The sequence below is a fragment of the Ovis canadensis genome, chromosome 2 (assembly GCF_042477335.2).
Source record: "Ovis canadensis isolate MfBH-ARS-UI-01 breed Bighorn chromosome 2, ARS-UI_OviCan_v2, whole genome shotgun sequence".
Classification (NCBI taxonomy): domain Eukaryota; kingdom Metazoa; phylum Chordata; class Mammalia; order Artiodactyla; family Bovidae; genus Ovis; species Ovis canadensis.
Genome location: NC_091246.1, coordinates 194,504,797 through 194,648,975, shown reverse-complemented (window position 1 = coordinate 194,648,975; position 144,179 = coordinate 194,504,797).

The following is a 144,179-nucleotide window of genomic DNA, read 5'->3' as shown; positions in this document are numbered from 1 at the left end:
TTTCCATGGGACAGGAAAAAAAAAAAACAGAGAGAAAACAAAACAAACAAACAAAAATAATCAAAAAGCCTTTCAAGATATGATCAAAAGTCTATTCAGAGAAAACTTAAGAATTTGCTTGCAAAATCACTTACAGAGAACATTTTGTCCATTTAAAAATGGAACCAAGCTTATATAATTGTAGTACATTACAATACATAGTATAAATATTGTAATTCTCAAAATATTGGCCATATGACATAAAAATAATTTTAAAATTATCACTTTCACAAAGCTACCATTTGATGCCCATAAAACCAGCCGGTTTGGGGGTGGAAGGAAGTATAAATATGCTAATTTCTTCATCTTTCATGAGGGGGAGTAAACCACCACTTTTGAAAATGATAAATGTAGAAACATGAATTTAAAACATCCTTCTCAAAAAAACATAGCTATTTTAACTCTGAAAAAAAAAATGAGTACTTTGGTTACATGTTTGACAGACTGGAAAAATACTGAATTATCTTCTTTTAGAATTGGGTTTTGATACATAGCATGGCACAAACTGTCATTTTGACTGACTGATTGATTTCATTTAGATGAGGTCACTTGATCGTAATAAAATAAATTATAGCTAAAATTTCCCTTTCTCACAGATTTTCCTAGCACACTTTAAAGCCCTTTTTATCTCTTTGAGTGATACTGCCAGACTGAAGAACTAATACTGGCAAGTGTTAGGTCATTAAACTATTTTAGTGACTTTTTCATTTCTTGATGAATTGCATTAATTTTGTAAGTTTTTGCACCCAGGCTCAGTGAAATATGATTTCCTACCATCAATCCTGAAAAGATATTTAACAAAAGTGTGGATATTACATGCATGACTTGCCTGCATCACTGAATTTGGCTCTAGGACTTAAAAGTCCATTCAGTGTACCCTAGGATCACATTCTTGTCAAAGTCTAAGGAATTGCTTGCCTTTTAACCTGTTTAGTTTTCTTGCTGTTATCAACAATTCACCCTCATCTATTTCTACATTTATCCCAATTGCTGCCATTCTTTCTTAGCAACCTCTAGATTTTTGCATGAGTTTGGGCTCTGTGTGTCTTCCTAGTCCTGGAGACTACACTTTCATCAGCCTAGACCAAGCAGTTCTCTTAAAGAGTTCTCTATCATCAAAAACAGGAAGAAAAAGAGAGAAGAGAGATAGTGACAGAAAGATGGGAAAGAAGGAAGGAGGGGAAAGGAAGGGAAGAAAGTAAGGAAGAAATTCTGTAGCTAAACAAAAACAATCTCTAATATAAGAATTTTGTTCTCTGGGGTTTCAAAGGTTCAGTTTCTTCTAAAATTACCCAAGTACATAGGAGTAAATATCCATCAATCAGTCTTCTTTAATCACTTCTTGCTAGAGGATAGGTTAAGAATTTTATTCCATGATTTGGTTTCAGAAAGATGAAGATATAAACACTGGTTCTGACACAGTACAGTTTTATAAAAGTTGTATAATATTTTTAATCTCAATTTTCTATGTTAGAATGTAGGGGAAACATTAATTATTGCACTGCCAAAAATTAACAACTATCAGAGTGAAGGTTAAATCTTGTCAACAGATATGCTTTGTTGGACTTGAAAGGTTGCTTTTTTCCCCCCTCTTTCCTTTGATTTTTTTCTCCTTCCTTTCAAAATTTCATTTGAAGAAAAAACTTACATAAACCGTGGTCATCCTTATAAACCTGGCCTTCTAATAAAATAATATCTTATTTCTTGTAATACTTTTTCAGCTGCTTTACTTGGACTCCTAATATATTTTCATGCTCCAGAAAACAATTACTATAGTGCTCCTCTTTTCCTACATATAAACTTTAACTTCAATTTCTTGTTATGTGGCTGGAAATAATGTGTTCTTATTTTGAATTGTTAATAGAATTATTTTCACTCCTCATGACTAAGTTTAGTGTTGTATTCTGGTGTGTATTAAAATAGCTAATAATTTTTATGAATTTTCCTATATTTTCAGAGATCTAGATTTCTCAAAGTAATCTCATTTGGTCATGGGCTACATTTTTAATATACAACTGGACTCCAAAGGCTAATTATAGATTTAGTTTTGTTGTATTAATAAATATTCATAAGTAGGTTGGTTTGCAGTCTTCTTAATGTGCTTTTTTAAAGCAATCTGTCCACTTGTCTTCTTCTTCTCAAAAAATTAAATTGTATGGAAGCATCTTGTTTTCTTGTAGATGCAATAAGTCTTTAAAAATATATTGAGTTGAAACACACATAATTTAAAATTAACCATTTTGTAATGAGCAATTCAGCAACATGTAGTACACTTACAGTGTTGTGTAATCATCACCTCTATTTAGTTCCAGAAGGTTTTCATCACAGAAGGAAACCCCACACCCCTTAAGAAGATGTTGACAAAGAGAGGATATATGCCTAGTTGCTTCACTTTGCTGTACAGCATAAACCAAGACAACATTGTAAAGCAACTAAAATTCAATAAGAAAAATTTCTATAACTCCTAAAGAAAGAATAGAAGCAGCAGCTCACCATTTTGTTCCATCCTCTGCATTTGACAACCACCAATTTGTATTGCATCTCTCTGAATTTACTGATTGTGGAAATTTCTTAGAAATGGAATTATACAATATGTAACTTTTTGCTTGGTCTCATTCACTTAACATATTTTCAAGATTCAGCCATGTTGTTGCATGTATCTATACTTTTATTTCTTTTCATGGCTGAATGATATCCCATTGCATGTATACAGCATATTTATCCATTTATACATGTTATGGACATTTGGGCTGTTCCCTCTGCTTGGCTGTTGTGAGAAGTGCTGCTATGAACATATGTGTATGTGTATTTGTTTGAATACATGTTTTCAATCTTTTTTCCTGGGAATGAAATTGGAGGGCCATATGGAAAGTCTATGTTTAACTTTCTAAGGAACTGCCAAATGGTTTTCCCTAGCAGCTGAATCATTTTATATTTCTACCAGCAATGCACAGAGTTCCAATTTCTCCAGGTTCTAACCAAATTTTGTTACTTTCTGTTTTAATTTTAAACCCACAGTAGTGGGTTTAAATTGGTACCATAGTATAGTTTTGATTTGCATTCCCATACAATAATGCTGAACATCTTTCATCTGTTTATTGGTTACTTTTATGTCTTCTTTGGAGAAATGTCTATTTAATTTGTATATCCATTTTTCAATTTAAAAAATTTTTCTTGCTCAGTTGTATGAATTCTTTATATAGTATAGATATAAGATCTGTTATAGTAAGTTTGGGAAACTAGAGCAAAATGCCACAGACTGGGTGACTTAAATACCAAGCACTTATTTCTCACAATTCTGAAGGCTAGGATGTCCAAAATTAAGACACAAGCAGAAGTGGCATCTGGTGAGGGCTCTTTTTTCTGATTTGCACAAATATATCCACTGGGATTTGATAGGCATCACATTGAATCTATAAATTGTTTTTTATAGTCTTGCCACCTAAACAATATTTTATTCCAATTCAAGATATCTTTTGATTCACTGGGGTCTTTTAAATTTCTATCAGCAATGTTTTATCATTTTCACTGTACAAATATTTCACCTCCCTGTATATATTTAATTCTGAGTATTTTATTCTTTTGGATGTCATTTTAAATAGAATTATTTTCCTCTTTTCCTTTCTGATTTGTTCATTGCTGGTACACAGAAACACAACCATTATTTGCATTTTGATCTTGTACTCCACAACTTTGCTGAATTTGTTTTTTAACTCTGCTAGTTATTTTATGAATACTTTGAGATTTTCTGTATAAAATCATATCATCTTAGAATATAGGTAGTTTTAACTCTTCCTTTCAAATTGGGATTTTTAAATCCCAAATTGGATTTTCTTGCTTAGTTGCTTTGACTAAAACTCCAATGTGGTGCTGAATAGCAGCAGTGAAAGCAAGCATCCTTATCTGATACTTGTTCTTCAGGGTAGAGCTTTCAGTATTTCGCCACTGAGTATCATGTCAGCTGTATCTACATAAATATTTTTCTATAATGCCCTTTATCATGTTGAAGAAGTTTCCTTTTATTGCCAGTAACACATATTCTTGATTACTACGGATTTTGTACACTATATCCCCTACTAACAAACCTTCAGGTTGTGGACTTTCAAAGATGTGAATGTGCATCTTCATGTACAATCATCTAAGTTGTTAGTTCACGTATCTGGCGTACATTGTCATATGTATGTTTCCTCTACAAGTTGTACTTTTCTGTACTTTGTTGAACAGTACTTTATAGAGTACAGTTTTACAACATCTTTTTTTTCAATCCAGGATGTCCAGAAGGAAGCATAAAAGCAGTGGTGGTGCAGCTGATACTGCTAAGAAGATATTCATGACAAAGGAAATGAAAAGAGGATTTTCTTTATTTGAGGAGGTGCAGTTAGCTTTTGAGCCAAAGGACCCAAATGTAGAATGGTACAAAAAGGTTGCAGCAGCTGTTCAGAGTGCCATCCAGTGCTGCCATGTCATCTATGATGAAAAAGGAAGAGCTTCTACCCAGACATCACTGGATCCTTTTTTTCAAGAAGGTATTGATGGATATAATTGAATCCAAAAAGGAATAGCACTTGTGCCATCAATGTCAGGTGTGAGTGAAACTGATCTTGCCTCTGTCTCCTATGCTGATGATCCTTCATTTCTACCATCTCCTATCACCTCTCCTTCCTCTAGCCATTAACTCTTTTTGCCTGTTCACTCAATGCCAGCCCTTGTATGCCAGTCATTGTACTTGACTACTGTACTTTTCACGGTACTGTACTGTAAGATAATTTTTTTTTCTTTTTTGTGTTTGTTTTTATGTATTATTTATATGAAGAATATTGTAAACCTATTACAGTACAGTACTATATAGCTAGTTGTATTAATTGGGTACTTAGGCTAACTTTAGGAGAAGGCGATGGCACCCCACTCCAGTACTCTTGCCTGGAAAATCCCATGGATGGAGGAGCCTGGTAGGCTGCAGTCCATGGGGTCGCTAGGAGTCGGACACGACTGAGGAACCTCACTTTCACTTTTCACGTTCATGCATTGGAGAAGGAAACGGCAACCCACTCCAGTGTTCTTGCCTGGAGAATCCCAGGGACGAGGAGGGCCTGGTGGACTGCCGTCTATAGGGTTGCACAGAGTCAGACACGACTGAAGTGACTTGGCAGCAGCAGCAGCAGGCTAACCTTGTTGAATTTATGAAGAAATTGGACTTAGGAATGTGCTCTCAGAACAGAATTCATTCATATGTATGGGACTTGCTCTATTAGTTGTCTGTGGCTGCTTTTACAGATTACCTCAAACTTGCTACTTTAAATAACAGAAATCTCTTTCGTTGTTTTGAAGACCAGAAGTCTTTGGCTGAAATCATAATTTGGCCAGATTACACTCCCTTCAGAGTGTAATTCTCTAGTGGAGAATTCATTTTTTGCCTCTTCTATCTTCTAGTGGCTTCCAGCATTCTTTCACTTGTAGCTATACCACTCTAATCTTGATTTCTGTCTTTACATTATTACAGAATTACATTATTTGTCTCTGCTTGTCTCATATAAAGATACTGTGGTGGCATTTATCAACCACTCAGTTAATCAAGTGTAATTTCCTCTCTCAAGAACTTTACATGGAATAAATCTGTAATCATCCTTTTTCCAATTAGGGTAAGATCGACAGATTCTAAGAATTGGGACAAGGATAGTTTTGTGAGGAAATGGGCATTTTTCAGCTTACAATAGCTTTATGTAATAAGTCTTGACCAGTTACCCTCTCCTCTCATTTAAATTATCACATACAATTTGGAATACTAAAGAAGAAAATGAAAATTTCTTGTATTTACTATAATTTTACAGGCTCTTTTTTCCATTCTTACTTTTCAAGATCCTCTTTTCCTAAATCATTTTTTTTTTCTGTTTAGAGAATTTCTTCTTGCCATTATTTTAGGATAATTTTGATTACACATTCTCTTAGGGTTCCTTCATTTTGAAGATATCTTTATTTTGCCTTGATTCCTTAACAGTATTTTCACTGAATATAGAATTTGAGGTTGACAGTTCTTTTCCTTCATCAAATGAAAAATATTGCGCTACTTCACTCTGACCTCTCAAGTTTTATGATTAAAAGTTTTCTATCATTCAAATGGCTTTTTCTATAAGTAATGTGTTGTTTATCTGATTGCTTTCAAATTTTATTTTCATTTTTTCATAAATTTAAATATTAAATGTTTTGGTACATATTTTTGAGCTTATTGTGTTTAGAAACTCTCACCTTCTTATATCTATAGGTTTATGTCCCTTGCAAAAGTTGGGAAGTTTTCAATTTTGCATCAAGTGTTTATTTGGCCTGGCATAATTTCTTCTTTAGTTCTGAGGCTCTGATGACTAAAACTGTGGAATATTTTCTTACAGTCTCACAGGTCTCTGAGGCTTCATTTTCTTTTTTTCCAGTCTATTTTCTCTTTGTATTTCAGTTTATATAATTTCTGTATTTCTGTCTTCAAATTCACTGAATCTTTCCTCTGTATCCTCCAATTTTCTGTTCACTTGTTTAACATTTTTTATTTTGGTTATTTTAATTTTTAATTCAAACTCTTCACTTTTTAACATATCATCTATTTATTTCCTAAAATGTTCTATGTACTTGCTTACACTTTCTATTTTTTTTAATTTTTTAATACAATTTTAAAGACTACACCCCATGAACAGCTATTACAAAATACTGACTATGTTCCTTGTATTGTACAATACATTCTTATAGGCTTTCTTTCACCCAATAGTTTGTAACTCCAAGCCCAACCCCATCCTTACATTGCCTTACCACTGGTAACCTCTAGTTTGTTCTCTGTATCTGTAAGTGTGCCTCTTTTTTTTGGTTATATTCACTACTTTGCCATATTTTTAAATTTCCATGTATCAGTGATATTATGCAATGTTTGTTTTTGTCTGACTTATTTCACTTAGCATAATGCCTTCCAAGTCCATCCATGTTGCTGCAAATGACAAAATTTCATCATTCTGTATGGCTGAGTAGTATTACACACACACACACACACACACACACACACACACATATACCACATCTTTATTGATTCATTTATTGATGGGCACTTAGGTCACTTCCATATATTGGTAATCATAAATAATGCTACTATGAAAATTGGGATGCATATATTTTTTAAATTGGTTGAGTTTTTTTGTTTGCTGTTTGTTTTTCCAGATATATACTCAGGAGTAGAATTGCTAGATCATATGACTGCTCTGGACAAGCAAGCCTGAAGTCCTCCAGGCCATGGGATTGCAAAGAGTCGGACTTAGTGACTGAACAACAGCAACACAATGGCTGCTCTACTTTTAGCTTTTAAAGAAACCTACATTCTGTTTTCCATAGTGGCTGCACCAATTTACTTTCCCAACAAGAATGCACAGGGGTTCTCTTTCCTTCACATCATCACAGACATTTTTTATTTGTGCTCTTTTTGGTGATAGCCATTCTGATGGCTATGAAGTGATATCTCATTGTACTTTTGACTTGCATTTTCCTGACGATTAGGAATGCTTAGCATCTTTTCCTGCACCTATGCTTCCTTTGAGCCATATGTATTTCTTCTTGGAAACAAATGTCTATTCAGTTCTTCTGCCCATTTTAAAAATAAGGTCCTTTATTGTTTTATTGTTGAGTTGTATGAGTGTTTACATATGCTGTATTTACTTTTTAACTTTTTCAGGCATGTTTGGAATGTCTTGTGAAGACATTTGTTGTGATATCTCCTTTAAAATATTGTCAAATAGTTGAAATGCTTATATCACCACAGTGCTGGCATGTGCAGATTCTCTTGTTGACTCCACTTTAAAATCTTCTTGTTTCTTGATATGATGTATGTTGTTTTACTAAAACCAGCATGTTTTGGGAATTATTGATTAAAACTGACTCTTTTGCAACTATACTCTTAGGCAAGTGTCTTCTAATAGCACTCAGGTAGACTTAGGGGAGTTACCATCACATCTTTTCAGGTGAGGAGTGAAAATTCAGGTTTTATCATTCAGTTCAATTCAGTTCAGTCTCTCAGTTGTGTCCGACTCTTTGCAACCCCATGTGTTGCAGCACGCCAACCCTCCCTGTCTATCACCAACTCCTAGAGTTCACTCAAACTCACGTCCATCGAGTTGGTGATGCCATCCAGCCATCTCATCCTCTGTCATCCCCTGCTCCTCTTGTGCCCAATCCCTCCCAGCATCAGAGTATTTTCCAATGAGTCAACTCTTTGCATGAGGTGGCCAAAGTACTGGAGTTTCAGCTTTAGCATCATTCTTTCCAAAGAACACCCGGGACTGATCTCCTTCAAATGGACTGGTTGGATCTCCTTGCAGTCCAAGGGACTCTCAAGACTCTTCTCCAACAGCACAGTTCAAAAGCATCAATTCTTCGGTGCTCAGCTTTCTTCACAGTCCAACTCTTATATCCATACATGACTACTTGCAGCAATATCAGGGAGTGGGCTCCTTTTGACTGATGAGTAAGAGCAGGATGCCACTTCTTGCCAGGGCTCTCTCCTGGCTCCGAGAAGCATGGGCTTCTTGTTATTGCTCATCATAAGGCTTCACTGACACTGTTGAGGGGAGGGGTGGTCTTGTTAACACTGAGGGAACAATATGAATCTTTCTTTCCCATCAGGCCTTCCCTCATACCACCTCAGTGGGGAGGATGAAAGGATAAAGGTCTCACTACTACTGGGTGGAGATGGTCATACATAATCCTTACAGAGTTTCTACTGATGATGGGGGCCAGGGGCTCATTTTTGAATAATTGTGAAAGCCCTAGTTCTCCAGAAGGCTTCCTTTAGGACTACTCTTTTAAGGATGTGGAGGGACACCTCATCATCTTTTAGGAGTGGAAATTGAGCTCCCCACCTAGTTTCCACAGATAGTGGTATCTCACGACAGTTTGGCAAGGGTAGGGATCTAGACTTTGCTTGTGTGTGTTGGAGGGAGAGGGCTCATTTGAATGGGTGTCCATCTAGTCAAGGCTATGGTTTTTCCAGTAGTCATGTATGGATATGAGAGTTGGACTGTGAAGAAAGCTGAGCGCCGAAGAATTGATGCTTTTAAACTGTGGTGTTGGAGAAGAGTCTTGAGAGTCCCTTGGACTGCAAGGAGATCCAACCAGTCCATTTGAAGGAGATCAGCCCTGGGGTTTATTTGGAAGGAATGATGCTAAAGCTGAAACTCCAGTACTTTGGTCACCTCATGCAAAGAGTTGACTCATTGGAAAAGACTTTGATGCTGGGAGGGATTGGGGTCAAGAGGAGAAGGGGACGACAGAGGATGAGATGGCTGGATGGCATCACTGACTCGATGGATGTGAATCTGAGTGAACTCCAGGAGTTGGTGATGGACAGGGAGGCCTAGCGTGCTGCGATTCATGGGGTTGCAAAGAGTCGGACATGACTGAGCGACTGAACTGAACTGAACTGATGTATGTGTGTGTTCTATTTCACTAAGATCTCAAAGTGTTTTGTCCTGCCAGCCTTTCCCCTTTCCTGGTCCTTTGGCTACAAAGAGCAAACATTTGGATGAGTGGGGGCTTTTTCCATCTGTGCCATTGGGGTTTCTAGGTTGCCAGCTTCTTCAATATCTAGTCTGGAATATATGAGGCTGAAAGGAAAACAAGGAATGTACCATTTTGTTATTACTTGACTCCCTAGATCCTTATTATGATTGACTTTTTCTCTCCACCTATTTATCTATAATTCCAAGGACTTTCATTGTACTTAATGGAGGAATAGAGAAAATACACATATTTCATTTTTCAAGAAGCAGAAGTTCCCTGATTTTTTAATTAAATAGTGGGGATTTTTGTGGGGTCTCCATTACAGACATTTCCATGGTTTCTAATATATAACTTCATAATTTAGATTCTAAATATTCTGTGCTTGTGGTTCTGATTTTTTGTTTACTTAATTACTTAGAGTTCTGACCACTGACATTCTACCAATGACATTCCATCACTGATAATCCAAATGATACAGTATTATGTCACTATAAGAAAGAATAAGTAAGACTAAGAGGTTCTACTCTAGAATTATCTTTGGGGTACCATGGTATAAAGATAATAATGAATTTTGTTGTAATATTCTTCTGAAAAAAGTTTCTTCAAGTAGTGCAAGGCAGGTTATTTGTATTAAACCCTCAGCCAAAATCCAACCAGAAATTTGTGAATATATATATCTTACATTTTTACTCAAGGTATTGAAGGATTAAAAGATAGTCTGGGTCAACTGTCCAGAAGCAAAAGGAAATTTGGAATCCAGAGTGAGAAAAGTACTCTGGAATAGCTTTTTCTCTGCTGACACTTGCTGATCTAACAAGAATTTGTTTATAATTGTCACAAAGTATATAAGAATTAAAGGACACTTACTCCTTGGAAGGAAAGTTATGACCAACCGAGATGGCATAATAAAAAGCAAAGATATTACTTTGCCAACAAAGGTCTGTGTAGTCAAGGCTATTGTTTTTCCAGTGGTCATGTATGGATGTGAGAGTTGGACTGTGAAGAAAGCTGAGTACTGAGGAACTGCTGCTTTTGAACTGTGCTGTTGGAAAAGACTCTTGAGAGTCCCTTAGACTGGAAGGAGGTCCAACCAGTCCATCCTAAAGGAGATCAGTCCTGGGTGTTCATTGGAAGGACTGATGCTAGAGCTGAAATTCCAATACTTTGGCCACCTCATGCAAAGAGTTGACTCATTAGAAAAGACTCTGATGCTGGGAGGAACTGGGGGCAGGAGGAGAACGGGACGACAGGGATGAAATGGCTGGATGGCATCGCTGACTCGATGCACATGAGTTTGAGGGAACTCCGGGAGTTGCTGATGGACAGGGAGGCCTGACTTGCCGCAATTCATAGGGTCACAAAGAGTCGGACATGACTGAGCAACTGAACTGAACTGAACTGAATACAAGAATCAGAAATCAAGGTCTTCAGTTCAGTTCAGTTCAGTTGCTCAGTCATGTCCTACTTAGGTCACTCCAAAGTTAGCCAATTGGAGGTCCTCCTACAACAAGCTGGAGACACAAAGGGGCTATAATTTAAGGGCAAAGATAAACCAAAAGTAAACTTTCTTCCACATCACAAGTATTATGATGGATAAATATTATAGCCCAGGACTGAATTAGATAGAAACATTCATTTGATAAATTAAAATCAAACTGATCTTACATGGTTCAGAAAGAAGAACAAAAATTCAAAACAGAAATAAAATATCAAACTTCATGCCATGAATTCAGTGTAAAATATTCCAAATGGTAGCTCCACCATGTGCTTGTTAGAATATCTCAAATTGTGAATTTAGTTTCAAGGTTCTCAGATATTTTAGAGATTATAGAAAACTGTTTAGAAGAAGGAGATTTCATCCCAGGCCTCAACTCATACTATTTTGATGACAAGGACACACACACACACACACACACAAAATCTAAGCAGACAAAGGAAAGCCTCTAAGAGAGAGAATGACAAACTAATACACATGCACATACATGCACACAGACATAAATACATAGATACTTACGTATGGTAGAATGCATGTTACAGAGACATGAGTTATGAAACAACTATGATTACTCTGTTAAGAGAGAAAACAGGGCCTTCCCTGGTGTCCAATGGCCTAGACTCCATGCTCACAAACCAGGAGGCCTGGGTTCCATACCTGGTCAGGGAACTAGCTACCACACGCCTCAGCCAAAGATCTTGCATGCCATAATGAAGAGATCCTGCATGCTGCAACAAATACCTGGCACAAGCAAATATATAAATAAAAATAAATATTTTTTAAAGAGGAAAAATAAAGAAGCCTAGCTTGAAATTTTCCCCAGGCATACAAGACTATAAGACGTGATGTGACAGATTTTAAAAAGAAAACACTCAATTGATCTTCTAAAAAATGCAATGCTTAAAATTAAAAACTCAGTGAATGATTTGAACAGCAGTGAATGTTCAAGAAAGAATTTGTAAAGTGTATCAGAAAAAATCTTCTGGATTGCAGCATAGAAAATGAAAAGATGGGGAAAAGATAAAAAGACATGGAGAAGAAAGCGAGGGAATTGAAGAGAGGCAATATGTGAAGTTATAATGGATGAAAAAATTATAGAAGCAATTAAGTAATTACAGTTTATGTTAGCACTACAATCCAACCAGGAAAAATATAAAGAAAACCAGGATGAGGCATGTCTAAGGTAAAAAAATAGATAGAGAAAATCTTAAAAGGATCTGGAGATAAAAAGACACTTTCATTTTAATGATAGAGTGACAGGAGTGATGAGAGCTAGCAAATAATAGGAAAATATTTATTATCTTACAAAGAACCCATTAACTTGGAAATTTATATTTAGGAAAAATAATTTTTAGAAGTGACAACTTAAAAGACAACTTAAAACCAAAAAAACTAAGTAGTTTGAAGACAGTAGAACCTCATTAAAATACTCAATAAAAATTAGATAGAAAGAAATGTGATCTCCAATGCAAAACCTATGATTTTAAAAGAATGGTTTTTAGGAAAGTGCTACACTAGGATTAAATCTTGAAGCAATGAACATTGCTTGGATAAACAGTGAAAATAATGTCATATAGAGTGTTTTAAATAACTAAGTAAAATAATTTAAATACCATGGGAGTAATTATATAATTTGCAAGTAGTTAAAATATAATCGATTTGAAGTTCTTTTTACATCTTTTGTTTTAGACATATATATTTCTTAATCTCTCTGGGGGATAAATTATGGTTTAAACAGAGGTATCTTAAGTAAATGTGTTGAGTATTCTAAGACAACCAATGAACATGTGAATTCCCAAGCTAGTAGAGGGAAAATAGAGTAATGTAATACAATAGTCAATGCAAAATAACGTCAACAAAGATAATAACAAGGGGGCACAGAGAAGTATAGGTTATTTGCAAATAGATGGTGAGAATTTTCAGGACAAGCTGGAAAATGAGGCGACAGTATCTATAAAAGCATAAAGGAAATTGAAGGGTAATGAATCTTGTGATCATAAATGTAGTTATAACATGTTATTGCTCAGTCACTAAGTCATGTCTGACTCTGCAACCCAATGGACTGCGGCATGCCAGGCTCTTCAGTTCACCATTATCTCCTGGAGGTTCGCAAAATCATGTCCACTGAGTCGATGATTCTATTTAACTGTCTCATCCTCTGCTGTCCATTTCTTCTTTTGCCTTCAATCTTTCCCAGCATCAAGGTCTTTTCCAATGAGTCTGTTCTCATCAAGTGGCCACAGTATTGGAGCTTCAGCTTCAGTACTCTTCCAATGAATATTCAAGGTTGATTTCCATTAGAACTGATTGTTTTGATCTCTTTTCAGTCCAAGGAACTCTCAAGAGTCTACTCTAGTAACTCAGTTGGAGAGTATCCATTCTTTTGCTCTCATCAATCTTTATGTTTCAACTCACAGCCATACATGACTAATGGAAAAATCGTAGCACTGACTATACAGACCTTTGTTGGCAAAGTGATGTCTCTGCCTTTTAATATGTTGTCTATGTTTGCCATAGATATTCTTCCAAGGAACAAGCATGTTTTAAATTCATGGCTGCACTAATTATTCACAGTGATTTTGGAGTCCATGAAAATAAAATCTGTCTCTGCTTCCAATTTTTCTCCTCTATTTGCCATGAAGTGATGGGAATAGTTGCCATATCTTCATTTTTTGAATGTTGACTTTTAAGTCAGATTTTTCACTCTCCTTCAATTTCATGAAGAGGATCTTCAATTCCTCTTCACTTTCTGCCATTAGAGTGGTGTCATCTTCATATCTGAGGTTGTTGATGTTTCTCCATAAATCTTTTTTTCTGTCTTTCACTCTCCCTTTTTAAATGATGGTGGTTCATTTATTTATTTATTTTTATTGGAGGCTAATTAATTTACAATATTGTAGTGGTTTTTGCCATACATTGACATGAATAAGTATATATGTGTCCCCTATTCTGAACCCCTCTCCCACTCCTTTCCCAGTCAATCTTGATTCAAGCTTGTGATTCATCCAGCCTGGCATTTTACATGATGTACTCTGCATAGAAGTTAAATAAGCAGGATGACAATATACAGCCTTGACATACTTCTTTCTCAATTTTGAACCAGTCAGTTGTTCCATGTCTTGTTCTAGTTGTTACTTCTTGACTTGCATACCTATTTCTCAGGATGCAGGTAAGATGGTCTGGTACTCCCATCTCTTTAAGAATTTTCCACACTTTGTCATGATTCATATCATCAAAGGATTTAGTGTCAATAGGAAGCACAGGTAAATGTTTTTCTGGAACTCCCTTGCTTTCTCCATGATCTAATGAATGCTGGCAATTTCATCTCTGGTTCCTCTGCCTCTTCAAAATCCATCTTGTACATGTGGAAGTTCTTAGCTCATGTACTGCTGAAGCGCTTGAAAGATTTGGAGCATAACCTTCCTAGCATTTGAAATGAGTGCAATCATACAGGAGTTTCTACATTTCCATTCTTTGAGATTTGAATGAAAACTGACCCTTTGCAGTCAGATGACCATTGCTGAGTTTTCAAAAGTTGCTGACATATTGAGTGCATCAGTTTAACAGCATCATCGTTTATGATTTGAAATAGCTCAACTGGAATTCTGTCACCTCCTCTAGCTTTTTTCATAACAATGCTTTCTAAGGCCCACTTGACTTCATATTCCAGGATGTCTAGCTCTAGATGAGTGACCATACCACTGTGGTTATTTGGGTCATTAAGACCTTTCTTGTATACTTCTTTTGTATATTCTTTCTACCACTTTCTAATCTCTTCTGCTTCTGTTTGGTCCTTACTATTTTTTACCTTTATTGTGGCCACTCTTGCATGAAATGTTCCCTTGGTATCTCCAATTTACTTGAAGAAATCTCTTGTCTTTCCCAGTCTATTCCTTTTCTCTATTTCTTTGTGGTGTTCACTTAAGATGACCTCCTTATCTCTCTTTGCTGTTCTCTGGAACTCTGTATTTGGTTGAGTATATCTTTTCCTTTCTCCTTTGCCTTTGCTTCTCTTTTTTCCATAGCTATTTCTAAGGCCTCCTAAGAGAACCACTTTCCCTTCTTGCATTTCTTTTTCTTGAGGATGGTTTTGGTCATTGCCTCCTGTACAATGTTATGAACCTCCACCAGTAGTTCTCCATGTCCTCTGTCTACTAGCTCTAAATATTTGTATCTATTCATCATCTCCACAGTAAATCATAAAGGGTATGATTTAGGTTATACCTGAATGGTTTAGTGGTTTTACTTAATTTCTTCAATTTAAGCCTGAATTTTGAAGTAAGAAGCTCATGATCTGAGCCAGTCAGTTCTTGGTCTTGATTTTACTAACTGCATAGAGCTTCCCCATCTTTGGCTGCAAAGAACATAACCTATCTGATATCAGTATTGACCATCTGGTGACGTCCATATGTACAGTCATCACTTGAGTTTTGGGAAACAGGTATTTGCTTTGACAAGCCTATTCAGTTGACAAAACTCTATTAGCTTTTGCCCTGCTTTTTTGTACTCCACAGCCAAACTTGCCTATTATTCCAGGTATCTTTTGACTTCCTATTTTGCATTCTAATCCTCTCTGATGAAAAGGGCAACTTTCTTGGTGTTAGTTATAGAAGCTGTTGTAGGTCTTCACAGAACCAGTCAACTTCAGCCTCTCGACCATCAATAGTTGGGTTACTATGATTTTGATTGTTTTCCCTTAGAAACAAACAGATTATTCTGTCATTTTTGAGACTGAACCTAAGTGCTGCATTTCAACGGATTTTTTTTTTTTTGTTGACTTTGAGGGATACTTCATTTCTTCTAAGTGATTCTAGCCCACAGTAGTAGATATGATGATCATTTGAATGAAATTCTCCCATGCTCGTCCATTTTAATTCATTGATTCCTCAAGATGTTCATGTTCAATATTGTCATCTCCAGCTAGATCACATCCAATTTACCTCGATTCCATGGACTTTACATTCCAGATTCTTAATCAATATTGTTCTTTACAGCATCAGGCTTTACTTGCACCACCAACACACACACAACTGAGCATTTTCCCCACTTTGACCTAGCAGCTTCATTGTTACTGGAGTTATTAATAATTGCTCTGCCCTTCCCCAGTAGCATATTGGATACCCTCTAATCTGGGGGACTTATCTTTTGGTGTTATATAATTTTGCCTTTTCATACTGCCCATGGGATTCTCCAGACAAGAATAATGGAGTGTGTTGCCATTTCCTTCTCGGTGGACCACGTTTTTTCAGAACTCTTCATTATGAGTCATTTATCTTGGGTGATCCTGAATAGCATGGCTCATAGCTTCATTGAGTTGAGCAAACCCCTTCAACATGACAACGTTTTGATCCATGAAGGGGGGTTATAACATAGGGGTTTGTTTATAGCAAATGTTATATACAGACTGATAAAGAAATGAGTTGAAGGAGAGAAGACTGTGAGAAATCTCATCTAGTTTTCTGACATATGCACTTCTTTTTAAAGCCTCTGGGTTTCTTTTTTTGACATAACAAATAAAATGCCTACACCAGTTCAGTTCAGTTCAGTCCCTCAGTCATGTCCGACTCTTTGCAACCCCATGGACTGCAGCATGCCAAGCTTCCCTGTCCATCACCAACTCCCGGAGTTTACTCAAACTTATGTCCACTGAGTCAGTGATGCCATGCAACCATCTCACACTCTGTCACTCCCTTCTCCTCCCATCTTCAGTCTTTCCCAGCATCAGGTCTTTTCCAATGAGTCAGCTGGTTAAAGGATTGGAGTTTCAGCATCAGCCTTTCCAATGAATATTCAAGACTGATTTCCTTTAGGTGGACTGGTTGGATCTCCTTGCTGTCCAAGGGACTCTAAAAAGTCTTCTCCAACACTAAATTTCAAAAGCATCAATTCTTTGGCACTCAGCTTTCTTTATAGTCCAACTTTCACACCCATACATGACTACTGGAAAAACAATAGTTTGACTAGACAGACTTTTGTTGGCAAAGTAGTGTCTCTACTTTTTAATATGCTGTCTAGGTTGTTGATGACTTTTTTCCCAAGAAGCAAGTGGATTTAGAAACAGATTTAGAATTCAAGCTGGATTTAGAAAAGGCAGATGAAACAGAGATCAAATTGCCAACATCCATTGGATAATAGAAAAAGCGAGAGAGGTCCAGAGAAACATCTACTTTTGCTTTATTGACTATGCCAACACCTTTGACTGTGTGGATCATAACCGTGGAAAATTCTTAAAGAGATGGGAATACCAGACTACCTTACCTGCCTCCTGAGAAATCTGTATGCGGGTCAAAAAGCAACAGTTAGAACTGGACATAGAACAACAGACTGGTTCCAAATAGGGAAAGGAGAATTGTCACCCTGCTTATTTAACTTATATGCAGAGTACATCATGAGAAATGCTGGACAGAAAGAAACACAAGCTGGAATCAAGATCGGCAGGAGAAATATCAGAAAGAAATATTAGAAAGCTAAGAAGAACTAAATACTCTCCTGATGAAAGTGAAAGTGGTAAGTGAAAAGTTGGCTTAAAACTCAACATTCAGAAAATAAAGATCATAGCATCTGGTCCCATTACTTCATGGCAAATAGATGGAGAAACAATGGAAACAGTGACAGAATTAATCTTTTTGGGCTCCAAAATCACTACAGGCGGTGACTGCAGCCATGAAATGAAAAGATTCTTGCTCCTTGGAAGAGTAGTTATGACCAAAATACCTACACATACAGATGTAAATAAATAAACAAATAAATTATATATGTAAATTTTTTTCTCATCACTCCATTTTTACTTTTAATAATATTTTAGCTTTATCTGGAATTTTATCATAAAAACTCTGGGCCTTTTCATATATTAATGGATAATGTAATATAAAAATGATAAAGTATTCAAGTTTTGTCCCAAAGTTAGTAGATTCTTATAATTTTTCAACATTGAAGCAAATGAAATTTGTAGAAAAGAAATCAACATTTCAACCCGTGAGAATTAGCTTTAATGTAAAGACCTTAGCGATGTAATCATCTGTCTACCCAGTATTTACAATGGGAGAGGCTGGCTGATTTGTTCATGTGGGTATTTTTGTTATGATAAATATGATTAGAATGAATTCTCCCCCTGGGTGCCCTTGTTCACCATAAAATAGAGATACACTGACTACTATTAAAAAGCTTAAACCTATGAATAAATTTAGAGTTACAGAAAATATTGGTCACTGTGAACATTTTATTATTCCATATGATTTTTTTGCTCGTGGCATATCTACTTATACCAAAAGATCCATATTTCTCTGAACCAGGCAAACATTTAATATCTAATACTTTAAAGCTTCCTTCACATAAGCAAATGTCCTCAGACACTTAACAAATAAAGAATGTATATCTTTGCAGAAAACATAAGAGCATAAGATGTTAAAAAGAAATGCACCCAGGCTCTGGAGGGAATCAGGGAATATCAGAGAGAACAGTCTGTATTTTTCTCTTATTTTTTTCTTTCCTTCCTTCCTCCCCACCTCCCTCCCTCTCTTTATTCTTCCCTCTCCTTCCTTCCTTTTTCTTTCTAGTCTCTCTCTCCCCCTCTTTTTTTTTTTAATGCAACAACCCTTTCAGAAAAGTATTCTGTTGAATATTACAGAGATTTTAAACGAAAAATAATTCTGACTAAAAAGATAATCTGGTACTTAATTTCAATGATGTAATGGCAAAAATAAATGAACTATTCCAAAGAACAAAACTTGATACAACTTAAAACTAATGTTGTTATTGATGGCTACAAACACATCATCAATGCAATGAGAGATTTGGCCATTGTGTAGGCATATTGTAAGGTTTGAAAAATTGAGAAGAATTAAGGACAAAAATGAATTTTCTGCTAATCTGTTAAACACAGTAAATTTCCCCAACCCACATACACAAGCTCCTCAGAACTTGATCTTAGAGAATTCACCTGCACACATTTATAATATTGTAGAAATAATTTGTACATTTTCAAAAAAGAGCTTGCCCATTTGTTACTGAATAATTGACAGAAACTTTGTTCTGTGATAATTGTCCATATTTTCAAATATTTTGGCTAGGAAATTTCACAAGTCCAAATTTATAATCTTAGCTATTAGGTAATGACTCACTCATGCTGTCTCTCTCTTTTTTTTTTTACATCTTTCATTCACATTGGGTATTGTTGGACTCATTTAAAGCTGCGATAATTTGCCTTTTTGCCCTTTGTTGTCCTGACATGCTATCTGGCTTAGCAGATAGAACAGTTTTGGACCATGAGATATATGGTCAGCCTATGAGTTTAAGCGCAATTAAAATCACAAAGTCTGGCATCCAAGATACTAATTACATGTTATAAAAGGAATGTGCTAAATAACTAACAATCTTAAAATAAGGGTTCTTTGGGATAGGCTATAAATACACTTGAATTTATGGCATAAAATGGATAGGCTTTCACATGAGAAGGGCTGCAGGGCTACAGGAATTACATAGCAAGATGTACACTTACTAAATATAAAGATTAGCTACAAAGTCTCATGACTTTTTAATTAACAAGCTGTGTGACTTTGACCAGATCACTTTACCTGAACCTTGTTCCTCAATCTGTAAACTGTAAAATCTGAATGACTGAGTGGAAGCTACATGTTTGGCACTTTCAAACACATTGTTCTATATCTTATAATGGACTATTGAATTAAACCCCAGTATTCCCATTTTACAGCTAACTAAACTGATGGAAACAGAGACAGACTTTATTTTCTCATGCTCAAGAAACACTGCAGAATATGATGGCAGCCATGAAATTAAAAGACATTTGTTTCCTGCAAGAAAAGCTATGACAAACCTAGGTAGTGTATTAAAAAGTAGACATCACTTTGCTGACAAAGATTTGTATAGTCAAAGCTATGCTTTTTCTAGTACTCAAGTACTGGATGTGAGACTTGGACCATAATGAAGGCTGAGCACCAAAGAATTGATGTTTTCAAATTTTGGTGCTGGAGAAGACTCTTGAGAGTCTCTTGGACTGCAAGCATATTCAACCAGTCAATTCTAAAGGAAATCAGTCCTGAATATTCATTGGAAGGACTGATGCTGAAGCTAAATCTCCAATACTTTGGCCAACTGATGTGAAGAGCCAATTCATTGGAAAAGGCCCTGATGCCAGGAAAGACTGAGGGAGGAGGAGAAGAGGGCAACAAAGGTTGAGATGGCTGGATGGCATCATTGACTCAATGGACAGGATTTTAAGTGAACTCCAGGAGATAGTGAAGGGCAGGGAAGCCTGGCGTGCTGCAGTCCATTGGTTCACAAAGAGTTGGACACGACTGAGTGACTGAACAATAACCAAAACACTGAGGCTTTCACACTGTCTTTGCAATCATCAGTTCAGTTCAGTTCAGTCACTCAGTCATGTCCAACTCTTTGCGACTCCATTGACTGCAGCATGCCAGGTTTCCCTGTCCATCACCAACTCCCAAAGACTACTCAAACTCGTGTCCATTGTGTCGGTGATGCCAGGCAACCATCTCACATTCTGTCTTCCCCTTCTCCTGTCACCTTCAATCTTTTCCAGCATCAGGGTCTTTTCAAATAAGTCAGTTCTTCACATCAGGTGGGCAAAGTATTGGAGTTTCAGCTTCGGCATCAGTCCTTCCAAGGAATATTCAGTACTGATCTCCTTTAGGATGCACTGGTTGGATCTCCTTGCAGTCCAACGGACTCTCAAGAGTCTTCTCCAACACTAAAGTTCAAAAGCATCAATTCTTTGACACTCAGCTTTCTTTATAGTCCAACTCTCAAATCCATACATGACTACTGGAAAAACCATAGCTTTGACTAGACAGACCTTCGTTGGCAAAGTAATGTCTCTGCTTTTTAATATGCTGTCTAGGTTGGCCATAGCTTTTCTTCCAAGGAGTAAGTGTCTTTTCATTTCATGGCTGTGGTCACTACCTGCCATGATTTGGGAGCCCTCAAAAATAGTCTCTCACTGCTTCCATTGTTTCCCCATCTATTTGCCATGAAGTAATGACATATACATTTTATGTGTGTCAGAACTGGTATTCAGACTCAAGTAGTGCAATGTTAAAGAATCTGCCTGCCGATGTAGGAGACACAGGAGACACACATTCGATCCCTGGGTCAGTAAGAGACCCAGGAGAAGGAAATGGAAACCAACTCCAATATTCTTGCCTGGAATATCCCATGGACAGTGGAGTCTGGAAGGCTATAGTCCATGGGGCTGCAAAGAGTCAGACACTACTGAGAACACAGCACACATGCAAGGAAACTGAGGGTTACACGCTCACTTTATGGTCACACACATTTAATATATTATAGAGCTTGTATTCAAACCCAACTCTTTCTGATTAGAAAGTTTTTATTCTTTCCTATATGTATGATCTACATACAAAAATGAAATGAAAGTATACAAAAGTGTATCTTTATTATGTGGGTTATACCAATTACTGTGCTATGATCTTTGCTGGATACAGTGGCGACTGCATCTATGCTGTTATGTGTACCCTCTCTAGTTAGGGAAATAAGGCATCATCGAATGAATAAGTAAATAACAGAAACACATGAGAACTTCATCAGCAGAGCAGGTGGAATATTACATTGAATTTGGAGACTCAGTGTGTAACTCATACACAAGAAAGGCAAATAGATACAGCTTTCAGGAATTTATAAATAATTTTTGGACTACAGTCACTTTACAGTGTTCTCTTAGTTTCTGCTGAAAGTGACTCAGCTCTACATATACATATAACCCTTCTCCTTTGGATTTCCTTCAGATTTAGTCATCATAGAGCACAGAGTAGCATTCCCTGTGCTATACAGCAGCTGCTGTTGTTGTTTAGTTGTTAAGTCACATCTGACTCTTTTGTGACCCCATGGACTGTGGCCGACCAGATTCCTCTGTCTGTGGCATTTCCTAGGCAAGAATATTGGAGTGAGTTGCCATTTCCTTCTCCAGGGGATCTTTATGACCTGGGGATCAAACCTGCATCCACTGCATTGGCAGATGGATTCTTGACTACTTAGCCACCAAGAAAACTTGTGCTATACAGTAGATTTTCATTAAGGATTAAAGGTTTAGACCAGAGTTTAGCACGGAAGAGGAAGATGAGTAGAATGCTAAGGCTGAACCTGTATAAAACTCTCAATGTAGAGATTATTCAAAAAAAGCACACCAATTTTTTCATTCTTTTGGTTTCTGTCAGGAAATTTGAATTTAATAATGAACTGAAAAAAGACCTAACTTTACTTTCCTCTAAAGTTTAATATGACCTGTGGAAATGATTTTTCACTGTTTTATGAAAAGACCAAAGATCGTTTTACATAAGTGGGAAGAAGCAACAAGGTGGCCATCTGTAACATAAGTATAAATTCAATGATAAAGCTATGTCAGGAAAAAAGTAAAGCATTCTATGTGTGTGTTTGTTCCTAAGGGAAGTAACTAATATCAATTATCATTTTACACATATTACTTAAGGTACTCATTATAACCAGCAGAGTATTTCTATCATTATTTTACAGAGGAGGAAATGAAATTTCAGTGTGGCGGATCTGCCATCTATGATAATAATCATCATGTCCAAGTGCTTGTGTGAACACCCGGCTGCCAGGCATTCATTATGCAGGATATACTGCAAGATGAACTCTTAATTTGCACAAGTTTGCAAAAAAGATAAAATATTTTGCCAGGTGAATTTTTAAAAGGACTCAAAATGAGTAATGCTGATCCCCAAATCCATGTTCTTCCCCTAATCCATGCTTCTTCTTCTTGACTGTGAAATAGTAGGGTTAAGTCAACTGTTCCCACCTAATTTCTCACCTCTATTCCTCCCCTAATTTATATCTTAAGAAATAGTTTGAGATTTGTGTTCCTTCTCTGTCTCTCTGTCTCTTTCTGCATGCAAATATATACCAAAGAAAACAGACACCCAGATATGCACACACACATAATATTTTATTTTTTTCCCAAATAACTTGATTATTGAATTTATACTTATCTCACAGCCACATAGCTACTTCTTCTAATTTATGTAAAATAAGCAAACACAAACAACAGCAACACAATTCCTATAGTCTATTTCTTAGTAAAGTCTCATGACACAGATAACAGAATTTACTCTGAGAATAAATTTTATTCTATCAAATCATGGTGCATAACAACATGGCTGCCGCAGATCGTCCATCTTTTGTGGCAGAAGATTTTGCTTCGGTAACTCAGCTGTGGGCTTCCCCAAGTAGCGCTAGTGGTAAAGAAACCACCTACCAATGCAAGAGACATAAGAGATGCGGATTTGGCCCCTGGGTTGGGAAGATCCCCTGCAAAACAGAATGGCAACCCACTCCAGTATTTTGCCTGGAGAATCCCATGGACAGAGGAGCCTGGTGGGCTACAGTCCATGTGGTCACAAAGAGTCGGACATGACTGAAGTGACAACACGCACACACCTCAAATGTACTAGATTTTCTGCTTTTTCTACTTTGTTTCCTATATCCATATGAAATTCATATCTATAATTCATTGTGGTGATCCCTGATTTGTTAATTTCTATTTTTTTCCTGTTAAAAGACTGCATAACTGTAAATAAAATATACTTTTGCTTTCACGTGTTTTGAATTTTGAAAAACATTGATATTTTTTCTTTAAAAAAGAGATAGCAAAACAAAACTTTCACTTGGTTGCTTTTTTGGTTTGTTTTCTGGATAGAGGGTCATAATTCTATTAATAGTATACTGTGTTAAATCCAGTTTTGTAAATATCTGGATCCAAATTAATTATAGAATTTATAACAGAAGTTTTATTTTAGGGGATGGTGGAAGATTTTAAAAGCTGGTAATATTACTTGAATTTCCAATTCTGATAATTCTAGTGTTTTCACAAATACTCATGAGTCCAGAAAGTAGAGGTTTTTGGAATGAGTATGAGCAGAAATGAATGTCAGACAGAAATGAATTTGGATCCCAACTTTGAAGCATATGGGAATTCAGTAAAATTCCCAGTTATTATATAGTCTCTAAGAAGTCAGTTTTTTAATTTTCAAAGTAGAGACAAAACACTTTTTTAGTAGTAAGAAAATCTGTAGTCTGGGGGCACATGGACATAGGAAACGTATGCTTAATACATTTTGCAAATGCCAAGTCAGTGAATGTAGGTTACACTGCAGAAATGAATGATGCAATTTCTTGAAACAACAAAAAGTTATTTCTCACTCATGTGTCATGTCCACTGAAAGTGACCTGGGGGTTCTGCAACATGTCATCAACATTCTAGAACAGGTCTGTTAGGGCAGCCTCTCTTTGGAACATTGCCCATCTCTGTGGCAAAAGGAAAAATAACTGACTATCACTATCTACAAACAGTTGAAATCTTGTTGTTACACACTCTGGACAAAACTTTTAGACAATATTGGGAGTGTAATATTACCATGTGCTTAGAAGGGAATGAATTGCAATATTAGAGGAGCTGTAAATATTTCCATATCCCACTTCTCCATCATCCCTTGATTTTAGGAATCAGAGTATGATAAAATTACAATTATATTGGCGCAAATTATACTGCCAGAAAGTTGGACCCAAACCCCCCCTCATTATCATGTTTATATGAATAGCAACTCTTCTGTTTTGCAGTACATTTTACTTCTGCACAAAATTCATGTTAAAGAAAAGACACTTATGTTTGCAATTCAATCTGACATGAATTTTTAAAAAAAGACAAAAATCACATGATCATTTCAATAGATACAGAAAAAGCTTTTGAGAAGATTCAACATCCATTCATGACAAGAATTCTCACCAAAGTGAGTATACAGGGAACATATCTCAACATAATAAAAGCTATCCATGACAAAGCCACAGACAATATAATACTTAAGGATGAATAGCTGAAAGCCTTCCTGATAAAATCTGGCACAAGACAAGAATACCCACTCTTACCACTTCTTTTCAACATAGTATTAGAAGTCTTAGCCACAGCAATCAGAAAACAAAAATAAATAAAAACTATGCAAATTTGAATGGAAGAGGCAAAATTGTCGTAATAAGCAGATGTCATGATATTACATATGTGTGTGTGTGTTAGTTGTTCAGTTGTGTCTGACTCTTTGTGACCCCATGGACTGTAGCCTGCCAGGCTTGTCTGTCCATGGGATTTTTCAGCAAGGATACTGGAGGTTGCCATTTCCTTCTCCAGGGGACCTTCCTGACCCAGAGATCAAACCCAGGTCTTCTGCATTACAGACAGATGCTTTACCGTCTGAGCTACTAGGGTTTCTACTACATATAGCAAACCCTAAAGACTCCACACAAACTGGTAGAATGAATATAAGTTTACCATAATACTAGAATTCTTTCCTAAGTTGTGCATGTTCTGCATACAACTTAAGTTTCTTGATCACCAAAATGAAATACATTTTTGCTCCAAAGTACAACTTAAGAAACAGAAAAATTAACAGACTAAGAAAAAAAATTTGGAAATCATTTATCTGACCAGGGATTTATTTATATTTAGAATACATAAAGAATGCTTACTACTTAATATTAAAACTTGCAACACTATTTAAAAATGGGCAAAAGTTTCAGTGCATAAGTGGCCAATAATACATTAAATAACACAACATAACTAGTTATTAAAGAACTGAAAAATCAAACCCACAATGAAACACCACTCCACATCCACTAGGTTATCTGCATATTAAAAGAAAAACAAGAAAGAAAGAAAAATTGTTGATAAGATAAAGAGAAATTGTAATCCTTAGGACGTATATAGATAGATATGTAAAATGATACCATTTTTCAATGGTACATTGGAAAATTTGATATTTTCCCAAAATGTTAAACATGGAGTTACAATAAGATCCAGCAACTCCACTTGCTGATATCTACCCAAGAGGAAGAAGACATATGTCCACACAAAACACAAGTGCATATACATCTATAGCAGCATTATTCAAAACAGCCAAAAACTGGAACAACCCAAATGCCTGTCAACTGATAAATGGATAAAAATAATGTAGTACATTTATACTTGGGGTATTACCAAGTCATGAACAAGAGTGAAGTACTGATATATTCTACAATGCAGAGTAATTAAAAAAAAATTATGATTAGTGAAAGAAGCCAGTCATAAAAGACTACGTACTGTATTATTCCATCTCCAAGAAATGTCTGGAAAAGTCTAGTCTATAAAGATAGAAAGTAAATTAATTATTCCCTCAGGGTAGGAGGGGGTTGAAGTAGGGAACAGAGGCTAACAGCAAATGAGCATGACATCACTTTTTGGAGTTCTAAAACTATATTATAGTGATGACTTGTGAACACGCTAAAACCCACTGTACCCTTAAAACAGATAAATTACATGGTGTATAAATTAAACCTTAATACATTTTTAAGTTTGAAGAGGTTTTCACTTTTTTAGGGGGACTCCTTTGTATCATTTTTTAGTATGTGAGTGAAGTGAAAGTTGCTCAGTCGTGTCTGACTCTTAGCAATTTCATGTATTGTATAGTCCATTTATTAGTATATCTACTCATTAAATGGGCTTCCCAGGTGGCACTAGCAGTAAAGAATCTGCAGAAGACATTGGAGATGTGGGTTGGATCCCTAGGTCAGTAAGATCCACTGGAGGAGGGCATGCAACCCACTCCAGTATTCCTTACTGGAGAACCCATGAACAGAGGAGTCTGATGGGCTATAGTCCATAGGGTCACAAAGAGTTGGACACATCTGAAGCAAATTAGCATGCACATACTTAATAAAGATCAATCCTTTTGGATCCCCATATAATAACATGCAGATTTTTTCATCTCAACTATTTGTGGTTTTTGAAACCATAATTTAAAAACTACAAATGAAATGGCACTATCTGAATTGGTTGACTCAAATTAATCTGATAGGAAGGACACTGTTTAAATGAAAGCTGAATTTATCCACAAAATATTATCAACTTGCTTTCTGAATGTTAACATATCACCATTTAATTACAGTACTGTTCATTAGTATGTTAATTATAAATAATATAGAAGTGTGAATGCAAACCCCTGAGGAATTCATGAATCAGCCTTCACTATTTATAGGCACCTGCTGTGAATTTCAGAATCCTAGAAAGGAGAACAGAGGATAATTTCTTTTTAATCAATCCACAATTTTACAAAATATGTTTACCATTATTTTGAGACAGTTTCTAGAATATTAGTTCTAGCTCATCCCCTAGCACTGTCAGCTATGGGTTTTCAGAAATGAAGGACTAGTACCTCCAAATATTAGTTATTTTGAATGTATAATACCCATGTTGACAGCCATCTAACTGAAAAAGATACACTGAAAGTCACATAAGATATCAGGAAAATATTGACTAATCTTCAAACCATAGGTTTCTGACTATGTCATTAATGTAATCATCTTTTAACTTTTTTTAAATTTCAAATTTGACAAAAAACCTGGAATTGTTTTGTTATTTATATAGTAGATGCTACTTACTCTGGTAAATGATACTAGAAAATCAATTAAATTTGCCTTGACCTACATCACCAACAGAAACAGAAGATATTAAGAAGAGGTGGCAAGAATACACAGAAGAACTATACAAAAAAGATCTTTAAAACCCAGATAATCACGATGGTGTGAGCACTCACCTAGAGCCAGACATCCTGGAATGTGCAGTCAAGTGGGCGTTAGGAAGCATCACTATGAACAAAGCTAGTGGAGGTGATGGAATTCGAGTTGAGCTATTTCAGATCCTAAAAGATGATGCTGTGAAAGTGCTGCACTCAATATGCCAGCAAATTTGAAAACTCAGCAGGGGCCAAAAAACTGGAAAAGATCAGTTTTCATTCCAGTCCCAAAGAAAGACAATGCCAAAGAATGCTCAAATTACCACACAATTGCACTCATCTCACATGCTAGTAAAGTAATGCTCAAAATTCTCCAAGCCAGGCTTCAGCAATATGTGAAACGTGAAATTCCAGATGTTCAAGCTGGTTTTAGAAAAGGCAGAGGAAGCAGAGATCAAATTGCCAATATCCACTGGATCATTGAAAAAGAAAGAGTTCCAGAAAAACATCTATTTCTGCTTTTTTGACTATGTCAAAACCTTTGACTGTATGGATCACAATAAACTGAGGACAATTCTGAAAGAGATGAGGATACCAGATCACCTGACCTTCCTCTTGAGAATTCTGTATACAGGTCAAGAAGCAACAGTTAGAACTGGACATGAAACAACAGACTGGTTCCAAATAGGAAAAGGAGTACGTCAAGTCTGTATATTGTCACCCTGTTTATTTAGCTTATATGCAAAGTGCATCATGAGAAACACTGGGCTGGATGAAGCACAAGCTGGAATCAAGGTTGCTGGTAGAAATATCAGTAACCTCAGATACGCAGATGACATCACCCTTATGACTGAAAGTGAAGAAGAACTAAAAAGCCTCTTGATGAAAGTGAAAGAGGAGAGTGAAAAAGTTGGTTTAAAGCTCCTCATTCAGAAAACTAAGATCATGACATCCAGTCCCATCATTTCATGGCAAATAGATGGGGAAACAGTGGCTGACTTTATTTTTTTAGGCTCCAATTCACTGCAGATGGTGACTGCAGCCATGAAGTTAGAAGATGCTTGCTCCTTGGAAGGAAAGTTATGACCAACCTAGATAACATAATAAAAAGCAGAGACATTGCTTTACCAATAAAAGTCCATCTAGTCAAGGCTGTGGTTTTTCCAGTAGTCATGTATGGATGTGAGAGTTGGACTATAAAGAAAGCTGAGCACCAAAGAATTGATGCTTTTGAACTGTGGTATTGGAGAAGATTCTTGAGATCCAACCAGTCCATTCTAAAGGAGATCAGTCCTGGGTGTTCATCAGAAGGACTGATGTTGAAGCTGAAATTCCAATACTTTGGCCACCTGATTTGAAGAGCTGACTCATTTGAAAAGACCCTGATGCTGGGAAAGATTGAGGGCAGGAGGAAAAGGGGACAACAGAGGATGAGATGGTTGGATCGCATCACCGGCTCAATGGACATGAGTTTGGGTAACTCCAGGAGTTGGTGATGGCCAGGCATGCTGCAGTTCATGGGGTCACAAAGAGTCAGAATTGACTGAGTGACCAAACTGAACTGACATCACCTACACATAGCTTAACAATTTTTTAATTTAAGAAACTTCTAAAATTTATTTTTAATTTTGGTTTTAAAATTATCTTACAGCAATAATAAATTTGTATATATTTTAATAAATTTCAACACACCTATAGATTCTTGTTACCATCCCATAATCAAGAACCAAAACATGGTCACCATCCCAAAAAACACCCCCCATGTTATTCCTTAATAGTTGTACCATCCTTCTCACTCAAAACCTCTGAAAACAACTGAGATTGCACATGAATGAAAACATACAATATATAAGGTTTTGAAGCTGAATTTTTTCACTCAGCTTGTCTTTGAGATTCAATTAAGTTGTATATAGCCATAGTTTTTTCTGATGTTCTTCCTTGGTAGAATTGAGGCAGGAGGTAGATACCCTTCCTCCTCCACACAGAAAGCAGCTGGAGTTCATTCCTTGTGGAAAGAAACTCCAAAATATCAATAGCAGGAAAATCAAGAGAGTAGGCTGGATCCTGCCCAGATAAGAAACCACATATTTCTCATTCTCAAGTCAAGGAGATCTTTCTGACTAGAAAAATCAGAAAGGAGGTCACGAGGAGAGTGATGCTAAGTCTGCCCACAGGCCTCTTCACTGGAGTCCAACTTGACGAGAGATGTGCACACAAATGGGAGAATCCTGAGATAAACCAAATACAAACTCAGAAACAGGCAAAGCAAAATGATTGGCCAAAGGAAACTTGGAAGAAATGCCCCATAAAAGAGATTCAAAATACCATGAGGGTGTGACTCTCTCTGAGTCCTCCAGTGTATGTCCTCACATACTGTACCCTTTTTCCTCTTAATAAATGTTTCATTGTTTCCATCTTTGAGGAAATTCTTTTCTGCAAAGTTGAAGGGCCAGGGCCTTGTCACTGACCGCTAGTCTAGTGACTAGAATTTGGCCCTCTCACTACCATGGCTGACCTCAATCTCTGGTTGGGAACCAAAATCTTGCTTCAAGACACTGTAGGCCAAGGCCATCCAATATCAGTATCCCATTGTACAGATGCACCACAGTTTACCCTTTCAACAATTGAAAGCCATTTAGTTTATCTCCACATGGGATGATCATGAACAGAGATGCTTACAGCATTTATGTAGTTTTTGTGCAAATATAAGTGGTCTTTTCTCTTGAGTAAATATCCAGGAGTAGGCTTGATGGGTCATATGGTCATTGTATGCCAAACTCTATAAGAAAGTGCCATCTGTTTTATAAAGTGGCTGTAACATTTTACTTCCTCACCAGTAATTTATAGTGTTCCAATTAATTTTCAGCATCCCAGTATTTGGTACTATCAGTATTTTGCTCCTTCTCCAGGTTTGCCATTCTAATAGGCTGAGTGAGTAAAAGTCGCTCAGTCACATCTGACTCTTTTGTCATGCATGGACTATAGCACACCAGGCTCCTCTGTTCATGGAATTCTTCAGGCAAGAATATTGGAGTGGGTTGCCATTTCCTTCTCCAGGGGAACTTCCTGACACAGAGATTGAACACGGGCTTCCTGCATTGTAGACAATTTTTTTTTTTTAAATTCTGAGCCAACAGGGGGCCCTCTATTATGTTACACATAAGCCAATTATTGAGTAGGCCAAAATATTTGTTGGGCTTTTCCCATTGGAAAAATCTGAACAAACTTTTTGGCCAACCCAATATCATACATTGAACTTGATTTCAGGATATGTGTTATCAGCTTTCCTATGGACCTGGCTCCCTTTCCCAACCTTAGTTTCTATATGTGTCAAGTGGGAATTGAGGTAATTTTTATGATTCTTATATAGTAGTTCGTGGAGTTGAATTAGAAAGATATGAAAACATTTGACAAAGGATGATGTATTCATATAAGGTTAATTCAGTTCAGTTGCTCAGTTGTGTTACTCTCTTTGTGATCCCATGAACTGCAACACGTCAGGCTTCCTGTCTGTCACCAAATCCTGGAGCTTGCTCAAACTCATGTCCATCAAGTCAGTGCTGCCATAAAACCATCTCATCCTCTGTTGTCCCCTTCTCCTCCTGCCTTCAATCTTTCCCAGCATCAGGATCTTTTCTGTGAGTCAGTTCTTCGCATAAGGTAGCCAAAGTATTGGAGCTTCAGCTTCAACATCATACCTTCCAAGGAATATTCTGTAGTGATTTCCCTGAGATTTGACTAGTTTGATCTTCTTGCTGTCCAAGGGGCTCTCAAGAGTCTTCTCCAACACCACAGTTCAAAAGCATCAATTCTTTGGTGTGCAACTTTCTTAAAGGTCCAACTCTCACATCCATACATGACTACTGGAAAAATCATAGCTTTGACTAAACAGACCTTTGTTGGCAAAGTAATGTCTCTCTTTTTTAATATGCTGTCTAGGTTGGACATAGCTTTTATTCCAAGGAGCAAGTAACTTTTAATTTCATGGCTGCAGTCACCATCGGCAGTGATTTTGGAGCCCAAGAAAATAGTCTGTCACTGTTTCCATTGTTTCCCATCTATTTGCCATGAAGTGATGGGACTGGATATCATGATCTTTGTTTTTTGAATGCTGAATTTTAAGGCAGCTTTTTCACTCTCCTCTTTCACCTTCATCAAGGGGCTCTTTAGTTCCTCTTAGCTTTCTGCTATAAATACGGTGCCATCTGCATATCTACAGTGTTACAAACCTCTGCCCATACTTCTTCAGGCACTCTTTCTGTCAGCTCTAATCCCTTGCCTCTATTGGTAACTTCCACTGTATAATTGTAAGGGATTTGATTTAGGTCATACCTGAATGGTCTAGTGGTTTTCCTTACTTTCTACAAATTTAATTCTCAATTTTGCCATAAGGAGTTCATGATCTGTGCCACAGTCAGCTCCTGGTCTTGTATTTGCTGACTTTACAAAACTTCACCATCTTCGGCTGTAAAGAATATAATCAATCTGATTTTGTTACTGACTGACTGGTGATGCCCATGTGTAGTGTCATCTTTTGTGTTGTTGGAAGAGGGTGTTTGCTACGTATGCATATGAGATATTTATTTTTATAAAATACTTTCAATTTTAACTCTCAGTTCTTATTTTAAAGTAAAGAGACTATCAGTGGTTAACCTTTAAACATGTCTAATGAGGTTCGATGATCTTGAGGAGATGGGTAGAGGGAGGTCTAACATGATTTTATCATATTTTATCAGGTTTTTATTAAATTGGGAATGAATAAATATTCTTAACATGTGCCAGCATCTAAACTGGATGGTGTTAAATATAACTATCAGGAGTCTACAAGTGTTAGGAATTAGAAATCAGAATAAGAAATCTATTTAAAATGCAAACTATGTTTAAATTTTAGTTGTAAATAATTGCATCTTAAGAGATCAGATGCATATTGCCTGTATTGTTCCATTAGGTTGTAGGGGAAAAAACTATGTACACATATCTGTAAAACTTTGACTCTGCTTTTTATTTTTCTTTCCATAGGGTAAATTTCAAAGTGAAGAGCTGAGGGATTTAATTTCAGAAACTTCATATTTTGTTTTATTTTGAGATTTTACTGAAGAGAAAAACTTAAGAACTCACTGTAGTTTTAACCTGCATGACAATTTTTAATAAAGGAAATAAGAGGCTTAATAATAGTATACTCTCCAAATATGAATTTAAGTGTCAAATAGAAAAAATAGATTATGCAGATATTTCATTGATTGGAATGGACTATATTTATATTTTGCTCTAGTTTTTAAGTACTGTTTCTCCTTTATGCTTATGTAGTTTTATCATGAGAAAATATTTTTAGCAGAAATTTTTCACTTTCCAAACTTCCACTTGGGTACTACAATTTAACCAATATGCCATTTATCTCATTCCAAAGTTCATTTTCATATTGTCAGAAATGACACACATCCTGGTGATGAAAGGTTTGAATTTTGAACAAAATTTTAGAGATTTTTTTTTCTTTAATCTCATCCAGCCTACTATTCCCCCTTATTTTCGCTTATGACAAAAAAAATTTACTATCCAAAATTCATCAAATCACAGCAGAGACAGAGAGTAAGAATTTTACAGAAATCTGTGGTTATTGTAGCTACAGTTTCCAATATTTTGTGGGCAAACTTTCTATCTCAGATTGTCTACATAAATTCTTCTATCAGGTATCTATGCTGTTTAGAGTAGAAGGTATAATTTGAAGTCTGTAATTTAATGCTGGCTTGATCAAATACTTGAATTCACTAATCTTAACCATAAATGGGAATGACAACAAAATATTAGCAGTTTCTATTCCACAGATCTATAGCAATGATGAAAAACATATGGCATATATCAAACTGTGTTAACTGTAAGTTATTTACAACCTTGGATATAATTATTACTATAACATTATATCATTAAGTCAGCAAATATTTATGTGGTTAAAATAATTACAAGAATAATACTATGAGAACATTTATTTCTGATAAGGCACAAACAGTATCCTTCACCTACTACACTCTATCTTCTTCCCATACTCTCCAAAATTCTTGGTGTGTGAAGGCAATAGTTCTGACCAGCATAATTTGGTAAAAACTTTCTGATTCGTTGTCCCTCCTTTGTTCCAAAATCTGATTCAAGAAAATTTGTAAATTTTAAATAATTTCAGATTCCTTTGGATCTCCAAAATGTCATCTTTGTTTATCCAAATAGCAACAGAAATTAACTCTGTGAAAAGTTAACATATAATCTTGTGACTATTACCTGAATGAATGAAATGTTTAGAATTATAGTTTCAAAATTCCCTAACTCAACAGATCTACTGACTTACTTGTCAGAAAGAGTGATCAAATAAGGATGTCAATAGGCTAGTGGCAAGGCTTACCCAGAACAGTTCACTGAGCAATGTAAGTTATCAACCTTGGCAAGAGCCTAGGCTGCTTGCACAAAACAATCCATCTATGTGTAATGAAAGGAGGGGAGAAAACAATAAACATGCAAATGCACTCCCATTCTTTAAAAATAGATTTATATACTTTTTAGTGGAAGAATAGCAGAAATAGGTATATATAGAGAAAAGCAAAGTTTCATATTCTCTAAGATGAAAAAAAGAAAACAAAATCTACATATTATAAGTCTGAAAGTATTTCCTAAAAATATAAACCCTCAGAATAACAAATTTCTGTTTAGGATACTATCAATTATTAATCATTTGTCCCACATTACAAATTTCAGAAAATAATATTACCATCATTCACAAAAGCTTAAAACAATAATAGAAAATTTAGTAAGAATGACTAACATTTTTATCCTGTAAAATGTATTCAAACTTAACAGAAAATTTTCAATATGTAAAGTGGCAAAGTCAATAAACAAAATACTTATAAAATGGAAAATGTATCTCCTTGATAAAATTAAGAAACAGGAGAACTCTTAGTGACAATCAAAAAATAATGTTTTACATGTTATTATCCACTAATCAAACTAAGCACTAAAAAATAGATTTTAAAATGGATGTTGTGGGGGAGTGATGTCAACACAATGGCAGACTAGAAAAACCCAAGCTCTTGTTAAAGTACACAAGCATCAAAGAAACAACCAGATGTCTTCTGAATCATTTTGTTAGAAGTCTGGAATATACTCAGACGTTTTCAATATACACACAAATGCTCAATCAACAGAAAAACATCAGTCTCCAAAACAGAAAGTTTTATGGCACTGTTATCTCCCTGGGCTTCAGTGAAGCAGCTTGACTCTGATTGTTCTTCTGTAACAAAAAAATAGAACAAACCTGATTACTTCTTTGGCTCTAACTTTTGTGCTCTGTTTTCAATTATTAGTTTTGAGGGCTCAGCAACCTTGCAAAATAATGTTGTCTATCGTGTGAAAAATGCATGATATCCCATTCACAAGTCTCTGTCTCCCACTTTTCCGTTCATAAAGAGATGAAAACTTGCAGAATATAGAGTAAGTTTTGTCTTCTTGGAGATTTATAGAAACATCACAACCAGACCTTCTTGCACAGCTAGCTGCAAGAACAAAGGACTATGACATTACCTTAGGAATCTGGCCAGCACCAAGAAGTTTACAACAATCAGCACATCTCTTTCCTTTAGTATAAAAGAAACCTGAGTTCTGACTTCAGTCACATGGATCTTTGGGACATTAGTCCATCATCTTCTTGATTTGCTGGCTTTCCAAGTAAAGTCACTATTCCTTGCTCCAACATCTCATCTCTCACTTTATTGTCCTGTCATGCAGCAAGCAGTTCAAGCTCAGACTCAGTAACATATCCCTCAACCCAAGGGAGCAGAACAGATCTTATTTGGAAATTATCATGCAAATCTTTTCTCACTTTACTGGTAAATATCTAAAAAACTGAAGTGAGGTAATCATTCCCTTTTGGATAACACAGAAAATATAAAAGAAATATGGTCATTCTCTCTCTCTCTTTTTTTTTTCATTTTATAGTAGTTTTTGTTTGTTTGTTTTTGCTTTAGTCAACTTCTAGGACGAAGGAAATCTCTTTACATACATTAGCTAAATACGAGCCATAGGAACAGAGACTTCAGTTGTCATACTTGACAAGCAAATCTTTGCGTGCGCGCGCACACACACACACACACACAATTCAGAAGTCTCTAAATAAAAGGATTACTACAGCCTTTGATAATATGAACAGTGAAAAACATTAAACCCATAAAAAGGAAATCCAATTTCCATAGTTAGCATATTGTCACAATTAAACACTCAATTTTAAATAAAATGTATAAAATATATAAACAAGAAACCATAGTTAAGACAAAGGAGCAAAATATGTTGACAGAAAGGATCTCTCAGGAATTCTAAACAGCTGACTGATTTTTAATCATTTGTGCCAAGTGTTCTAAAATAGCTAAGAAAAATTGAATACCAAAAAAACTAAAGGAAATTATATATATATATGACTATAACAGAGATAGGAATTACATTAAAAATAACCTAAAAACTTCTAGAATTGAAAAGTAAAATGTGAAAGTGAAAGTTGCTTAGTCGTGTCTGGCCCTTTGCAACACCATGGAACTGTAATAAGGTTACTATGCCCATGGAATTTTCCAGGCACAAATACTGGAGTGGGTACCCATTCCTTTCTCCAGGGCATTTTTCCAACCCAGGAAGAAAAAGTACAAAAACTGAAGTGAAAATTACAAAACTGAAACTAAGTTCAATTCAGTTCAGTTCAGTCGCTCAGTCGTGTCCGACTCTTTGCAACCCCATGAATCGCCGCACGCCAGGCCTCCCTGTTCATCACCATCTCCCGGAGTTCACTCAGACTCATGTCCATCGAGTCCATGATGCCATCCAGCCATCTCATCCTCGGTCATCCCTTTCTCCTACTGCCCCCAATCCCTCCCAGCATCAAAGTCTTTTCCAATGAGTCAACTCTTCGAGTGAGGTCGCCAAAGTACTGGAGTTTCAGCTTCAGCATCATTCCCTCCAAAGAAATCCCAGGGTTGATCTCCTTTAAAATGGACTGGTTGGATCTCCTTGCAGTCCAAGGGACTCTCAAGAGTCTTCTCCAACACCACAGTTCAAAAGCATCAATTCTTTGGCACTCAGCCTTCTTCACAGTCCAACTCTCACATCCACACATGACCCCAGGAAAAACCATAGCCTTGACTAGAGGGACCTTAGTCGGCAAAGTAATGTCCCTGCTTTTGAATATGCTATCTAGGTTGGTCATAACTTTTCTTCCAGGGAGTAAGCGTCTTTTAATTTCATGGTTGCAGTCACCATCTGCAGTGATTTTGGAACCCTAAAAAATAAAGTCTGACACTGTTTACACTGTTTCCCCATCTATTTCTCATGAAGTGATGGGACCGGATGCCATGATCTTTGTTTTCTGAATGTTGAGCTTTAAGCCAACTTTTTCACTCTCCTCTTTCACTTTCATCAAGAGGCTTTTTAGCTCCTCTTCACTTTATGCCATAAGGGTGGTGTCATCTGCATATCTGAGGTTATGGATATTTCTCCTGGAAATCTTGATTCCAGCTTGTGTTTCTTCCAGCCCAGCGTTTCTCATGATGTACTCTGCATAGACGTTAAATAAGCAGGGTAACAATATACAGCCTTGACGTACTCCTTTTCCTATTTGGAACCAGTCTGTTGTTCCATGTCCAGTTCTAACTGTTGCTTCCTGAACTGCATACAGATTTCTCAAGAGGCAGGCATCCTGGAATGTGAAGTCAAGTGGGCCTTAGAAAGCATCACTATGAACAAAGCTAGTGGAGGTGATGGAATTCCAGTTGAGCTATTTAAAATCCTGAAAGATGATGCTGTGAAAGTGCTACACTCAATATGCCAGCAAATTTGGAAAACTCAGCAGTGGCCACAAGACTGGAAAATGTCAGTTTTCATTCCAATCCCAAAGAAAGGCAACTCCAAAGAATGCTCAAACTACCACACAATTGCACTCATCTCACACACTAGTAAAGTAATGCTCAAAATTCTCCAAGCCAGGCTTCAGCAATACGTGAACTGAAACTAAACATTAGCTAATTTAGTTAGTTGAAATTAAATACCAGCTAATATTTAAATCTTAACAGAAAATTTAAGAAGGCAAAAGAAACAGAGAACCTGAAGATATAAAAATAAATATCCATGAGTCTGAGATGCAAAAAGACAAAATATTGAAGAAATCTGAACAGATTCTAAGGGACTTATGGGATACCAACTGTATATGTACTATGCAATTTCCAGGAGAAAAGAGAGATAAAGAGACAGAAAGATTACTGGAAGAAATATAGCTGAAAATCACCAATATTTAAGGAAAAATTTAAAGTTACTAATTCAGTATCTCAGTGGGAGATAAATTCAGAGATCCACATTGAGATATCTTATAACCAAACAGCCAAAATCCAAAGGCACAGAGAAAATCTTGAAAGGTACTAGAAATCACCTAGTACTAGATAACCCAATAAAGGGATCATCAATAATATCAGCAAATTTTTCATCTGTAACTTCAGGGCCCAGAAGGCAGTGTGATGATATGCTTAAAATGCCAAAAGAAAAATATAGGTTAACCAAGAATTCTATATCTGCTAAAAATGCCCTTTAAAAATGAGGGAGAAATCAAGATATTTCTATATAAACAAATGCTGAGAAAATTTCTCACCACTTGACTTGACCTATAATAAATACACATGCACACACAAATTCCTTGAAGTTGAAATGAAAGAACACTAGACAACAACTCCAATTTATATGAAGATAGAAAGTTCTGTGGTAAAAGCAAAGACAAGGGCAAATATAGAAGCTATTATTATTAAAATTATTAAATTTAAATTTAATTATTAAAATAAAATTATTTAAATTATTTAATCTTAAACTTCATTTTAAATTTTCTACAAGTTATATTTTGTATGAAAGCTTTATAACATACAGAAAACAAATAGCAAGTTGGCAGAAGTAAATCTTTCCTTATCAGTAACTGAATTCAAAATATAAATTGATTAAACTCTCCAATCATAAGGTAGAGATGGGTGAGGAGACAAAATATAGGATCCACTACCTGTATTGTAGGTATATATATTACCTACAAGTGACTCATTTTAATTCTAAAGATATAAGTAGGTTAAAAGTGTAAGAATGAGAAAATGTGTTTTGTGCAAATAGTAATCAAACAACATAGAGGTAGCTACACTAATAGACACTTCAAACAGTAAGTTAAAAACTGTTGTGAGAGAAAAATAATCATACCATATGTTGATGAAAGGGACAGGTAATAAAGAGGCTGTAGCAATTAAATATAAACCAAACATCAAAGCCCCCAAATATATAAAGCAAATGTTGCTAGAATTGAAGGGAGAAATGCATATTTATAATAATATTAATAGTTGAAACCTTAAATATTTTAACAATGAATAAAATATTTACACAGAATATCAGTAAGTAAATACAGGACTTAAACAACCCTATACACTAATTGGACCTGAAAGACACATACAGAAAAGTCTAGTTTACAACATCTGACATCTTTTTCACACGTACACTGTACATTCTAAACCATATGTTTAGCCACAAAACAAATTGCAAGAAAATTAGAAAGAAGATTTGAATCATGAAAAGTATCTTTTCTAATCACACTGAGACAAATCTATATTAAAAAAAAACAGAATGAAAATTGAAAATACACAGGTAAGTGAAAATTAAACAACACATTAAAATAACCAATGAATCAAAGAACAAAACATAAAGGAAATTAAGAAATGCCTTGAGACAAATTAAAAGAAAAACATAGCATATCAAAATTTATGGGATATGGTGAAATAACTGCTAAGAGAGAAAGTTATAGATGAAAATACATGAATTAATAAATAAGAGAGATATCAGATCACCAATCTAAATTTATATCTAGAAAAAGAATAGCAAACTAAACCTAAACTTTGCAGAAGGAATGGTAATAATAATAATGATAATGATTAGAGAAGTGATAAATAAATTATACAATAAAAAAAAATTAGAGTAAATCAATAAAATCAAAAGTTGGTTTTTGGAAATGTTCAAGAAAATTAGCAAACCATTAATTATGTTAACCGGGAAAAAGATAAAAAGTTCTAATTACTAAATCAGAAATTAACATGAAATTGTTTTTACAGATTTTACAGAAATAAAAAGATTATAAAAGAATACACTGAATAATTGTACACCAAGAAATTGAATAACCAAATGACATGGAAAAATTTCTAAAAACATACAACATTACAAGACTAAGTTATAGTAAGTAAAAACCTGAATAGACTTACAACTAATAAGTAAATTGAATTGACACCACCCTTATGGCAGAAACTGAGGAGAAACTAAAAAGCCTCTTGGTGAAAGTGAAAATAGAGAGTAAAATAGTTCGCTTAAAGCTTAACATTCAGAAAACGAAGATCATGGCATCTGGTCCCATCAGTTCATGGCAAATAGATGGGGAAACAGTGAAAACAATGTCAGACTTTTGGGGGGGGGCTCCAAAAATCACTGCAGATGGTGATTGCAGCCATGAAGTTAAAAGACGCTTACTCCTTGGAAGAAAAGTTATGACCAACCTAGATAGTATATTCAAAAGCAAAGACATTACTTTGCCAACAAAGTTCCATCTAGTCAAGGCTATGGTTTTTCCAGTGGTCATGTATGGATGTGATAGTTGGACTGTGAAGAAGGCTGAGCGCCGAAGAATTGATGCTTTTGAACTGTGGTGTTGGAGAAGACTCTTGAAAGTCCCTTGAACTGCAAGGAGATCCAACCAGTCCATTCTAAAAGAGATCAGCCCTGGGTGTTCTTTGGAAAGAATGATGCTAAAGCTGAAAGTCCAGTACTTTGCCCCTCATGTGAAGAGTTGACTCATTGGAAAAGACTTTGATACTGGGAGGGATTTGGGGCAGGAGGAGAAGGGGACAACAGAGGATGAGATGGCTGAATGGCATCACCGACTCTATGGACGTGAGTTTGAGTGAACTCTGGGAGTTGGCGATGGACAGGGAGGCCTGGTGTGCTGCAGTTCATGGGGTGGCAAAGAGTTGGACACAATTGAGTGACTGAACTGAACTGAACTGAAATTGAATTTACAATTAATACTTCTTAACAAAAGAGCAGCCCTGGAGCAGGTGTTTCACTAGTAAAATTACCAAACATTTAAAAAGAAGTAAATAAGAAAATACTCTTTAACTTATTCATTACAGTCCACATAACCCTGATAGCCAGCTAGACAAATATGCTAAAAGAAAGTATAGGCCTATACTCTTTAATGATATTGACACTAAATTCTCAACAAGAAATACCCACAAACAAAATTCATCAGAGTAGTAGGGTTGTAAATGATAAGCAAGAGAGATTTATTCCCAGATTGCAGGAAAACTTCAACATACAGAAGTTAGTCGATATAATATACCAAATATATAGAATGAAAGGGAAAAATGATCATATCAATAAAGAAAGAAAACTCATTAAACATAATTCAACATCCTTTCATGATAAAAATACTAAATTAAATAAGACTAAAAAGAATATTCCTCAACATGTTAAAGCTCATATATGAAAATCCCACAGCTAGCCTCATAATTGTGAAAGATGAAAGCTTTTTCTATGATCATGAGAAAGAAAATAATGGCTACTTTTCCTATTTCTATTCTACCCTGTACTGGAAGCACTAGCTAGAGCAATTAAGCAAGAAGAGTAGATAAAAATCACCTAATTGGGAAAGGAAATGGTAAAATTAATCCTTTTCACTGATGACATAATCTTACATGCAGAAAATCCTAAAAGATTCCACACCTAGGTAAAAAAACAAAACCCCCTATTTATTACAGCTAAGTGCATTCAGCGGAGAAGGCAATGGCATCCCACTCCAGTACTCTTGCCTGGAAAATCCCAAGGATGGAGGAGCCTGGTAGGCTGCAGTTCATGGGGTAGCTAAGAGTTGGATACGACTGAGTGACTTCACTTTCACTTTTCACTTTCATGCATTGGAGAAGGAAATGGCAACCCACTCTAGTGTTCTTGCCTAGAGAGTCCCAGGGACGGGGGAGCCTGATGGGTTGCCGTCTATGGGGTCGCACGGAGTTGGACACGACTGAAGTGACTTAACAGTAGCAGCAGTAAGTGCATTCAGAAAATTTGCAAGATATAAAATAACACAAAATTAAATTAATTTGAAGTGCATACATTAACAATGAGCATACCAAAAAAGAAATTAAGGAAAAAATCAATTTACAATAGAATAATAATGAATAAAATACTCAGACATAAACTTAACCAAGCAGGTAAAAGACTTGCACACTGAAAACTACAAAATCTTACTGAAAGAAATTAAAGAAGACATAAATAAATGGTTCAAAATCCCATGTTCCTGGATTGGATGATGTAATATCATTAAGATGGCAGTACTACTCAAGACTATCAATTAGTTCAATGCAATCCCTATCAAAATTCTAAAGGCATTTATAGAAAGTGTTTACAGGAGGATTAAAATATTTCTCTTTGTTCTACCTCAAAAACTATTCTATTAGACAATATTTACGTAAAGTAGAAACAATAATATAATTTTAATGTTTCTTTCATTTGATATATAACTCCTGTATTGGACGCAGTCATTAACAAACAGGCAAACCTAAAGTATTAATAATTTCACAAAAGACTTCTGTCCAATCAGAACTATATGCATAGGTCTCTCAATCTGATAGTCTTTCTGAGGAGGCTACATAATGTGTTATGTAATTACTAGTTACTTAACACATTAATTAATTAGTAATTACTAATAAAAAATACTAATAACTCAGTAAGAAGCAAGCAGCTGGATCAAAGAGGAACTAACGCTTGGCTGAGGATGTGTCTAGTGGTGAGAGTAAAGTCCAAGGCTGTAAAGAACAACAGTGCCTAGAAATCTGTAGTATTAAGTCAATGGAAGCAAGATAAATTGGATGTGGTCATGAAGGACTTGGTGAGATTGAACACTGACATCTTAGGAATTAGTGAACTGAAATGGACAGGATGGGAAAATTTAATTTTGATGACTATTGTGTCTACTAACTTAGGAAAGAATCCCTTCGAAGAAGTGGAGGAGCCTTTAGAGTCAACAAAAGATTCCCAAATGTGGTACTTGTGTGCAATCTCAAAAATAACAGAAAGGATTTGTTTCATTTCCAAGGCAAATCATTCAACATCACAGTGTTGAGAAGATGTGTGATTTCTTCCATTCTGTCTCACCACAGCAAAAATTTGAAACGGCAGACCACTGTTACAGTTTGCTTACAGCTCAGTTTTATTTGGCAAGCAAAGGATAATACACCCTGGAGGCATGAGGGCAGCCGATCCTAAACGAGAGGCCTCAATCCATCTTGGCTTCCACCTTTTACACATTTGTCTTCCCCTCTGAGCATGTCGTTTGTGGGAGGGCTGTTTGTTTCACCTGAGGTTCTCACCCCAGCCCTCAGATTTTCTTTTGTTCCATTTTAGTGGGCTTTTTTCCTTTCTTTGTCTTTTAGCCACTGCTACTTTGGACACCTTTTTCCTATTCTAACTACCTAACAACAATCAGTTCAGTTCAGTCGCTCAGTTGTGTCCAACTCTTTGCGATCCCAAGAATCGCAGCATGCCAGGCCTCCCTGTCCATCACCAACTACCGGAGTTCACTCAGACTCACATCCATCGAGTCAGTGATGCCATCCAGCCATCTCATCCTCTGTCGTCCCCTTTTCCTCCTGCTTCCAATCCCTCCCAGCATCAGAGTCTTTTCCAATGAGTCAACACTTCGCATGAGGTGGCCAAGGTACTGGAGTTTCAGCTTTAGCATCATTCCTTCCAAAGAAATCCCAGGGTTGATCTCCTTCAGAATGGACTGGTTGGATCTCCTTACAGTCCAAGGGACTCTCAAGAGTCTTCTCCAACACCACAGTTCAAAAGCATCAATTCTTCAGTGCTCAGCCTTCTTCACAGTCCAACTCTCATATGCATACATGACCACTGGAAAAACCATAGCCTTGACTAGGTAGATTTTAGTTGGCAAAGTAACGTCTCTGCTTTTGAATATACTATCTAGGTTGCTAATAACTTTCCTTCCAAGGAGTAAGCGTCTTTTAATTTCATGGCTGCAGTCACCATCTGCAATGATTTTGGAGCCCCCCAAAATTAAGTCTGACACTGTTTCCACTGTTTCCCCATCTATTTCCCATGAAGTGATGGGATCAGATGCCATGGTCTTCATTTTATGAATGTTGAGCTTTAAGCCAACTTTTTCACTCTCCTCTTTTACTTTCATCAAGAGGCTTTTCAGTTCCTCTTCACTTTCTGCCATAAGGGTGATGTCATCTGCATGTCTGAGGTTATGGATATTTCTCTCAGCAGTCTTGATTCCAGCTTGTGTTTCTTCCAGCCCAGCATTTCTCATGATGTACTCTGCATAGAAGTTAAATAAGCATGGTGACAATAGACAGCCTTGACGTACTCTGTTTCCTATTTGGAACTAGTTTGTTGTTCCATGTTCAGTTCTAACTGTTGCTTCTTGGCCTGCATACAGATTTCTCAAGAGGCAGGTCAGGTGGTCTTGTATTCCCATCTCTTTCAGAATTTTCCACAGTTTATTGTGATCCACACAATCAAAGGCTTTGGCATAGTCAATATAGCAGAAATTGATATTTTTTCTGAAACTCTCTTGCTTTTTCCATGATCCAGCAGATGTTGGCAATTTGGTCTCTGGTTCCTCTGCCTTTTCTAAAACCAGCTTGAACATCAGGAAGTTCACGGTTCACATATTGCTGAAGCCTGACTTGGAGAATTTTTAGCATTACTTTACTAGCGTGTGAGATGTGTGCAATTGTGTGGTAGCTTGAGCATTCTTTGGCATTCCCTTTCTTTGGGATTGGAATGAAAACTGCCCTTTTCCAGTCCTGTGGCCACTGCTGAGTTTTCCAAATTTGCTGGCATATTGAGTGCAGCACTTTCACAGCATCATCTTCCAGGATTTGAAATAGCTCAACTGGAATTCCATCACCTCCACTAGCTTTGTTCATAGTGATGCTTTCTAAGGCCCACTTGACTTCACATTCCAGGATGTCTGGCTCTAGGAGAGTGCTCACACCATCGTGATTATCTGGGTCGTAAGGATCTTTTTTGTACAGTTCTTCTGTGTATTCTTGCCATCTCTTCTTAATATCTTCTGCTTCTGTGAGGCCCATACCATTTCTGTCCTTTATTGAGCCCATCTTTGCATGAAATATTCCCTTGGTATCTCTAATTTTCTTGAAGAGATCTCTAGTCTTTCCCATTCTGTTGTTTTCTCTATTTCTTTTCATTGATTGCTGAAGAAGGCTTTCTTATCTCTTCTTGCTATTTTTTGAACTCCTTACAACAATAAGCCAAGCCTCTGCCCCAAGCACTGATGCTAAGAAGCTGAAGTTGCCTGTGTGAAGACTTACAACAGGTTCTAGAATTAAAACAAACAAAAAAAAAAGATATGTTTTAGTTAAAGACAATTGGAATGCAATAGTAGGAAGTCAAAAGATACTGGGAATAACAAGGAAGTTTGATCTTGGAGTTAAAAATGAAGCAGAATAAAGGCTAACACAGTTTTGTCATGAGAACATGCCTCAAACACCTTTTTTTTTTTTAACAACTCAAGAAACATCTAAATATGGACATCACCAGATGATCATTATCCAAATCAGACTGACTATTTTCTTTGCAGCCAAAGATGAAGAAGCTCTATACAGTCAGTAAAACAAGACCTGAAACTGACATAAACTCCTTATTGCAAAATTCAGGCTTAAATTGAAGAAAGTAGGGAAAACCACTGATAGTGGAGGTGATGAACAGATTTAAGGAATTAGACCTGGTAGACACAGTGCCTGAAGAACTACGGAAGGAGGTTTGTAACAATGTACAGGAGGCAGTGACTAGAACCAGCCTCCAGAAAAGACATGAAAGAAGGCAAAGTGGTTATCTGAAGAGGCTTTAAATAGCTGTAAAAAGAGAAATGAAAAAGGGAAAGATATACCCAACTGAATGCACAACTTCAGAGAACAGCAAAGAGAGACAAGAAAGCCTTCTTAAATAAACAAAGCAAAGAAATATAGGGAAATAATAGAATGGAAAAGACTAGAAATATCTTCGAGAAAATTGGAGATATCAAGTGAACATTTCATGCAAGGATGGGCACAATAAAGGACAGAAATGGTAAGGACCTAACAGAAGAAGAAGAAACTGAGAAGCAGTGGCAAGTATACACAGAAGAACTAATCAAGAAAGGTCTTAATGACCTGGGTAACCATGATGGTGTGGTCACTCATCTAGAGTGGATATCCTGAAGTGTGAAGTTAAGTAAGCCTTAGGAAGCATTAGTACAAACAAAGTTATTTCATATGTAAGATTATTATCTTTTCTCATGTTTTCTGAGAGTTACATGAAGTCTAAACTTTGGTCTGTGGTGATAAGCTATGCAATGCATTCAAATAAGATGCATTTTTAAAATTCATTTCTTTAATATACTCTGGTTCTGGCTTTAGCAGTTTCACTTCCTTTGCCTTTCAGTAAGAAAATGCCTTTGTTGTGCTGGTATGCCTGTTTAGTTGGAAATGTCTCATTTTACACTCTGTCTTGGTCTCCGCTTCATGCTTTGACAAGAAATCAGTAGCTTTGACCATTTTAAAATATTTGGCATGAAAATCATACTCTATATGATTTCAAGTTTCATTTCTCAGCTACTTCAACACTGAATTTTTAATTAGTGATAAAAATCAGATAAGATTGTTAAACATGTAAAGTATATTGTGTTGAGGAAGTTTTACTGACACTTACTTCCTTTTTGCACCATTCATCTTTTTTCTATTGTTTTTTTCTTTTTGCTTTTATGCCTTTTTAGAGATGTCTAGTTGATGACCATTGAATCTCCTTAATTGAAAATATTGAATGTTATCCCTGGTTATTTCTAGAGGAAAATAAAATAGAGCCACTACTCATATGTGATGACATTAAGCATAAATGTCATTAGATTATTCTGGAATAAATTTTATCAGATTTGCAATCTACTATTAAAAGCTATTATGATTGTGCATTGTACAACCTTCAGGATATAACTCATTTTCAATGGCTGAGACCAGCCAAATCTTTAAAAAGATCCTAATCTAGATTTGAGACTAGATATTAATTGGTTAAGTACAAATGGACGATTTTACAAAAATTATCTAATTTTCAGAAATTCTCTCTCTAGTAAGAATTAGAATTCACAAGAAGCAGCCTTCTAATGCTTGTGAGATGTGAGAATTATTTTATATCTAGGCTTCATTTTAATTCACACGAGTGTTCAAGTCATTTTAACAATGAAGGGCATGTATTATTTCAGCAATATGTATCTCGATTTAACTAGGTCTGTTCAAATCGTAAAAGTAATGGAATTCCTAAGGGGTGTGTGCGTGTGCGTGTGTGTGTGTGTGTGTGTGTGTCTGTGAGTGTGTATGTACAAGCATAAAACAAACTTGATAGAGCTTGAATTCCTCTAGTATAATGCATTAGTCATCATTACTACATACATCATTGCCCAAACTGCAGTGGTTTGAAACAACAGCAATTATTATTTTACTGTTTCTATAGATCAGAATCTAGTGTGGCTCAGCTGTGACTCTCTGCCTCAGGGGCCCTCAAAGGTTGCAGTCAAGATCCAAAGGGGACTGTGGTCTCATCTCAAGGTTTGACAGTGAAAGGATCTGCTTTCAAGCTTACTCCTGTCATGTGGTTACTGACAGGATGTAGTTTCTTGTGAGCTGCTCGACTGAGGGTCGTATTTCTTTTTCTGTAGACCAAATGCTACCCTCGGATCCTTGCCACATGGGCCTCTCCTTGTAGCAGCTAATTTCATTAGAGGTAGCAAGCTAGGAGCCCAGAGAGAGGGAGAGAGTTAAGAAAAAACTTAGTCTTTTATAAACCACTTTGAAAAGTGACATTCTATCACTTTTTTCTTACTTTGTTGCCCACAGAAGCAAGTCATGGGGTCTGGTCCACATTCAAGGGGAGGAGGTTGCGCAGAGGTGTGGCGATCAGGAGGCAAGATTGCAGGTGTCATCAAGAGTTATGTCCAATGCTGTCAACTATAAGCAACATTTTTTTTTCAAATAGAAACAGCAAAAAATGTATTAGATTTGAAAGTCTAATCATCTGAGAGATATTCACTATTTATTATTCTTTAAAAACTTTTTTTTCTTTTTTTACCAGACTGCTGATATGTATTAGGAACGAAAAGATAAGTAAAACCTATGGTTCTTGTCTTCAAGAAATCCATGGCTTAGATGAAGAAGAGATTTAGTCATAGATCATCATAATATCACAGCAAAAGTGCTAGGACAGAAATAGTCACCAGAGACAAAAAGGACATCATTCTAACTAATTTGCAGTGTGTTAGAGTGTGTGAAGCCTTCAGAGATATGGAACACTTTGTAGAAGAAAAGTAGAGAAATAGAATTCATTTTCTGATTCCTCCTACCAAAATACTTATATCCATATTGAGGAAAAGAGAGAGAAATGGGCAAAGGCATAAGTGTGAAAACACCAAGGTGGGTACAGAGAAATCCAACTGGGAAACAACTATAAATTGTATAAAGTTGCTGAAGAACCAAATAAACAGAGGCAGTTGAAAGTGAGTGATGAGGTAGCCAAGAGCCAGAAAATGGATGTGTGTGTGTGTGTGTGTGTGTGTTTTGTGAAGTGGTGGAGGATGGCCCATTTGTGATGCTAACTAACAGTTGAGACCACATGTTTTACATGATGGTGAGTCATTTTGGCAAATAATTTTACATACAAAATACTTTCAAACCTGCTGAATTGTGCAACAGTCTATGATGATTTTGGTCTTTTCCTTTTCTTTTTTTTTTTCTTCCTTTATAAAATACAAGCATAAATGTTTTCTTCCTTTATAAATATAAAGAAATGAAAAAAATTAATAATCCATTAACTTCCTTTCATTTAAATAAACTATCTTGTCCTCCTCCCTTTCCTTGTGTGCCACATCTTCGAGTTTGCCTTTGAATCCACCTGAGATAACCTAGGGCTATTCTTTGAAGAGGCAGAGTTTCATGAAAATTAAAGGATTATGAATTCAAAACCTGCTCTGCTTCATACTAGCTGTGTGACCTTAGCATTAGATTTCTCATTCATGCAATGATGACAAATAATATCCACTTTACAATGCTATGAAAATTAAATAAGTCATCCAAATAACTATAAATATCTTCAGTTCCTTGCAAACAGCAGTAATCTCTCTTATTCATCTTTTAAGCTCTGTATTCCAAATGCTTCTCTGTTTTCCCAGCCTACAAACTGCCCCTTTAATGAACATAGGGAGTATGTTTGAAATCCATGCAAATTTACATATATATTTTTCTTGAATATTTGTTAAAATTTTTATATGTATTTACTTCTTAATTATAAATCCCTAAAGAGCTTCTTTTATTTATAAATCCTTATATGCTCACTCCTTGAAAGGTCACTCAGAACTATCTCACATAAAATAAACTTGCCCCTTTCACCTTTTTACACCCATGAATATATAAATAGAAAGAGAGAGAGTCGACTATTGAACAGATCATAAGTAAATAATCACATATTTAGATAGGTAGATAGTTCATCTAAAACACATACATATTTAAAGTGGTTGCTATGTGCCAAGCATTAAGACAATTAACAAGTGGATATAAATATATCTCCTAGTTTGTAACTGTCTTTCATTATCTAGGGATCAGATGGATATTGACTAGTCGTATCAGATGACAGCAGTTAATATTTAGTCCTAACATGGAATTTACACTTTAACAATGATATAATGCCCAAACTCAAGGATTACTTTTTGAGTATTAAGAGAAGTATTCTCTATATAATTTTCACAGCACGCCAAGGTGGGTATTATTGTCTTTTATGATTTGTGAAATCCGATATAAGAGTCTGAGTGCAGAGTTCCAAAGAATAGCAAGAAGAGATAAGGAAGCCTTCCTCAGTGATCACTGAAAAGAAATAGAGGAAAACAACAGAATGGGAAAGACTAGAGATCTCTTCAAGAAAATTAGAGATACCAAGGGAACATTTCATGCAAAGATGGGCTCAATAAAGGACAGAAATGGTGGACCTAACAGAAGCAGAAGATATTAAGAAGAGGTGGCAAGAGAACACAGAAGAACAGTATAAATAAGATCTTCAAGACCCAGATAATCACGATGGTGTGAGCACTCACCTAGAGCCAGACATCCTGGAATGTGAAGTCAAGTGGGCCTTAGAAAGCATCACTATGAATAAAGCTAGTGGAGGTGATGAAATTCCAGATGAGCTATTTCAAATCCTGAAAGATAATGCTGTGAAAGTGCAGCACTCAATATGCCAGCAAATTTGGAAAACTCAGCAGTGGCCACAGGACTAGAAAAGGTCAGTTTTCATTCCAATCCCAAAGAAAGGCAATGCTAAAGAATGCTCAAACTATCGCACAATTGCACTCATCTCACATGCTAGTCAAGTAATGCTCAAAATTCTCCAAGTCAGGCTTCAGCAATACATGAACCGTGAACTTCCTGATGTTCAAGCTGGTTTTAGAAAAGGCAGAGGAACCAGAGATCAAATTGCCAACATCCGCTGGATCATGGAAAAAGCAAGAGAGTTCCAGAAAAACATCTATTTCTGCTTTCTTGACTATGCCAAAGCCTTTGACTGTGTGGATCACAATAAACTGTGGAAAATTCTGAAAGAGATGGGAATATCAGACCACCTGACCTGCCTCTTGATAAACATATATGCAGTCCAGGAAGCAGCAGTTAGAACTGGACATGGAACAACAGACTGGTTCCAAATAGGACAAGGAGTATGTCAAGGCTGTCTATTGTCACCCTGCTTATTTACCTTATATGCAGAGTACATCATGAGAAATGCTGGGCTGGAAGAAACATAAGCTGGAATCAAGATTGCTGGGAGAAATATCAACCACCTCACATATGCAGATGACACCACCCTTATGGCAGAAAGTGAAGAGGAACTAAAAAGCCTCTTGATGAAAGTGAAAGTGGAGAGTGAAAAAGTTGGCTTAAAGCTCAACATTCATAAAACAAAGATCATGGCATCTGGTCTGATCACGTCATGGGAAATAGATGGGGAAACAGTGAAAACAGTGTCAGACTTTATTTTGGGGGGCTCCAAAATCGCTGTAGATTGTGACTGCAGCCATGAAATTAAAAGACGCTTACTCCTTGGAAGAAAAGTTATGACCAACCTAGATAGCATATTCAAAAGCAGAGACATTACTTTGCCAACGAAGATCTGTCTAGTCAAGGCTATGGTTTTTCCAGTGGTCATGTATGGATGTGAGAGTTGGACTATGAAGAAAGTTAAGTGCTGAATAATTGATGCTTTTGAACTGTGGTGTTGGAGAAGACTCTTGAGAGTCCCTTGGGCTGCTAGGAGATCAACCAGTCCATTCTAAAGATCAGCCCTGGGTGTTCTTTGGAAGGAATGATGCTGAAGCTGAAACTCCAGTACTTTTGCCACCTCATGTGAAGAGGATGAGATGGCTGGATGGCATCCCTGACTCGATGGGCATGAGTCTAAGTGAACTCTGGATGTTGATGATGGACAGGGAGGCCTGGCGTGCTGTGATACATGGGGTCGCAAAGAGTCGGACACGACTGAGCGACTGAACTGAACTGAACTAAACTGAACTGAACTTGAAAAAGGGAAAAGGTCAGCTCTTCCATTATGACTTTGTGCAAATAGAGCAGGGAAGAGTTCTTTTCCAGAGGCACCGTTTTGTCTAGTCACTAACTTTAAACCAGGTACCTCTATGCTCTACTCATCTCCAGCCCCAGCACATCTTTCATTCTTCTAATTACACAATACCTTGACTAAGGTTCTTTCCATAGATTAAAGAAGTAGAAATGAAGAATAAGTAATTAACAGATGACTGGATCTCTTCCCTAGCACCTCCTTCAGTAATCTCACAAAGGGAATGTGTGAACAAGATACACCTAAGCAAAGATCAAAAGGAGTATGCATGCAGTGGAGAGTGGTGACCATTCTGACCCTTATTTCAAGGATTAACTGAGATTACTTCCCTCTTTCCCTTTTCACAGTCAAGAAGAATCTTCAGAGGTGATTCTTTAGGCACACTGAGTTACAATCTCCCCAGTTGCTGGAATTCTAATCAAAGGCAACTCTACCAACAAAGGGGCCCAATTCAGTAACATGTTCTCCCATCACAATGAGAAGGCCTGAGCCAGGTGATGTCTGGTGGCAGACAGGCTCCTATCTCTGCAGGGTTAGACAAGCCCAAAGAGGAGCACATGGATGAAGTGCATTGTGCTGCTGACAGGCTGCTGTGTCGATCTTGTTGGAAACATAGGCGAGATGGGTTCTGTGTGCTTTGTGTGCTGTGATCCTACTTACAGCCCTTGGCTTGGTATTGGAAATCAAGATTATGCATGGTGGTTGTTTTGGGTAGTTCACATATAATATGATTTATTTACCTAACTCAAGATTGTCATCAGAATACAGCACAGACACAATTGAAGCAAGGCAAAAGAATAAATTAACATATTGGCAGAGTGGTGAAAACTCTAATCCTCTAAAATCTCAGGTGGTGGGAATTTCAGAAACTGACAAAGAAATACAACGGGGAATTTTATCAGAGAAAAATTCTGTCACAGCCTGTGAGTGATATTTATTGACTTTACATATAATACAAGACCAAGTACAACCTCTGGCTTTATTTGTGTGTATATATTTGAGGGAGAGAGGGGTTATGGAAGGGAGGTGAGACAAAGCAAAATAATTTTAAGAAATCTAGACTTGGAAAAACCTAGATTTAAATTCTAATTCTCTTGCCTTGTAGTTGTTTGACTTATTTTTTTCCAAGTTGATACTCCTATTTGTCATTTGCAAATGAGTACAACGATGCCTACTTTGCTGGGTTATGAGTATTTAATGACACATGAGATATGTAGAGGGTCTTGCATAGTGTGGGGCACAGACCACAAGTTCAGTAAGAATTCACCCTCCTTCTCTGCCCCATGTCTCTCTGTGTCCACCACATAGGTATCAGCATGAAAACGGACTTTACTATGAATTGTTCAAATGATATAGACACTGAACAAGCTCAGTGGTGTCAGTAGGTGGAAGTCTCATCAATCTTGTTTGATGATGATGGCATGAGAAAGTTTGTGCTCTTGGAATCTCAGATTTGCATGCAGCTTGCCTTGGTTTTCAGGGAATTGTGAACCCAAGTGTTTCCAGCTCTTTCAAAGAGAAACAGGAGGATGAGTAGAAGTAGCAAGGCTTGCTGTGGTCATTTGTTAAAATGACTTTTTAATGATGGCACAGACTGTTTTCGCATAATAGGTACACAGCAGAAATGGAAACCTAAATAAATCACATTCTTGAGCTCTTGGCACAAAACCAATGAAAGAAGTAAAATGACTTAAAAAGTGAGAAAAAGAGATGTAAATTTTACATTTAAATATGCTCACTGATTTTTTTCATTTGCATAAAATTAGTTAACTAAAGAACCAAGGTTTCCAAAGGTCAGCAGATACCTTTTTACAAATGCAAAATTCCATTTTTCTAATAATTGCAGTTTAAAAAAATCCCAAATTAGTGATGAATATATGATTGATTTAATGTATTTTAAAATGAAACTTGGTGACCTCCACAAAGTTTGAAGGAGAAAACAAAAGGATTTTACTTTTCTTTGTTATTTTAAAGTGTTATATTAGACCATTTACTCATATTTCAAAAACAAACAAACAAAAAATACCTATATTACATAGATCTTTTTCAAGATCTACGTAATTACTCTCCATTGCCTTCACATTAAGGGAAGAGTACTGACCTGACCTGCCTTCCTGAACAGCCTGATCAACTTAGATTCAAGTCTCATTTTAAGTAAGCCTTCTATGTGTCTCAACCATTTTGCACAGTTAGAGAAACCAAGGACAGTGACCTCATCTTTGTTACTGAATCAGATCTAGCTGCACACTGCTGAAAAAAGTGATATTTGCAAAAGGCTGAAAGGAAAGGAAAGTTGTCTTTAATCAAAATGTGAGCATTCTGGGGAGAAAATGGACTCAGTGTCCCCTAAAAACAACCTCCGAAGATTTCACTCTGCCATAAAAGTTTTTAAAAGAAAACAGGGAAATCATCTCAGTTAATCATTGCCATGGAGTGTCCCCCACTGTGTGCAGACTTCTGTGCAGGCTTATCAGCTCCTCAAGACCTTCTCAATGTTATCTTTTGCACACAACTTGGTCACACAGTTTTGGGGGAGATTCCTGAAAGGGAAGCTAGGAAGAGATCTTGTCATCTGTTAATTCAGTCACTTCAGTTCAATTGCTTAGTTGTGTTTGACTCTTTGTGACCCCATGGACTGCAGCAGGCCAGGCTTCCCTGTCCATCACCAACTCTTGGAGCTTGCTTCAAACTCATATCCATCGAGTCAGTGATACTGTTGTGGAATCCGGAGTCATGAAACACACCTCAGAGGACACTCAAGACAGTGGAATACAGTTTATTACTCCAGCGGGTTCAAGGGGAATCAGTTCCCAACAAAGACCCTGATGTTTCTGGAAGGCCCAGTTTTATACCTCCCACTACATAACTGGATACATAGTAACAACCTCTTTGTTGTATATGACTGAGTTTTACAACAAACGGGTGCTAGGAGAACAAACAATTAAGATTAAAAGGTCGGGGGGGAACAATGATTATACATCAAGGGGGGGACATCTCCATGGTTAATCTAACAGGGGCAGCCTGACCTCAACTGCAATCTTCATTTGTCATGGGTAGGGAGGGAAGTCTCCAGGAGACCTGGGTTTCTTTAGCGAGAGTTTCCTCACTCTTGGGCAAGGTTCATGCCCAGTTCACATCTGTCTTTAAGATGGATGACAGGCTTCAAGATGGAGTCTGTCTTGCTTTTCTCACAGTGGCCCCAACAATGCCATCCAACTATCTCATGCTCTGTCATCCCCTTCTCCTCCTGCCTTCATTATTTCCCAGAATCAGGGTCTTTTCTAATGAGTCAGTTCTTCGCATCTGGTAGCCAAAGTACTGGAGCTTCAGCTTCATCATCAGTCGTTCCAATGAATATCCAGGACTAAAGGAGATCAACCCTGGGATTTCTTTGGAAGGAATGATGCTAAAACTGAAACTCCAGTACTCTGGCCACCTCATGCGAAGAGTTGACTCATTGGAAAAGACTCTGTTGCTGGGAGGGATTGGGGGCAGGAGGAGAAGGGAATGACCGAGGATGAAATGGCTGAATGGCATCACTGACTCGCTGGATGTGAGTCTGAGTGAACTCCTGGAGTTGGTGATGGACAGGGAGGCCTGACGTGCTGCTATTCATGGGGTTGCAAAGAGTCGGACATGACTGAGTGACTGAACTGAACTGAATTTCCTTTAGGATTGACTTGTTGGATCTCCTTGCAGTCCAAGGGACTCTCAAAATTCTTTTCCAACACTACAGTTCAAAAGCATCAAATCTTCAGTGCTCAGCTTTCTTTATAGTCCAACTCTCACATCCATACACGATAACTAGAAAAACAGTAACTTTGACTAGATGGACATTTGTCGACAAAGCAATGTCTCTGCTTTTCAATATGCTGTCTAGGAGCTTTTCTACCAAGGAGCAAGTGTCTTTTAATCTCATGACTGCAGTCACCATCTGCAGTGATTTTGGAGCCCAAGAAAATAAAATCTGTCACTGTTTCCATTGTTTCCTCATCTATTTGCTATGAACTGATGGGACTGGATGCCATGATCTTTTGGAATGTTGAGTTTTAAGCCAGCTTTTTCATTCTTCTCTTTCAATTTCATCAAGATGAGCTTCAGTTCCTCTCCACTTTCGGCCATAAATGTGGTGTCATCTGTGTATCTCAGGTTATTGATGTTTATCCTGGCAATCTTGATTCCAGCTTGTGCTTCATCCAGCCCAGCATTTTGCATGACGTACTCTGCATATAGCTAAATAAGCAGGGTGACAATATACAGCCTTGACATACTCCTTTCTCAATTTGGAACAAGTCTGTTGTCTCATGTCTGGTTCTAATTGTTGTTTCTTGACATGCATACAGATTTCTCAACAGGCAGGTCAGGTATTCCCATCTCTTGAAGAATTTTCCACAATTCATTGTGATCTACACAAATGCTTTGGCTTAGTCAATAAAGCAGAAGTAGATGTTTTTTCTGGCATTCTCTTGCTTTTTCTATGATCTAGTCGATTTTGGCAATTTGATCTCTGGTTCCTTTGCCTTTCCTAAATCCAGCTTGGATATCTGGAAGTTCATAGCTCACATACTGTTGAAGCTTGTCTTAGATAACTTTGAACATTAGTTTGCTAGTGTGAGATGAGTGGTATTGTGCAATAGTTTGAACATTCTTTGGCAGTGTCTTTCTTTAGGACTGGAATGAAAATTGACCTTTTCCAGTCCAATGCCACTGCTAAAATTTCCAAATTTGCTTGCGTAATGAGTACAGCACTTTCACAGCATCATCTTTTAGGATTTGAAATAGCTCAACTAGAATTCCATCACTTCCACTAGCTTTGTTCATAGCGATTCTTCCTAAGGCCTAGTTGACTTCACATTCCACGATGTCTGGCTCTAGGTGAGTGATCACACCATCATGGTTATCTGGGTCTTGAAGATCTTTTTTGTATAGTTCTTCTGTGTATTATTGCCACCTCTTCTTAATATCTTCTGCTTCTGTTAGGTCCACACAATTTCTGTCCTTTGTTTTGCCCATCCTTGTGTGAAATGTTCCCTTGGAATTTCTAATTTTCTTGAAGAGACCTCTAGTCTTTTCCATTCTATCATTTTCCTCTATTTCTCTTAGAATTCTGCCTTCCACAAATGAGACACTTGGATCACCCTCAGTGATGATGTCATCCTCCTGGGCATTTATCAGACTGGGTATAGAAATTGGAGTCAGGGACTGTCTCTGTGACAGTCACATAAAAATGACTGATATATTTTTTGAAAGACAAAGCCCTTTTTCTTTTAAAATTGAGTTATAGTTGCTTTACAATGTGTGTTACTTCCTGCTGTACAACAAAGTGAATCAGCTAGATGTATACACATATTCCCTCCCTCTTGGACCTCCCTCCCAAACCCCACCCTCCATCCCACCTGTCTAGGTTACCACAGAGTACTGGGATGAGCTCCCTGTACTGTACAACACCTTCCCACTAGCTATCTGTTTTACACATGGCAATGCACAAAGGTCAATCCCAATCTTCCATTCATCCCACTCTCTTCCCCTGGGTCCAAAAGTCCATTCTCTAAGTCTGTGTCTCTATTCCTCCTTTACAAATAGGTTCATTTGTACCATTTTTCTAGATTCCACAGACATGCATTAATGTATGATATGTGCTTTTCTCTTTCTGTCTTACTTCACTCTATATGACAGATTCTAGGTCCATCCACATCTCTACAAATGATCCAATTTTGTTCCTTCTAAAGACATGCTCTCCAATGTTCATTGAAGCACTATTCACAATATCCAGAACATAGAAGCAACCTAAAAGTCCATCAACAGGTGAATGGATAAGGGGTATATGAATATTAGCCATGAAAAGCAGGGTTTTTTTTTTTTTTTTAAATCAGGTTTTGGGGATATGAGCTTTATAAGTACTTTAAGCACAATGAAATTTTTTAGAATCTCCAAACTAAACAAACAAAAAAGCAATCCTCAAGGGCATCTAAGATGTTAATGAACAAAGAGGAAGAAGGAAGTAAACCAAGGCTTATCTGCTGAGGCTACAGAAAGAAAAAACAAAAGCAATGCTATTTCACAAAGGTGAGGATTGCTTTGGGAAACTGATAAGTATATAGCAGAGGACTGAAGTGAAAGTGAAAGTCACTCAGTCTTTTCTGACTCTTTGAGACCCCATGGACTGTACAGTCCATGGAATTCTCCAGGCCAGGATACTGGAGAGGGTAGCCATTAGTTATTCTCTTCTCCAGGGGGATCTTCCCAACCTAGGGATCAAACCCAGGTCTCCCACATTGCAGGTGGATTCTTTACCAGCTGAGCCACCAGGGAAGCAGAGAATTACATGCATGTAAACAAGAATAGTTGAGACTAGCCAAAATGCACACCACCACATTGCAATGTGGAATTTGACCCCATATTTTGATGTGTGACTGCTTTTTAGTCCCATCCCTTCATTTTCTGCTTGGGCTCTACATCTTGGAAAGATAAAAAGAAAGTCTGGGTATTCTCCTTTGGAGCCAGTAAAAAGATTCTAACCATACAAGTCTCTGCTTGCCCATGAAAACCCTTAACTCCTAACCATGGTCAACAGCCAGGCCACTTTGCTTTCCTTGCTCTCTCAAGTCATTTTAGAAGTGTCTGAGAGGCCTATTCTCCTCTGCTTGATACCTCAATTATGTAAGTTTATTACTTACATAAAGTAATTAAAGCTGCTTTTCATAGCCTCTTGGTATTTGTATGATGTCCTCAATTTTGATGGATTTTGAGGGCTTGTCTCTCCTGATTTTGCAAGATGAGCATAGCGCATAATATATGCACTTGGAATTTGGTCAACTAATGCTGGCCAGGAAAGAAACATACTTCAGTTGAATTATTGGAGCATGTGTCTGCTTTTTTTTTTTTTTCCTACAAGAAAAGCCTTCCTTTTCTCCCTTCTCTCCTGACTCTTACAACCTAAAGATTGTCTAATCTTTTTTTTTTTTTTTAAGGTCTGCTCAAGAAAATAAAATCAACAATACAAATTAACATAACTGGATAACATATTTTAATCATATCATTAGGCACACTTTAAAAAGAGGGATATGAAATATGCTGATATGAAACCAGCTTGTATAAAATAATCACAGTTCAAACAAGACTAGAAGAGATTTCAAAAGTTGTAGATATTTTGGGATATAGTTTAGAAATACGCACTAAAAGTTCTAAACTAAATAGCCACTTGACCCAGAAATTTCAAAAAGTGAGGTGATAATAAGAAAAAAATATGCAAAAGTATTGAAGATTGTATTGTATTGATTAAATAGCGTGTGTGTGTGTGGGGGGGTGGGGGGGCTCAGTTGCTTAGCCATGTCCAATTCTTTGTAACGCTATGGACTATAGCTTTCCAGGCTCCTGTGTACATGGGATTCTCCAGGTACGAATTCTGGAGAGGGTTGCCATTTCCTTCTCCAGGGGATCTTCCCAACCCAGGGATTAAACCTGTGTCTCCTGCATTGGCACAAAGATTCTTTACCACTGAGCCATCTAGGAAGTCCAAATAGCCTATGTATATATATGTATATATATGTGTGTATATGTATGTATATATAAACAGTAAGTTAATGAGGTTAGTAATAACAAAGGAAGAATAAGGAAACTGTAACTGACCTTAGTCTCACATTCAGAATGAAGATCAATGTCATGATGTTTTCTCCAAATATATATACTCAGAGGTGAAATTGAAATGAAAGCAATATGAGTAAAAATCCTCTAAAAGTTAAAGGTAAATATAAAATTTATAAATCAATTCAAACATGTCTTAGTTAATACACTGGAAACCTAAAATATATATGAAATTATCTTTTCCTCTTTCTATACCTGAGGAGTTTTCTTGACCAAAATTATGTTGATAATATGGTATACTATAAAGTAAAAGAAAACATTTTATTAAATTTTTAATATTTTAATAAATTGTAACTATTTAAAATAGTCACATTTGGCTAGTGACCAACATTTTGGATGGTTTTGATCTAAGATATAAGCTCTGTGTGTGTGTCAACAAATATAGTCAACAGATACTTCCCTGTTTCTTGCTACATAACTGTCCCTATGCTAAGGCATTCAGTCTTTCCAGAAAAATAATCTGGAAAACTGTACACCAAAATATCAACACTAGAGGATTTAGGGTTATAGTTATTTCTTGTTATGTTGAATTCTATTCTGTATTTTATAAATTGTGTGTGTTCAGTCGCTCAGTCATGTCCAACTCTTTGTGTTCCCATGGATTGTAGCTTGCCAGGATCCTATGTCCACAGAATTTTTCAGGAAAGAATACTGGAGTGGGTTGATAGTTCCTACTCCAGGGTATCTTCCCAGCCCAGGGATTGAAGCCACGTCTCCTGTGTCTCTTGCATTGGCAGGCATATTCTTTACCTCTGTGTCATGTGGGAAGCCTCATTTTATGCATTAGTGGCTCTCAAGTTCTCAAGTCTGTGCTTCATACTCTTTTCAGTCTCTAAGACATTTATAAGTGTCTGCAAAGGCAACACTATTTTCACTAAAAAACTAAGATGTTCTTTGTCTTTTTAACTGATAAACATGTATATGTTTTCACTGATGGTATAAAACTGATGGGGGTCTTCCTTAGCACAAAGCAAGTAGGGGTACTAAACTTGATGCTAGTCGTTACTATGCTCATCATAGTAATAGCAATAAAGCCAAAATGCCAGTTTAAATTAAGATTATTTTTTCACTTATAAAAAAGAATGAAACTGTGCCATTTATACAGATGTGGATGGAACTAGAGACTGTCATACAGAGTGTAGTAAGTCAGAAAAACAAATACCATATAATATTGCTTACATGTGGTATCTAGAAAATGCTATAGATGATTTTATTTGCAAAGCAGAAATAGAGACAAAAATGTAGAAAACAAATGTATGGACACCTAGATGGAAGAGAAGTGATGGGATGATTTGGGAGATTGGAGTTGACGTATATATGTATATATATACTACTATGTATAAAATAGATAACAAGTAAGAACCTACTGTATAGCTTAGGGAACTCTCCTCAGTGCCCTGTGATGACCTAAAAGGGAAGGGAATCAAAAAGTGAGAGAATATATATATATATATGTGTGTGTGTGTGTGTGTGTGTGTGTGTGTGTGTGTGTGTACACACACGTATATATTCTCTCATATATATATATACACAACCAATTCACCTTGTTTTAAAGTAGAAAAATGAAAGTGAAAGTGTAGTAGCTCAATCGTGTCCTACTCTTTGCTACCCCGTGGACTGTAGGCCACCAGGTTCCTCCGTCCATGGAATTTCCGAGGCAAGCATACTGGAGTGGGTTGCCATGTCCTTCTCCAGGGGATCTTCCTGAACCAGGGATTAAACCCGAGTCTCTCTCATTGGAGGCAGACGCTTTAACCTCTGAGCCACCAGAAACTAACACATTTTGAAGCAACTATACTCCAATAAAATTAATTTTAAAAATCCTTGATGAAGTAAAAATTAGTTTGAATTAATTAAGTATGCCTCAATAGTATTTTCATTTAAAGTTTTGTGTGAAAAAAAAGCAGAAAGGCACATGACAACTTTCTGCTGCATATTGAAATGAAATTGTTTCCTAAAGGGTAAAGCATGTACAATTCATTTGCAAGGTAAACTTGCTTATTTTTTTTTATGGAATACAATTTTTACTTAAATGATAGAGAGACAAAAGATGCTTATTCAGATTGGAAATTTGGCAGATACTTTGGTGAAAATAAACCAGGTGAGGTAATTACCGCAAGGACAATAACTAAAAGTATTTGAACTACAAGATTTCAAATAAAAATTAGATTTTAGAAAACTTGTATCAGCCAAAATAAATATGGCACTTCACAATAGTTATCATTTTTCTTACAAGATTTGTAATAGTATGAATCAGTTCAGTTCAGTTCAGTCACTCAGTTGTGTCTGACTCTGCAACCCCATGAACCGCAGCACACCAGGCCTGCATGTCCATCACCAACTCCCAGAGACCACCCAAACCGATTTCCATTTTGTCAGTGATGCCTTCCTACCATCTCATCCTATGTCATCCCCTTCTCCTCCTGCCCTCAATTTGCCCAGAATCAGGATCTTTTCAAATGAGGAGTTTCAGCTTCAACATCAGTCCCTCCAGTGAACACCCAGGACTGATCTCCTTTAGGATGGACTGGTTGGATCTCCCTGTAGTCCAAGGGATGTTCAAGAGTCTTTTCCAACATCACAGTACAAAAGCATCAGTTATATTGTGCTCAGCTTTCTTATAGTCCAACTCTCACATCCATACATGACTACAAGAAAAACAATTGCCTTGACTAGACAGACCTTTGTTGGCAAAGTAATGTCTCTGCTTTTCAATATGCTATCAAGATTGGTCATAACTTTCCTTCCAAGGAGTAAGTGTCTTAATTTCATGGCTGCAATCACCATCTGCAGTGATTTTGGAGCCCCCAAAAATAAAGTCTGACACTGTTTCCACTGTTTCCCTATCTATTTCCCATGAAGTGATGGGACTGGTTGCCATGATCTTAATTTTCTGAATGTTGAGCTTTAAGCCAAATTTTTCACTCTCTTCTTTCACTTTCATCAAGAGGCTCTTTAGTCTTCTTCACTTTTTGCTGTAAGGGTGGTGTCATCTGCATATCTGACGTTAGGGATATTTCTCCTGGTAATCTTGATTCCAGTGTGCACGTCTTCCAGCCCAGTGTTTCTCATGATATACTCTGCATATAAGTTAAATAGGCAGGGTGACAATATACAGCCTTGACATACTCCTTTTCCTACTTGGAGCCAGTCTGTTGTTCCATGTCCAGTTCTAACGGTTGTTTCCTGACCTGCATACAGGTTTCCCAGTAGGCAGGTCAGGTGGTCTGGTATTCCCAACTTTTTTCAGAATTTTCCACAATTTATTGTGATCCACACAGTCAAAGGCTTTGGCATAGTCAATAAAGCAGAAATAGATGTTTTTCTGGAACTCTCTTGCTTTTTTGATGATCCAGTGGATGTTGGCAATTTGATCTCTGGTTCCTCTGCCTTTTCTAAAACCAGCTTGGACATCTGGAAGTTCATGGTTCACATACTGCTGAAGCCTGGCTTGCAGAATTTTGAGCATTACTTTCCTAGCATGTGAAATAAGTGCAATAATGCGATAGTTTGAACATTCTTTCGCATTACCTTTCTTTGGGATTGCAATGAAAACTGCCCTTTTCCAGTCCTCTGGCCACTGATGAGTTTTCCAAATTTGCTGACATACTGAGTGAAGCACTTACACAGCATCATCTTTTAGAATTTGAAATAACTCAACTGGAATTCCATCACCTCCACTAGCTTTGTTCGTAGTGATGCTTTCTAAGGCCCACCTCACTTCATATTCCAGGATGTCCAGCTCTAGGTGAGTGTGAGTGATCACACCTTTGTGATTATCTAGGTTGTGAAGATCTTTTTTGTACTATTCTGTGTATTCTTGCCACCTCTTCTTAATATCTTCTGCTTCTGTTAGGTTCATACCGTTTCTGTCCTTTATCGAGCCCATCTTTGCATGAAATGTTCCCTTGGTATCTCTAATTTTCTTTAAGAGATCTCTAGTCTTTCCCATCCTATTGTTTTCCTCTATTTCTTTGCATAGATCACTGAGGAAGGCTTTCTTATTTCTCCTTGCTATTCTTGAAACTCTGCATTCAAATGGGCATATCTTTCCTTTTCTCATTTTCTTTTGGTTTCTCTTGTTTTCACAGCTATTTGTAAGGACTCCTCAGACAGCCATTTTGCTGTTTTGCATTTCTTTTGGGGGAGGGGATGGTCTTGATCTCTGTCTCCTGTAAAGTGTCACAAACCTTCATCCTTAGTTCATCAGGCACTCTGTCTATCAGATCTAGTCCCTTAAATCTACTTCTCACTTCTACTGTATAGTCATAAGGGATTTGACTTAGGTCATATCTGAATGGTCTAGTGTTTTTCTCCACTTTCTTCAATTTAAGTCTGAATTTGTCAATAAAGAGCTCATGATCTGAGCCACAGTTCACTCCTGGTCTTGTTTTTGCTGACTGTATAGAGCTTCTACATCTTTGGCTGCAAAGGATATAATCAATCTGATTTCAATATTGACCATCTGGTGATGTCCATGTGTAGAGTCTTCTCTTGTGTTGTTTGAAGAGGGTGTTTGCTATGACCAGTGCGTTCTCCTGGCAGAACTCTGTTAACCTTTGCCCTGTTTCGTTTTGTACTCCAAGGCCACATTTACCTGTTACTCCAGATGGCAACCCACTCCAGTACTTTTGCCTGGAAAATTCCATGGACGGAGGAGCCTGGTAGGCTGCATTCCATGGGGTCGCTAAGAGTCGGATACGACTGAGCGACTTCACTTTCACTTTTCATGCATTGGAGAAGGAAATGGCAACCTACGCCAGTGTTCTTGCCTGGAGAATCCCAGGGACGTCAGAGCCTAGTGGGCTGCCGTCTATGGGGTCGCACAGAGTCAAACATGACTGAAGCAACTTAGCAGCAGCAGCCGCAGCCAGGTGTTTCTTAACTTTCTACATTTCCATTCCAGTGGTATGAATGATTGTGACTTTGATATTGTATGCTTTATATAATGTATCCAAGTTTGGAAAATATACATAAATCTAGTGAATGGATAGTTCTAAGTAACAAAATCATGAATGGGGTAAAACATTATTCAAAATGCAGAAACCAATTACATTTAGCATAGCAAAGTATAAAAGTTCTTTGAAATACTTTCAAATGCTGCATTGTAACTAATCTTAAGAAAGCACAATTTGTTGAGTTATAATGTATCAAAGGTTATCCATAATAATCTGAAATGCTTGTTAAATTAATTATGTATTTTCTAACTGCATGTCTATGTAAATAGAATTTTCTTCTATACTGAAACATAAGGAACATATTGTAATTGAATAAATGCATATAAGAGAATTTTGCTGTCTTCTTTCAGATCCTGAGATGATTTCTTTTTTTAATATAAATTTATTTATTTTAATTGGAGGTTAATTACTTTACAATATTGTATTGGTTGTGCCATACATCAAAATGAATCTGCCACATGTATACATGTGTTTCCCATCCTGAATCCCCCTCCCTCCTCCCTCCCCATACCATCCCTCTGAAATGATTTCAAAATGCAAGCCAATGACACTCTTTTCAATATATTGTTCTTTTAAAAACTACAACTATCTTTTGTGAAACTATAATATATGTCTGCTATCACTTTTAAATTAATTAAATAAATGCTTATATTTTAAATGTTTTACCTTATTGGGTAGGCCAAAAATTTATTTGGGTTTTACCATAGGATATTACAGAAAAACCCAAATGATTCTTTGGACAACACAATAACAATATTTTTGAAAATTTATTTTTATTAAATTGAATCTTTTGAATTGAATTTTGAATAAAATGGAATTGAATTTGAAACACATTGAATATTATAGGTTTTGATAGGTACAACTCCCATAAACACTCTTCAGGGTTTTCAATAAAAGTTAAAGAATGTAAACAGGGCCTTCAGATTAAAAAAAAAAAAAAAAAGCAGGAGAAACACTGTACACATGACTAAGAAATAAGGATAATATAAAAGTTATCTAAAAATACCCATTTTGAAACCTTCCCTAACAAAGTTCTGGATGTGGTTTTTCCTCTTTTGTCACTTTACGTCTCATACATACATAAACATATTACATGAGCTTTTGTTTCACCGTGTCAAAGAAATCATGAGCTTTTAGAATGAGCTCGATCTTAATTAATCATGTGACACTGTGTTTAAAAGTGTGTGGCCTAAGTTCAATTTACTTCAGTTCAATTCAGTTGCTCTGTCGTGTCCGACTCTTTGCGACCCCTGGACTGCAGTATGCCAGGCTTCCTTGTCCATCACCAACTCCTGGAGCTTACCCAAACTCATGTTCATTGAGTTGGTGATGCCATCCAACCATCTCATCCTCTGTCATCCCCTTCTCTTCCCGCCTTCAATCTTTCCCAGCATAAGGGTCTTTTCCAATAGTCAGTTCTTCGCATCAGGTGGCCAAAGTATTGGAGTTTCAGCTTCAACATCTTCTTCGCTTCTTCCCTCCAATGAATATTCAGGACTGATTTCCTGTAGGGTGGACTGGTTGGATTTCCTTGCAGTCCAAGGGACTCTCAAGAGTCTTCTCCAACACCAAAGTTAAAAAGCATCAGTTCTTTGGCACTCAGCTTTCTTTATAGTCCAAATCTCACATCTATACATGGCTACTTGCAAAACCATGTCCTTGACTAGAGAGACCTTTGTTGGCAAAGTAATGTCTGTGCTTTTTATTATGCTGTCTAGGCTGGTGATAACTTTTCTTCCAACAAGCCACAGTATTTAATTTCATGGCTGGAGTCATCATCTGCAGTGATTTTGGAGCCCAAGAAAATAAAGTCTGTCACTGTTTCCATTGTTTCCTCATCTATTTGCCATGAACTGATGGGACCTGATGCCATGATCTTAGTTTTCTGAATGTTGAGGTTTAAGCCAGTTTTCCCAGTCTTCTTTTTCACATTCATCAAGAGGATCTTCAGTTCTTCTTCGCTTTCTGCCATAAAGGTGGTGTCACCTGTGTATCTGAGGGTAACAATATACAGCTTTGACATACTCCTTTCTCAACTTGGAATCAGTCTGTTGTCCCATGTCCAGTTCTAACTGTTTTTCTTGACCTGAATACAGATTTTCAAGAGGCAGGTCAGGTATTCCCATCTCTTGAATAATTTCCCACAGTTCATTGTGATCTACACAGTCAAAGGCTTTGGCATAGTCAACAAGGGAGCAGTAGACGGATTTCTGGCATTCTCTTGCTTTTTCTATGATCCAGTGGATTTTGGCAATTTGATCTCCAGTTCCTCTGTCTTTTCTAAATCCAGCTTGAACATCTGGAAGTTCTGGTTCACGTATTGTTGAAGCCTAGCTTGGAGAATTTCAACATTACTTTGCTAGCATGTGAGATGAGTACAATTGTGCAGTAGTTTGAGCATTCATTGGCATTGTCTTTCTTTGGGATTGGAATGAAAATTGATATTTTCCAGTCCTGTGGCCACTGCTGAATTTTCCAAACTTGCTGGCATATTGAGTGCAGCACCTCATAGCATCATCTTTTAGGATTTGAAGGAGCTCAACTGAAATTCCATCACCTCCACTAGCTTTGTTCATAGCGATGCTTCCTAAGGCCCACTTGACTTCACATTCCAGGACATCTGACTCTAGATGACTGATCACACCATCATGGTTATCTGGGTCTTGAAGATCTTTTTTGTACAGTTCTTCTGTGTATTCTTGCCACCTCTTTTTAATATCTTCTGCTTCTGTTAGGTCCACACAATTTCTGTCCTTTGTTGTACCGACCTTTGCGTGAAACATCCCCTTGGTATCTCTAATTTTCTTGAAGAGATCTCTAGTCTTTCCCATTCTATTGTTTTTCTCTATATCTTTGCAATGATTACTGAGGAAGGCTTTCTTATCTCTCCTTGCTATTCTTTGGAACTCTGCATTCAAATGTGTATATCTTTCCTTTTCTCCTTTGCCTTTCACTTCTCTTCTTTTCACAGATATTTGTAAGGTCTCCTCAGACAACCATTTTGCCTCTTTGCATTTCTTTTTCTCTGGGATGGTCTTGATCACTGCCACTTGTACAATGTTACAAACCTCCATCCATAGTTCTTCAGTCACTCTGTCTATCAGATCTAATCCTTCAATCTATTTGTCACTTCCACTGTATAGTCATAAGGGATTTTATTTAGGTCATGCCTAAATGGTCTGGTGTTCTTCTCTATTTTCTTCAATTTAAGTCAGAATTTTGCAATAAAGAGTTCATGATCTGAGCCACTGTCAACTCCAGGTCTTCTTTTTGCTGACTGTATAGGGCTTCACCATTTTTGGCTGCCAAGAATATAATCAATCTGATTTAGATATTGACCATTTGGTGATGTCCATGTGTAAAGTCTTCTCTTGTGTTGTTGGAAGAGGGTGTTTGCTATGACCACCGCATTCTCTTAGCAAAACTCTATTAGACTTTGCCCTGCTTCATTCCATACTCCAAGGCCAAATTTTCCATTTACCTCCTTGTATTTCTTTACTTCTTACTTTTGCATTCCAGTTCCCTATAATAAAAAAAGACATCTTTTTGGGGAGTTAGTTCTAGAAGCTCTAGAACTGTTCTAGAATAGAACTGTTCAGCTTCAGCTTCTTCACCATTATCGGTCAGGGCATAGAGTTGGATTACTGTGATATTGAATGGTTTGCCTTGGAAACAAACAGATATTCTGTCATTTTTGAAACTGCAACCAAGTACTGCATTTCAGACTCTTTTCTTGACTATGATGGCTACTTCGTTTCTTCTAAGGGATTCTTGCTCACAGTAGTAGATATAAAGGTCATCTGAGTTAAATTCATCCATTTCAGTTCATTTCAGTTCCCTGATTCCTAAAATATTCATATTCACTCTTGCCATCTCCTGTTTGGGCACCTCCAATTTGCCTTGATTCATGGACCTAACATTCCAAGTTCCTATGCAATATTGCTCTTTACATCTTTGGACTTTACCTCCATCACCAGTCACAACCACAACTGGGTGTTGTTTTTCCTTTGGCTCTGTCTCTTTCTTCTTTCTGGACTTATCTCCATTGATCTCAAGTAATAAATTTGGCACCTACCAACCTGGGGCGTTCATCTTTCAGTGTCCTATCTTTTTTGCCTTTTCATACTGTTCGTGGGGTTCTCAAGGCAAGAATACTGAAGTGGTTTGCCATTCTCTTCTCCAGTGGACCATGCTTTGTCAGAACTCTTCACCATGACCCGCCTATCTTGAGTGGCCCTACGCAGCATGGCTCATAGTTTCTTTGAGTTAGACAAGGCTGTAGTCCATGCATGGCTTAAAGGATTTACTTATTGAAGATTTGCTGAACTCAGTTAAACTTGGTCATTTTTTTCATCAGATTTATTTTGATTTTTTTGTGTCTTGTAGACACAGCCTCAAAGAATGAGTTCACAGTGGCAAAATACTCACTTTATCACCATCATTAGCTCCCTTTTGTGCTATCCTTAAAGAGAAAGATTGCATACTCAGACCCTCTATTCTGAAGTATCATTTATTTGAAGTAATGACAGTAGCTGCATGGTATGCACTTTTCGTGACTCTCTGGCTCAGCTCTGTAACTCAAACAGATCCAACTCCCTTTCTATCACCTCTTGACTGTGAGGCTCCAAAGCATAAATAATGCAGTATAAATGCTGTTATAAACACAACCTACATGAGCTACATACAAGCACACAGAGCAGAAGGAATATAAGGAGATGGCATCATTATACAATCCTTGACACTGAAGGGTAGTGGGGAGAATTTCATCATTCAAATTCAACTCTAGAAGAAATTAGGGTCAGCATACTGGTGACTGTATTTTCTATCTGTGCTTATGATAAGAGAGAATAATGAATATAACATAATAAGTTGTTTGCTTTATGCTTTGCTCTGTTTCTATAGATAAAATAGAGTCATCTCAGTGTTTTATCATAAGTTTGAGCACCCATGTTGGCCACTTTCTAAAGTTTCATGAGTTCAAAGCCATATACAGCAAAAAGAGGGGAAACTCTCATTTTATTCATTAGTGTGTATTTGCTGAACTTCTCTTCTGTACACAGCCCTGTTTTAAATACTGTAGGAAATGTGGTAGACAGAGGATATGACATAAATGCATACAGTTTTCTGCACATATTTATACAATGGCTATATCTATAATTATATCTATTTCTTTTTAAATACTTTTTAAAAAAGTTTTCTTTTAATTTTTTTATATGGACAATTTTTAAATTCTTTATCAGTTTTGTTATAATATTGTTTCTGTTTTATGTTTTGGCTTTGGCCAGAACGTATGTGGGATCTTACCTCCCCTACCAAAGACTGAACCCACATCTGCATTAGCAGGTGGAGTCTTAGCCACAGTAGCGCCAGAGAAGTCCCTGTTGCTTTTTCTATGTATCTTTCTTTTTGTTTATGCTCATTTAAAATATAGATTTGTTACAGATTTACATGGATTAGTCTGTTAGTCACTCAGTCATGTCCGACTCTTTGCAACCCCATGAACTGTAGCTCACCAGGCTCCTCAGTCCATGGAATTCTCCAGGCAAGAACACTGGAGTGGGTTGCCATGCCCTTCTCCAGGTTATCTTGCTGACCCAGGAATTGAACCTGGGTCTCCTGCATTATGGGTAGATTCTTTACCATCTGAGCCACCGTAAATTTATTGTTATTTGTATTGCACAAAAAAGCCTTTCACAGCATTATCTACAGGAAAAGTTCAGCTGATAAAACAAAAGGGAAAGAAAAACAAATGTTATGCACACATGAAATACTCTTTATTGTAGGCACAGTAACGGCCCCCTAAGATGTCCATATCCTAACCCTAGTAATCTGTGAATATGTCAGTTTGCATGACAACAGGGATTTGACAAGTGTAACTAAAATCAAGACATGGAAAGGAGGAGATTATTATGAATTATCCAGGTGGGATCAATTTAATTACATCAATCCTTAAAATCGGAGAATTTTCCCTGAAGACAAGTCAAATATTTGGTAGGTTTGAAGATGGAGGAAGGTGGGGACTATACACCAAGAAATCCAACTGGCCTTTGGAAGCCAGCATTAACAAGGATACAGAGAAGTAGAGTATCTCTCTCTTCTAGATACTCCAGGGAAGAATACAGACCTGCCTATAACCTTGATTTTACATAAGTGAAATCATGCTGTCTTTCTCCAAGAATGTAAGGCAATAGACTTTAAGTTATTTTAAGTCACTCAACTTGTACTTTGCTACAGTATCCATAAGAAAGTAATATACCCTTATTCCTGGCAGTTTGTGCAAACCCTATTATACCCTGCTGCTGCTGCTGCTGCTAAGTTGCTTCAGTCGTGTCAGACTCTGTGCAACCCCATAGACGGCAGCCCACCAGGCTCCCCCATCCCTAGGATTCTCCAGGCAAGAACACTGGAGTGGGTTGCCATTTCCTTCTCCAATGCATGAAAGTGAAAAGTGAAAGTCCTACCCAACGTGGTCCTAGCAAATGCATCCATTACTATACATTCATAAACTCCAAACCACCCACACTTTAATTAATCCCTTCTTTTGATCACTTCATGTTTGGTTCTTGCATTTGCTTTTTTAATTTGTTTTTTTCAAGTTCGGCAGTATTTGTGTGTGAGTTACCCCTGTTGACCCCTCTGATGCTAGAATTTACTCTGGCTGTCACTTGCTATCACACAGCACAGTGTCTAGAACATGGGCATGTCTGAGTAAATATTTGGGTTGGCCAAAAAGTTCTTCTAATTTTTCTATAACATCTTACAGGAAAATCTGAACAAAATTTTTGGCCAATCCAATAATTTTAGTAAAATTAATTACATTTATATTTAATTTGACATAAGTCAAATCTTCCATATAACATAAAGTTTACATGCACTTATTACTTATAAATGAATTTATCAGTGTCCTCTAATCTGAATTTCTTATAGCAGTTATTGTTGTATTGTTTAGTATTGGAATAATGTGTAGTTTTTTTTCTAATTGGTTCAAATATTTTGAAAAAATTATGAAAATCTTCTACATTACTGATATAACACAGTCACTATATTGGATTTTGATAACAGGTCAAAATGTCTTGAATTTCATCTGTTCAAGAGTTCAATTTACCATGCATTTTCAGTTTCCACATAGCTCTTTGGCCTCCTAAAATTGATAAACTTCAATGTTCTTGCATTATTTTTAAGCCCTTCCATACTAGGTTGTCAATCTGTCTTCTCTGTGCTGGTCCCTCTTATACAAAAAGGATATTTTATGAAGGAAGAATGGTCAAGGTGATTTTAGGAAAGGAAAACTATTAGGTTCTAGAACTAGTGACAGTTCATTCTTGAATGAATAATATTGTCAAGAATGAATATTTCATGCAGGGTGTTTGTCTTTTCAGGGAGGGGATTTGGGCTATTTTATGTCCTTCCCCAATAACCAGAAAATACATTCCTTCTGCAATAGAGGCCATGCATTTGCTTAATATTATTTTAGTATCTGAAATTGCCTAAACAGTATCTTAGATATAGTACCTAATCAGTAAACACCTGTTTCGTAGTCAATGAGCACCTGTTTAGCCTATGTAAATTGTTCTCTATCCACAGTTTTAAAAAGTTTTTATAGTGAGACTGGTATGTTTCAATGTCCATCTCTTTCAGTATGTATTTCATCAAAAGAAAATGCTTGGAAAATATAAGCCATGTGTTAGCTAATCGAAATAAAGTTTCATGCAGGAGAAAATTATCTTGACTACATGGCTTAATATGGCTTAATTGAAAAGACTCTGTTGCTGGGAGGGATTGGGGGCAGGAGGAGAAGGGGAAGACAGAAGATGAGATGGCTGGATGGCATCACTGACTCGATGGATGTGAGTCTGAATGGACTCTGGGAGTTGGTGATGGACAGGGAGGCCTGGTGTGCTGCGATTCATGGGGTAGCAAAGAGTCGGACCCGCCTTAGAGACTGAACTGAACTGAAAGGCAAAGAAAAATAAACTGCTTCATTGAGTAACATGGTAACACCTCAGGTGCTGACATACTGGGTAATCTTTGGCCATTTATTTAAGCCTACAGACTCATATGTATAAGCAAACTCAATAAAAACATAAGGAACAATTTGATAGCTCCAGCAAAAGAAATAATTTATAGTGACCGTTGCTTAAAGAAGGGACAGGAAATGATTTGCAGACAACTCAGAGAAGGCAATGGCACCCCACTCCAGTACTCTTGCCTGGCAAATCCCATGGACGGAGGAGCCTGGTGGGCTGCCATCCATGGGGTCACAAAGAATCGGACATGATTGAGCGACTTCACTTTCACGTTTCACTTTAATGCATTGGGGAAGGAAATGGCAACCCGCTCCAGTGTTCTTGCCTGGAGAATCCCAGGGACGGGAGAGCCTGGTGGGCTGCTGTCTATGGGGTCGCAGAGTCGGACACGACTGAAGCGACTTAGCAGCAGCAGCAGCAGCAGGGTAACACACATTCGTGCCGTGTTGATGTGTAACCCCAGGGAGAAAGAAGTGCTCATTATTATCTTAGAGTAGCATAACGGGGACTATATAGTTTAAAGGGAAACAGCTGGAGTGTGATCTAATTTCCATGTTCCAATTTACTTATGTATAAAACATGCATAAAAAATTAAACATCACTGAACAATTTGTCTGCTTTCTGTTCCCGGCATGCCTCAGCCCTGCCAGAGTAGCAGTATGGGAGAATCCAGGGATTTATTTCAATAACAAGCAGATTATTTAGACATCATAATTTATGTAAATTTAATATTAATTTGACTAAACCCTGGTAATTGGGGTTGAAACGTAAATATATCCTTTTGTTCAAGTCTCCCTTTTTCATGCCACTTGACCCTCCCTTAACTGTGACAGCGGGAATGGCAGGGCTCTGCACCAGCTTTAGGGAGTGACATCAGATTAAATTAAGCACTCATGCATTTATGGATCAGCATAGAAAAGCAGGAATACAGCCATGAGGGATGAATAATGCATTAGGAAGTTGTTCTGTAGTTCCTTGGTCATGTGTAGAGAATGTGAACTAGCGGTCCTATATGGAACTCCTGATAGGTTTATAATAACAAGAGACGAGTTTTTAAAATTTTAAATTATATGTTTCAATATTTTGGTAGAAATTGTTAGCGAATTGTTAGAGATATTTTTCCCACTAGCATAATTTTCTGACAGTGTTGTAAATTGAATACTGTTCTCAACACTGTGTTAAAACAAAAAGAAGTAAGCAAAAATCATTCCTCAAACCTTAAAACTAAAAGTGTACATGTGAATCATTAAGATGACTAATATAAATATATAAAATAACGAGAGTCAGTGAGAATGTGGAGAAATTGGAACCCTTGTTCCCTGTTAGTGGGAATGTAAACTGCTATCGAAACAGTATGGAGGTTGGTCAGAAACTTAAAAATAGAGATATCATATGATCTTAAAGGTCTTACCAGGTGGCACTAGTGGTTAACAACCTATCAACCAATGCAGGGGGAAATACGAAAGGTGGGTTTGATCCCTGGGTTGGGAAATCCCATGGAGGAAAATATGGCAACCTACTCCAGTATTCTTGCCTGGAGAATCTTATGGACAGAGGAGCCTGGCAGGCTACAGACCACTGGGTCACAGAGAGCTGAACACGACTAAAGTGACTGAGCACGTGTATGCACACAGAAGTAACACAATTGAATGCTTACAGCTGAATGGATAAACAAAATATGGTATATACTTCAGTTCAGTTCAGTTCAGTTCAGTCACTCAGTCTTATCTGACTCTTTGAGACCTCGTGGGTTGCAGCACGCCAGGCTGCTCTTTCCATCACCAACTCCCGGAGTTTACTCAGTCTCATGTCATTTGAGTCGGTGATGCCATCCAACCATCTCATCCTCTGTTGCCCCCTTCTCATCCTGCCTCAGTCTTTCCCAGCATCACAGTCTTTTCCAATGCACCAGGTCTTCAGGTCTTCGCATCAGCTGGCCAAAGTATTGGACCTTCACCTTCAGCATCAGTCCTTCCAAAGAATATTCAGGAATGATGTCCTTTACGATGGACTGGTTGGATCTCCTTGCAGTCCAAGGGACTCTCAAGAGTCTTCTCCAACACCACAGTTCAAAAGCATCAATTCTTTGGCACTCAGCTTTCCTTGTATTCCAACTTTCACATCCGTACAAGACTACTGGAAAACCCATAGCTTTGACTAGACAGATCTTTGTGGGCAAAGTAATATCTTTGCTTTTTAGTATGTTATCTAGGTTGGTCAAAACTTTTCTTCCAAGGAGCAGACTGGTTTTACTTTCAAGGATGTAGTTACCACCTACGGTGATTTTTTGGAGCCCCTAATAGTAATCTGTCACTGTTTCCACTGTTTTTCCATCTATTGCCATGATCCTAGTTCTCTGAATGTTGAGCCTTAAGTCAACTTTTTCACTCTTCTCTTTCACATTCATCAAGAGGCTCTTTAGTTCTTCTTTGCTTTCTGCCATAAGTGTGATTCCATCTGCATATCTGAGGTTATTGATATTTCTCCCTGAAATCTTGATTTCAACCTGTGGTTCATCAAGCCTAGCATTTCTCATGATGTACTCTTCATATAAAATAAATTAGCAGGGTGAGAATATACAGCCTTGACGTACACCTTTCCTGATTGGGAACCAATCTGCTGTTCCATGTCCAGTTCTAGCTGTTGCCTCTTGACCTGCATACAGATTTCTCAGGAGGCACTCAGGAGGTCTGGTATTCCCATCTCTTTCATAGTTTTCCAGAGTTTATTGTGATCCACACAGGGAAATGCTTTGGCACAGTCAATAAAGCAGAAGTGGATATTTTTCTGGAACTCTCTTGCTTTTTCTATAATCCAACAAATTTTGGCAATTTGATCTCTGGTTCCTCTTTCTTTTCTAAATTCAGCTTGAACATCTCTAAGTTCATGGTTCACATAGTGTTAAAGCCTGGCTGGGAGAATTTTGATCGTTAGTCTGCTAGCATGTAAGATGAGTGCAATTGTGCAGTAGTTTGAACATTCTTTGGCTTTGCCTTTCTTTGGGATTGGAAAGAAAACTGACCTTTTCCAGTCCTGTAGCCACTGCTTAGTTTTCAAATTTACTGGCATGCTGAGTGCAGCACTTTCACAGCATCACCTTTTAGGATTTGAAATAGCTCAACTGGAATTCCATCACTTCCACTAGCTTTGCTTCTAAAGATGCTTCCTAAGGCCCACCTGACCTCGTAATCCAAGATGTCTGGCTCTAGGTGAGTGATCACATCATCATACTTCTGTGTCATAAAGATCTTTTTTGTATAGTTCTTCTGTGTATTTTTGCCACTTCTTAATATTGTCTGCTTCTATTAGGTCCACACCATATCTGTCCTTTAATGTGCCCATTTTTTCATGAAATGTACCCTTGATATCCTTAATTTTCTTGAAGAGGTCTTCAGTCTTTTCCATTCTATTCTTTTCCTCTATTTCTTTGTGTTGATCAGTGAGGAAGGCTTTCTTATCTCTTCTTGCTATTCTTTGGAACTCTGCATTCACATGGGTATATCTTTCCTTTTCTCCTCTGCCTTTCACTTCTCTTCTTTTCACAGCTGTTTGTAAGCCTTCCTCAGACAACCATTTTGCCTCTTTGCATTTCTTTTTCTTGGGGATGGTCTTGATCACTGCTTCCTGTACAATGTCATGAACCTCCATCCATAGTTCTTCAGGCACTCTTCTATCAGATATAATCCCTTGAATCTATTTGTCACTTCCATTGTATAGTCATAAGGGATTTTATTTAGGTCATACCTAAATGGTCTAATGTTTTTCCCTGTTTTCTTCAATTTAAGTCAGAATTTTGCAGTAAGGAGTTCATGATCTGAGCCACAGTCAACTCCTGGTCTTGTTTTTGCTGATTGTATGGAGATGACACCACCCTTATGACAGAAAGTGAAGAGGAACTAAAAAGCCTCTTGATGAATGTGAAAGTGGAGAGTGAAAAAGTTGGCCTAAAGCTCAACATTCAGAAAATGAAGATCATGACATCTAGTCCCATCACTTCATGGCAAATAGATGGGAAACATTGGAAACTGTGTAGACTATTTTTTTGGGCTCCAAAATCACTGCAGATGGTGACTGTAGCCATGGAATTAAAAGACGCTTACTCCTTGGAAGAAAAGTTATGACCAACCTAGATAGCATATTGAAAAACAGAGACATTACTTTGCCAACAAAGGTCTGTCTAGTCAAGGCTATGGTTTTTCCAGTGGTCATGTATGGATATGAGACTTGGTCTGGGAAGAGGGCTGAGTGCCGAATAATTGTTGCTTTTGAACTGTGGTGTTGGAGAAGACCCTTGAAAGTCCCTTGGACTGCAAGGAGATCCAACCAGTCCATTCTGAAGGAGATCAGCCCTGGGATTTCTTTGGAAAGAATGATGCAAAAGCTGAAACCCCAGTACTTTGGCCACCTCATGCGAAGAGCTGATTCATTGGAAAAGACTGTGATACTGGGAGGGATTGAGAGCATGAGGAGAAGGGGATGACAGAGGATGAGATGGCTGGATGTCATCACCGACTTGATGGACGTGAATTTGATTGAACTCCAGGAACTGGTGATGGACAGGGAGGCTTGCTGTGCTGCAATTCATGGGGTTGCAAAGAGTCAGACATGACTGAGCGACTGAACTGAACTGAACTGAACTTTCTTGTCATTGGATCATAGCTATAGATTAGCCAGTCATTTACAAATTTTTCCCAAGGGGTTCCCAGGTGGGGTGCGGAAACTTAGAGTGAGCAATTCACACATTAGCTTCAACAGTTTGTACCAGATGTCTGTGTACTCAAACCAAACCAACAAACCAAACCAAACCAGAATTTCACCAGCCAGTATTCACACTCCAAATGAAACGAAAGGCAAAGTGATGCCCAGAAATCAAAAGCCAAGTGGTAAGAGTGCTCCCAAAAGATGGTAAAGTAATGCTCCAAAATCAAAAGCCAAATGGCATAAATGCCTAACATAACTTCCCAGTTCCACTAGACCTGTGACCTGGCAAAGTCAGTGCCAGCAGCCTTTTTAGTTGTGATATTTTCAAGCAATTTCTTGTTGATTTTCTGCAAAGAAATTACTCTGTCATTTCCTGCTTTAGAAGCTTCTAGATACCAGTCAAAACACGGCCAGCCTTTTCTAATTGTAAAATAGAAAAATATCAATTTTAGAATATCAAAATAACTCCAATTTGGCCATTTTAGGTTAAGATCTCTTTTAGTATAATTTCTCCAATTAACTAGGTACTTGCAAGTGTGAGCTCCATGTTTATTGTACATGAGTGTTAGTCAGAGGCTGGCTTTCTGACATCCTTTTGCTTTCTATTTTTGAGAGATTCTATATCCTATTTTAAGCTGAATTTCTCAGGGATAAAAGTCACTAGTGAACTTGTGTAGTGGTCCCATGTGCTGCTTGTGAGCTTAACTCCTAGAGGAGTCACCCCAGAGTCATTTCAGCTCATCTTACGTGTCTTGGATTCTGCCTCTGGCAATCTAAGGGCATCCTGGCTGCTCAGGTTGCTGAATGGCAGTTCTTATGTGTGGTTTTTCTCGGTGACTGAGAAATTTACAGGAGTGGTAGAGACCTAGTCCTCGTACTGTGCAGTGGTCCCATAGGGAAACCCACTCATTAGTTAAAATACTTGTTAATCCAGGGGTCACACATAAGTGGAATAAGCCTGTCACAAAGAAGACAAACACAGTGTAATTCCACTTATATGAGGTTCTGGAAGAGTCAAACTCACAGAAATAGAAAGGTGTTTGGTGGTTGCCAGGAGTTGAGAGGAGGGATAATTTGGGAGTTGCTGTTACGAAGTACAGAGTTTCAGTTTTGTGAGATAAAAAAGTTGTGGAATTTGTTTGCAAAACAATATTAATGTACTTCACATCCTTGAACTGTACACTTAGAAATTGTTAAGATGATAAATTTTGTGTATAAATTTTTAATCACAATAAATTTTTTGTAAAGTCTGTATCAATAATTAAGTCATTCTCCCATTTCAAATACCTATCAAAGGAGAAAGCTCTGTACCAGCTTCAGGTCCTGATAGGCATGGCCTGATATAATGGGGACTGGTTTTATGGTCAAACAGGCCTTATCTGAGCCCTCATTTCATTTCTAACTGCACAGTGATCTGTTATATCATCAACACAGAAAGCGAAAATCTTTGTCTTAGTGTATGAGGTCTCATATGATCAGATGATAAACATCTCAGAAAATTCCTTCTGTTCCTGCTATGCTCAGAGTCTTTACTAGGGAAGTGTGTTGGGTTGTGCTGCTATTTTCTGCCTCTACTGAATTGGCTATGTGGCTTTATTTTTTTACATAAAATGGTAAAAAAGAAAAACCATACCAGTTTTAAAATGGTAAATCAATATTGCATTCTTGGAATAAAGTACACTGGTCATTCCATCTTATTCTTTTAATAAATTGTTAGATTTTATTTGATGAAATCATATTTAAGATTTTTGCATTTATGTTCAGTAGGAATCTTGATATCTATTTTCCCTTATTTAGTTTTGATATCAAGGTAATTCTGATACTAGAATATAAAATAGGAAATATTTCCTCTGCTTAATTTTGGGGAAATAACTTGTATAGAGTTGGTATATTTTCTTATTTAATTGTTTTATATAATTTCATCAGGCTTTTGTAGAAAAGTTTAAAATTATATATTTAGTGTCATTAATAAATACAAGGCTATCCATTTATTCTTGAGTGAGTTTGGTAGGAATTTATACATTATATCTTTCACATTTATTGCAAGGAGTTGTTAATTACATTATTTATTTTTATAACATTATTTTTAATATCTTTAAAAACTGAGGTTATGCCACCTCTCATTACTGATACTGACCATTTGTGTCATCTTTTTTTTTTTTCTTGATCAGTACCCTTAGAGTTTTATCAATTTTGTTTATCTTCTGAAAGTTCTAGCTTTTTGTTTCATTTATTTTGTGTATAGTTTTCTGATTTTGGTCTCAGTCTTTTCCTTTGACCATTATTGCCCCATTCTTCTACTTTCTTTTGGTTTTATTAAGTGACTTGGTTAAGATTTTTAAGATAGAAACTGAAGAACTTGATCTGAGACTAATCTTTTCTGTTACTGTTACTTGGTGATGTAAGCTTCTTTGATGGATTGCTTTAGCAGTAACCCACAATTTTATATAATTAATTTTCATTTGCATTCAATTGAAAAATATATTTTCATTTCCCTTTTAATTATCTCATCCTATTGGTTATTTAGAAATGTTATTTAGTTTCCTATACTTCAGGATTTTCTAGAAATACTTCTGTTATTTATTTATAATGTAATTCCACTGTGGTCAGAAAGCATAGTTTGTATGATATAAGTATTTTTACATTTATTAAGTTGGCTTTTTGTTCTAGAATTTTGATATCTTAATAATTATTTCATGTGTATTTGAGATGAATTAGTATTCATGTAAATATATATTAGGTCAAGTTACTGGATAATGTATCTTAAATATTCTGTATTACTGCTGATGGTTTGGCTTGATATAGAATTCTTTGTTGGCTATTTTTACTTCTTATATTAAAGATATTTCTCTACTATCATCTCACTTACATGGTTTGTGGTAAGAAACTTGCCCTTATTCTTATCCCGGTTCCTATAACTGTAACATATATTTTTCTTTGGTCACTTATTATATTACTGTTTTTCATTGGTTATAAGAAAATTGATTAAAATGTGTTTTGGCATTCTTTCCTTCGTAAGTCTTGTGCTAGGACTTCATTGAGGTTCCTGGATGTGTGGGTTCATAGTTTTTTTTTTTTTTTAATCAAATTTTGGAAAAGTCCACTCATTAAATTTTTTCCCAACCCTTTTGAGGTCTCCATTTACATATATATTATGCTATTCAAAGTTGCCCAGCATTTCAGGGAATGCTTATTTATATTTTAAAATTTTATTACTGTGTTTGATTTTGGATGGTTTCTCTTATTCTATCTGAAAATGTACTAATCTTTTCTTCTGTAAGGTTTAATCTTTTTAAAATTTCATTCAGCGTCTTTTCACCTGGACATTAGAGCTTTATCTAATTATATACTTATTCTTAACATTTTTATGATTCTCCTTAATATTCTGAACATGCAGAATGTAGTTATAATAATTATTTGTATGTTTTTGTACCAATTCAGTCAGATTGGGAAAATTTAGAATGATTTTTTTTTACTTCAGTAAGAATTATACGTTCTAGCTTCTTTCATGACTTATTATTTTGATTATGAGCCAGATATTGATATGAGCCAGATTTTGGCCAGTTAAATGTTATATTTTTCCTATAAATATTTTAGACCTTTGCTCTGAGATGCAGTTAAGTTGTAAGGAAACAACTGGATCCTTTCAGGTTTTGATTTTAAGATGTATTAGTTAGTAATGATCTAAGTAGTATTGATTATTTAACCCAGTGCTCAATTATGTATGGCATTTTCAATTATTGCTCCTGGGAACTGACAAAATACCAAGTTTCTTTGAGTATGAGGTACTGTTCCCTCTAATTATTTAAGGTGGTTCTTTTCCCAGACTTGAGTAGTTTTTTGGACAAAAACTTTTTTGAGTATTCTTATGAATATGTGAAGAAGACCTTAGGAGATCACCAAAAGTTTTTCTGAGTGCAGTTTCATCCCATTTGGTAATATGTCTTACAATCCATGGCTGGTTTAACTTTTCAGGCTCTCAGCTTCACTTCCTTAACCCAAATATACCACCTGATTATACCTAGGTGCCCACCTTCCTGTGCCCATCCTGGAATCTTAACCACTGGATTCTAGGTTGTGAATACCATGGAAGTGGAGGAAGAAACATTTTTAAATGCAACCCATACAAATAGGTTTTTAGCATTTAGCAAATATTGTCGTTTTTTCTTCAGTTTTTCTTTTTCACTCTTGTTTTTTAAAAGCCTACTAATTCTTTGATATTACAAAAATTCTAAACACATTCTTCACTTTCCCCATACTATGATTGGTTTTTAGAGACAACACATGAACTAAATAAAACTTATTTAACCAGAAAAGTATGATAAAAGTGTAATGATTGTTTATGTGAATGACTACCCACAACCTCCTGGCTAAAAACAAACAACAAACTAAAAGGAATAAGAAAAATAATATATAAACAAAATGAGACTATAAAGATAGAGGAATTACATGAAGGATCCAAGCAGACATTCTAGAGTTGAAAAACACAGTAACTGAAATTAAAAGATTATTATACAAATTGAACAAGAGATTTGAGCAGGCAGAAGAAAAATAAGCAAATTACAAGGCAATACAATTAAAAGAATTGAGTCTGAAAAGTAAAAGGAAAAAGGATAAAGAAGACTAACTAGAATTTAAAGGACATATGAGACATTATTAAGTAGATAAGTACACTAATAGGGGAGTCCCAAGAGGAGAAGAAAGAGGTGAAAAAAATAGTTGAGAAAATAATTGCAACAAACCACCAACTTCTGAGGAAAAACATGGTTAAACATCCAAGAAACTAAAGAAACCAGGAATAGAATAACTTCTAATAAATCTAACCAGAGACACATTACGTAAGTCTTGAATGCCAAAGAGAAAGACAGAATCTTGAAAACAGCAAAAAAGGAAGCAACTCATTATGTTCAAATGATTCTTCAAAAATTAATAACTGACTTCTCATTGGAAAACTTGAATAATAGAAGTTCAGTTCAGTTCAGTTCAGTCGCTCAGTCCTGTCCGACTCTTTGCAACCCCCTGTCTAGTCAAGGCTATGGTTTTTCCTGTGGTCATGTATGGATGTGAGAGTTGGACTGTGAAGAAGGCTGAGAGCCAAAGAATTGATGCTTTTGAACTGTGGTGATGGAGAAGACTCTTGAGAGTCCCTTGGACTGCAAGGAGATCCAACCAGTCCATTCTGAAGGAGATCAACCCTGGGATTTCTTTGGAAGGAATGATGCTAAAGCTGAAGCTCCAGTACTTTGGTCACCTCATGCGAAGAATTGACTCATTGGAATGAACTCTGATGCTGGGAGGGATTGGGGCAGGAGGAGAAGGGGACGACTCGGGATGAGATGGCTGCAGGGCATCGCAGACTCGATGGACGTGAGTCCGAGTGAATGGTGATGGACAGGGAGGCCTAGCGTGCTGTGATTAGTAGGATGAAATAGATGAAGTGCTGTCAGAGGGTCAAAACACCCGAAGACTTCCAAAACTATTCTTCAAAAATAAGTTGGAAATTAAGACATTTGCAAATAAACAATAAATAATGGAATTAATTACCACTATAATTTTTGTGCAAAATATGTGAAAAGGAATCCTTCAGATTGCAATGAAATGATACTAGACAATAACTCAAAGCCACTTGAAAAAGTAAAAATTTCCAGTAAGGCTAAATTCATGGATATATATAAAAGTCACTATTTTATCTTGGGGTTGTAACTACAGCTTTTATTTCCCACAGGATTTAAAAGACAGATTTATTAAAATAATCCTAAATATGTTAATAAACATGCAATATTTGTGTTGAGTCACTCAGTCATGTCCTATTCTTTGTGACCCTATGGACTGTAGCCCACCAGGCTCCTCTGTCCATGGGGATTCTCCAGGCAAGAATACTGGAGTGGGTTGCCATGCCCTCCTCCAGGAAATTTTCCCAACCCAGGGATCAAATCAAGGTTTCCCATATTGCAGGCAGATTCTTTACAATCTGAGCCAACAGGGAAGCCCAGACACACAGTATTTAAAGATACATTAATGACAATATTTGGAGGGAAGGACTGTGAGATATAGGAGAAGAGTTTTGAACACTGCTGAAATTGAACTGGATCAATAGGAACTAAAGAGATTGTTGACAAGGGTGAAAGAGGAGAGTGAAAAAACTGGCTTGAAACTCAACATTCTAAAAGCAAAGATCATGGCATGTAATCCCATCACTTCTTGGCAAATAGATGGGGGAAAAAATGCAATCTGACAGGTTTTATTTTCTTGGGCTCCAAAATCACTGAATAGTGACTGAAGCCACAAAATTTAAAAGTTTGCTCCTTGGAAGAAAAGCTATAACAAACCTAGACAAGATATTAAAAAGCAAAGACATCATGTTGCCGACAAAGGTCTGTGTATTAAAGCTATGGCTTTTCTACTAGACATGTACAGATATGAGAGCTGGATCATCAAGAAGACGTGGAGCACTAAAGAACTGATGCTTTCAAACTATGGTGCTGGAGAAGACTCTTGAGAGTCCCTTGGACTAAAATAAGATCAAACCAGTCAATCCAAAAGGAAATCAAGCCTGGATATTAATTGTAAGGACTGATGCTGAAACTTTAATACTTTGGCCACCTGATGCAAAGAGCTGACTCATTGGAAAAGACTCTGATGCTGGGAAATATTGAGGGCAGGAGGAGAAGGGAGCTACAGAGGATGAGATGTTTGGATGCCATCACTGACTCAATGGACATGAGTTTGAACAAATTCCAGGAGAAAGTGAAGGACAGGGAAGCCTGGCATGCTGCAGTCCATGGGGTTGCAAAGAGTTGGATACAACATAGCAACTGAACAACAGTATGAACTAGATTTTTATAACTTTAACAAGTGTACTTTTTAAGTATAAACCAACCAATTAAAAGTTAACACTCTCAAAACCATCTCTATCAGGCTAGGGCAAGGTACTATCCACTCCATAACCACCCCAGGACCAGCTACCAAACAGCTAGGTGCATCCCTTTTTCCACTGAAATGACACAAACTTGCCAGTCCTACATCTGCATATCCTTCCTTTCCCTTTCTTTCCCACAGAAATCACAATAAATTATCTTGCATTGATCCTGCCCCTCCCTTTGCCTCCTGACAGATCCTGGTATTTTGCTAAGACCCCTTTCTATGGCATGACAAGCCTTCTTCTCTTGGAAACTATGCATAGCAAATTACCTTTTCAATGGCCAATATGTCCTGATTTGTTGGACTCATTAATACATCAGATTTTCTATTTATACACCATATTTTCAAACAAATTTTAAAAAGAATTAATATCAATACTTCTGAAATGCTTTCCCAAAATTAGAAAACTAGACTTCCTAATTCATTCTGTAAGCCAGCATTACTCAGAAGCCAGAATAAGACACTGTAAGATCAAATATAACATCAAATAGACATTTTAGTCTAGTGAAAGTAAAGTGAAAGTGAAAGTCTCGCAGTTGGGTCTAACTCTTTGTGATCCCATGGACTTAGTCCACGGAATTCTCCAGGCCAGAGTACTGGAGTGGGTAGTTTTTCTCTTCTCCAGGGGATCTTCCCAACCCAGGGATCAAACACAGGTTTCCCACATTGCAGGCTGATATCTAGGAATATATTTAACTACAAACTGAAATACTTATACACTGAAAACAGCAAGAACATTTCTGAAAGAAGTTGAAGAAGACCTAAAATTAATTGAAAAATATTTCATAGCTCAGGGGTAAAAGACAATACTGTTAATATGTCAAAGCTACCTAAAGCACCAATCTATAGATTTAGCATCATCTTTATTAAAGTTTTGCCTGCCTTTTCTTTAGAAATGGAAAAATTATTCCTTAAATACATAAGGAATTACAAACCAAATGTACATCAAAAGATAAACATTCAATGGAATATTATTCAGCTATACAAATTAATGAAATTTTGATACATATAACAACATAGATAAAATTTTAAAACATGGTAAATGAAATTAGCTATATACAGAATAAATATTGTGTGATTTCACTTATGTAAAATATATAGAATAAATAAATTCATAGAAACATAAAGTAGGTTAGTGGATATCTGGATCTATTGGAAGTGGGAATGGATGCAAAGTTTGCGTTTGGAAAAAAAAAACATAGCTTGTGTTTGAAATGATGAGAAAGTCTGGAATTAGTGGGGATGGTTATATAGCATTGTGATTATAATCAATGTCCCTGAATTCTTCATTTAAAACTGGTTAAAATGGAAATGTTTATATTTATATACCACAATAAAAAATTTAAATAAACAACTAGGTTAAAACTCTTCTCATTCTTTGCTGCAAATTTGATACTAGATAGGTCATTTAACCTCTCTTACTTATTCACTTAAAACTGTAATAACAAAATTTTTATCATATGCTAATATGATACATTAAGTAAATTACATTGCATATGAATGGTGCATGGCAGAGCACCCTGGACATAATGGGTGCTTCATTTGCACTTATTTTCCTTCTTTTCTTTCCTTCCTTTCCCTTTTTTATTTTTTTGCGTTAATTGATTAACTTGTTTTTACAAAATGACTCAGGCATACTTCCAATAGTATTTTTTAAACAAAATGTTTTGGTTTTTAGAATAGCTTTAGATTTTTAAAAATGATCAAGAAAATGCCCATGTAACCCATGTACAGTTTTGCCTATCATTACCATACATTAGTATGGTACATTTGCCACAGTTAGTAAATTAATATTAATTTATTATTATTAAGTAAAATCTATACTTCATTTAGACTTAGTTTCTAGTTAATGTTCCTTTTCTTTTTCAGTATCCCACCCAAGAGATCTCATTACACTTAGTCAGCATGTCTCCTCAGACACCCTGATGCCATAACAGTTTCTCAGATACAGATTATTATTCATAACATTGATAGTTCTGGGGAGTAATGGTTAGATATTTTGTAGGATATCCGCTATTAGAATTTCTGTATTTGTATGTGTGTTTAATCTAGAATTTTGGGTTTGAGGAAGGAAAACTACAGACATAAAGTTGCATACTATCAACATGACTCATTACAATTAATATTAACCTTATCCTTGGTGGCTCAGATGGTTAAGTGTCTGCCTACAATGCAGGAGACCTAGGTTCGATCCCTGGAGATTCCCTGGAGAAGGAAATGGCAACCCACTTCAGTACTCTTGCCTAGAAAATCCCATGGACGGAGGAGCCTGGTGCAGGTTACTGTCCATATGATCGCAAAGAGTTGGACATGACTGATCGACTTCACTTTCACTATCACTTTATCCACTGAGAAGTTATTCTTTTTCACTGTTTCTGTACTGTAGCAGTAATAATGATAGTTAGATGATATAATACTTATTATGTGCCACAAATGATACTAAACACTCTTCATGTATTACTTTTTCATGTAATTTCTTCCATAGCAATATTCTCTTCAGTTTTTATCATAACATATATTAAGGTATCAGGCTGGGGGAGATAATATATGTTACTAGTTGCAAGTGACAAATTATTTGCATTTGCCTAACAATAATTTTGAGGAAAGTCCATTTGTTAAACCTCTACAATACTTTAGTTCTTAAACATGCTTCCTAATACGTGAACCGTGAACTTCCTGATGGTCAAGCTGGTTTTAGAAAAGGCAGAGGAACCAGAGATCAAATTGCCAACATCCGCTGGATCATGCAAAAAGCAAGAGAGTTCCAGAAAAACGTCTGTTTTTGCTTTATTGACTATGCCAAAGCCTTTGACTGTGTGGATCACAATAAGCTGTGGAAAATTCTGAAAGAGATGGGAATACCAGACCACCTATCCTGCCTCTTGAGAAACCTGTATGCAGGTCAGGAAGCAACAGTTAGAACTGGACATGGAAAAACAGACTAGTTCCAAATAGGCAAAGGAGTATGTCAAGGCTGTATATTGTCACCCAGCTTATTTAACTTCTGTGCAGAGTACATCATGAGAAACGCTGGACTGGAAGAAACACAAGCTGAAATCAAGATTGCCGGGAGAAATATCCATAACCCCAGATATGCAGATGACACCACCCATATGGCAGAAAGTGAAGAGGAGCTAAAAAGCCTCTTGATGAAAGTGAAAGAGGAGAGTGAAAAAGTTGGCTTAAAGCTCAACATTCAGAAAACAAAGATCGTGGCATCCGGTCCCATCACTTCATGGGAAATAGGAAAACAGTAGAAACAGTGTCAGACTGTTTTTTTTTTGTTTTTTTTTTTTACTCCAAAATCACTGCAGATGGTGATTGCAGCCATGAAATTAAAAGTCGCTTACTCCTTGGAAGAAAAGTTATGACCAACCTAGATAGCATATTCAAAAGCAGAGACATTACTTTGCCCACTAAGGTCCGTCTAGTCAAGGCTGTGGTTTTACCTGTGGTCATGTATGAATGGGAGAGTTGCACTGTGAAGAAGGCTGAGCGCCGAAGAATTGATGCTTTTGAACTGTGGTGTTGGAGAAGACTCTTGAGAGTCCCTTGGACTGCAAGGAGATCCAACCAGTCCATCCTAAAGGAGATGGGTCCTGGGTGTTCATTGGAAGGATTGATGTTGAAGCTGAAACTCCAATACTTGGTCACCTGATGCAAAGAGCTGACTCATTGGAAAAGACCCTGATGTTGGGAAAGATTGAGGGCAGGAGGAGAAGGGGACGACAGAGGATGAGATTGTTGGATGGCATATTGATTCAATGGACATGGGTTTGGGTGGACTCTGGAAGTTGGTGATGGATAGGGAGGCCTGATGTGCTGTGGTTCATGGGGTTGCAAAGAGTCGGACACGACTGAGCTACTGAACTGAACTGAAATGTAAACCAAACTGCTGCTGCTGCTAAGTCGCTTCAGTCATATCCGACTCTGTGCGTCCCCATAGACGGCAGCCCACCAGGCTCCCCCATCCCTGGGATTCTCCAAGCAAGAACACTGGAGTGGGTTGCCATTTCCTTCTCAAATGCATGAAAGTGAAAAGTGAAAGTGAAGTCACTCAATCATGTCTGACTCTTAGCGACCCCATGGACTGTAGCCCACCAGGCACCTTCATCCATGGAATTTCCAGGCAAGAGTACTGGAGTGGGGTGCCATTGCCTTCTCTGGCAATCCAAACAAACCAACAAAAATAGAAGCAACATGACCTTTAAAAATTTAAGAACGTTTACTGATTGCTTTATCTGTATATGCTGCTGAACCTACAAGTGATGCGAAGGAAATGTCATTTAAAGCAATAGTGTTAAAGAAAATTGTTAATTAAAGTAAATTTGGACCTAAGAAATGCTTTTTCCAAAATATCCTTTAAAAAGTTATTACTGAATAATCACACTTCTAAATTTTTTCATTAGCATGTAAACTGTCTTCCTGAATAGATTTCCAGATTTAAAGGAAATGGCAGTTCATTTTGTAGTTGCTAATATCATGCCCATTAAAAACAGAGTTTCCATGAATGTTGATTAGCTGACTGTCAAGGAAAAACACAAGAAGGTTTCCAGCAACTATTTGTAACATATGAATCTTATTCCACTAACAGGTATACAAGGGGTATAGCTTTCTTTTGTAAGCATTTGATTAAACTTTATTTCTATTTTCAATTCTTATTTCCTTGAGGGGAAGATAAGCACTCCTGGAAACCAGAATACACTTAATATCTTAAAATTCATTCTGAGTACAGGAAATTCAACTTCTTCACCTCCTGGGGTGATGATAGTGGTTTTTTGTTTCTTTTTTGCTTTGATTAGAAGGACATCAATTTGAGGGCAGAAAGCAGATGGCCATTGATTAGTTACTTGAATAATGGGAGGTCCAGACACACTGGTAATGTATTGGTGAGGACCTATTGCAGCTTGGCAGAATTAGCTCCAGTTGGCTGTAGCTTCTCTGACTTGTTTTCTTTTATATTAGGCAATTTCTGAATGGGTACCATGTTGTTTTTAGTTTTCACTAGTTCTTTTAGAACTTTTCATTTCTTGTAAGTCTTTTCTCTCCAATTAGAGTGACTAAAGTTTTCACAATCTTTATTTTTCTTCTGAGGCTGGTCATAGCTAAGGTGTGACTCATAAGACATGGGGGACTGCTAGAATTCATCATTCATATCTGCCTCTTCAACTTCAGGGAAAGAACCCACTGACTTTCTATTCCAGTGCAAAGTTTTAGTTTCCCTTCTTGAGACTTTAGGTTTTAGAAAGTTTCTCATTTTCCCTGGACAAGTCTCAGTTTCTCGTTTTCCCTGAACAAGTCTCCTGCCTCCTTTCCTATGTCTACACACTCTGGACTTTGCTTGCTTGGTTTGATTTGGTTTTCTCTGAGTCTTTGTGTTTTGGCTTCTTAAAAAGTTGTCTGAAGAAACCTCCAAGGAAGATAGACTTTTTGATGTTGTTTCTTTCTCTTTCTTAATACCACTAGCGGTTGATTTCTCCTTTGTTCTATCTTCATACACACACAGACACACACACACACACACACATATATATATATACATACACACACACATGTATATATATATATATATATATATATATATATATATATATATATATAGCTGTGCTGAGTCTTAGTTGTGGCATGTAGGATCTTTAGTTGCATCATGTGGGATATAAGTCCCTGACCAAGGATTGAACTCAGGCCCCCTGCTTTGGGAGCATGGAGTTATAGCCACTGGACCACCAGGGAAGTCCCTCTTTTGTTCTGTCTTCTGAGAGCAGCCTTTGCTTTTCTTCTTTTGAGTCTTCCCTGTGTGATTTCTCCCTTATGGCACAAAGTGAAGAAGAACTAAAGAGCCTCTTGGTGAAAGTGAAAGAGGAGAGTGAAAAAGTTGGCTTAAAGCTCAAGATTCAGAAAACTAAGATCGTGGCATCCAGTCCCATCACTTCATGGGAAATAGATGGGGAAACAGTGGAAACAGTGGCTGACTTTATTTTTCTGGACTCCAAAATCACTGCAGATGGTGATTGCAGCCATGAAATTAAAAGACACTTACTCCTTGGAAGGAAAGTTATGACTAACCTAGCCAGCATATTAAAAAGCAGAGACATTACTTTGCCAACAAAGGTCTGTCTAGTCAAGGCTATGGTTTTTCCAGTGATCATGTATGGATGTGAGAGTTGGACTATAAAGAAGGCTGAGTGCTGGAGAAATAATGCTTTTGAAATATGGTGTTGGAGAAGACTCTTGAGAATACCTTGGACTGCAAGGAGATCCAACCAGTCCATTCTAAAGGAGATCAGTCTTGAGTGTTCGCTGGAAGGACTAATGTTGATGCTGAAACTCCAATACTTTGGCTACCTGATGCGAAGAGCTGATTCATTGGAAAAGTCCCTGATTTGGGGAAAGATTAAAAGTGGGAGGAGAAGGGGATGACAGTAGATGAGATGGTTGGATGGTATCACCAACTCAATGGACATGGGTTTGGGTGGAGTTCGGGAATTGGTGATGGACAGGGAGGCCTGACGTGCTGCAGTTCATGGGAACTCAAAGAGTCAGACACGACTGAGCAGCTGAACTGAACTGTGTGATTTCTTACTGAACAAAGCAGTGAAATTCTAATCATGCTTGACATCCACCAGAAGTTTATTTTTTTGTGAAAAGATTTGTGCTTCTTGCTTTGGCCTATAATCTCTTTCCTCTGAGGTTCACTCAGGTGTACTTCTTCACCAATCTCCAGACTGTTCGCACAGACATTAGTGAGGCCAGGCTTGCGGCATAAAACAATGGGCTCTTGGTGTTCCACTGGGGATCTTAATGGTCAGCTGGCATCTGATGAGGACTGAGAGTTAATGGAGGGAGCATGGCTGTAATCAGAAGATTCCTGGTCTGAAGAATAAGCTGATAAGACTCTGTTGAATCTCTTTTTGTCATTTCTCCTCTCACAACTGTGAGACACTATGTGAGTTCTCTCCAACTCTAAGGATTTTCTGTGGGGTTTTTTGTTTGTTTGCTTGTTTTCTGTCTCTGGTGAGGGATGTGGATTGGCACTGGAGGCTTTCCAATTTTCTTGGTAGTCTTCATCCATCTCCTCCTTCTTCTGAAGAACATCCTTGGGGCACTTTCTGGCAACTGGTTTTTTCCAACTCTAATTCATGAATCTCAATGTTTTGTTCAACCAGAATCAACATTTTCCATGGGGCCATCACTAAGTCCTCAGCAAATCTTCTGATGTGTTTGTGTTTTCACAAGCTATCTACTATCGTCAGAACTCTGGTCTCTTCAAAATGGCTAGTCAGGGTAGAGGATTTGTTCAAATATTTCCATAGCTTCAAGGAGTCTGGGTTTGGAGTCAGGCATGCCTTCAGTGTGTTCACAATTTGTAGCACCAACCCTGTTGCCAGCACCAATACTGGCAGTACTTCCTTATCAGATCCAGGCTTGTACAGTCCTGCAATTGCAGCTCTGCTCTCTGTGCATCCTTGGTGGAGACTGAGGTGTGACTGACCTTGTATGGGCTTTGCATCTGAGGCCTGGGTGTGCATGCCAGGATCTCAGGATGTCTCTGTCTAGGCATGTTGGCTCCTCACTAACATAGGGAACCTCACTTCTGGCTTTGGGAATGAGGAAATATAGCCTGGATTGACACTCCAGTATGCACTACAAGACCTAAGAAAGCCTCAGCATCTGATTCTAGTCTTATACATTCTAATCACACAATCTATTTCTAAAATGGAGCTGTGAGCCACGCCCTAATCAATACCAAAGTGATCACTGGACTGCCTGCCCATCCCTGGACTAAGTCAATAAGATTAATTTATCAGTAGCAACCACTCTAGGTTGAGGGATAGGAGCTAATGATGGCTCAACTTAAGTTCAGTCACAACACAACCCAAGGGAATAAGCTATAATCCCCATTTTATAGATGAGGAATTTGAGGCTCAGGGAGATCAAATTAGCTTTCATGTAGTCATACAAGAGAAAGAGACAAAGTCAAAGCTTGAATTTAAGATGCAAAGGTAAGAAGCAAATACCTAGAGACATAAAGAAAGGAATTTGTCTAATGTCAAATAGTATAGCCCCCGAGGGCAGTAATCGCCCATGGGTCTCACTTACCCCAAAAACCAATGTCTGGTCCACATGTACCAAATAAATTAACTTGAATGAGTGAATGAAGTAGTCAATCAGTAAATGACACTCTGATAAATCTGTCCATCATCAGTAGAACCTATGTCAAACCAGCCTGATAATATTCTGGAATGCACTTAGCCTTATCCTAAAACATTAATCTTTATTCTTAGTATGTTTGCTATTAAAAAAAGAACAACTAAATAGTCTTAACTTAAAATGTCAGAATTGATTACAGCTCCTTTCATTAGATGAGATTTGATCCTAGTCAGACATTCAGCAGCAGTGGCAAGTTCCTGGTCTGGCATCTTCCATAAAGTGAAAAAGTTTTTCTTCCTTAATTTTTTACTTTTATATAGACTATATTTAGGCAGTTTTAAGTTCATCACAAAATGTTCAGGAACTGCAAGTTACAATGGAACCTTTGCCACCATATATGACCAGTCTCCCTTATTATTAATATCAATATTCCCAATCAGTGTGGCAACCTTATCATAACTGATAAATCTACATTAACACATCATTATCACTAAAGTCCCATAGTTAACAACAAGGTCTACTCTTGTTGTTGTACATTTCATGGTTTTGACAAGTGTCCAATAATATGTGTACACATTATAGGATCATACAGAATAATTTCACTTGCCTAAAAATCTTCTGTGCTTTGCCTATTCATCCACTTTAAGTTATTAGCCTCCAATTAAAATAATTAAAGTAATTAGCCTCCAATTAAAATAAATAAATAAATATTTTTAAAAAGAAAAATAAAATATGCCTTCTTTCTTTAATACTCTTTCTTTTCTTGTGTATTTCTGAGTTTCTGAACTATACTAACTTCATTCTCACTGGAGAACTTCTTTTTGACATTTTTTGCAAATATCTTCCAACAAATTCCCTGGATGTTTGTTTGAGAAATTCTTTATTTCTCCCTCACTTTTGAAGGCTAGTGTTGCAGTGTATAGAATTCTAGGTTGGTGAGTCTTTTTCTTTAATATTTTATTTCACTCCACTTTCTTCTTGTTTGCATGATTTCTAAGTAGAAATCTAATAAAATTGTAACATTTACTCTTTTATAAGAAAGGTATCTTCTACAAATGACTTATAATAGCCAAGACATGAAGCAACCTAAATGTCCACCAATAGATGAATGAATAAAGAAAAAATGGTATATATCTATACAATGGAATGCTATTTAGTCATCAAAAAGAATGAAATAATGTAATTTGCAGCAACATGGATGGACCTGGAGATTATCGTACTTAGTGAAGTAAGTCAGAGAAAAACAACTTTACTCAAGTGGGTCACAAAGAGTCAGACATGACTGACAGACTGAACTGAATTGAACTGACGATATCACATATATGTGAAATCTGGAAAAAAAACATAATAAAAAATCATATTTACAAAATGGAAACACTCACAGAATTATGGTTACTAGAGGAAAAGGGTGGAGGAAGGAGGGATAGATTGGGAGTTTGGGATTAACATAAATACACTACTCATACTTAAAACAGATAGCCAATAAGGACCTACTACATAGCACAGGAACTCTGCTCAGTATTATATACTTTCCTAAACGAGAAAAAAGTATTGAAAAGAATAGATACTTGGATAGGTATAACCGAATCACTTTGCTGTATACCCGAAACTAACAGGACATTGTTAATCAACTATAGTCCAATATAAAATAAAAAGAGTGACAAATTTTTTTAAAGGAAAATCCCTGCTATATATAAGTGTTTTTGATGCTTGCTTTATCCTATCCAAGCTGTTTATTTTTCCTTTAATTTGTCTCCTGGTTTTCTTTTTTTTTTTTTTTTAGTTTTTTTTATTTTTTAAATTTTAAAATCTTTAATTCTTACATGCATTCCCAAACATGAACCCCCCTCCCACCTCCCTCCCCATAACATCTTTCTGGGTCATCCCCATGCACCAGCCCCAAGCATGCTGCATCCTGCGTCAGACATAGACTGGCGATTCAATTCACATGATAGTATACATGTTAGAATGTCATTCTCCCAAATCATCCCACCCTCTCCCTCTCCCTCTGAGTTTTGAAAACTTGACATGATGTACTAGGTCAGAGGGACTCTAGGTCTTCAGTGATGTCATGGTAAGGCATGGAGAAAGGGTAAATGTTCTATAACCCTTGATTAGGTTGCATCTCTTAGTAAGCTTGTGCCTCCAAGCTGGGAACTTCACAGGTGACTCTCTGTTTTTATCCCACGTTATGTGTCAGGATGATTGGAGGGAGCTAGGGAGAGCTGGAATATTTATTTTTCTCTATGTGAAAAGTTAGAATGCAAGGAGTTGGGTATCCCCTGTCCTCTAAGTCAATAAGACTAAAGCAAAACACCAATGGGTTAGGCATTGGTGAGTTTCCCTTATGGTTAAACTTTGTTAAGAATAACAGATATCAAAACTACTTTGTAAAGGCCACTCTCCTTTCTCTTTCCCACAAGCATGAGGGGATTTTTCTCTGATCTTCACAGTGAGAACTTTGCAGAGCTTAGGTAAAAACTCAGAAAAATATGTCCCACTCTCCAGCCCAACAGAGTTTTTAACTCATAGATTTGTCCATACCAAACCTCCTATAGATTACATTTTAGTTTTTTTTTTTTTTTTTTTTTAACTCCAGTGGTACCGCTGTATCTGACACATTTAGCCTATGGTCCCATGAGGCCCTTTGAGAGTTGTTGCAAAATGTGTTCTCATTTTTATTTGAGTTATGGAGTGTAGGTCAGTTTATTTCCTGTAAGTGTAACCTTGACAAAGATAGTGGGACACTGTCTTGCTGACTTAGGAAGAATTCAACTAACAGCTCTTGGGAACTGCCCACATGTTGGCACTGAGGTTGTAAAGTCCTCACCATGCTCAGAACAAAATCCAGAATGACCAAGTTGTGTGTGTGTGTGTGTGTGTGTGTGTGTGTGTGTGTGTGGTGGACAGAGGGATGTGTTCTGGAAGAGAGGAAAAGGATACTTAAGTGTTTAGATAGGAAAGACAGGCTAGCTAGGAAAGCAAGAATAGAAGCAGAAGGCAGAATTTGGACCTGTAAAAAAATGGGAAGCTTTCACAGTTTGTGTGCCTGCTCATGATGACCTCACATAAGCACAGAGATTGGATATAAATCTATATGTCCCAACTTTCAAAGCAAGATTCTTTATATTACTCTCAAAGAATAGTAGTGCTCTCTACTACACCTCAAAACTATTGAATTTAGCTCTTACCCCTTTTTAAAAAATTGTTATCAGAGTATAGTTTGTTGTGTTGGTTTCTTTCCCATATAGGTCATTACAAGATATTGGATATAGTCCCTTGTGTTATACATAGGTTTTTTAATTATTTATATTATATATTAGTATTTATACATCAGTGCCAATATCCCAATTCCTCCCTCTTCCCATCCTTCATAACCATAAGTTTAATTTCTACATTTGTAACTCTATCTCTCTTTATAGATAAGTTCATCCATATCTTTTTGTGAGATTCCACATATACGTGATATCATTTGATAGTTGCCTTTCTCTATCTGACTGACTTCACTAAGTATAACAGTCTCTCTAGGTGCATCAACTTTGCTGCAAAAGGCATTATTTTGTTCTTTTTATGGTTGAGTAATATTTCATTGCATATATATGTGTGTGTATGTGTGTGTGTACCACCTCTTCTATATCTATTGCTCTGCAGATGAACTCTTAGCCCTTTTTAAGAGCAACAAAATTACCTATCAGAATTGCCCATTTTTCTAAATAAGTGATAGCTTCAGTGTTAGTCAGTGTGGGTTGTATCTATCTATGTATCTAACTCTCAAAAATGCCCAGTGTTTTGGGATTCACAAGTTTCTGGAATACCAGATAGATGCAAGTAAAAGTTGGCTTGCAAATAGGATGGGTCATGTTTGTGGTAATTACTAGGGTTGATGCATTAGGCATGGTTAATAGAGAAAGTCAGGATGAAATATTGGAATGAATGAGATTTGAAGTAAAAGAAACAAAAACAAAAATTATAACAAGGATTCAAATCCCAGATCCATTGTTTATCAGTTATTTATAGACAACAACAATAAAACAAAATACAAAAATATAAAAGTGAACTGCCCCTATGAGTTTATTTACTATGGATAAAAATATAATTTACTTATACTTTATACCACCATGCACTTATTATAAGTAAGGTATATGTCAAAAACTAAATTTCTTTCTTATGATAATTCTTATATTACAAATCTGAGTTTATAACAGTAACACTTACCTTTTAGCTGGCTATAGACATTGAGTGAAAACAGGAGTTATGACAATCAACTTCCCACAAAGATAGTTTGTCAATATAATCAGAATGTCCTCAATGATGGGGAGAAATGTTGCTGACTAGGTGTGTGGCACAGTTCTGAGCACTTACAAACTTTTCAGCAAATATTTTTGGTTTAAAACTAGTGAAACACAAAATTAAAGATTTAGAGCCAAGGATGATAGACTTTGATAAAGCTGTTAATGAGAGAAAATAGAGTTATTACCCATGCATGGACCAATATTGTCAGATAGAAAAAAAATTTTAAAGTCCTCTTAATGCTAATCTAACAAGCCAAAGTATGTTTACTTATTAGAAGTCTTTGGCGTCATTTTTCCAATAAGTTCCAGATTCTCTTCATGAATTTTTAAGTCATGGAATATTCAAAAATAGCACTGAAATAGTTGGGAAGAAAGTTGGAAAGAGTAAAAGTCAGTAATGCTTAAGAAAATTTAGGAAGAGCAGGCCACAGCAACTTTTTAAAATTAATTGCTGTGAACTTTAGCACATACACAAGATGGTATGAACACGTGTGTAACCTAGCAAACTACTCTAAATTGAAGAGACTTTATATAAGCACTTCCATCAAGGAAAAGAGCATCGTCAGCACTCTCAAGACCTCTAACACCACTTCTGAATCACAGCCTCTCTTCTTCTGGAGGTAACTTCATCCTGCCTGGAGTGGAAATCACTTATATACACTGCTATATAAAATCATCACTTTAGTGTGCATCACAGATAAACTAGATTTGCATATTCTTGAATTTTATACAAATGGAATCATACTGCATGTCTATTTACATATTTTAATCAACATTAACATTTTAAAATATCACTGTGGACTCATAATATAGTTTTTCTTCAAAAAATAATATATACTGCTAATCTCTGTCCATAATAAGGCCTAAAAATAATGGCCAAGGCAGTAACAATAAACATCCCCTGCACCCAAATAATATAACATTCTACTTAAAGGCAACTGAACAACAATTTAAAGGAACCAAAGCATCTTAGATAAATAGCCAGTTCCAGGTCTGAAGCAATAAATGTACTAGATGGGCCAAGAATGACTTGTTAAACCTCAAAATGAGAATGCTATTAAACAAAATGGGAAGGAAAACAGGTGCAAGACAGTGAGATGAGGAGGATCTTGGTCTTTTGAAATGAATACAGTGATTGATAAATAATAGGTGCATGGATAAATACATGGAAGGGGGCATGGAAGGATACATGGAAGATGGCTAGAAGCTTGGATGGATGAATAGCTGAATGGATATATACTCAAACTGCATTGCAGTCTTTGAGCCTACTCATTCTATACAGCTTTTAAGGAAGATCTGAGATTTTACTTAGTCCATTATGCTTTCCTTGATTCCATGATTCCTCTGTAGCTCTCATCCTCTGGTCCCTACCTACTTCTCCTGTCTTATCTTTCTCCTGTCTTATCTTTCTCCTGTCTTACATTTTATTGGTCAACCACTCAAAACCACTTTTTTAGTTCCCTGTGTATATTTTGCAATTTCTCTTTTTGATGACTCTGCTGAGAATCATACCCACTGTTCTCTAGTCCTGTCTTCTGCCCTAGTTAATTAACTGCCTTTAGTATGCAGACTGCCTCCCCTAGAAAACTTTGCCTTCCTGCAAATTGACATCAAATTTCCTACCAAAGGGTCTATTTGGTATGAATGAGATTTGAAGTAAATATTCCCTATGCAGGGAGTATTTATTTGCTTTTGCCTAGAGAATCCCAGGGATGGGGGAGCCTGGTGCGCTGCCATCTATAGGCTCGTACAGAGTCGGACACAACTGAAGCAACTTAGCAGCATGGTCTATAATTAATAGCACATAGTTTTTAAAAAAAATTAGAATAGGAAACCTTTTGTTACTTCAGTCATATTTAATTGTAGCATATATTTACTTAAAATTTGTATAAGAGTATATTTCAATGAGGTACCACTTCACACCAGTCAGAATGGCTGCGATCCAAAAATCTGCAAGCAATAAATGCTGGAGAGGGTGTGGAGAAAAGGGAACCCTCCTACACTGTTGGTGGGAATGCAAACTAGTACAGCCACTATGGAGAACAGTGTGGAGATTCCTTAAAAAATTGCAAATAGAACTACCTTATGACCCAGCAATCCCACTTCTGGGCATACACACCGAGGAAACCAGAATTGAAAGAGACACATGTACCCCAATGTTCATCGCAGCACTGTTTATAATAGCCAGGACATGGAAACAACCTAGATGTCCATCAGCAGATGAATGGATAAGAAAGCTGTGGTACATATACACAATGGAGTATTACTCAGCCGTTAAAAAGAATTCATTTGAATCAGTTCTGATGAGATGGATGAAACTGGAGCCGATTATACAGAGTGAAGTAAGCCAGAAAGAAAAACACCAATACAGTATACTAACACATATATATGGAATTTAGGAAGATGGCAATGACGACCCTGTATGCAAGACAGGGAAAGAGACACAGATGTGTATAACGGACTTTTGGACTCAGAGGGAGAGGGAGAGGGTGGGATGATTTGGGAGAATGACATTCTAACATGTATACTATCATGTGAATTGAATCGCCAGTCTATGTCTGACGCAGGATGCAGCATGCTTGGGGCTGGTGCATGGGGATGACCCAGAAAGATGTTCTGGGGAGGGAGGTGGGAGGGGGGTTCATGTTTGGGAATGCATGTAAGAATTAAAGATTTTAAAATTTAAAAAATAAAAAACTAAAAATTAAAAAAAATAAAATAAAATAAAATAAAATCTAAAAAAAAAGAGTATATTTCACAGATATAACTATTTAAAGCATAATTTATAATTTTTAAATGTTATTATATCTAGGAAGACCCAGAATCTCAGATTAAGAGAACAAAGTCTTGTTTACAAGATGAGAACTACAATCAAGCACTTGAATTAAGATTAAGCTAATATTTGGCTACAGTTTCTATACATGAGCCCTGATAGAGGAGAGAAGAGAAGGATAGAGAATCCAGAAGAGACAGATTTATGTACAACTATTTAGTCACTAGAAACCTTCAACTGAAAATAATTATTTTCTACAGTACAAGGTGAAATAATAGGCTCAAAAATTTGTCCTGAAATGGAGTAAATCAATCACATTTTTGAGCATCCTATGTCCTTAGATTACAATGTTTTTTTTTTTTTCACTGCCCTTAATTTCATACATTTTTAAGCCCAGTGAGAAATCTCAGTTGAACTAGTTCTTTAATCTTTTCTTTTAGAATTTATTATAATTGTTTATACTGAAATTTGTTTTACCTCCTGAAGTGCTAAGATATTGGCTAAGTATATCAATAAAAATTTTATTGCCTTATCTTGTAACCTTTTAAAATAATCGATTAGACACTGAAAATAAAAATGGACATTAATTATATGGATGAAAGTTTTAATACCTCTTCAACTTGTTACATTTTTCTTCTCCAAATGCTTTGAAATTGCTTAGAACAATTTGATAATACCAATAATAAATTTGGGTAATTATGTTGAGTAAATATAAAATGACAGTCTAAGAGAATTTATATCAGACCATTTTTCTGCGCTTAGTGAGATGGGAAATTTAATACAGAAACCAATAAATTATACCCAGATGAAATAAATATTTGAAGATGTTATCACCAGTGGTTTATTGAAATTTCAAAAGAAAAATAGAAAAATTACTTGAATATATTCAAAAGATGCTTTTTTAAATATTATATTTTTGAGAGATATAACTCATGAATTGTTTTACCTGTTTTCTATGCCCTTCTTTACATCTTTTACTTACTTATATAAATATAAATGGTATATATGATATTACATATATGTTAAAGAACTTAGCTTGCCAATTCAGGAGACGTTAGAGATGTGGATTCAATCCTTCAATCCCTGGATCAGGAAGATTCCCTGGAGGAGGGCATGGCAACCTACTCCAGTATTCTTGCCTGGAAAATCCCCATGGAAAGACGAGCCTGGCAGGCTACAGCACATAGTGCTGCAATGTCAGACACAACTGAGGTGACTTAGCATGCATGAATGCACATATATGTAAATATATATATATATATATATGTTTTTTCTTTTCTTAACTATTTTGTTACAACTTTTGCATTCATGGTACAGAAGTGTGTATAAACTGATTGATCAGGAAGTTTTGATTAGTGTCATAATTGTCTCTTTTAATTGTTTAGCTACCTTGAAAGAAAAATTAAGTTCTAGAACTAAATGCCATGCTTTATTTACAAATTAAAACAAGAAAAAAAGATTTATATGCTCCTTGGAGAGCTTTGTATTAAAATCAGATAGATTGGAGTTTAACATAATTGAGAAAGTAAGAGAACATTTTGAGGCTTAAGTTTTCCCATTTATAATATTAAAATATATTAACACCTATTTTAAAGTATCATCATTGTAAGATTAAGCAGACTGTTTTGTCCTTTACTAGATTGTGAAGTAATATTTCGGGTAATGTTACCAAACACAGATGGTGTGGAATCTTATCATTCTTGACTGCTGGAAACCAATTTTTGACTAGATTCCACAACATCAGATATTTCTGGATATACCCTGGAAATATTCATAAATTAAATCTATTATTATTTACATCTTGACCATCTATTTAGCTCTGAGGACCAATCTCTTTCTTCTTGGCAGATTGCTTTGTTGTGATCACCTGATAATCTCTGAGTTCTTGGATTGAACTGCCCCTCAGATTTTTTTTTCCCCATGCTGTTTTCAAGCTGAGATGAATACTGTTTGCTTTTGTCCCCCTAGAATACCAGCTGAGATCATGGTGGACCTTTTAATAAAGACCCAGAGATAATGGAAAGTGAAAGTGGCTCAGTCATGTTCCACTCTTTTGCAACCTCATGGACTATACAGTCCATAGAATTCTGCAGGCCAGAATACTGGCGTGGGTAGCCATTCCCTTCTTCAGGGGATCTTCCCAACCAGGAATCGAAGCTGAGTTTCCTGCATTGCAGGTGGATTCTTTACCAGCTGAGCCACAAGGGGAGGCCAATGAAAGGAAAACCTACAGTTTATAAGGAAAACCTACAGCTCATAATCAGGCTTCATGTGTCTCATTAACCATAGGCCTGGGCACAACATCATGTGTGTAATTATACAGCAATCTTTCAACTTGCAGGATTAAGTTTTTATGAAGCATCTGTTAGGCACTGCTACAGATGTTGGAGGTACACATGTAAGGAAAGAGATAAAAATAGACAAAAATGATGGATAAAATGAATAAATATATAGGTATAATGTGATAAATATTACTTAAAAATAGGTTGTATTCATGTAGTTTGCGAGTTTCTGGGTAGGGTGCTGTAATTTTAAATGGGATGCTCTTGGTTTGACTCATTGAAATATGACATTTGAGTGAAGACAGAAAGAGATAAGAAATTTAACTGTGGAAAATGGAAGGAGAGCTAGACGTGGAGTAGGAGGACTCTGAGCTCACCTCCCTCAATGAACACATCAAAAATACATGCACATGTGTAAACTGTCACTGAAAAACGAGGCTTACAGAAAGGCTCTCTACAACCAGGGCTGTAAAGAAAGATCCACCTGGAGTCTGGTAGGAAGACAGAAGTGAATCAGACGGGGATCTTAGCAGGGTACACAGAAGGGAAGGGGGATACTATGAACTCAGAGACCCATCTGAGGAGTGAGGGGATCAAGCCACATATTTAGCATCCCAGTCCTGAAGCCTGACCAGGAAGATGAGTCTTTTAGCTGTTTTGAATATGAGTGAGACTTACCCAAGGGCTATAGGAAACCAAGATTCTGCTCATAAAGAGCACCGGCAAATACTTGCTTAATCCTGGGAACAAGGTGGGAGAAATGGATTGAAAAAACTGCCTGGGGTTCTAGCCAATTTCCCCAGCCCACATCAGGCAACTGCTCCAGGCTCCAGTGCTCCAGCACAGTCTCCACCAGGGTGAAGGGTAACACTGTTTGGGGAGGAAAGTGTGCCCATGAGGGTCAAAGGAAAGGGACCAAGTTCACACCTGATTCTACATCTGAAAAGAGCAAGGATGGAAATTGACAGTAGGCATGTGAAAATGGAGGATTGGAGCTGCCTGGAGCTCTGACTGTTGTGCCAGTACACTCCCAGTACATGTCCCAGCCTGCACTGGGTGCTTGCTCCAGTACTCCTTGCTTAGTGCTGCCCTACACTGGAGCTAACATGCTATTGTTAGCAGGTGATGCACACTTGGGAAGAGGAGCCTACTGGGACATGGCACATGACTGAACAAGATGAGAGTGGCCATTCTTGGTGAGCACACTGAGGATGATCATTCTTGGTGAGCACATTGAGGCAGTGAATTGGAAAATGCCTGGGGCCCTGGCTGGAATGCTGTGATCTAGCATGTACCCCTACCTACACAAGGCACCCATTCCAGCACCTTGGGCTCTAAAACTGCTGTTCATTAGGGCAGAAACACTTCTGTTGCCAAGGAGAACATACATTTACATGGAAATGGAACCGGCTAGGACCTGACCTCCCCAATAGAATAGTGACAGCCAGCGAACATAGAAGAAAACCCAGCTCACATCCGGCTCAGATTAAAAAAAAAAATCTGATTTTTAAAATGGACAGAAGACTTGAATAGACATTTTTCCAAAGAAGACATACACATGGTCAACAGGCACAAGAAAAGATGTTTAACATCACTAATTGTCTGGGAAATTCAAATCGAAATTACAATGTGATATATCACCTTACACCTGCCAGAATAGCTATTATCAAAAAGGCTACAAATAGCAAATGTTGACAAGGATATGGAGAAAAGGAAGCCCTTTGTATACTGCTTGTAGGAATGTAAACTCATGCAGCTATTATAGAACATAGTATGGAAATTCCTCAAAAAACTAATGGGAGAACTGCAATGCGATCCTGTAGTTCCAATCTTGGGTACGTATGAATAAAAATTCTAGTTCAAAAAAATATATACGCTTCAATATTCAAAGCAACATTATTGTAATAGCCAATATTTAGAGGCAACATAAGTGTCCATTATACATGAATGGATTAAAAAGATGTCACAAATATATATATATGATATACATAGCATATATATATATATATTATACATAGATTCATAAATTTAGAGATCAGACTAGTGGTTAGCAATGTGAAGAGAGAAGTGGAGAGGGCTAAAATAAGGATATGGAATTAATAGATACAATCTACTATGTATAAAATAGATAAAATATATTTTATAGCACAGGGAAATAAATATAGCCACTATTTTTTACTAAGTTTAAATGGGGTAAAAATATTAAATCACTATGCTGTACACCCAAAACCAATTAAACTGATTAATACAATATTATATTTAAAAATTTAAATATTTACTAAAATAATAACTGTATAGGTTAATTGAGACATGTTTCTATACAGAGGAAACAGGCAGTGTAAAGGTTTTGATGCAAGATCTTTCTGGCCTTATTTTTTTAATTGTGATAAAATATAGCTATCTTAAAATTGACTTTTAAATATTTAAAGTGTATAGATCAGTGCAAGCATCACCAACTTCCAGTCCAGAACACTTTTTTATCTTTTCAAACTTAAATTCTTTATCTGTTATACAATAATGCTCCATTTTTCCCTCTACTCAGCCTGGCCAATCACAATTCTACTTTCTGTCTTTATGAATTTGACCTTAGGTACATCATATTAATGGAATCATGCAATATATACCCTTTTGTGATATATTTCATTTAGAATGTCTTCCAGAGTTATCCATGTTGTTATATGTCAGATTTTTTTTCCTCGTTAAGATTGAAAAATGTTCCATTGTACATACTTTTTTCATTTTGTTTAGTTATTCATTCATCGGTGTCCCCTTGGATTGCTTCCAACTTTTAGTCATTGTGAATAATTTTGTTAAAAACACAGAGGTACAAACATCTCTTTGCATTTCTGCTTTCACTTCCTTTGGTGTATACCCAGAGATGCAATTGCTGCATCATACAGTAATACTATTATTATACTATTTATTTATTTATTTATTTTGAGGAACCACCATGGTGTTTGCCATAGTAGTTGCACCATCTTCTGTTCTTACCAGCAATACACAAGAGTTACAAATTTTGCACGTTCTTACTAATGCTTGCCTTTTTTAAAATTTGGTTTTGGTTTTTAAAAATAGTCATCCTACTGAGTATGAAGTTTCTCTTTATGGTTTTCATTTGTGTTTCCCTAATGTTTAGTGAAGCTGAACATTTTTTTAATGTATTCACTGGATATTAGCTTATCTTCTTTGGAGAAGTACTTGTTTAATGAATTTTTAAACAAAATAGGTTGTTTAAAAATAGGTTGTTTGATGCCTGTTTTTGAATTAGAGGAATTCTCTCTACATATGTATTTTAACTTTTTAACAGATATATGATTTACAAGTATTTTTCTCATCCTACATTTTCCTTTTCACTTTACTGATAATATCTTCTGATGCACAAAAATTTTTGTTTATAGTTTTTTAATTTTGGTATAACTCAATTTATCTATTTTATTTTTCATTGCTTATACTTTTGGTGTTAAATTCAAGAAATCAAATGTTGTGGATCTTTGCCCTATGTGTTCTTCTAAGTGTCTTATAGAAATCTCTTATGTTTTTGTCTTATGTCCATTTTGAGTTAATTTTCACATGTGGTGAAGATAAAGATCTGACTTCATTCTTTTGCCTATTTAACATCCAGTTTCTCTATATCATTTGCTGAAAAGATCATCTATTCCACTTTGAATGATTGTGGCAATATTGTTGAAAATCATGTAACCATTTATAAAAGGATTCATTTCTAAGCTATTTATTCTATTCCATTGATTTATATGTATCCCATTATACCAGTACCACTTTGTTTTCCTATAGCTTTGAGGTTAAGTTTTAAAATCAGGAACTTCTAGACTTCAAAGTTATTCTTCTTTGAATTATTTTTAGCTACTTGTGGGACCTTGATATTGCACATGCATTTAAGAAATTTCCTATTTCTAGCTTTTGAAATATTAATAGGGATTAGATTGAATTTGTAGGTAACTTTTGTAGCCTCTACACCTTAATATAAAAAATTTTATATAATAAAAAATATCTTTCCACTTATTTGTATTATCTTTATTTTAGCAACATTTAAGTTTTTATCTTTGTAGTTTGTTTTATACTTTTTGATGTTATTGTGCGTTTATTTTCAGATTTTCCTTTCCACATTGTTTATGTTTAGTGCACAGAAATACAACTGATTTTGCATGTTAACTTTTATACAATGAAAATTTGATGAATTTATTAACTCGAATAATTTGTCTTTTTAAGTTGAACCTTTAGGGTTCTCTACATTTAAGGCTTGCTGTGCTGCAATTCATGGGGTTGCAAAGAGTCGGACATGACTGAGCAACTGAACTGAATTGAACTGAACATTTAAGATCATATCATGTGTTAACAGAGATATTTCACTTGTTCCTTTCCAATTTCATTGCTTTTTCTTTTTTTTTTTTCTTGCTTAATTGCTTGGGTAAGGAATTTTAGTACTATGCTAATTGAAAGTGGTTAAGGTGTGCATCCTTGCCTTTTTCCTGATATTAAAGGAACAGCTTTGTCTTTCACCACTGAGTATGATATTAGCTGTAGGTTCTTTTTTTTTTTTTAGTTTAGTTTTTTATTTTTTAAAAATCTTTAATTCTTACATGCATTCCCAAACATGAACCCCCCTCCCACCTCCCTCCCCATAACATCTTTCTGGGTCATCCCCATGCACCAGCCCCAAGCATGCTGCATCCTGCGTCAGACATAGACTAGCTGTAGGTTCTTATGTGGACGTTATTACATACAGGCAGTTCCATATAGAGTATTTTTTTTAATCATAAAAGGCTGTTAAATTCAGTAAAAGGAGTTTTCTTTATCAGTTGAAATAATCACTTTTTTCCTTCATTTCATTAATATAATATATGGCATTGATTTTTGTATGTTCAACTATCTTTGACTTCTAAAAACAAATTCCATTTGTGCAGTGTGTGATGCTTTTAAAATGTTGTTGAATTTGGTTGCTAATATTTTTGGAGAAATTTCTGTATCAAAATAAATATTGGTCTGTAATTTTTTTTCCTTGTAGTGTCTGTGTTTGGCTTTGATATTTGAATAGTATTAGCGTCATAGGGAGAAGGAAATGGCAGCCCACTCCAGTGTTCCTGCCTGGAGAGTCCCAGGGATGGGGGAGCCTGGTGGGCTGCTGTCTATGGGGTCGTACAGAGTCGGACACAACTGAAGTGACTTAGCAGCAGCAGCAGCAGCAGCATCATAGAATGTGTTTGAAAATATTCCCTCCTCTATGAATTTTTGGATGAGTTTTAGGACTGGTGTTAATTCTTTATATGTTTAGTGAAGTCACTAGCATCTGATCTTGGTTACTCTTTGTTTTGTTATTATAAATCATCGATTCAGTATAATAACCAGTTATAGATCTATTAATATTCTCTTTTTTTTTCATCTTTTTTTTATTATTTTTTAATTTTAAAATCTTTAATTCTTACATGCATTCCCAAACATGAACCCCCCTCCCACCTCTATTTCTTTTTGATTCTGTCTTAGAGGGTTGTGGGAATTTATGAATTTATCAATTTCATTGAGGTTATAGAATTTATGACATATAATTGTTAATAACGCTTTCCTATAATCTTTTTATTCTGTAAAATTGGTAATAATGTCCCATCCTTCATTTCTGATGTTTTTTTTCTTGAATATTCTCTGACAGTTTAGGTATAGGTCTGTTAATTTTGTTGATTTTCAAATAACCAGTTTGATTTTGTTTTGTTTTATTATTCTTTGTTTTATATTATCTATTATGTTTATATCTTTCTTCTTTCTTCAGTTCAGTTCAGTCTAGTCGCTCAGTCATGTCTGACTCTTTGTGACCCCATGAATCATAGCACACTAGGCCTCCCTGTCCATCACCAAATCCCAGAGTTCACTCAGACTTGCGTCCATCGAGTCAGTGATGCCATCCAGCCATCTCATCCTCGGTTGTCCCCTTCTCCTCCTGCCCCCAATCCCTCCCAGCCTCAGAGTCTTTTCCAATGAGTCAACTCTTCACATGAGGTGTCCAAAGTACTGGAGCTTCAGCTTTTGCATCATTCTTTCCAAAGAAATCCCAGGGCTGAGCTCCTTCAGAATGGACTGGTTGGATCTCCTTGCAGTCCAAGGGACTCTCAAGAGTCTTCTCCAACACCACAGTTCAAAAGCATCAGTTCTTCAGCATTCAGCTTTCTTCACAGTCCAATTCTCACATCCATACATGACCACTGGAAAAACCACAACCTTGACTAGGAAGACCTTTGTTGGCAAAGTAATGTCTCTGCTTTTTAATATGCTACCTAGGTTGGTCATAACTTTTCTTCCAAGGAGTAAGGGTCTTTTAAATTCATGGTTGCAGTCACCATCTGCAGTGATTTTGGAGCCCCCCAAAATAAAGTCTGACACTGTTTTCACTGTTTCTCCATCTATTTCCCATGAAGTGATGGGACCAGATGCCATGATCTTCGTTTTCCTAATGTTGAGCTTTAAGCTAACTTTTTCACTGTCCTCTTTCACTTTCATCAAGAGGCCTTTTAGTTCCTCTTCACTTTCTGCCATAAGGGTGGTGTCATCTTCATATCTGAGGTTATGGATATTTCTCCCAGCAATCTTGATTCCAGCTTGTGCTTCTTCCAACCCAGCATTTCTCATGATGTGCTCTGCATATAAGTAAATAAGCAGGCTGATGATATACTGCCTTGACATACTCCTTTTCCTATTTGGAACCAGTCTGTTGTTCCATGTCCAGTTCTAACTGTTGCTTCCTGACCTGCATACAGGTTTCTCAAGAGGCAGGGTAGGTGGTCTGGTGTTCCCTTCTCTTTCAGAATTTTCCACAGTTTATTGTAATCCACACTGTCAAAGGCTTTGGCATAGTCAATAAAGCAGAAATAGATGTTTTTCTGGAACTCTCTTGCTTTTTTGATGATCCAGCAGATGCTGGCAATTTGATCTCTGATTCCTCTGCCTTTTCTAAAACCAGCCTGAACATCTGGAAGTTCACGATTCATGTATTGCTGGAGCCTGGCTTGGAGAATTTTGAGCATTTACTAGTGTGTGAGATGAGTGCAAGCTTAATTTCTATTCTTTTTTCTTTCCACTAACTTTAGTTTTAATTTTTTTTTTTAGGTGTGAAGATAGGTTTTGAGTTAGTTCACATGTCTTCCTCTTTTTTTAATGTAAACAATTATAGTTACAAATTTTCCACTGAAAACTGTCTTTACTGAATCCCATTAGTTTTGAGATGCTATGTTTTCAGTTTTATTTGTAAAGACATTTTTTTTTTAAATATGGTTTCTTCTTTAACCCATTGTTTGCTTCAACATATTGCTTATTTCCACATATTTGTGTTTCCCAACTTTTCTGCTGCTATTGATTTCTAGCTTTATTCCATCTTGATTTGACATGTTACTTTGTATAACTTCAATCTTTACAAATTTATTACTATTTGCCTTATGATCTAAAATAAGGTGTATACTGGGTAATATCCCATGTTTACTTGAAAAAAATACATATTTTGCTTTTGTTGGGTCAAATGTAATTTCTTCCTTCTGTGTATTTGTAAGTCTGTAGTTCTTTTTTGGTTTTCACAATCCATGCCCACTGCTTCCAACATCTTTTGGCCACCTGGGCTTTGAGGTAGGTAATAAATTCAGAGACAAATCACCCAGGCAGCCTACACACAGAGCATAAAGTTGCAAATTCCATCTGCTCTACTCTAGGTAGTTCATGGATCCCGCATTAGTGTATTGGTCACACTGTGCACTAGAAATATCCATCAAACAGCAACAGAAATCTACCAAATAAACCAAGACTTATTTGTGACAGCTAAAACATATATGAAATTATGCACCCTATTGAACTATATTACTCTTCTTGGTCAGCAATACACAAAGAGACTTACTTTATGTTTTTCCTCAATAACAATTTGGAGGTGAGTTACATATTTGACATTTTTGCCACTTAAAGATCAATTTCAAGTTTGCCCAACCCTAAATAAAGGAAAATTTAAATTTAGTTGTATTGCTTACTAGATAGAAACTGCTGATTGCTCTTATGTAATATTTTGCCCTCTACCATAATCTAATGATATATATTTTATTTAATACTTAAGGTCTTACTTTCAGGCTAGTTACCTTTATACAATGATTAGCAACACTATTTGGAATGTATATAACATGCTGTTTGTGGTAATAAGAGATACTTGTTTGAATTATATGATGATTATATTAACATTTTGCTTTATTTTAAAGTGAGAAGTCTGTTTGTTGTTTCCTTTCCTTTAATTTAAAGAAATGCAAAATAACATATGTGCTTTAATCTTCAGTATAAGGTGAAAATTTCTATATGTTCTTGGGGATGGTTTACTCTGCAGAATTCTTTCTAAGCTGAGATTTTAAATAAAAGGCATGAGGGATCAGGAATATATAGCAAGCTCTGCAGAGCAGTCTGGGAATCGGAGGAGAATATAACCAACAAAGATAGAGCCAGAAGAAAACTCTAGGCAACGGAAGCCCAGCCAATCCTTTATGATCTGAAAAACAGAATGTAACTAGAGAAAGAATGATAAACCAAAAGACCTGTAAACACTGTGGGTTGAGGAAGAAGAAAGGGCAGGTGTCAACAGTCCCATATTGGACCGGAGGAAGAGGAATACAGGGATCAAGTCAACAGAAACACATGGTGGATTTCTGAGCCAGAGTTTTCCTTCTTAGTCTTATATGTGAACCAGATCTATGTTAACTTAGGTGGTCCGAAGAGCATAGGCAGACTCAGGGACTATGAAGCAGTTCCCATGAAGACATAGAGCTTAGAAATTGGGAAAAATCCTGAAGCCATAAGCAGACACCTAAGTTTAATTGTGACTTACTTTCCTCAGGTCTCTACATCTTGTTTCCTACCTCTTGTAGAATGATTTTTCAAATTGGTTCTCTACTATTTAAGGATAAAAGATACTTTGCTATTTATAAGCTGACTCTTGAATAAAATAAAGCTTCAAATTTGGCAATATTACCATCATATAGAAAGTGAATGGATGCAAAATATTGTAAGCCATATATTTTCATGGTATGTGTGTATTTAAAAGCTTAGATTTAATCTTCCAAAGAAGTAAAACTAAAGTGTCCACCTTGATTTAGGTTTGATTAATTGTCTCCAATCTTTCACTTAGAGAATATTTTACTATTGATCTGACAAAGTATTTGTGCTCTTTAAGTGTTTTGTGGGGAAAAACAACACAATTTAGCAGGATATGCTGCAACCACCTCTAAAATTGGTTGCCAAATTGCCTTGCTAACAGCATAAAAGTTTGAAATAAAAGAAATTCAGAAGTCTGTGCTAAATGAAAAAGTCTCACATATGATATGAATCACATGGAAGCAATGTGAAATTTTCATAACACTGCTTTCATCCAGTTTACAGTATGTTTAAATAGATTTCTACTCCTCTAATCAGTGTTCTTTTTTCAATTTTTGATTCTTTCTAATTCCACAGTGGTTATCTTGTGCATGATTTTATGTCATTTTTTTCATATTTTGCATAAATGCTTGGTGATTAAAAAAATAAAAACATTATAATGTTAATGATGTCATTATATATTCACATTTACAATTCTCAGTGTCTACTATCTTAGTGCTTTTTGGCAAATTACTTTTATAGGCTTAAATGCATTTTAAAAGCTTTGTATTTGCATGTAGTGTAAACAACTTCATTTTTAAAGAATTTGGATGTAAATATTCAATGCTCTTTTTATAAAAAGATTCTTTTTCTCTGGTTAAAACGTTTCTATTTAAAGTGTTATTATTATTCCCATACTCGAGTTTTGGTGAGGATTAATTTTTTCTTTTATAATCATAGACATGGTAATAACACTTGTTATTATTTAGCACATCATAATATATAAAAATAATTTCATATTATTTATAAACTTCTTTTATCCATACCAGATGAGAATCAAGAAAGATTGTGGCATGTTGGTATGTTTATCATTGACTAATACAGAAGGCTCACACTTGTTCTGTCTTTCATTAAATATATATAAAATGTATATGCATATGTATGTGGTATAGAATATAAACAAATATGAATATACATATATATACACTCAGATAATTCATATCTCTATATCTTGCATAATGACAGGGCAATCTCATTTGATCTTGTTTCAATTAATTCTGTACCTTAAAGTCTTTGTCTTGACCAAACAGATCAAGAAAGACATTTTAAGATATTATCCAGCTCAATTTTTCAGCTACCAGAAAACAATGATCAAGCTTTCTCTTCATTTCTTTCAAGTTCAAATAGCTTATGATTCAGTATTTTTTTTTTTTTTACATTTTTTTTTAAGTCAGATACTGGATAACTTAATCAGTATCTTATTTAGGTCAAAGCATCTCTATCAATGAATAAAAGTCCACTAGCAATGTCTTCATGAGTGTTAATGGTTTGTTGGTATTCCTTGTGGCTTTTGTAGGTAACTTATTTTTCTCAATTGTGTTTCAGAATATGAATCAGATCTTTTAAAATGTACAATACTTCCTTGGTATGTGTATCACTCAGAATTCTGGTTCAGTTGACTTTTAAGAGACCACAAATAGACATAGCAAAATGAAAAAAAAAAAAAAAGTCTTAGTGGTAGACTTCAGAAGTAATTAATTCAGATACCAAAAGAAATGTTAACAGAATCCAATCTCTCTCTGTCTCTCTCCCTTTCTCTATTAGCCCCATGTTCTCTGTGTTTACTTTACTTTTAGCTAAATTATCCCTTTCTGACAGAAAAATGACCACAGTTCAACATAGCTTCTCATCTTCAAAAGCAAATATAGCAACAAAAATGCAAATTTTCATTATCCACAAAAGTCAGATAAAATGTTTATACCTGACTCCAATTAATCTAAAGTGGAGCATATCATCACTTTTGCCCAATTACAATGGCCTGGAAAGTGAGATGTACTAATTGGCTTAGGCCAACCAGGGTCTATACCTGTAGATGGGGAATGATCTGTTTACCCCAACTCTGGCTTAAGAGAAGAAAACTTTAAAGTAACAAATGCTCTCTCTAATCAGATATTTTTCTTTCTCTTTTAAACTAATGTTTGACATTGATAATAAACAAAGTATTAATTTGCTGACACACACTTTCAAAGAGAATTCTAATGAAAGGTGAAATCATAGAAAACATAGGACCTACCATGAAACTATGCCAGAAATGATTTACCTTCTTGCTTGCTTCTCTATTGTGCTGAGTTGTCTCTTCAAAGAAGATTCTAGGTCATGAGATCAATTTCCCAATCTCCTTGCAATTAGGCTTAGCCCTGTAAATAGTTCTCAGTTATGGAATGTAGGACAAGTTATATGTACTACTATCATCTTGGGGTTTTTAAGAGTTTGTGTTGTCTCTACACTCTATTTCTTAATCTGCCATCTGGATGTGAAGAATTCAGGCACTAAAAGATTTAGAAGCTATAAAATGGAGGCAACCTGGGTCCTGGAATCACCATATGGTGGTAAGCCACCCCAACCACAAACATCTACAATGGGCTATTACATAAGGGATAAATAAACTTCTGAAAATTAGGGGTTTAATTATTGACTACCTGCTGGTACTCTAATTAACACAAAATCAAATGAATATGAAATAATTTCTATACCAGCTATTTCTAAATATTACTGTTCATTCTATTATTAATACGTTGCTGGGAGAATGAACAAATAGATGGACCTTAATTCTTTGTGTAATTATTTTTTCTTTTGAAATGCAAATGAATCCAACATTTAAAACTAAGTTCCTGGAGAATAAAAAAATAACTTTCATTTTACCATGCATCCCATCATAAAGAGAAATTACTATTTAGAATGATTATCTCAGCATTCTACCCACGAGTAGCTTAAAATTGTATTCACTCAATTTAAAGGAAATTCCAGACAGATGGCAGATGCCTAGAGGTGAAAGGATTTGGATATGTGCAGAGAATTGTGAATGGTTATGACTCAGGATATCTTGAGCCTAGAATATTAAGGGGGAATTTGAGAATGATGCTGGAAAGCTGACTCTGAAGGCCAACATAAGGAGTTCAGATAGACCCTAAAGAGAGTAAATGTGCTGAAGGACTTGAAACACAGCATCTAGATTTTGTTTAGAAGGATCACTCTGGATTTCAAGAAAAAGATAGCTAAGCAAGTACTTTCCTCTCTGAAATCAAATGAAAATAAAATGAATGAGAAACAGAAAATGCCATAAGAACTATGAAAAACTACCCAACTGCACACCATAATCTGTAAGGTTCTGCCAGCTTAGTAACAATAAGTCAAGGAAGGAAGCTTGAAACGAACAAAAAAATTCTTTCCACAGAGGCATTAACAACACAGGTCTCCAAAAGTTGTAGGCTAATAAGGAGTCCATGGTTAACAGGTCCTGGATGAGTGGAAATTTTTCCAGGATATTCCAAAGCTCTCTTTTGACATGGCAGAGGAGCATGGAAGGTACAGCTGAATAAAGAAACAGGTAGACACTGCATTTTAACAATAAAGTTTCCAGAATGAAGGACAAAAAACACTTTTTCAGTTGAGTATCTTATTTTGCTAAAGAGAAACAAATAATAAATGGTCTCATAATAACACATAAGGTATTATTTCTGCTTTCCCTGGAAGCTCAGCTGGTAAAGAGTCACCCTGCAATGCAGGAGTCGGGAAGATCAATTGCTGGATCAAGAAGATTTTCTGACAAAGGATAGGCTACCCACTCCAGTATTCTTGGGCTTCCCTGGTGACTCAGCTAGTAAAGAATCCACATTTCTACTTAAGTAATTTCCTGCTGGCCCAGAAAGGGGCCAGGTTCATGGGGTTGACTCTTATTGACAGGGTTCAGTGACAGTAGAACAGAATCCAATGGTCTCTAGGTTGAATTCACTCTTGCTCTCTTTTCTTCACTGTCATCAAATGAGTGACCCATAAAAGACACTCAAAATACATAATAAACACAGATATGTCAGCATATGACCCATCTAAAACTTTGCAATTGGAGACTGACAAAAAAAAAAAAAAGAAACAGACAAGGTAAATTATAAATCAAGTCAAAGTATAATATTACTTTATCAAATCTGCCTGTAATAAAAGAATTGTTTTGAGAGAGGCCATTCTGGTGACAATGAGCACAATTTTGAGAGAGTTGAAATCATCTGGACCCACACTAAATTAGAATGCCAATAGTAAAAATGGATATAACAGCACAAATCACTGTAGTCTGCCTTTGTTTTTCAGGTATTCATATATTATATATGTCTTAGATTCACATCTGCCATGAGCTCAAGCTCAATTTTTGAAGGATAAAAAAAGAATAAAGAAAACTCAACCCTTTGCTTGGGCAGAATTTGATTTCTATTAGGCAGCTTAAAAATATGGACTAAAGAGAATTTAGAATCTTTATAAATATTGGAAATTTTCTGATAAGACAGTCTGACTTGAAACAAGAAGAATAAGCAAAAATTCCCTGACTCATCCTTTTCCAGATGCCCAGAACACGTAATGAGGATTTTTAATGAAAGATGCCCACTGCATAAATACTTCACAGATTTCTTAGGGTTGATTCTCTTGCTTGTGGGTTTATTTAAGATTACATACATTTTGGTCCGTAATTTTCTGAATATATTTGAAAGAAAGAAAAATACATTTTAGTTGTTGTTAGCTGCTAACTGTTTTACCTCCCTCCAACTAAACACTTCTAGGGTGGTCCACCTATATTTCCTTCATCAAAATAATTTCACAATTTAGAAATTGCCAGGGTCCAGCCCCGGCGAATCCAGGGTGATTCGAAGGGGAGATGGATAGGTGAGGAAAACTTATTTATTTAGAAATATAAGATTAGATTAGGAAGAAATAGTATAGTAGGAAATTTAGGTGGAGAAAAAGATGCTGAATAACTTGGTTTACGGGAAAACCAATAAAACCTTGAGACAAGAGGTTTGCACCATCTATGTTAGGCCACCAACGCCCACTTGAATATCGAAGAGTGCCCCGCCTTAGGCACACTTTCACGTGGATCTTAGAAGCCAGGGCAAGTAAGTAGATGTGGTGAGCCTCCCCGCTCCAGATGGGAATTCAGCCAGAAAAGGAGAGAAAAGATAGACATGGGGAAGCCCAGCATTGGTGCAAGACTCCAAAGACTCCACTTTCAAAATCAGCTTATATACCCCAAGTTGTACATAAAGAAATAATGGAATATGCAGAGTTATGCAGGGGCAGCAGTCCTGACCCTCATTGAGACCAGGCTTTCTTTTTGCATATCTTCCCATATACAAAAGGTCTCAGGTGGTTTACATTATCTTCTGGCCAAGAGGCCTGTTAACATTTTTATGGCTCTCTTCCTGGACAATTGTTTATCAACAAGAAAACTCCTTTTCCCTAGAAGTGTTTTTTCTTTACTCTGCATCACCCTCAAAGTACTAAATAAAGTTACATTCATGTAGAACAAAGGTGCAGTGGGTTATAACAAAGAAAGTACTTAACTCAAAGATCTAATGTTGTTAATACCTGGTCTACTACCTGTTTTTCTATATATCAACTATATCTACAAATAAAAGATATGAAAATTTGGCAGCAAGTATTGGCTCAACAAATGAAACCTTTAATCAGTCTTATTCTAATGATTTTGACTCCTTGGAAGCCCCTACATTCCTAGGATGTTTTAAGCTTCCTGTGCCTCCCATGGTCAGGAGGCTGAAAACAATCACATGCACAGCTGTACGAGTCTGGCAGGCAGGCTAGAAGGTCATCAGAGGGGTTTTTGGATTGAAACACCTTTTCAAATGCAGAAGACTAGAGCCCTCAGTTAACTTTTTCCAGAGTGTGTTAGAAGAGTGGAAAAGTACAAGGCAGGCAGATTCTGATTTTTGGGGTGCATGCTCAGGAAATACCAGGGGGAAAGCCTGAGGCTTGACTCGCCTTGCCCATCAGGCCTCTGCCTCATGACCTTGTCACGGGTGGGATTCCTTACGCTGGCTCCCAGCAAGAAATTTTTAATAGTTTACAAAGGAACATTATATTACTTATTTTATGACAAGTCAATAAGGTCTGGAGCGGCATCTTGTATTAGTATTAGCTAATATTTCTCCAGCAAAACAAAGTAACATGCATTCCTGGGAAAATTAATAAGTACTAAAAATAACTGGGATCATTTCAGGTCAGGTGTCATATCAAGTGAGTTTAGAGGGAAAGTTTTCCAGTTTTTTAAAAGTATTGGTTTTGATTTTGTACACATGAATAGGAAAGGTGTTATAAATCTGTTTTTCTATAAACCTAACAAGGCTATGGTTTTTCCAGTAGTCATGTATGGATGTGAGAGTTGGACTGTGAAGAAGGCTGAGTGCCGATGAATTGATGCTTTTGAACTGTGGTATTAGAGAAGACTCTTGAGAGTCCCTTGGACTGCAAGGAGATCCAACCAGTCCATTCTGAAGGAGATCAACCCTGGGATTTCTTTGGAAGGAATGATACTAAAACTGAAACTCCAGTACTTTGGCCACCTCATGCGTAGAGTTGACTCATTGGAAAAGACTCTGACGCTGGGAGGGATTGGGGGCAGGAGGAGAAGGGGCCGACCGAGGATGAGATGGCTGGATGGCATCACTGACTCAATGAACGCGAGTCTGAGTGAACTCCGGTAGCTGGTGATGGACAGGGAGGCCTGGCGTGCTGCAATTCATGGGGTCGCAAAGAGTTGGACACGACTGAGCGACTGAACTGAACTGAACAGGGTCATGCCACTCCTCTGTTTCTAATACTTTAAGAGCTGCCCAATTACTACTAGATAAACAGCAAAACTCCTCAAATGGTACACAACATTATCTGTCCTCTTCTTCCGTTTTACTGAGCCAGAATTATCCTTGACTACTTCTTGCTTTGAAGTTTACATTCTAGCATTAAGAAGCCCCTTATATTTTCTTACATAAATTGATCCCTTATATTTACAAGAAAATATACCTTTTGTCATTTATTTTCTTTACCTGGATGGCCAATCCTATGTCTCATTTTTCTTTTGCCTACATAACTTTTTCAATGAGTATATATATTTCAGATTCTTTCCCCTTATAGGTTATAACAAAATATTAAATACAGTTCCCTGTAAGTCTAGGCAGTAGGTCCTTGTTTGTTATCTGCTTTATATAATTGTGTGTACATGTTAACCCTAAATTCCTAATTTACCCATTCCTTCTTTCCCTTTAAATAACTATAATTTTATTTTTTATATCAGTGTCTACTTCTATTATGTAAGTAATTTCATCTGTATCATATTTTTAAATTAAGTCCCACATATGAGTCATATCATATATTTGTCTTTGTCAGGCTTACTTCACTTAGTATGATAGTGCATAGGTCCATCTGTGTTTCTGAAAATGGCATTCTTTCATTCTTTTTAATCGCTGAGTTCTATTCCATTGTGTGTATGTACCACATCTTTATCCGTTCATCTGTCAATGGACACAGGCTCCTTCCATGTCTTGGCTATTGTAAATAGTGGTGCACGTATTTTAAGACATATCCAGATACTGATTCTTCCAGTGAGGCTTGCTGTGACAGAATGCCTTGTCACTCAACTGTTCACTCCACTGCTCCTCCTTTCACACACACTCTACCCACAGGAATCCAACTGAGTTGCGTTCTTGTCTCTATTTTGTTATCCTTTATCATCTTAATCTCTATCAGTGCATTTATCATATTGTATATTTTAGGTTTTTGTTTATATCCTGTTTTCTCTGTCCAGATTGAGTCCTTAGGAAAAATGGATATACTTTTCTCATCTTTGGATTCATAAGTTTTTAAAAATAGGTGATTGATGCCTAAAAGATGTTCATTCTTGAAGGGAAACACAAAAGCATAGGAATGAATGAGTGAGTGAGGGGATGAGTAAGTGAATGAATGGGTTTACTGTCATGAGAAAATTTGTGATTTTCTCTTTGGTTGTGAGAAAACTCAGAGAGAAGCAATGGCTTTGCTTGTGTCAGCAAAGGTTACCACACCTCTGGGATTCTTGAGTTGTTGGCCAATGTTAATGGCCAAACTTTATAATGGACTTATGAGTGTATTGCCAGCTCTAAGTGTCCAATATATATGTCAGCAAATCCCTGAATCATCCTTCTGTTTATATTTTTAAGTAGTCATATTGGCAATAACTGTCTCACAAAAGATATTTCTTTAGGATAAATGCCCAGCTGATATTAATGGGATTCTGCTACCTGAAACCATTGGCACCTCCCAGGAGATCATTTGTATCCACAAATACCCTGTAGAACAACTGTCATCATTTAAATACAGTGTATTTTAAATAACTGAGTTTTAATTTCAGTAGAGTTCAGTGCAAAATAGATCAATAGGTCTATGCAGAGCTGAAACAATAAGAATTGGTTGTAAGTACTTCATAAGTCATGTTTGTACTTGGTCTGCTGTCAGCAAAAAGAGTGTGGCCAGAGCTATTTTTTAGTGAGTGGCATATTTGGTTATGGAGTATGTTCAAAGTTAAAGACATTATAGTTTTATTTATTTATTTATTTTGTTTGGTTAAAACTGATGCTTATCTTTCCTTGGCTGCCTCTAACTAAACATTTTAAGACACAACCTATGGGTTAGAACAAATTCATTAAAGGGGAAGTATTTGGTAAAACTCCTAGGATTTTATCAAGATAAAGTATTTTTCCACAGATGAAACTGATGATGCTTAGAGAAGAATCATAAATTGATAAAAGTCACAAAGAACCAGTCCTATGAGCTAGCTCCACGGATTCAATCTCTAGTCCTTGACCCATCTCAGACATCTCCTCCATCCTAGGTATCTTTTCATACTGTTCATGGGGTTCCACATTGGGAAAGGAGTACATCAAGGCTGTATATTGTAATCTTGATTATTTAACTTACATGCAGAGTATATCATGTGAAATGTCAGACTGGATGAAGCAAAAGCTGGAATCAAGATTGCAGGGAAAAATATCAATAACCTCAGATATGCAAATGAGACCACCCTTATGGCAGAAAGCCAAGAGGAACTAAAGAGCCAATTGATGAAAGTGGAAGAGGAAAGTGAAAAACAAAACAAAACAAAACAAAACAAAACAAAAAACAACAACTGGCTTAAAACTCAGCATTCAAAAAACTAAGATCATGGCATCCGGTCCCATTGCTTCATGGCAAATAGATGGGGAAACAATGGAAACAGTGACAGACTTTGTTTTTTTGGGCTCCAAAATCACTGAAGATGATGACTGCAGCCATGAAACTAAAAGACACTTGCTCCTTGGAAAAAGCAGAGACATTACTTTGCTAACAAAGGTCCATATAGTCAAAGCTATGGTTTTTCCAGTAACCATGTATGGATAAGATAGTTGGACCAGAAAGAAAACAGAGTGCCAAAGAATTGATGCTTTTGAACTGTGGTGTTGGAGAAGACTCTTAAGAATCCCTTGGACAGCGAGGAGACAAACCAGTCAATCCTAAAGAAAATCAGTCCTAAATATTCATTGGAAGGACTGATGCTGAAACTGAAGATCCAATACTTTGGCCACCTGATTCAAAGAACTGACTCAGTGGAAAAGACCCTGATGCTGGGAAAGATATAAGGCAGGAGAGAAGAGGATGACAGAATGAGATGGTTGGATGACTTTACCAACTCAATGAACATGAGTTTGAGCAAGTTATGGGTGTTGGTGATGGACAGGGAAGTTTGGCATGCTGCAGTCCATGGGGTCACAAAGAGTAGGACACAACTGAGAGACTGAACTGTGATATCTTAAGTTTCCTTAAGTTCTAAGATCACTTTATGCCAGCTTTAAAAATTAAACTGGCCAGTAAGCTTCCCAAGCCACACCACTTAGTTTAGGGAAAGGGATAAAAAGGAAGGAAAGAAATAGCATAACAATCCCCAGTCTAAAGGGAGTTGAATACCTCCAAACTAGGGCTTCCCTTATAGCTCAGTTGGTAAAGAATCCACCTGCAAAGCAGGAGACTCTGGTTCGATTCCTGGGTCAGAAAGATCCTCTGGAGAAGGGATAGGCTACCCACTCCACTATTCTTGGGCTTCCCTTGTGGCTCAGCTGGTAAAGAATCTGCCTGCAATTTGGAAGACCTGGGTTCGAACCCTGGGTTGGGAAGATCCTCTGGAGAAGCAAAAAGCTACCCACTCCAGAATTCTGGCCTGGAGAATTTCGTGGACTATCCATGGTGTCTCAAAGAGTCAGACTCGACTGAGTGACTTTCAGTGTTTCACAACTCCTGGTTTCAGAAGGCTTTGGGTTTGTAACAAATCCTCAAATTCATATGCACAGCGATTATGGTTTAAGTTTTTGGGGTCATGTATCCCTGGGAGAAGGTGATGGCATCTCACTCCAGTGCTCTTGCCTGGAAAATCCCATGGACAGAGGAGCCTGGTAGGCTGCAGTCCATGGGGTCGCTAAGAGTTGGACACGACTGAGCGACTTCACTTTCACCTTTCACTTTCATGCATTGGAGAAGGCAATGGCAACCCGCTCCAGTGTTCTTGCCTGGAGAATCCCAGGGACAGAGGAGCCTGGTGGGCTGGTGTCTATGGGGTTGCACAGAGTCGGACACGACTGAAGTGACTTAGCAGCAGCCGCAGCATCCCTACTCTGCTCCATGCTAGCCTAGGATTCTAAGGAAGTTATTAAATGACTCATTTTTCTCCAGTCCTCCCTCTCCCCAAGTCTCCCTCACCTCCTCCCTCCTTTCGTTGTTCAAAAACATTTTTGAGCACCAACACCATTTCTTTAATTTCAGTAGTGTGTGTGTGTGTGTGTGTGTGTGTGTGTTAGATCAGTCACTCAGTAGTGTTCCGTTCCTTGTGGCCCCATGGACTATAGCCCCCAGACTCCTCTGCTTGTGGAATTTTCCAGTCAAGAATTCTGAAGTAGGATGCCATTTCCTACTCCAAGGATCTTCCTGACCCAGGTATCAAATCCATGTCTTTTGAGTCTTCTGCATTGATAGGCACATTCTTTATCACTGGTACCACCTAGGAAGCTCATTCAGTAGAACAGATGCCAATTTAAAGTGTCACATAATGCTGAAAAGTGAAGTGAAGTGAAAGTTGCTGAGTCGTGTCTGACTCTTTGCGACTCCATGGACTATGCAGTCCATGTAATTCTCCAGGCCAGAATACTAGAGTGGGTAGCCTTTCCCTTCTCCAGGGGATCTTCCCAACCCAGGGATTGAACCCAGGTCTCCCACATTGCAGGCAGATTCTTTACCAGCTGAGCCACAAGGGAAGCCCAGGGATATTGGAGTGGGTAGCCTATCCCTTCTCCAGAGGATCATCTTGACCCAGGAATTGAACCAGGGTCACCTGCATTGCAACAGATTCTTTACCAACTGAGCTATGAGAGAAGTTACCTCATAATGCTGAAAGGCAGAGGACAAATAGACAGCTTGTTAGGGGAGGTGCCTGATGCATGAACTTAATCTTTGTTGTCTGAAGTCTGCTCAGTGCATCCTTCTTATTTTCTTTTCCTAAGTCTTAAAGTAACATTTATGGGCTTCCAACTGTGCTTCCAGTTAGACTTAAGAACATACAAAAATTTTGATAGCTATTAAGTAAACTGAGAGATACTTGAATCTCATGCCAAATGAGATAACTTCTGTGGAGAAGACAATGACTGTGAATAAAAATTTCTAAATTTGAAGATGCTTAGAAGCAGAGTAGAAACCACTAACATCAATCTTGAAGTGATTGAAGATACACGAAATTACAACATCCTCTTTCTGCCCAGTGAGTTTTGCAGCAATGTCATACTGTTTCAAGCTATAAAGAGGAGCAATGTTTAAGGGCTTGTTCTTGGCCCCCCCCCCCCAAAAAAAATCATATTTCCTTGTCATTGTAATTCTTCTTCAAACAGAATAGACTAAAACACACACACACACACACACACACACACTTCTATTACACATATCTGTGTGAGCTGTTCCCTCAACTTGAAATCTTTTGGCTTCTGTTTCCAAATTTATCATTCCAAGCTTTGTCTCTTCAGAACTTCTCCAGGTTTTCTCTCCTATTTTTTTCTTTTTTAATTACTTCTGTCCTCTGTGATTTCTTTCTTTGAGTTCTAACATCATTTGAAAAAAGTTTGTTCTACTTCTCTAAGGACTTATTTTTTACCATATTTTTAAAGTTACTTTTTATTGAAGTACAGTTGCTTTACAACGTGTTAGTTTCTACTATACAGAAAAGTGAATCAGCTATATGTATATATATACCTGCACTTTTTGGATTTTTTCTCATTTAGATCACCAGAGAGCACTGAATAGAGTTCCATAAACTTTACAGTAGGTTTTCATTAGTGATTTATTTTATACATAGTAATGTATATATGTCAATTCCAATCTCCCTGTTCATCCCAACCCTCTTTTCCCTACTTGATGTCCATACATTTGTCCTCTATGTCTATGTCTCTTTCTGTTTTGCAAATAAAATCATCTATACCATTTTCTAGATTCTACATATATATGTTAATATACAATATAAATGGTCATCTGCATAGAGACAATAACAGGAAATACAATTTAAACACAATGTATATTTGCTACCTTGAGATTCCACCTATAATTAGTTTTCCAGGCCAAAACTTTTCACCTCCAAGATGGTGATATTATATGTGGATTGTGTTGAGTAAGTGGGATGGTGTTTCTATGTGTGGTCATGGGTTTATTTCACATTTTATTTACACATAATTTTTGAAGGAAGAAAACATTTCTCTTGGCCATTTGCAGGATAACTACAGTTCTAAGTTAAAAATAAATTCTCAATATATATCTGAATTATTGACTTAACTACTCCAATTCTTTCATAAAATTACAAAGATTTTCTTGTACAACTTTATACCACTTCAGCTATGAATCTAAAGGCCAGAAAATGAGATGCATGTCCATCACTGTAACTTACACCATCACCTCACAGCCCTTCTTTCTTTTACAGTAAGAACTTTTGGAGGATGCGCATTCCTGCCCTTAGCATCTTCCCTGATGTTACAATACATGGTGAATGGATCCAGGCTGCACAATTTGCTTTGAATAACAAATTATAGTCATACAAATAAATCCAGTAAGTGCTTCTGGAGGACAGTGACATTGATGGTCACCTACATCAAAAAAATGGTTGACTGGAGGCTGGTAGGATTGTGTCTATGAATTAAAATGGAAAGAATTAACATGTTAATTATGACCTAGCAATGGCTGGGCAGAAACTATCTTTAAGCATCCTTATTCCATTCTGTTTTTGTGTATATTGGGTACTTGTCATAACAGCCCCAGGCAAATTACAATAATGAGAGAGCATATGGCCTTTGAAGAGTGTCAGCACTAAGGAGATAGCATGATTTACAGGGTCCTGTGAGGGGAAATGGGGGTTTCTCTGATGGCTCAGATGTCTGCCTGCAATGCAGGAGACCTGGGTTTGATCCCTGGGTTGGGAAGATTCCCTGGAGGAGAAAATGGCAACCCACTCCAGTATTCTGGCCTGGAAAATTTAATGGACAGAGGAGCCTAGTAGACTACAGTCCATGGGGTCGCAAAGAGTTGGACAGGACTGAGAGACTTCATATTAGGGGAAATAACAAAGGAACTACTCATGATAAGTACAGGACATTGGTTTCTGAAGAGAGTTAGATACCATTTCTGTGTTCTGTGATGTCTAGCCTTCTCTCATAGTTTTTATCACCCAATCATTTTTCTTTATTTATTTCCTTTTAAATGTATTGACCATTGAAAAAAGCTGCTGTTATTACCTAAAAATAATATGTGAAGTTCTATCACTTCCATAAAAACATATTTTGATGCAGTATAAAGAAACCCAGATTCAGTTTAATGTCAGTTATTTCTATGTAATTGGAGAAGGAACTGGCAACCCACTCCAGTCTTCTTGCCTGGAAAAATCACATGAAGAAACCTGGTGGGCCCCAGTCCATGGGATCACAAAGAGTCGGACACAACTGAGTGACTAACACACACATATTTCTATATAATTACCAAAGGAGATAAAAATAAGTTATTCAACTCAAATAAATTTGTTTGTGTTATCCAAAAGACAAAATATAAATGAATAAACTATATAAGCCAAAATTCATTTAAAAAATACTCTAGATCATTCATTTGGACATGTGGCCATTATTATTGGAAAATGTTGATAGTGGTATGTAATCATCACAGAACCCCAAAACTAATTTGGACAATTATTTCCTTACTAAATATTGAGATAATGTCCTCACTCAACATTTTTCAAGGTCATATTTCTTCTTCTTCTTCTTCTTTTTTTTTTTTTTGAGGAATGTTAAAGTTTTAAAATGAATCCAAATTAAAAAAAAAAAATTTATACCTCTCACTAGAAATTTCTCACATCTCCATGGAGGGCACAGTTGTGTTCTAAGGAGTTTAATAAGAGCTGTGCTAGAAAGTGCCGGGAACCAGCGTGAGGAACTCCGCCGGTGGCAAAGGTCATGAGGAAAGAGGCACGGCATATGCAAAGGCGGGATTGAGCCTCAGGAGACCCCCTGTTCCCGAGCATCTGCCCCCAAAACCAGAGTCTGCCTACTTTACTGCTTTATGCTCTCACCTATACCTCTGACTTTACGGGGGGCTGTCCCCACCACCTCTCTCGGAAAAGGAGTTAACCTACAGCTCCAGTTAATAAAAATTCCTGGGCGTGACAAGAGTGTTTCAACTTACAAACTCCTCTGAAGGTTATCTAGCCTGCCTGAACAGGTTCGTCAGGCCACATTTGATTGTTTACAGCCTCCCAACCATGAGAGGCACGAGATGTTTTAAACTTTCTAAAGACAGATTCTTTTAGGAAGTTAGAAATTATTAGTATAGTGGGTTGACTAGGAGTTATATTGGTGAAGGGTTTTTCATTTATTGGGCCAATGTTTGCTGCTAAATCCTCTGCCCTTATACACATTAATGAATATATAACTAGCATATAGGAGAAATAAGTATTAACCTTTGATATCAATCCTGTTAAACCTTAGGCTAAGTAAATTCCTTTCTTGATTATAACCCCCTGCACCCTCACCCTATAGGAATGCAACTTTATCTGGTACCTTCAGAGGGTGGTGCCAGGTTTAAGAAAAAAAATCACCCCTGGGAAAAATAAGTTTTCTGGCTGACTGACCGTTATCAGAAAGGAGGGGTCATAAAATGTTAGCAGGCCTCTTGGCAGAAGATGATGTAAAACCCCTAAGACCTTCATATACATGTATATGAAGCACCTGATTTTGATAAAGGTCAGGTCTGCTGACCCCACGTAACTTTGTATTCTATCTCTACGTACAACAAAAAGTATATAGGCAAACCTGAAAATAAAGAAAACTGACCATTCCTGGAAAGACTGGTCTCTCCTGTGTGGTCTTTTCTCGTTCTCTTCTTTTCTGACTGAATTCCCATCTGGAGCATGGAGGCTCACCATGTATACTTACTTGCCCTGGCTTCTAAGACCCATGTGAGAGGGAGCCCAAGGCGGGGCACCCTCCGCTATTCAAGCGGGCACTGGTGGCCTACATAGATGGTGCAAATTCCTTGTCTTGGATTTTATTGGTTTTCCATATAAGGACACCAACTCCGTCCCCACTTCAAATTCCCTGGATCCACTGGGGCTGGACCCTGGCAAGAAAGAAAAGTCTATGTTTAAAAACTTTTGGGAAAACACTTTGCTCCATGTGTGTCTTTGCTCTATGTGTGTCTTAGAGATATTTTTGAAAAATGAACTCTCTCCTGTAATTGAATAGACTTAGTTTAAGAAAAGGGGATGCCTGTGTTCCTTCTATTCTCTTTGACAGTTATGTTACTGGAATATGCAAACCTGAGGAATAGGTTCTCTTTTATAAAATGCAGATTTAAAAGATTAGAGGTTGCTAAGATACTTAGAAAAACATAACTGTGTTATCCTATACCAGGAGGATACAAACTGGAGCCTTAGATTACCTTTTGTAAAATGGGCACAATCATACTTAATTCATTTAGGTGTTGGGAGAAATAATTATGATAATATATGTAAAATATTTAAGTGAGGCTTAAGATGATTTGAAGATTTTACTATTGGAGATGTTTCTGGTCATAAGTTTTGAAAATTAAAACTAAATTTAGATATCTACATTAGAGAGCTTATGTAAAGTTACATAAACATTATATATCTTCTCTTCTATTGGAAAATAATGTTATTTATGATTCATTTCTTGGCAAAAGGAGCAATGAGTCATGTATACAATACAATTCAAATAGAGGACCTGTCTATTTAAAATTACTTGCAAACTGAAAAACTTCAGCAAGATTAGCATTTAACAGACAGCAAGGAGCCTGGTACGTCACAATTCAGGGTTGATTTGTTAGCTGAAAACTATTGTAACCAATAAAAAATGTTCCTACAAAGAATGTCCATGAATATATAGAATCTAAATATGCATGAGGTCATTTTGTTTCAAGAGTCATAACTCAGACTGGCATCTAAATACTTCATGGAGATTATCTTTCATTTGTAAAAGCATTTAGGACAGAGCTGAATCTGTCCAGTTCTATTCAGAACTAATGAATATTTTATATTAATTCATCTCCAGTTGTAAAAGATTTACATCTTGAGAACATTAAAATTAACTTATGAGATTAATGCACAATAACAAAAAAGTAGTAGCTTCACTTTGAAGTTAAAATCATGGGGAAGATTTGGTTCTGAAATTGGCAACTTGCCACCAAACACACAACTCTGTCCAAGGCTGCTCTGCTGTATTTTTCTCAGGACACAGGTCAACAGAATTTTATTGTATTTATTTAAATAATTTGTCTGACAATTGTGTCTTTGATGAAATAGCTATTCCAAAAGGTGCCCTGGGACAGAAATTATGAGACTCAAGACCATATGATCTCATCTTCCATAATTACAGAGCACCCGGCATGGGAGAAAATTTCTAGACAGTCAGAGTTTGAATTTTAGTGTGTATTCCAAAGTGTGCTTGCTTTCTCTGAAACATCAGAATCAATCATATGATTAAGAACCCAATGAAAATAAAGTCTTTTTAAAGCTATTTATCAATTTGTCTGTGTTTGGTCTTAGTCACAGAAAGAGGGATCTCTGCTGTAGCCCACGGAATCTCTAGTTGTGGTGTGCAGGCTCAGTTCCTCTTCAGCACGTGGGATCTTAGTTCCCTGACCAGAGATCAAACCCATATGCATTGCAAAGCAGATTCTTAACCACTGGCCCACCAGAGATGGTCTCCCCTCTCTTTTTTTTTTTAATTAAGTAATAAAATCTTAAAAGAAAAATTGTTTGGTTATTCATGCTAACTTTGATCTGTAATTTGTTCAAAGGAAGAATTTATCTTATAATTTTAAATGACAGGACCAGGTTGAGAATATTTTGAAAATATCAAGACCACTCAAATGCCTTCAGTAAAGAAGTAACACCTGAGGACAATATTTATTTTAGTAGCAATTTTAAGAGCCATGGCTAGAGTCAGGAGACTTTTGCAAGTGACACAAGGCATCACTCAAAAGCTCTAAGTCAAATATTGGCATGACTTTGAGTAAACTGCTGACTTTGTGAACTTGGTTTCTTCCTCTGAAAAATCATGTTACAAATATCTCCTGGACCTAGGTTCCTCATTGATAATGTATGTGCAGTTCAAAGAAGTTCACTAACAGTGAAATATGTGAATTGACTTTAAGAATACATTCTCTTTGTAAATCTGAATGTTAGTATGTGCTTGCCTCTGAGTGTAAGCATACGTGTGAGAGAGAGCAAATGAGAGAATAGGAGAGAGTGAGAGCAAGAAACTCTTCCTGAGAGAGAGGACGATAATCTGGTCAAAACTATGGAGAAGTAGGATATACATGTAAGCTTGATTTAACCTCCTGACTCTCCATCAGTTCCTCTCAGGGTGATGGTAGAAACCAGTGATAGAAAGCACTATTTTTTTTTTTGTTTTGTTTTTTTGGTTAACCATTCTACTCTTGGTAGTATTCTACTCTCCTACTTTTATAGCCTTCTGAGTTGACCCAGGGGCCAGGGCTGGAATTTTTCTTTCAACTCCCAGAAAGAATTTGAGACTTTTGGTTCTTATGACTGCAGAATAAATTCTACCCTAAATGTCGATCCCTGTGTACTTTAAACTACTAAATTTTACTGCTAAGGGACTTGGCAGGACCACCTTCAATTTTCATTAAGAACAATATAACACTAAAAGACATCAGTCCCTACATATTCACCATCACCAGAGACCTCAACAGAGTAAGAGAAGGATCACCATCCCTAAGCTCCTGGGGAAGTCAGGGAGATTCTATAGTGTTAACTCACTTGTCCTACCAGCACTCTCTCAGCATGCTAACTCTGCCCTGCTCTTACTGTAACTTCTGCTGTCCCTATGTGCTGCTGGCAATGCCACTGACAGAGAGGCCTGTCAATGTCTGCATCAAGAATAAATTGCTAGATCCTGTAAAAGCCTCTGAAATTTGATGGAACATGAAGATAATGATGGACTCAAGACAAAGTCATGCTGTGCTCTCTATTGTGCATGCTGAGTGTTGGGTCAATTTGGGGCACATTTTGTCTGTTGTTCCAGAAGAATTTCTTCATACCTAGAGCTTTTCATCCTTCTCTCAAATATCTCTTCCAATCTTCTCTTTCACTAAGGAGCTCAAAACCAATTCCAATTGATTTCTTATTTCTAAGAGATAGATGTTAACATTTTCCTCACTGGACCGCTAAGAATTTCTGTACAATGCATGGCACACAGAGTACTCAATATGTGGGAGATAAATCCCCATCATGTTTACCAGGGTTATTTTTAGCTCTAAGAAGCCCATCTGTGGTCTTTTTGTTTGTTTGTGTTTTGGTTTTTAAGACATAACATAGTCAAGAATTACAAAGGAAAAGTTTGGTCCATCACTGCCTAGAAATGTTCCTAAGTCATCTTGAGAGATTCTCCAGTGTTATGATCTTATGTTTCAAAATTTTTTCTTTTTCTTTTAACGATTGTGATTATGTGATTAGCCGCACAGTCGTGTCCGACTCTTTGTGACCCCATGGACTGTAGCTTACCAGGCTCCTCTGTCCATGGAATTTTACAGGCAACAGTACTGGGGCGGATTGCCATTTCCTTCTCCAGGGGGTCTTCCTGGCACAGGGATCGAACCTGGGTCTCCCGCATTGTAGACAGACGCTTCACTGTCTGAGCCACCATTTCTGAAAAGATGAGCTGTTAAGAATGGACTTCGAAGAAGTGAGAATCTTCACAGAGAATTACAGATCGACCTCAACTTATGAGGAGGTTACACTTCTCAAAACCCATCATAAATTGAAAATATCTAAAGTCAAAAATGCATTTAATACTACTAACCTACCTAACCATTGTGGCTTGGCCTATTCTACCTTAAATGTGCTAAGGATACTCACATTAGCCCACACGGGGAGAAAATCATCTAAAACCAAGCTTATTTTATAATAAAGTGTTGAATAACTCATGTGGTTTATTAAATACTATATTGAAAGTGAAAGTAATGCTCAAAATTCTCCAAGCCAGGCTTCAGCAATACGTGAACTGTGAACTTCCTGATGTTCAAGCTGGTTTCCGAAAAGGCAGAGAAACCAGAGATCAAATTGCCAATATCCGCTGGATGATCGAAAAAGCAAGAGAGTTCCAGAAAAACATCTATTTCTGCTTTACTGACTATGCCAAAGCCTTTGACTGTGTGGATCACAATAAACTGTGGAAAATTCAGAGAGAGATGGGAATACCAGACCACCTGACCTGCCTCTTGAGAAATCTGTATGCAGCTTAGGAAGCAACAGTTAGAACTGGACATGGAACAACAGACTGGTTCCAAATAGGAAAAGGAGTACATCAAGGCTGTATATTGTCACACTGCTTATTTAACTTATATGCAGAATACATCATGAGAAATGCTGGGCTGGAAGAAACATAAGCTGGAATCAAGATTGCTGGGAGAAATATAAATAACCTCAGATAAGCAGATAACACCACCCTTATGGCAGAAAGTGAAGAGGAACTAAAAAGCCCCTTGATGAAAGTGAAAGAGGAGAGTGAAAAAGTTGGCTTAAAGCTCAACATTCAGAAAACAAAGATCATGGCATCTGGTCTCATCAGTTCATGGGAAATAAATGGGGAAACAGTGTAAACAGTGTCAGACTTTATTTTGGGGGGCCCCCAAATCACTGCAGATGATGACTGCAGCCATGAAATTAAAAGACACTTACTCCTTGGAAGAAAAGTTATGACCAACCTAGATAGTATATTCAAAAGTAGAGACATTACTTTGCCGACTAAGGTCCATCTAGTCAAGGCTATGGTTTTTCCTGTGGTCATGTATGGATGTGAGAGTTGGACTGTGAAGAAGGCTGAGCGCCGAAGAATTGATGCTTTTGAATTGTGGTGTTGGAGAAGACTCTTGAGAGTCCCTTGGGCTGCAAAGAGATACAATCAGTCCATTCTGAAGGAGATCAGCCCTGGGATTTCTTTGGAAGGAATGATGCTAAAGCTGAAACTCCAGTACTTTGGCCACCTCATGCATAGAGTTGACTCACTGGAAAAACTCTGATGCTGGGAGGGATTGGGGGCAGGGGAAGAAGGGGACAACAGAGGATGAGATGGCTGGATGGCAGCACTGACTCGATGGACGCAAGTCTGAGTCAACTCCGGTAGTTGGTGATGCACAGGGAGGCCTGGCATGCTGCAATTCATGGGGTCACAAAAAGCTGGACATGACTAAGTAACTGAACTGAACTGAACTGAACTGAAAATGGAAAACATGATGGCTATATGAGTGGAGAATGTTGCTGAATACATTGCTTACCCTCATGATTACATGGCAGACTGGTATCTGGGGCTCGCTGTCCAGCATCATAAGAGAATATTGTGTATCACAGCATATCTGATAGCCTGGGAAAAGATAAAAATTCAAAACTTGAAGTACAGCTTCTACTGAATGCCTATTGATTTTGCACCATCATAAAGTCAAAAAAGCATGTCACTATCAATTGGGTGTTTTTGTGTTTAGATTTCCTCAGAGTGTGACACAAGTAAGAGAATAGTTGTAGAGGCACATTTAGGTTAATGATAGGCTGTCTTTTGCATGTAGAATAAGTATAGTTCACCTCCCATAAATTGGCTATTTTTGTCAGATGTCAGAAACATTTTCAGTTTGACTCAGTATTCGATCTCTATCAGGAGCCTCATGTCAACATAAAATTTAGGCCTGTTGTTATACTGAAATCTCAGCCAAGGGACTTCAAAATTTTGCATCCACCATACAGAAAAGGATTTTCTTGTGGGTGTGTGTTTGCCTAGAAATGCCTTGATTTTTGTCAACTTCAAGCAGTGACTACAACAACGTACTTTCATACTTAGTTGCATGGAATTTTGTCTACCTGGTAACAATTATTTTCTGATTTCTTTCCCAATGTTTCTTAGCACAGTGATTTACAAACAGTACCCACCTCCACCCTTAGACAGAAAATGTGTACAGACTCATTTGTAAGACTTGGTAAAATATAGATTGGTGGACCTAAATCCCATTATGTCTGATTTTATCTGGACTGGGCCCTGAGAATTGGCATTTCTAGTGCATTCCCAAGCAATGCTGCTGCTGTTAATCCAGGGACGCACTTGGAGGATAATTGTTTTAGAGGACTTTTTCCTTTTCACTGTGGATTCTGGAAACAGAGGACAAAATACTCCCATTTCCATTCCTGACAGGTAACACATTCCATACTAGATTTTGGGTATGTTCCCATTTCTTAATTCTCACCAAAATTTGGTAAAGCACATACTTTCAATTTTTCATTCAGAATAAGGGATGAAGGGCTGGTAAACTTTTCCTGTAAAATTCTTTTCTATAAATAATTGAATATTAGTTAGTTTAGGCTGCAATTCACATATAGTCTCTGTCTCAAAGAATTAGTCATCCTGTCAGTGACAATATATAAACAAGTGGGTATGTCTGTGTTCCAATAAAATTTGACTTACAGATAATGACATTTCAGTTCAGTTCCCTTCAGTTCAGTCACTCAGTCGTGTGACCCCATGAGCTGCAGCACATGAGGCCTCCCTGTCCAACACCAACTCCCGGAGCCCACCCAAACTCATGCCCATTGAGTTGGTGATGCCATCCAACCATCTCATCCTCTGTCATCCCCTTCTCCTCCTGCCTTCAATCTTTCCCAGGGTCAGGGTCTTTTCAAATGAGTCAGTTCTTCACATCAGGTGGCAAAAGTATTGGAGTTTCAGCTTAAACATCAGACCTTCCAATGAACACCCAGGACTGATCTCCTTTAGGATGGACTGGTTGGATCTCCTTGCAGTCCAAGGGACTCTTAACAGTCTTCTCCAACACCACAGTTCAAAAGCATCAATTCTTCTGCACTCAGCTTTCTTTATAGTCCAGTTCTCACATCCATACACGACTACTGGAAAAACCATTGACTTGACTAGATGGACCTTTGTCAACAGAGTAATGTTTCTGCTTTCTAATATGCTGTCTAGGTTGGTCACAACTTTCCTTCCAAGGAGTAAGCATCTTAATTTCATGGCTGGAATCATCATCTGCAGTGATTTTGGAGCCCCAAAATATAAAGTCTCTCACTGTTTCCACTGTTTCCCCATCTATTTGCCATGAAGTGATGGGACCAGATGCTATGACCTTCCATATATAATTTATGTGCCATAAAACACTGTTTTTCTTTTGACTTTCTTCAACTCTGTTAAAATATATCTTAATTATTAAGATTTAAAAAAAGCAGAGAAGAGAACAGGTTAGCCCCACAAATCTTCCTTTGCTCACCTCTAGAATAGATCCTGGTAATCAATGCATCAAATGGGCAATAAGTCGCTTTTATACTCCCATAATACAGATGACTGTCATAAAGCCCTGCTTCCTTTGTCCTCTACAGGAAGAGTTTCAAAAGACTCCTGAGAAGATTATTAGAGTGCTAAATCCCATCTCTGCCACCACCCTCCAACTTAGATTCTGATCTATTAGGGCTTGAAGGAGCCGGGATATCTGTATTTCAAACAAACAAAAACATAAAGACATGTGTGATTTTAATACTCAGTGGGTTTAGGGAGTTGTTACCCCTGTAGCATCAAGCTTGTTGCTGGGTAGGGTGAGTCTTTGGTGTATATTAGACATGAAAAACACAAGTTATGACAGAGATATGTTCAATATCAATAAGTTAATAGCAGTGTTTCAATTTTATATAAAAAGATTAAATCCATCACTCAATTCACAAGAACTCTTTTATTATCCCTATGTTTTTACCTTAACATTCTAAAAAACCTTGCACAATATTCTTACTTTGCAAATCATTGCATCACCTCTATAACTCTATTTTAGTGTGAACATAAAGTTCCTAAGGAATTTGTACACCAAGTCACCTCATTCAAGGCTGATAAAACATTTTATATTTTCCATCATTTTATATTTTTTGCTGGGGCTCTACATTGCAGTACCTTAGAACTTAGGACAGGAACTAAAAATAAAGTAGATTTAGTTAAAGGGTACCTAGTCTGGGACAGAGAAATTCAGCAGGCAGAATTGATTGAGCAAGTAATTATTTACATCTGAGTGGAATTAAACTGAATCTACCCACTGACTTTTAATCTCCAGTTAAAAGTAGCAATGGAAAATAGGTTTTAAAAAAAATGCCAACCTAAGCTGTGTAGTCGACAATAATTGTGAAATGTGTGGGGAATACTGACAGAAACAAGTTAATCTGACACCATGCTTTGAGCTGTGGTATTTGTACCAAAAAGGGCAGCTCTGCTGAATAACTTTCTTGAGAGTGCAAGAAAGAGACTGAAGGAACTTGAGGCTAAAAGGTGCATGTCCTTGATATAATGCATTAATTAATGATGGCAAAGTAATCTCATGCTGAAGTATTGCATTATTGTTAAATGTGTTATTATAATTAAATTACTTGTTCTGTGGAGGAGGAAAATGCTCACTCTAGATGTTCAATTAATTGTCATTTTATAAAGCTAAGAGTATTACAGAATCTGGATATCTTAGTGAATATGAGTTGGAGATGACGCATGACATTTTTTTTTTCCTCAGTTCAGTTCAGTTCTGTCGCTCAGTCGTGTCCGACTCTTTGCGACCCCATGAATTGCAGCACGCCAGGCCTCCCTGTCCATCACCAACTCCTGGAGTTCACTCAGACTCATGTCCATCGAGTCAGTGATGCCACCCAGCCATCTCATCCTCCGTCGTCTCCTTCTCCTCCTGCCTCCAATCTTTCCCAGCATCAGAGTCTTTTCAAATGGGTCAGCTCTTTGCATCAAGTGGCCAAAGTATTGGAGTTCCAGCTTCAACATCAGTCCTTCCAGTGAATACTCAGGACTGATCTCCTTTAGGATGGACTGGTTGGATCTCCTTGCAGTCCAAGCGACTCCTAATAGTCTCCAACACCAGTTCAAAAGTATCAGTGCTTTGGTGCTCAGGTTTCTTTAGAGTCCAACTCTCACATCCATGCATGACTACTGGAAAAACCATTGCCTTGGCTAGATGGACCTTTATTGGCAAAGTAATGTCTCTGCTTTTTAATATGCTCTCTAGGTTGGTCATAACTTTCTTTCCAAGGAGTAAGTGTCTTTTAATTTCATGGCTTCAACATCAATCTGCAGTGATTTTGGAGCCCAAAATAATAAATTCAGGCACAGTTTCCACTGTTTCCCCATCTATTTGTCATGAAGTGATGGGACCAGATGCCATGATCTTAGTTTTCTGAATGTTGAGCTTTAAGTCAACTTTTTCACTCTCCTCTTTCACTTTCATCAAGAGGCTCTTTAGTTCTTCTTCACTTTCTGCCTTAAGAGTGGTGTCATCTCCATATCTGAAGTTATTGATATTTCTCCCAGCAATCTTGATTCCAGCTTGTACTTCATCCAACCCTGCATTTCTCATGATGTACTCTGTATATAATTTAAATAAGCAGGGTGACAATATACAGCCTTGAAATACTCCTTTTCCTATTTGAAACCAGTCCGTTGTTCCATGTCCAGTTCTAACTGTTGCTTCCTGACCTGCATACATATTTCTCAGAAGGCAGGTCAGGTGGTCTGATATTCCCATTTCTTTCAGAATTTTCCAGTTTATTGTGATCCACACAGTTAATGGCTTTGGCATAGTCAATAAAGCAGAAATAGATGTTTTTCTGGAACTCTCTTGCTTTTTCAATGATCCAGCGGATATTGGCAATTTGATCTCTGGTTCCTCTTCCTTTTCTAAAATCAGCTTGAACATCTCAAAGTTCACAGTTCACATACTGCTAAAGCCTGGCTTGGAGAATTTTGAGCATTCCTTTACTAGCGTATGAGAGGAGTGAAATTGTACAGTAGTTTGAGCATTCTTTGGCATTGCCTTTCTTAGGGATTGGAATGAAAACTGACCTTTTCCTGTCCTGTGGCCACTGCTGAGTTTTCCAAATTTGCTGGCATATTGAGTGCAGCACTTTCACAACATCATCATTCAAGATTTGAAAGAGCTCAACTGGAATTCCATCACCTCCACTAGCTTTGTTCATAGTGATCCTTCCTAAGGCCTGCTTGACTTCACATTCCAGGATGTCTGACTCTAGGTGAGTGATCATACCATCGTGATTATCTGGGTCATGAAGATCTTTGTTGTATGGTTCTTCTATGTATTCTTGCCACCTCTTCTTAATATCTTCTGCTTCTGTTAGATCTATACCATTACTGTCCATTATTGAGCCCATCTTTGCATGAAATGTTCCCTTGGTGTCTCTAATTTTCTTGAAGAGATCTCTAGTCTTTCCCATTCTATTGCTTTCTTCTATATTTTTGCATTGATCCCTGAGGAAGGTTTTCTTTTCTCTCCTTGCTGTTCTTTGGAACTCTGCATTCAAATGGGTATATCTTTCCTTTTCTCCTTTGCTTTAGCTTCTCTTCTTTTCATAGCTACTTGTAAAGCCTCCTCAGACAGCCATTTCGATTTTTTGCATTTCTTTTTCTTGGGGATGGTCTTGATCCCTGTTTTTTTACAATATCATGAACCACCATCCATAGTTCATCAGATACTCAATCAGATCTAATGTCTTAAATCTATTTGTCACTTCTACTGTATAATCATAAGGGATTTGATTTAGGTCATACCTGAATGGTCGAGTGGTTTTCCCTACTTTCTTCAATTTAAGTCAGAATTTGGCAATAAGGAGTTCATGATCTGACTCACAGTCAGCTCCTGATGAAGTAAGTTGTGTCAAAAGATAGAGGCTGAGGGGAATTCCCTGACACAGACTGGAAAACTTGTCAAGCCAGCAAAACCACAGTCATCTATGTCCATTGGAAACATGCAGCACCACAGTTGGGACAAAACCTTTCAGTGGCATGTCATATAGCTAAAACATAAAGAGTTGGAGCCAAAAAATAATGAACTAAAAGTGGAAAATGTACTGCTCATTTCCTTGCACTACTCTTGAAAAGAGCATCGACTGCAATGCATCCATTTACTTTAACTTTGCCCAATGTTCATTACAGCCCTGATATGTTATAATCTCTCTGTTGTTCCTGACACATTTAACTAACTGCTTCCTCAGATGTGCAAGCATGTAGCCTCTTGGAACGCTGGTCTGGAAGAAGCACAAGCTGGAATCAAGATTGCCAGGAGAGATATCAATAACCTCAGATATGCAGATGACACCATCCTTATGGCAGAAAGTGAAGAGGAACTAAAAAGCCTCTTGATGAAAGTGAAAGAGGAGAGTGAAAAAGTTGACTTAAAGCTCAACATTCAGAAAACGAAGATCATGGCATCTGGTCCCATCACTTCATGGGAAATAGATGGGGAAACAGTGTCAGACTTTATTTTTTTGGGCTCCAAAATCACTGTAGATGGTGATTGCATCCATGAAATTAAAGGATGCTTACTCCTTGGAAGGAAAGTTATGACCAATCTAGATAACGTATTAAAAAACAGAGACATTACTTTGCCAACAAATGTCTGCCTAGTCAAGGCTATGGTTTTTCCAGTGGTCATGTATGGATGTGAGAGTTGGACTGTGAAGAAAGCTGAGCACTGAAGAATTGATGCTTTGAACTGTGGTGTTGGAGAAGACTCTTGAGAGTCCCTTGGACTGCAAGGAGATCCAATGAGTCCATCCTAAAGGAGATCAGTCTTGGTGTTCATTGGAAGGACTGATGCTAAAGCTGAAGCTCCAATACTTTGGCCACCTCATGGGAAGAGTTGACTCATTGGAAAAGACCCTGATGCTAGGAGGGATTGGGGGCAGGAGGAGAAGGGGGCGACAGAGAATGAGATGGCTGGATGGGATCACTGACTTGATGGAAATGAGTCTGAGTGAACTCCAGGAGTTGGTGATGGACAGGGAGGCCTGGCGTGCTGTGATTAATGGGGTTGCAAAGAGTCGGACACGACTGAGCAACTGAACTGAACTGATTGGACAAATTGCACATTTTCTTGGGGTTATAATTTTCTTACCTCTAAAATGGAAATAAGAGTATCAGTTTCCTATATCTAAGATAAAAACACAATCACCTAATACTGTATTTTTAATAATCTTTATTGTTTTATTAAGTTATTTTTGGCTGCATAGGTCTTACTTGCTCTTTGGGCTTTTCCCTAGTTGTGATGAATAGGGACTTCTCACTGTGATGGCTTCTCCTGTTGCAGAGCACAGAATCTAGGGTGTGTGGGCTCAGTAGTTGCATCTCCTGGCCTCTAGAGTGAAGGTTCAATAGTTGTGGCACATGGGCTTAGCTGCTCTGCAGCATGTGAGATCCTCCCAGACCAGGGATGGAACCCATTTCTCCCTCAATGGCAGGAAGATTCTTTACCACTGGACCAACAGGAAAGCCCTTATTTATTAATTAAAAATTTTAATATAGTTTGTGAAGGTTACTTTTAATTTATGGTTATTACAAAATGTTGGCTATATTCCCCATTTGAACAATACATTCTTTTAGTCCATCTCACACCCAATAGTTTGCATCCCTCTCCCCCACCCATGTATTGCCCCTCCAACTTTTCTGCATTGTTAAGTTTTAGTCTGTTCTATCTATGAATCTGCATCTTTATTGTTATATTCACTAGTTTGTTGCATTTTTTAGAGTGATTCCACACATAAGTGTTACCATACAGTCTTTGTCTTTCTCTATATGATATCTCACTTAGCATAATGTCCTCTAAGTCTATCCCTGTTGCCGCAAATGGCATGATTTCATATGTACAGCTGAGGTACATTCCACTGTATATATGTACCATATCTTCTTCATTTAGTCATTTGTTGATGAACATTTAGTTGGATTCCATGTTTTGATTGTTGTAAATAGACTGCAAGGAGATCCAACCAGTCCATTCTAAAGGAGATCAGCCCTGGGTATTCTTTGGAAGGAATGATGCTAAAGCTGAAACTCCAGTACTTTGGCTACCTCATGCAAAAAGTTAACTCATTGGAAAGACTTTGATGCTGGGAGGGATAGGTGACAGGAGGAAAAGGGGACAACGGAGGATGAGATGGGTAGATGGCATCACTGACTTGATGGGCGTGAGTTTGAGTGAATTCCGGGAGATGGTGTTGGACAGGGAGGCCTGGCGTGCTGCGGTTCATGGGGTCACAAAGAGTTGGACATGACTGAGCGACTGAACTGAACTGAACATAGGGGAGCATGTATACTTTTGAGTATGTTTTTGTTTTGTTTTTCAGATATATGCCCAGGAGTGGAATTGCTAGATCATATGGTAGTTCTATTTTTAAGTTTTTAAGAAACTCCCAAACTGTTTTCCAAAGTGGCTGCACCAACTTCCCTTCCCTCCAACCTTATGGAAGAGTTACCTTTTCTCCATATACTTGCCAACATTTACTTGAAAATCACCTCATATTTTTAAGCAGCAAACCTAGTACCTTGGCATAAAGAAAATATTAAAAATATTTTTTTAGGAAAAAAATGATAAGTAGCTGAGATTTCAATGTCCACTCTTCAGACAATGCATTCAAGTAGATTTTTGTGTTCTGTATAACTAATCATGAAGTCAGATTAAGAGAAAGGCCTTTTTGTCTCACATGACAGGGTAAGGCTTCCTAAAGTCTGAGTGTAAATGGCAGTTTTTCACTGTTCCTGGAGTGTAGTTAGCATTTTCCAAACTCCAGTCCTTTCTGCCATTCAAATGCCTACCTTAACTTCCAGTCTTAGTTTGGTCTCATTTCTTCCAACAAACTTTCCCCCACTAAGTATGACCCAAGCTCTTTCTCCCATCTTTACCCTTTTTAGTGTATGCTTCATAATATACAACAATGTTAGAAAACATTCATTCCCAAACACTGGTCAGAACAGAGGAATCACCTGATCTTATTAAAAATAATGAATAGTTTAAATAATTGATAAATAATAAAATAATTAACATTAAAAATATAAAGAAGTTCTTCTTTAAAAAAAAAAAAGAGTAGAATAAAATAAATTTGGCCTCACAACCAGTGGGAATCATTCATGTCTCAACAACATTATCTACCAACTAAAGAATATTTTATTTGTGACCTAAAAACAGTACATCCAGTAAATATTTCTTGTGTCTCTGAAGCCACAGATTTGGATCCCTTAAGTAGATATAAATGTTCACATTGTCACTTCATGTTAGGATGTGGGAAGCAGCCTACCTTTATTTTTCAGGACTGCACCCTGCCAGGAATGAAATGGATCAGTGTTGCTCAATCACATCTAGAGATTAAAATCATTTGGCCCCAGGCAGCAATGCCACTCCTGGGCATATACCTTGGAGAAACTATAATTCAAAAAGCCACATGTACCCCACAATGTGCATTGTGGTCAGGACACGAGAACAAGCGAAATATTCATCTACAGATAAATTGATAAATAAATGTGGTACATATATACAATGGAATACTACTTAGCCATAAAATAGAATGACATAATGTCATTTGCAGCAACATGGATGGACCTAGAGATTATTATATTAAGTGAAGTACATCAGAAAGAGGAAAAACAAAAATCATGTATTGATGCATATATATGGTATCTACTAAAATGGTACTAAAACATCCATTTCCATATGAGGAATTGAGATGCAGACATATGGAATGAATGTGTACAAACAGTTGGGGAGAGAAGGGGTGATGAACTGGGAGATTGGTATTGACACATGTGCATTGCCATGTGTAAAACAACTAGTGGGAGGAAGCCTGCTGAACAACACAGAGAGCTCAGCTTGGTGCTCTGTGGTGACCTAAAAACGTAGGGTGAGGGAAGGGAGGGAAGTCCAAGAGGGAGAGGATATATATATTCATATAGCTAGATTCACTTTGTTGTATAACAGAAACTAACACAACATTAAAAAGCAACTATACTCCAATTTAAAAGAAGAAGAAGAATTAAATCAGAATCTGCATAGTGAGGTCCAGTGTTACTTAGATGATTCCAGGGCATAGCCAGGGCTGAGTGGCTATTCAGTAATTATCTATTAATTTATTCCTTAGGAAGAATATTTAGAGGAAGTTCTCTTGAGCTGGGCTAGGGTAGAGAGAGGAATCAACTCTCATAGTAACTGTTACAAAGGGTAAAATAAACTGAAGAAAGAAAGGAGGTGAAGCAGTTCAAATTAGGAAAACAGCTTTGAGAAAGGGTTCAGTTCAGTTCAGTCGCTCAGTAGCTCAATTGTGTCCAGCTCTTTGCAACCCCATGAATTGCAGCACACCAGGCCTCCCTATCCATCACCAACTCCTGGAGTTCACTCAAACTCAAGTCCATCAAGCCGGTGATGCCATCCAGCCATCTGATCCTCTGCCATCCCCTTCTCCTCCTGCCACAAATCCCTCCCAGCATCAGGGTCTTTTCCTATGAGTCAACTATTCACATGAGGTTCCCAAAGTACTGGAGTTTCAGCTTTAGCATCACTCCTTCCAAAGAACACCCAGGGCTGATCTCCTTCAGAATGGACTGGTTGGATTTCCTTGCAGTCCAAGGGACTCTCAAGAGTCTTCTCCAACACCACAGTTCAAAAGTATCAATTCTTCGGTGCTCAGCTTTCTTTACAGTCCAACTCTCACATCCATACATGACGACTGGAAAACCATAGCCTTGACTAGGGGGACATTTGTTAGCAAAGTAATGCCTCTGCTTTTTAGTATGCTATCTAGGTTGGTCATAACTTTCCTTCCAAGGAGTAAGTGTCTTTTGATTTCATGGCTTCAGTCACCATCTATAGTGTTTTGGAGTCCAAAAAAATAAAGTCTGACACTGTTTCCACGGTTTCCCCATCTATTTCCCATGAACTGATGGGACCAGATGCCATGATCTTAGTTTTCTGAATTTTAAGCTTTAAGCCAATTTTTTCACTCTCCTCTTTCACTTTCATCAAGAGGCTTTTTAGTTCCTCTTCACTTTCCGCCATAAGGGTTGTGGCATCTGTATATCTGGAGAAGGCAATGGCAACCCACTCCAGTACTCTTGCCTGGAAAATCCCATGGATGGAGGAGCCTGGTAGGCTGCAGTCCATGGGGTCACTAGGAGTCGGACACGACTGAGCGACTTCACTTTCACTTTTCACTTTCATGCGTTGGAGAAGGAAATGGCAACCCACTCCAGTGATCTTGCCTGGAGAATCCCAGGGATGGGGGAGCCTGGTGGTTGGACACGACTGAAGTGACTTAGCAGTAGCAGCAGCATCTGCATATCTGAGGTTATTGATATTTCTCCCAGCAATCTTGATTCCAATTTGTGCTTCTTCCAGCCCAGCATTTCTCATGGTGTACTCTGCATGAGAAAGGGTTCAATTCAGTTCAGTTCAGTCTCTCAGTCATGTCTGACTCTTTGAGTCCCCATGAATCGCAGCACACCAGGTCTCCCTATCCATCACCAACTCCTGGAGTTCACTCAGACTCACGTCCATCAAGTCAGTGATGCCATCCAGCCATCTCATCCTCTGTCGTCCCCTTCTCCTCCTGCCCCCAATCCATCCCAACATCAGAGTCTTTTCCAATGAGTCAACTCTTCACATGAGGTGGCCAAAGTACTGGAGCTTCAGCTTTAGCATCATTCCTTCCAAAGAAATCCCAGGGCTGATCTCCTTCAGAATGGACTGGTTGGGTCTCCTTGCAGTCCAAGGGACTCTCAAGAGTCTTCTCCAACACCACAGTTCAAAAGCATCAATTCTTCAGTGCTCAGCCTTCTTCACAGTCCAACTCCCGCATCCATACATGACTACTGGAAAAACCATAGCCTTGACTAGATGGACTTTAGTCGGCAAAGTAATGGCTCTGCTTTTGAATATGCTGTCTAGGTTGGTCATAACTTTTCTTCCAAAGAGTAAGTGACTTTTAATTTCACGGCTGAAATCACCATCTGCTATGATTTTGGAGCCCCCCAAAATAAAGTCTGACACTGTTTCCACTATTTCCCCATCTATGTCCCATGAAATGATGGGACCGGATGCCATGATCTTTGTTTTCTGAATGTTGAGCTTTAAGCCAACTTTTTCACTCTCCTCTTTCACTTTCATCAAGAGGCTTTTTAGTTCCTCTTCAATTTCTGCCATTACTGAATCTAAGAAAAAAAGGATAAATATTTATAACTGAGGTTATAACCAAATCACTTTTATAAGCACCTGAAATTAACACAACATTGTAAACAAAATGTACTTCAATATTTTTTTTGAAAAGTCCAAAAAGAAGAAGATGTAATATATATATATATATACAATGGAATACTACTCAGTCATAAAAAAGAATGAAATTTTGTCATTTACAACAACATGGATGGACCTGGAGAGTGTTGTGCTAAGATAAAAATTAAAGAGTATTTAAAATTTGTAACACTTCTTTTTCTCTGTTCTAAATAAGCTTCTTCAAACTAATACTTTTTCGTATTTAGAGCTTTGCATAAAGAACTATGGAGCTAGAAAGACTACATTCATTTTCATTTTGAGGTAGGTGGGCAGATGTGCAAAGTATTTAAGGATAAGTTAACACATTTAAGTCTGTATTATGAAAGAAGTTAACATGTTCCTATTCTCCTTGCAAGTACAACTTATTCTACTAGTCTGACTTCAAATTACTTTTCTACATCACCCTAAAGTAGTGTATTTTCTTTGCTTCAAAACATTTCAAGCTGTTTTCAAGGGATTATTTGGGAGATGCCTGGTTCTATAAGACTACCATAGCCCATTTAAATTACTTCTTTGTGATAGCAAGTAACTCCATGTATTAGAGTTTCAGGTATCTAATCTCTGAAAGTAAAAGATTGGACTACATAACTTCTCAATTTCCCCTTATCAAGAAAAGTCTGATGTTCCAGTATTGCAGGGACATTAGTATAGGACAATGTAATTGTAAATAAGTTATGGTTTCAAGATTTCTGGATGGTTTCAGCTCAAGGAGTTTCCAGTATATAGCTATCACTGCAATGTGATCCAAGTAAACAATGACTACTTTTTATTTTTAATTATTCGGGTTTTTGAAGAATAATTAATTTACAATATTCATTTCAGATGTGCAGCACAGTGATTGAATATTTTCATAGTTTACACTCCATTTAAAGTCACTATAATACACTGGCTACATTCTCTGTTTTGCAATATATCTTTATAGCTTGTTTATTTTATACATAAATATTCCTAAAATGTTTGAAAATTATGCCATTTAGAATTGCTGAACACAAATTCTATCATTCTTTTCTCCACTTTTTGTACTCAAATTTTAAGCATACATTCTTCATCCACTGGTGAAGCCAAACAAGGGTCCATGACTGCTTATTAAAACTATAATTTCCTTCTTAACTATTCAACAAATATTTTCCCAGCTACCATTGTCTGCTACATGTTGGGGTTATGACACAATAAAGCAGATGTGTGTCTACTGTCATGGAAATCATAACCAAAACGCTGGGCAGATCTTTAGAAAATAATCACAAATTAAGTATAAAATTTGAAATGGTTGTAAATTCGCAGAAGGGATTAGAGATTCTATTTAATGTAATGCATTATATTTTTCAAAGTTTATAATTTACTGTGGGAAATAATGGAATATAGTCTTATTCCCT